Source organism: Taudactylus pleione, unplaced genomic scaffold (genome assembly GCF_031769625.1).
Source record: "Taudactylus pleione unplaced genomic scaffold, aTauple2 ptg000017l, whole genome shotgun sequence".
NCBI classification, from domain to species: domain Eukaryota; kingdom Metazoa; phylum Chordata; class Amphibia; order Anura; family Myobatrachidae; genus Taudactylus; species Taudactylus pleione.
In genome coordinates this window covers 8,851,844-8,996,022 of record NW_028284419.1, presented here as the reverse complement: position 1 = coordinate 8,996,022, position 144,179 = coordinate 8,851,844, and the positions used below count along the sequence as shown (strand labels likewise).

Genomic DNA, 144,179 nt, shown 5'->3' with positions numbered 1-144,179 from the left:
TGCGCATGCGCGGTGTGGCCGCTGTGCGTGCGCAGAGTACACCATCGACCCACTTGCGAGCGCTCAAGCACTTGCGAGTGGGTCTGAAGCAGGCCCTCAGTTCTAAGGGAACAGCGGTTGGCTGTTATTGGCAGAAGACCTCGCCCATAGGGTCTTAGGGGTTTACACAGGGTACCCTAGGAAACTGTAACATTTATGTGGTGTGAGACAGTGGAAATGTCTAACAATATGGAAGGAAGAGGGAAGAGGTGTGAGTAGAGGTGGCTATAACAGCACCTGGCACAGGCTTCCCAAAAATGCATCTGAGCCAGGTACCTGATAGCCACAGCCATTTGCATTGCAAATATATAGAATAAATAATACATTATTTTAGTCACACAAAAATAGAGATAGAATGAAAGGGGTACAGAAATAGAAGGAGGGATGCAGGGCAGTTGGGATTTCATAATCTTCAAGGATTAAACATTGAGATACCGCAGGTGAGGCAGTAACACAACAGGCTGACTAAATAAGCAGTCACAACCACATAAAGTACATTGAAGTAACTATAATATCCAGATATATGGGAGGGAGCACTAGTGTAGGAGGAAAAGGAGTTAGGGAAGACGGGGATGTTAGTAAGGCAAAGGAAGTGACAGGGAAGAAGAAGCTTGGCATGCTCAGGAAACAGATTGAGGGGACTTTACAGTATAGTAACAAAGCTGGTTATATGGATAATGCTAGTGACCGAATTTAAATAAATGAGAGTAAACTCACTATTGGTGTATTTCACGTATTGCATGTAAAATGTCCCAATAAGTGACCTCACAATTATAAATGATTGACCGTAACATATAAAAATTAGATTGAATAGTAATAATCAACATTGGTGGCAGCATTAAAGGACGGACGGGACGACAAACGTGTACACAAAGCCAAACATTGGTGCTCAACTCACCACTTACCATAAAACTCACTCACTCAGGTAATGTATTCCTTTCCAGGACAGGACAATAGGCCTACAACATATCCCATAACAGTTTTAAATGACCAAACAAATCATAATTCAAAATGGTGGTGGCATTAAAGAATGGACAGGACAACAAATATACACATAAAGCTAAATGTTGCTGTTCAACTCACCACGAACTAAAATACCAACCCGTTCAGGTGGTGTAGCCATCTCCCATACAGGACAGTAGACTACAATGTATCCCCATGCAAGGAAAGTGCACCCACTAAGACTAATACTTAACTTTACCAACCAGAATACTGTTCTTTACTGCCATAGCTAGGCCTAAACTGATGCGCAGCCAACATACCTAACACACATTAACTAAATTAAATCTCCAAAACACCTAAATAAATCCTCAATCAGAACTCAGATGAACCATCTGACCGAAATAGTTGGACATCCTTAAAATTAATGAAATCATGCTCCATAATGCCATTGTTGGCCAAAGGAAAACACACCATTGTTGCATTCACTGTTTTCCTGGCAATATAGATAGGATTAAAGATAACATTTTATTGTCATTGTAAAAGAACAATGAAATAACAAAGAACCAGGTAAATCACATTCGCATAACAACATCCAACCTTACTCCAGACCCAACACCTCTGCAAACATGCCCAACGCCATATCAGACCACACAATCTTACAGAAGGGACAATTTTCGGTGACAAAAATGAAGATCAGGAGTAATTGTTGACTGAAGTTCAAGCAATGTACACTTACCAAGATCATTGACCCCAAATGCAGTTTCAGAACCTAAGCTACTCCGAAAGACTGCACAACCTATATCAACTTCTTTTGCAATAAATACCAACACATACCGTGAAATCCAAACCGCCGAACAACCCATGCCTGCGGGAATGAACTACAATCATTAGAAATGAATTTAGAAATCCAAGAAACATAGGAGCAGTTCAAAACCAATACCAGTTTATTATCAAATCGAGATGACATAATATAACACACAAATCAGAGCCACAGGGAAAAATCGGAAAAAAATTAAATACAGTAGCCTCAATCATACAACAAGCATTCAACACAAAGACATATATGGGTAGGTGGGTGGGGGATTGAAGCTTAGGTAACCGGACCTGAGGCAAAAACATAAACCCCTGGAGTGTATTAATTAATTCCATTATAAATTATATTTTTTGCCAATTAGACACCTGGAAGAAAGAAATTTCCTAATGGACCCCCTCAGTATGTCGGCAAGTAGTTAATCATCCAGCAAGCTACGAAGAAAGAACAGACACAGATAAACCGGATCAAATAAAGTGACAAAACGTATATAAATACCACTGACCCAGAGATTAAATCTCTGCATCTGAAAGAACCGTGGAAGCTGCTGAAATAGCTGCTCCTAAATGAAATGAATGAGTATGAAACTCACCCAGACAAAAACTAAACAAGGAAACGCAGTGTTTCAAGACTTGACAAAATTGGTACTTAGTAACTGGAGACCCCAGTGGTGCATGCAGGGTGCTTTCTGAGTACCTAGAAATGCCCCCTGTGCTAATCCATTGCCGCAGCTGCACCAATTATTTTTTGTTTTTGTGAGTCAGAAAGCTTTGTTTCCATTTTATCCAGGCCGTCCTTGGAGCTCCAAACAGGCTGTGACAGGGGATGGCAGTGTGCAGCTCCTCCCAGGCAGCTCCCATAAGCCTTTGACAGTGACTCTCTGAATTCCTTAGATTATTGGATTATGTATGTTTACAGTCTATAACTTGTCAACACACCTAGCACTTAACTGAACTGAACTTTTTAGTAGCATTGTTGAATTGCACTATTGGTTTACTTATGCACCAGACACTTTTTTCCACAATCACTATACAGCACCTTAGAATTAATTATTTGTAGAATTATACACTGCGATATTGAGTCTTAACATTGGTTGTAAATATTTTGTTATTTCACTATTTATATAATTCCCTCTTGTTTATATACTTGGTTATTTATCTTCGTATGACTGTTCAAATTGATGCACATGGGAAGCACTTTAGGCTCTAATTGTCAACTCCATTTTTTAATTGAGCCAGCCTGGACCCTCCCTTCAAAGTTCTTGAAATACTTAAAAAACAGCCTTCAGTTCACTAAATGTCTTCTCTTCTTTTTAGGGTCCTCTTTTTCCATTCACTGATAATTCAGTTCCTATAATAAAAAATAGATCATTGAAGAGAATCTTGATTTTGGACAAATTGTTTGTGTTTTAGGGGGTCTATTAATCTTTGCCTAATTTCTACAAAAGCAGGTGACAATGAACATATTCACCTACATTTGTAGAAATGAAGTTTTGGGGTCATTCATTATAAAGGTAACGTAGGATATACCACAGATATCTCCTGCTTACCTTTCTCTCCCGATGTGGCCCGCTGTCCCCATACACTAGTATCACAGATATCTCCTGCTTACCTTTCTCTCCCGATGTGACCTGCTGTCCCCATACACTAGTATCACAGATATCTCCTGTTTACCTTTCTCTCCCGATGTGGCCCGCTGTCCCCATACACTACTATCACAGATATCTCCTGCTTACCTTTCTCTCCCATGTGGCCTGCTGTCCCCATACACTAGTATCACAGATATCTCCTGCTTACCTTTCTCTCGCGATGTGGTCCGCTGTCCCCATACACAAGTATCACAAATATCTCCTGCTTACCTTTTTCTCCCGATGTGGCCCGCTGTCCCCATACACTACTATCACAGATATCTCCTGTTTACCTTTCTCTCCCCATGTGGCCCGCTGTCCCCATACACTACTATCAGATATCTCCTGCTTACTTTTCTCTCCCGATGTGGTCGGCTGTCCCCATACACTAGTATCACAGATATCTCCTGCTTACTTTTCTCTCCCGATGTGGTCTGCTGTCCCCATGCACTAGTATCACAGATAATATCCTGCTTACCGTTCTCTCTCAATGTGGCCCGCTGTCCCCATACACTAGTATCACAGATATATCCTGCTTACCTTTCACTCCCGATGTGGCCTGCTATCCCCATACACTAGTATCACAGATATCTCCTGCTTACCTTTCTATCCCGATGTGGCCTGCTGTCCCCATACACTAGCACCACAGATATCTCCTGCTTACCGTTCTCTCTCAATGTGGCCCGCTGTCCCCATACACTAGTATCACAGATATGTCCTGCTTACCTTTCACTCCCGATGTGGCCCGCTGTCCCCATACACTAGTATCACAGATATCTCCTGCATACCTTTCTATCCCGATGTGGCCCACTGTCCCCATACACTAATATCACAGATATCTCCTGTTTACCTTTCTCTCCCGATGTGGCTCGCTATCCCCATACACCAGTATCACGTATCACAGATAATATCCTGCTTACCTTTCTCTCCTGATGTGGCCCGCTGTCCCCATACACTAGTATCACAGATATCTCCTGCTTACCTTTCTCTCCCGATGTGGCTCCGCTGACCCCATACACTAGTATCACAGATAATCTCCTGCTTACCTTTCTCTCGCGATGTGGTCCGCTGTCCCCATATACTGCTATCACAGATATCTCCTGTTTACCTTTCATTCCCGATGTGGCCCGCTGTCCCCATACACTACTATCACAGATATCTCCTGCTTACCTTTCTCTCCCGATGTGGTCGGCTGTCCCCATACACTACTATCACAGATATATCCTGCTTACTTTTCTCTCCTGATGTGGTCCGCTGTCCCCATGCACTAGTATCACAGATAATATCCTGCTTACTGTACATTTCACTCCCGATGTGGCCTGCTGTCCCCATACACTAGTATCACAGATATCTCCTACTTACCATTCTCTCTCAATGTGGCCCGCTGTCCCCATACACTAGTATCACAGATATGTCCTGCTTACCCTTCACTCCCGATGTGGCCCGCTGTCCCCATACACTAGTATCACAGATATCTCCTGCTTACCTTTCTATCCCGATGTGGCCTGCTGTCCCATACACTAGCACCACAGATATCTCCTGCTTACCATTCTCTCTTAATGTGGCCCGCTATCCCCATACACTAGTATCACAGATATGTCCTGCTTACCTTTCACTCCCGATGTGGCCCGCTGTCCCCATACACTAGTATCACAGATATCTCCTGCATACCTTTCTATCCCGATGTGGCCCACTGTCCCCATACACTAATATCACAGATATCTCTAGCTTACCTTTCTCTCCCGATGTGGTCTGCTATCCCCATACACCAGTATCACGTATCACAGATAATATCCTGCTTACCTTTCTCTCCTGATGAGGCCCGCTGTCCCCATACACTAGTATCACAGATATCTCCTGCTTACCTTTCTCTCCCGATGTGGCTCCGCTGACCCCATACACTAGTATCACAGATATCTTCTGCTTACATTTCTCTCCTGATGTGTCCCGCTGTCCCCATACACTAGTATGGGGACCTAAATTCATCAAGCTCTGAAAACTACACGAAAGTAGCAGAAAACATCGGGGAGACAGCTGATTTTTCGGATCAGCTGTCTCCGTAATCAGCTGTTTGTTTATTATATATGTACCTCACTTTTTTATTTTCATTCTTTATATGCAGCTTTGGCTGCTCTTAGCTATCTCTTTTACACTGCACTTTTCTTACTATGGTGGTGCACTGGGGCGACTTAGCTGAGTCAGTTAGGGGGTGTCCTGCGCTCTGGATTTGAATCATAGTATGTTAGGGACCTACCCCAAAGAGGTTACCTGGATGTGGTGGGTAGACCCATAACCTTGGCCAAGAATATGCTAAAAACCTCTATTGATTGCAAAATTCTATGGCATTTATATATTATTAATAATTTGGAGTTGTGCACCTGAGATTTGTCTGTTTTTGTACCTGCAATTAGTCTAATCAGGTAGCACCTCCCATTATATATATATATATTACAGGGTGTGCAGTCCAGAAATCTTTCCCATATACTCCATTTAATGTGCTTTATTGCACACCTGAGGGAAAGGAGACGCCCTCAGTCTGGATTAGCACCCCTACCTTATTGGTTTAAAAGCATGGAGTCTGGTAATGAATATGCACACTGGTACTAGGCACAATTCTAGGTAAGTCCTACAAGTTTAATATACTGTAGTGCAACTTTGGTTCATTTTGGGGGCGTGGGTCCCCCTGGATTGCCTTGGTTGATCTGTTTCAGGGCACCGCATTATAACACATTTTTCTTTTATAACACATTTTAACCCTTTACTGTCTGTTTATTATACATGTACCTCACTTTTTTATTTTCATTCTTTATATGCAGCTGTGGCTGCTCTTAACTATCTCTTTTACACTGCACTTTTCTTACTATGGCGGTGCACTGGGGTGGCTTAGCTGGGCCAGTTTGGGGGGTGTCCTGCGCTCCTCTATTGATTGCAAAATTCTATTGCATTTATATATTATTAATAATTTGGAGTTGTGCACCTGAGATTTGTCTGTTTTTGTGCCTGCAATTAGTCTCATCAGGTAGCACCTCCCATTAAATATCTCTTTTACACTGCACTTTTCTTACTATGGCGGTGCACTGGGGCGGCTTAGCTGTGCCAGTTTGGGGGGTGTCCTGCGCTCTGGATTTGAATCCTAGTATGTTAGGGACCTACCCCAAAGAGGTTACCTGGATGTGGTGGGTAGGCCCATAACCTTGGCCAAGATTATGCTAAAAACCTCTATTGATTGCAAAATTCTATTGCATTTATATATTATTAATAATCTGGAGTTGTGCACCTGAGATTTGTCTGTTTTTGGTCCTTGATTTTAACAGAGGGATAAAGAATGCTCTGAAAGCATCACTGCAGCATATCGTGTACTATTATTATTTATTAATTTAAAAAATCTGCAGCCACGTACAGTGGGAACGTAGAGTATGTAATAAATACATAACAACAGGCTAAGTCAGAGGTTCCCAAACTCAGTTCTCAAGACACCCTAACGGTCCAGGTTTCAAAGATATCCATGCTTGGGCACAGGTGACTTAATTAGTATCTCAGTCTTTTGATTTAACCGTCTGTGCGCAACCATAGATATCCTTAAAACCTGGACAATTAGGGTGCCTTGAGGACTGTGGGCCTGATTCAGACCCGCTCACGAGCGCTACAAGCTCGAAAGCGGGTCGATGGTGGCCCAGTGCGCATGCGCACGATAGAGCCGGCTCCGTCATGCGCATGTGCGAGACCTGGATAGCGACAGGCAAACCGTCGCTCCGGGTCTCGTACCAAAGGGGGCGTGCTGTCGATGTTGAGTGACAGCATGCCCCCTTCGGTGGGCGGGCCAGGGGCGTGGTTGCCCAGACGAAGGTGTTCCCATGGGAACTCCTACCGTCTGGGGCCGGCCCCACTGACATCACAAGTGATGTCAGTGGGAGTGCTTTCGGCACTGGTAGAGCCGAAAGCACTCTATGGCTTGCGGCAACGAGACCCTACCACAAGGGTCTCGTTGCAAGCCAGATGGTCACGATGGTCTTGACCATAGCGGCCAGGAAGATGGCTATAGCTGTGGGTGGTCATCCACAGCTATGCGAGCGGCCAGGAGGCTGCTCTGAAAAATAAGAAGGACGGCCCTGATTCAGAGCGAGCGCTCTGTCAGAGCGTCCGGCTCTGAATCAGGGCCTGAGTTTGGAAACCTCTGGGCTAAGTAATGAACATACAGGGTGCCAGAGCCGTAACTAGACTTTTTGGTGCCCTGTGCCAGAAAGAGAATTGGCGCCCTACTCATTTTTCAAAGTGACATAATGCACCCAAAAAAGGGCCATGACTTCATGGGGAAGGGCCAGGGAAGAGATAGGAGGGCCAGGAGATGCTGGGGATGAAATAAGCGGAAGCTACAAGTGAGAAGGATAATAAACAGAAATCTAAGAGGCCCAAACAGCGCCCCCTGACCTGTGGTGCCCTGTGCAATGTCACTGGCTTCACTACCCTAGCTACGGCCCTGCAGGGCGCATTATACTGTGTCTAAGATGTTATAGGCAAGGTATATTACAGGTGTAGTAAAAATAAGACCACACCCTACAAATGGAAAAAGGGTGAGATAAATGGGATGACAGTGAGTGAGAATGTGGGCGTCGGAATGATGGGCAAGTGTTAGGATTTTATAAGTAGGTTGGGTTGCAAGGAGCATTTGAAGCCTTGGAGTCTGGTGAAGTGTCTGATTGGACATTGTAGTATGTTCTATAGGGTTGAGTATGTAATCCCGGCGGCAAAATGCAGACACCGGAAGACCAAACAGTCAGAATCCCGACGGACAAGGTAAGTACCTTATCCCTACCCCCCTAGCCCTAACCCTCCTTTAGGGGTGCCTAACCCTAACACTCCCGGGGTGGTGCCTAACCCTAAGTCCCCCCAGGGGTGCCTAAACCTAACTCTCCCTGCCCGCACCCTAAACCATACCCTCCCAGGGAAGTGCCTAACCCTAACCTCCCCCTACGGATGCCTAACCCTAACCCCTCCTCTCCCTAGCCTAACCCTAATTTTCCCTGGGGGATCCTAACCCTAAGTCCCCCTGGAGGTGCCTACACCTAACCCTCCCTCCCCCGTGGATAACACTAGCCCTGCCCCCGCTTACCTTCGTTGGAGTAGCCGTCTGTTGGGATTCCGTCATTGGGCTAAGGATAGGCATCGGGATTCCAACACCTATCTTTAGTCCTATGTCAGGATTTCAATGCCGGGATTCCATCAAACGGCTTCCTGGGCTTCGGCACCGTTACATAGGTGTGGATGCGGTACAAGAAAGGTCTTGGAGATGGCAGTATGATGTGTTTATCAGTGTTGAGTTGGGGCAATGGACATTTGCAGAGTAGAGGCAGAGCAGAGACAGCAAGGAGTGGGACGTGATCGGAGATATGTGGGGAATTGGAACAAAGGCAAGGGGTTTGTAAGTGAGGGTGAAGAGTGTGAATTTTATACTATAGAGCCAGTGTAGGAAATTACATAAGGCCTGATTCAGAGTTGTAAGCTATTAGCATTTCCATTGCATATTTGGACACAGCAGTGATTCTAAAATATACTAATGCCACAGAAGGCATCTGAGGACAAGAGATGCCGCCTAGCAGTATCACAGATCTGAGTGCTGCGTACGAAGACACAGCATCAGATCATCCTATTGCATCCATCGGTCATGGCATCGGCCATCTGAGTGACCATTGGGTTTACATATAACTCTGAATCAGACTTATAGCTGGGAGACAGAAGCAGTGGTGAGAGCAGAAAATCAGACTTGCCACCATATTGAGTATGGTTTGAAGTAGAGATGTGCGGGTTCGGTTTTATTCGGTTCATATTGCCAAATTATCACAAGTTCGGATTAGTTTGGATTTATTTTGTTGGCTATCCAAAACATGTGACAGTCAGATAGCCAATATGATGCAGTTTTTGAGAACCAAACAAATCCAAGTAAATCCGAGCCGTACATCTCTAGTTTGAAGTGGGGAGAGGTGGTTGCGTAGGAGGCCAGACAAGAGGAGATTGCAGTAGTTGAGGCAAGAAATAACTGGAGAGGGGTTGGGTAATGGATGGCAGTGTTTGGGGTCCCGGCGGTCAGAATCCTGACTCCGGAATCCTGACACGGTTAGGATACCGACACCTGTCGGTAAGTATCCTAACCCTACCCCTAACCTTCCCTCCCCACACCCTAAACCTAACCTTCCCCCTAGTGCCTAGACCTAACCCTCGCTCCTAGCGTCTAACCCTAACCCTCCTCCAAACCCCACTACTTACCGTCGGGATTCCAGCACCAGCATTCCGACAGCCGGGATTTCAACTTTCTCCCCTGGAGAGTGCCTAAGAATTGTGATACTAACATGTGTGGGGAAGTGACTAGGGGGATATGTATCAAGCAGTGGAGAGAGATAACGTACCAACCAATCAGCTTCTAACTGCATTTACTGTACAGACTGTGCTTAAAAAAATTACAGTTAGCTGATTTGTTGGTACATTTTTATCTTTCTCCATGGCTTGATAATCTTCCCTCAATTCTTGTGATGTTTTGAAGGTGGAAGAATCAGATGAGGGTCTGTATTTGGGGAGTAAAGGATGATACTCAGGCTGAAGACATAAGGAACAGAGGAGAGTATACTGTTTATCACGGAGAGAGGAAGTGGTGTGGTGTTAAAATTATAAAATATGCTTTATACATGTTGAGTTTTAGATAAGATTGAGACGTCCATGTCAGGAGATTGCAGGAAGACAGCTGGACAAGACAGAGGAGAGAAGAGGAGAAGTTAGTAGAGGAGAAGTAGACTTGGGTATCATCAGCTTTGAGGTGGTGTAGGAGTCTGAAGCAGTTGATTAGTTCACCAGAGCAGATGGCAGGAATGGAGCCTTGTGGAACCCCAACAGGTAGGATGTAGAAACATAGATGTCATTAAACACGTAGGAAGTTAACCAGGGGATAAGAGTATCATAAAAGCCAATAGAGTGCAGGTAATGAGAGTGTCTTTAGCAACAAAGAGGTTCAGGAAGGTGAGCAGGGAGAATTAGCACTTAGAGGTATATTTACTGACCTGTGGGTTGTCAGAGCTGCTCATTATCTGCAGCTTTGGATGATAGATTTAAAATGGTGTGACCCCCTTTTACCCTCTAAAAGGACACTAGGTTACTAATTCCCATTTCACTAGGTGGTCTAATGTACCCACCTATATCTTTCCACTAAGTGATACATATAATGTTAACTCTGCCTCCACCCAAGTATTGGTAGGATGGTATGAGCCTACTTGGGAAAACCCACCAAAATATATTATATGAAGCTTCCCTATTCCCTTTACAGTAATATTTTATTATTCCTTTCCAAATAGGGAATATTATTTTATTAGAATACATGTAGTGTGATATTATGTGAAACCTCTAATAACCATACCAATTTCTTGAGGGTGTGCATTTTTTCTATTCTCAATAAATTATATTATTAACAGAAATCAAGTAGTAATATTCAATTTACCTTACATTGAGTACATGTCATCTACACCATATTGTCACTCTGAAATTTACATAAGCATAAATTTACATAATACTCTGTACCTATAAGTGTTACTGTAACCCGTTTCTTTTTATACCTTTAAAGTTTACTACTGATATACTGTAGTCTACACAGTTCTCTACACTATGCACATCAGCATTATAGGTATTAATAACCCTCTGTAACCTATAACTTAAAATGTTACCAGTAAACTATTCAAATTATTTCATAGTCACCCTTTTACTATTTAGTCATAGATGTAAAGGATCTAGCTGTAGTAACAATGTTTGAATCCTCCAAGTATCGCTTTGAATGTTTTGGCTTTGGGAGCCTAACATTTATGACTTATCCTCCCTTCTAGTGGTGATGATAGCTGAATGTGCAGCAGTAAGCTTTTGTCCATAAGCTGCCCATACACCTGCACGATTTCAGGCCGATTGTCCGATTTTAAACGAGTCATATGATGGATCTTGTGAAAATTGTGTATTTTTTTAGTAAGATCCGATCCGATGCACGTTCCCGCAGCTCATTAAATCGGATCTTATGATCAGATGTGCAGCCCACATGTTCCATCCTATCGTGTTCACATCGTGCCGTTTATTTTGTTCATGTGATCCATCGTGTGGCAATTCAAGTCATATAAATGACTGTTTCCATAATGAGCGCGTGAGGCACAGGATCGATCATACAACAGATCCTGTGCTAAGAAAAACAACAAACATGCTGCCGGACTGCCAAGGAGTTCCGGGGATTCGGATGCTGAATTGGAACGTATGCTGCTCGTGCAGGTGTATGGCCAACATTAGTCTGCAGATGCCTGGCTGTAGTTGCAATGGTTACAGTCTATCAATTTCCACTGAGTCTGCTGGACAACATTGTTACTTATTTACCATATAAATTTACCATATAAAGTAGCTTGACGGCACTATTTAGATTAGCATCTCTAGTTATATTCCTCTTTAGGTAGAAATATTCAAAGCTGCAAGCTCCAAAATAGATAAATGTCTGTGACTTGCCATCCCTGAGTTATGTAAAGATGCTGAAGAGGATTCATTGTTGTTAACAAGCCTGAATAGAACTGTCTTTTACATCCTCCCCCAACTGCTCCCTTCTAAGTCGGCTACACCACTCCCCATAAGAGCATGTCAGCTAGATACTAGGTGAGTGCAGAGCTTGTATTTACTCACTGCTAGCAGGGCGCTGCTACCACTACTAACTTGTCAATCAGCCTCTATCAGCTTCCCATCAGTAGAGACACCCGATCCTCGTTTTTGAGCTGCAGCCTGCTTCTGTTTAACTGCTGCTGGGCTGTCCTAAAAGGAACTTCCGCTGACCTCCTGATACACCCACTGCCTGTCCACCTCCCTGCCTGCAGACACGCCCCTCTCCTCCGGACACAACCTTTCAACAGCGGGGGATGTGCCGCAACTCCACCTCGCTCACAATCTCTGGTCGCTGCTGAGACGTCAGCCTCCCCAACAGGGCTAGCTCTTGGGGTGATCGACCAGTGCGTTCGAAAAGGGGCGCCACTGCATAGAGGGCGCACCCCTCCCAACATCCCGATTTCAGTCGGACAGCACTGTCCCGCTGGGCCAAAGTGTCCTGCGGGTGGTCTAGTCAGGAATTTGGGCACCCCCACTGCCACAGCTGTGCGGCAGTGCCGGGCCCCAGAGTAGCTGAATGGATGCTGTGCCCATGCACGCGACATCCATTCAGTGACAGGAGAGGGCTGGGGGAAGCCCAGTTAGTGACGGAGTGCTGGGCTCGCCCCCAGTCTGACATTACAAAAGAGGCGTGCCATGTGGGCATGCCCCAAATAACATAGCTTAGGGGCATGGCCTATGGTAATTAGGCCACACAACCCATCTGGCACAGGGTGCGGCTCCCCAGCCTGCAGTCATGCTACACCCAGAGCCGGATTTAGATCTCATGGGGCCCTACACAAGACATTGGTGTGGGGCCCCCTTCCTCAACCAAGGGGTGTGGCAACACAATAGTACCAATTAAAATTATGCTGCACAGTGGTTTCTTTCCCTTACACATGTTACACCACACGATATAGCCAGTTATTCAAATTATGCTACACAATAGTGCGTCCCGGAAGGCCATGCACATCAACATTTTTTTAGAAAACTGTTCGAATTGACCATCGACTTAGCATCCGAGACATTATGCCAAACAGTATTGCCCCTTCTACACATTATGCCACACAGTAGTGCCCCTTATACACATTATGCCACACAGTAGTGTCCCTTATGGCATATGACACAGTAGTAGTGCCCCTTATACACACGCCCCTTATACACATGCCACACAGTAATTCTCCTTACACATTATGCCACAAAGTAATGCCCCTTACACATTATGCCACACACTAGCACCTACTTTATAGAAGAATGCAACTACTGGAAAGAGAGCAGCGGATAGGGGGAAGTTATCACTTTATCTACCTGATACAGCATATTCAAATATCAGACTCTTGATTGACTGAAAGCCACAAACATCTTCTGCAAACCAGGACCTAAATGACCTCCCTTGCGACACAGCAGCCTGGCTAGATCACAGAGAGAAACCTGTTGATCTCCAGCTGTTGTGATACTACAAGTCCCAGCATGCCCTCCCATACAATATAAAAACTTGTAGTTCCATAGCAGCTGCAGACCAACATATTGCCTAAGCCTGATCTAGCAGCAGGACTACTGTTTTATTTTATTGTTCATTAATTTAATTTAATAGTGGCATTATAATGTCATTGTCCTCAACCCCCCCCCCCCCCTACCCTCCACAATACTTACTATTGCTGGAGCTCAGGAAGGGTGAGCTGGTCCGGAGTTCACTGCAGGCAGGGACAGTGGAGATTGTCCCAAACCAGGCCATTGTAATGCAACTGCAGAGCGAGCTATTTATAAATGTCCCACAACAGGATGGGTCCTCACTCTCTTTTTATATCTGGAGACAGACAGGAGGGCTGGGTTTGCCTCAGTGGAAAGAAGCAAACCCAACCCTCCTGTCTCTCTCCAGATACCATCCAATCCCTGCTGTTGGCTGCAAACACAGAGGGGGAGCACTGACTTAGTGGCACTGCAGCAGTATGTCATGATCACATACATCACGATGGACTGACTGATCATGCACTCGGCGCTCTGCACCAGCGGTGCATGTCAGTCAGTCTGTGCAGTAAGCAGCGGCAGCCAGTATGGGATGCGTAGTCTTGTAGCCACTATAGGAGGTATATACAGCCAGGGGAGAGCAGCCTTGCAGGGATGGATTTTGGGGGAGGCGGGCCCGGCCACGGGCCCCATGGACTCGACAGGCCCTAGGCGTCCGCCCAGGTTGCCTAGCAGTAAATCCGGCCCTGGCTCAGCCTGCTGTCAGCTGTAAGCTAGTTTCCTCTGCTCCTCCTCTGACAGCCACCGCTGATGCCTCCTCTCCGGCTCCACCCCCCTGCGCCCAGCAGTCCACCACAGCCATGCTGCCTGGGACACAGGGGAGGTGGGCTCTCGAGGAGGGGAACGGCTACAGAGGCACATGACCCCTCACTCTGGCCACGAGCCTCTCTTCTTCCCGCGTAGTGTAATCCACTGATCTTCACGCTGCATCTAGAATCCCCTCAAGCAGCGTGTGCCTTCCTATTCCCATTCATGGAATATAATAAAAGTGTATAAATATGCATATTTCACCCCATTTAGATCCCACAATAGCGTTTACATAAACAATCAAATATACATTACATGCACCACATACATCTGTAGATATATTTTTACCTCACAAATTATACCTTTATAAATATTACAAAGATTTATAAGTATAGTACTTATTTTAACCCTTAACCAGGGTTACAATGGCAATAGAAATACATACTAAATTAGCCTTGTTTAGCAGCATCAGACGCAGATCTTGCAAACATCGACTTCTTGATTGAGTCTATGGTCACTCAGAATGGCCGCCGTAAATGCGACGCCTGAGCCATATTTTCTGCATATGGGATCACAGACGCAGGATGTGACACTCTTTCTAAACGTTTGATACACGCCTGCATTTTTAGCTTACTCTCCCATTGCCTCCCCCATATGCTGCCTGCCTGTCAATCACATTGTGAATAAAGAAATAGGGCTCTCCCAGTGCCTACTGGGCAGCCAGGTCATGTGAGCATGACTCCAGGAATCCAGTAGGCTGATGCAGTCACCTGATCAAAACCAAGATGGCGGCACCTATGCTCTGGTGCCACAGGTACTACCAGACAGGACGTGCCAGCCAGAGACTCAGGGACACCAGGCCCGGCAAATAGTGGCACTGATGGTGATGACCTGACACTGCCAGACCCGGTAACGGGGCAATGACCCCGATGTGTGACAAATATCAAACGCTAGCCTAACGCTTAACTAACCAAAAGCCCCAAAATAGCAACATACTAAAAAAATATAATATGTGCACACTAATGTAAATAAGACATAATTTAATATGAAAAAATAGTAATAATATTTACAGATTCTAATCTACATTATTCCTTAAAATTCTGTCAGGGACTGATTAAGGGTTCCGGCAGTCCTAGGCTAATAAACTACCAAGGTGTTGGTAGTTTAATAAACTACCAAGGTGTTTACAGAGGTAGGCATTTAAGTGACCAATATGCAACACCCTAGTGACCACCATACAATACAGAGACCACCTTAGTGACTGCCATATAATGCACAGACCCAGTGGCAAAGGCAGGATTTTGAAAGGGGGTTTCCAAATCCTTGGTTACTGAACCAATTAAAAAATATCTAGCCACAAAGGATTTAGGACCACTACAGTAAAATATACCACTCAGTCTATGACGGGGTACACACACACTGACTGACACAGACACACACAGACACACACACACCTCTATCACAAAAAAAAATAAATACAGCCAGCATGATTTATTAAAGACCCCCTCCCCCCATTAGTGCCCCTTATACAGTCCCCCTAGTAGTGCCCCTTATACAGTGCCCCCAGTATTGCCTCTTATACAATGCCCCATTAGTGCCCCATATACAGTGCCCCCCTATGTAGTGCCCCTAGTAGTGGTCCTCTTATGCAGTGCCCTTTATACAGTGCCCCCAGTAGTTGTCCCCCTATGCAGTGCCCCTTATACGGTGCCCCTTATGCAGTGTCCCCCAGTAGTGGTCTCCTTATGCAGTGCCCCCAGTAGTGCCCCTTATACAGTACCCCCAGTAGTGCCTCTTATAGTGCCCCCAGTAGAGCCAGTGCCACCAGTACTGCCCCTTATGCAGTGCTCCCAGTAGTGCTCCATATACAGTGTTCCTCTATGTAGTGCCCCCTGTAGTGGTCCCACTATGCAGTGCCCCCAGTAGTGCCTCTTATACAGTGCCCCAGTAGTGGTCCCCCCTATGCAGTGACCCCAGTAGTGGTCCCCCCTATGCAGTGCCCCCAGTAGTGGTCCCCCAAGTAGTGCCCCTTATACAGTGCCCTCAGTAGTGCCCCTTATACAGTGCCCCCATTAGTGGTCCCCCCTATGCAGTACCCCTTATACAGTGCACCCAGTAGTAGTCCCCCCTATGCAGTGCCCCCAGTAGTGCCCCCCCGTGCAGTGTCCCCAGTAGTGCCCCCAGTAGTAGTACCCCCTATGCAGTGCCCTTACCCCTATGCAGTGCCCCTTACATATATAGGACAAAGACACAATAAAAAAAAAAACACCTGAATCCCCGCGCCTGCCACTGTCCGCTCCTCTGTCCTCCCGGCCCACTCTGCAATATAGGAGAGGCATCATGACTCTCACTGGCTGCTAAAACAAACAAACCGCCGCCGGATATGAGTGTACTACCTGGCATCGGCGTGCTTGTTACTGGGTAGTGCGGACCCCACTCCCTGCGGTCCGCACTACATTTACTTATCGGTTGGCAGGGGGGATTTCTGGATACTCAGAAACCCCTCCTGCATGCATGTATGAGACCACCCTAGTGACCACCATACAATAAAGACAGAATTCAATTTACCGCCATACAATGTAGAGAGCATTCTATTGACTACCATACAATGCATCGAGCATCCTAGTGACTGCCACAGAATACAGAGAGCATCCAAGTGAACACCATAGAATATAAAACTAATCTTTCAATTTTAATTGATTACTACAATTCCATTTTCAGAAATCATATTTGATTCATATTTGATTTAATGCTAACTAAAGGAATACCTTAACCGATCTTTGCCTGTATCCCCAAATTTATATGCCCAGTAATGTCCATACCCTTTAGTATCAAGACTCCCAATCTCTATCTGTACTTATATTATTTTTTAGAAAAATAACATCTCTGTTCAATCTCATACCTGCTTTCTGTACCTGCAGTGTTGGGGCCTCCCTTTTTGGTGGGAGGTAGAAAGGGATGAGCTACGGCTGCTATCCTGAGTCCAAGAATACTGGAGGATGGACTGCTGCAGCTGCCATTCATTTAGTGGTGGATCTTTATGTGGCAGATAGGCAGCACACAGTACAGTAGGCCTGATTCAGTGGTGCACACAGTCACTACTGCGTCTTTTTGCAGAGCCACAGATGCGTTAATATGCAAATACTAGTTTCAGTCCTCCCCTTATGTACTAGCATGCACCAGAATTTGCAAGCCCTGAGAAGCCTGATTTCAGTGCCCGCGCATGATACAACACCACCGGTGGTTCTGGAAAATCCTTCAGTGCACCATCGTCTGCACCATCAACACTAGAGGTTTTCAGAAAATATTTTGCTCATGCGCAGTAGCAAATAATTGTTCAACTATGTGAACATCGGCATTGCATGCACTTGGCGTGCACCTCTGAATCAGGTCCAGGGTGCGCTTGATGACAGCAGTAGGCTAGTGCATGATGCATTACAGCTTCATTGGTGGCTATGAGCTGGGGGAGTAGATTTTAAGGAGCAGGAAGTACGATCAGCCCTAAAAGCAAATCATTGTTGGGACCAGCCACTAACATCCTCTGGTGAGAGACAATTAGTGCCACGTCCTTTAGTAAAAAAAAATTAAATAAAAGTTGTTGTTTTTTTAAATGCAAAAAGTGGCCCTATTACTGGTAGCACCCATGCCCCAACCCATCCCCAAGTCCAGATGACCTAGGCTGCAGCCTGATTGGTTATTGGTAATCAAGCACTGGATCATGCTTGCCTACTGTATTAGGCAAGATTGTGAATCTTGGGAGATTGTGAAAGCACCACATATGAGCACGGCGGTAAGGTGGACATGTACTGCTACATCTGAGAGGCGTGCCATAAAATTGAATTACATCCACATATAAACGCGCCCCAAAGCAGTTAGTAAGATCTACTTGTTGAAGAAAACACACTGATACTTTTCAGAAAATGCATGTAGCCATAGGGATTATTGTGCTTTAAACTAGAGATGAGCGGGTTCGGTTCCCTGAGAACCAAACCCACCCGAACTTAGGGGATCCGAGTCAGATTCGAGTTGACTCCATTTTTCATTCCGGCTGTGGAAAGTGAAGAGGGAGGGAGCTGGGAGCTGTGCTGTGCTGCTGTGCATAGGGCTAGCTACAGTTGTGTTGCTTATTGTCCATAGGGGCTGGCTGTTGTCCATATAGGGGCTGGCTGGCTGTTGTTGTGACTGAGGTTGTCCTGTCCATCCATAGGGGCTGGCTGGCTGTAGTCCATATAGGCTGGCTGTTGTCCATAGGGGGCTGGCTGTTGTGCTGTGTTGTCCAGGAGGTGCTCTGTCCATAAGGGATGCTCTTCTACCCCAGTGTGAAAAATTAAAAAACATTTTTTTTGTATGCGTGTTAGCCACACCTGTCATCAACGTAGGTGCGCAGGGTGCTGTGCTGCTGTCTATCAAGGGTCTGCTGCCTCTTTCAGGGGTGCTCTTCACCCACCCCCAGTGTGAAAAAACAAACAAACAATTTTTTTGTGTGCGTGTTAGCCTTCCACATACTACCAGTGTTCAAATAATAACAATTTTTTGTGTGTGCGTGTTAGCCTGCCACACACTACCAGTGTTAAAAAAAAAAAAAATTGTGTGTGCGTGTTAGCCTGCCACACCACCAGTGTTCAAATAAAAACAATTTTTTTTGTGTGCGTGTTAGCCTGCCACATACTACCAGTGTTCAAATAATAATAATTTTTTTTGTGTGCGTGTTAGCCTGCTACAAACTACCAGTGTTAAAAAAAATAAAAAAATTGTGTGTGCGTGTTAGCCTGCCACACCACCAGTGTTCAAATAAAAACATTTTTTTTTGTGTGCGTGTTAGCCTGCCACATACTACCAGTGTTCAAATAATAACACATTTTTTTTGTGTGCGTGTTAGCCTGCTACATACTACCAGTGTTCAAATAATAACAATTTTTTTTGTGTGCGTGTTAGCCTGCCGCACGCTACCACTGTTAAAAAAATATATATTTTTTGTGTGTGCATGTTAGCCTGCCTCACCACTAGTGTTCAAATAATGAAAAAAAATTTGTGTGCGTGTTAGCCTGCCACACACTACCAGTGTTCAAATAAAAGCAATTTTTTTTGTGTGTGTGGTTGGTTGTGTCCGTTAGCTGCAACTTAGCTACACTATAATTGCTTGGTGACACTGCTGTAAGACTGCAGTGAGTATGGAGGACAGTCACATGACAGGAGAGCAGGATCCACATACCAGTCTTGTAGCTGCCGGCAGCAGTCATCATGACGATGCAAGGCCGTCAACGTCATCTATGAAGGCCGATGTACCAGGGCTTAAGTCAGGCCAAAAAGTCAGGGTAAAAAAAAAAAGTTTTACCCTGTTAAAGAAAAAAAATCTAAAGCTAAGTCAGCTTTAGAGAAACAAAAAATTGGCAATATGCCATTCACTACACGAAGTGGCAAGGAAAGGATAAGGTGATGATTTAAGGATTTAAGCCCCTTTGCTTGTAGGAGAGGTACCAAAAAAATGTTATTTGTTAAGATGAGTAAGACACCGGAACCAACTGTGTGCTCCAAAAAATCACAAATCCCCGAGGAGAGTAAAAGTGTGTCCGCGGTTGCCATGTGTGAGTCTGACCTTTTGGATCCTCCTTCCACTGCAATTGTGAGGATGAGCAGTACAAGTCAACATGCTGACGTAGAAATTGAGGATTCTGTGGAATTGCACGAGGAGGATGAGGGGGATATTTATGTAGTTGGCGATAACAAGGATGATGAGGATGTTGATGTGGAGGATGTTTGTGTAAAAACTGTAAATCAGGCAACAGTTGTTGCCACGGTGGGAAAAATCCCATTGTTGTCATGCCTGGGCAAAGGACCAAAAAATCCACATATTATGTGTGGAATCATTTCCTCCCAAATCCGGACAACTTTTGCCAAGCCATTTGTAACCATTGCCATGTAACTGTGAGTAGAGGTAAGGACCTTAACCATCTTGGAACCTCCTCCCTGTTACGTCACTTGCAGCACATTCATCAAATTGGAAAGGGTAGAGAAACTTGTGGACAAAAAAGCGAACAACAATCAGTCCAGTGTCACCTAGCTGCACCCTTCTATCTGGATCCAAACACCTGCAGGCTCCACCACCAAAACCTGCATCATCATCAACATCCTCATACCTGATCGGAAGTAGTCCTGCATCCAATATCATAAGGACTGAGGGCCTCATTCAGAGGCGGTCGGAGGATGCAAGCGGTCGCTCAGAAACTGGGCGGCCGCTTGCATCCTGACCGGCCGCCTCTGTTTCGGTCGTTAGGCTGTGGGTTAACACCCACAGCTCTAATGACCGCTAGGGTGATGGTCGCGATGGTCATTGACCATCGCGACCATCGGGACTTACGATGAGACCCTAGGGTAGGGTCTCACTTGTCGTAAGCCCCGGAGAGCTTCTGGCTCCTGTCCCCCAAACGGTAGGCATTCCCATGGGAACGCCTCCGTTTGGGCTGCCACCCCCCTGACCCGCCTTCCAAACGGGGCGAGCTATCAATCAACATCGACAGCTTGCCCCCTTTGGAAAGAGACCCGCTACGACTGGCGCTGTCGGTCATAGCGGGTCTCACGCATGCGCACGAAGGAGCCGGCTCCCTCATGCGCATGTGCACTAGACAAACATCGAGGTGGCCGTGCGGTCGTAGACCGTACGGCCGCCTCTGAATAAAGCCCTGACTCCTCTCCTCCTATCCGTTGTTCCTTAGAAGTATCCTTGAGTGTTACGCCTGCTGTTGCTGCTGTTGCTATGAGTGGATCTTCATCCCAGAAGGGGACCAGGAAGAAGACTACTTTTAGTAGTTCAAGTACAACCAAACAATTGACTATCACACAATCCATTGCATTGGCAAACAAGTATGACAGCAAACACCCAGTTGCACAGCGGATTACTGATGCCATAACAGCTATGCTGGTATTAGATATGTGTCCAGTATCCGCCATTAATGCAGTGGGTTTTAGACAGTTAAAGGAGGTCCTCTGTACCCGCTACCGTGTCCCTTCTAGATTCCACTTCTCTAGAATAGCAATTCCCAAACTGTACAAGGATATTAAAAAAAACCTTATTATTGTCCTCCGAAATGCCATTGTGCCCACTGTCCACTTAACCACAGATATGTGGACAAGTGGGACAGGGCAAACTAAATATTACATGACTGTGACAGCTCACTGGGTAGGTGTATTGCCTCCAACAGTGTAAGCAGCAGCAGCAGCTAACAAATGCCAGCTCATTCAGAGGCAGGCTACTCTGTGTATCACCAATTTCAGTAAGAGGCATACCGCTGAGAACCTCTTAGAAAAACTCAGGGGAATCATTGCAAAATGGCTTATCCCACTTGGACTCTCCTCGGGATTTGTGATTTCGGACAAAGCCAGCAATATTGTGCGAGCATTACATGTGGGTGAATTCGATCACATCCCATGTTTTGCTCACACAATGAATTTGGTAATGTAACATTTTTTTATATATGACAGGGGCGTGCAGGAGGTGCTCTCGGTGGCCTGAAAGATTTCTGGACATTTTTTTGACATTTCAGCAACTGCGTGTCGAAGATTGCAGCACCAGCAAAAACTGTTGAATTTGCCCTGCGATCAGCTGAAGCAAGAGGTAGTAACTAGGTGAAATTCTACCCTCTATATGCGTCAGCAGATGGAGGAGCAGAAAAAGGCCATCCAAGGCTAAACTACAGCTTATGACATAGGCAAAGGTATGGGAATGCACCTTAGTCAAGCGCAGTGGAGAATAATTCCATATTGTGCAAGGTTCTCAAAACCTTTGAACTTGCCACACGTGTAGTTAGTTCAGACACTACCAGTTTGAGTCAGGTCATTCCTCTAATCAGACTTTTGCAAAGCAGCTGGAGAAACTGAAGGAGGAGCTTAAACGGAGTGATTCTGCTAAGTATGTCGGATGTGTAGATCATGCCCTTCATTCGCTTCGACAGGATCCAAGGGTCATTAATCTCTTGAAATCAGATCACTATATTTTGGCGACAATACTTGATCCTAGGTTTAAGTAATACCTTGCGTCTTTCTTTCCAACTGACATAAATCTGAAAAGATGCAAAGAGCTGGTGGTGAAAAATTTGTCAGCTCAAGTGGAACGTGACACGGCAGCATCTCCTCCTCCAGTTTCTACAGCTGCCAGGAAAAAAACAACATTTTCCTAAGAGACCCACTGCTGGTGGTGATGCAAAATCTAATGACATCTGGTTGGGTCTAAAAGAACTGCCTACAATGAGTGACATGTCTACCGTGACTTTCTATGATACAGTCACCATTCAGAGAATGGTGGATGACTATTTTAGGGATAGCATCCAAATAGACATGTCAGACAGTCCGTTTTACTACTGGCAGGAAAAAGAGGCAATTTGGAGTCCCTTACACAAACTGGCTTTGCTTTATTTAAGTTGCCCACCCTCCAGTGTGTACTCTAAAAGAGGTTTCAGCGCAGCCAGGAACCTTGTCAGTGATCGTCGTAGGAGGTTACTTCCCCAAAATGTGGAAAAGATGATGTTTTTCAAAATGAATTACAAATTCCATGAGGAAGACCTTTACTAGCACTTCCGTCCAAAAAATACAGAAGCATCTGTAATGGTGGATTCCAGAGGGGACAGAGTAATATTGTGTGAATAAGAGTAGGATGCACACACTGATGGGGATCACGATGATGACTTCTAATCTAATGTATTGTAAAGCCAGTTTGTGTATGGCATCATTGAAACCAATGTCCACTGCGCAATGGCAGCTTGTTTTGTGGGGCATCAAAACAAACCAATTATTTCAGCCACAAGTGGCAGTCCTTGTCGCTGAAGTGATTGGTTTGTTAAACTGTGAATGTCATGTTTCATACTGTGTATACAACATAAGGGTGGTTTGGAAGGCCCAAGGACAAATCCATCTTGCACCTATTTCCTTTCCATTATGTGCTGGTTGGGGCATTGCTGCCTGACATTTTTATTGTTATGGTTTATGAATGTCCAGAAATGGTAATGGCCACAGACAGCATCTCCTGCATGCCCCTTTCATTTTGTTTTAAAGAAAATTCTAAACCAATTGCTGCTTGTTGTGTCAACCCGATGGCACAAGTCGAACAACAGTGACATTCAGCCAATGGCAACACGGAACAAAGGCCGCATCCTTCATGCCCCAAAGGCCACCTGTCGTCACTCCTCACCAGCTCTCCAGGCTGAAACGGCCACAAGTTGCCAAGAGTTTCAGGCCCCAAGGCTGTTGCAGGACTGGTTCCTTCCTAATCATATATCTGTATTCCACTACTACTCAGCCCGGAGACTGCATCAACAATTAACTATCAACTATCAATTCTTCAGCCAGTGGCTGCACCAATTATCCAGAGTCAACTATTCTTACTTCAGCCAATGGCTACACCAACTATCAATTCTTCAGCCAGGGGCTGCACCAATTATCAATTCTTCAGCCAGTAGCTGCACCAATTATCCAGTGTCAACTCATCTTACTTCAGCCAGTGGCTGCACCAATCATCAATTCTTCAGCCAGGGGCTGCACCAATTATCAATTCTTCAACCAGGGGCTGCACCAATTATCAATTCTTCAGCCAGTGGCTGCACCAATTATCCAGTGTCAACTCTTCTTACTTCAGCCAGTAGCTGCACCAATTATCATTTCTTCAGCCAGGGGCAGCACCAATTATCAATTCTTAAGCCAGGGGCTGCACCAATTATCAATTCTTCAGCCAGGGGCTGCACCAATTTATCAATATCAAGTCTTCTGACTTCAGCCAGAGGCTGCACCAATTATCAATATCAACTCTTCTTACTTCAGCCAGTGGTTGCGCCAACTATCTATTCTTCAGCCAGTGGCTGCCCCAATTATCAATTCTTCAGCCAGGGGCTGCACCAATTTATCAATATCAACTCTTCTGACTTCAGCCAGTGGCTGCGCCAACTATCAATTCTTCAGCCAGGAGCTGCACCAATTATCCAGTGTCAACTCTTCTTACTTCAGCCAGTGGCTGTGTAAACTATAAATTTTTCAGCCAGAGGCTGCACCAATTATCAATTCTTCAGCCTGGGGCTGCACCAATCATCAATTCTTCAGCCAGTGGCTGCACCAATTTATCAATATCAACTCTTCTGACTTCAGCCAGTGGCTGCACCAATTATCAATGTCAACTCATCTTACTTCAGCTAGTGGCTGCGTAAACTATCAATTCTTCAGCGAGTGGCTGCACCAATTATCAATTCTTCAGCCAGGGGCTGCACCAATTATCAATTCTTCAGCCAGGGGCTGCACCAATTACACTGTACAACAAATTAATACTTTTCATTTGTTTCCTTTCTAAAAATAGTCATACATTACTAATTTGAGGTCAAGAAAAACTAAAATGATTTCAGAATGTTTTTACTAGCTCTATTTTTTGAGTTACACTACTTGCACTATACTGTATGTACATTAGTAATATAGTCAGAGTGAAAAGCTATTTTAAAATAATCTGATAATTTCTTGATAGAAAATAAATAACAGTTGTTTTAATTCAATCAATCACAAATAAGAACACAAAACGAAACAAACATACAGCATACGAAACAAACATACAGCATACGAAAGTACTATCTAATATAGTGGCCTATTCATGGGGGTGCTTTCTCTGTGCTTGTCGCTTGTACTCCTCTTCTGGGGCATCTCTTGTCACTGTACAACAGTAGTGATTCACCTACTCTGATATGTTTGTTCCATTGCTGAAATGTCTTGATGGAATCGCTTACTGTGCTTGCCACTCAGTGCACCACAGTTATCTTGTGTTGGTAATTATCAATTCTTTAGGTAGGGGCTGCACCAATTATCAATTCTTCAACCAGGCGCTGCACCAATTATCAATTCTTCAGCCAGGGGCTGCTCCAATATATCAATATCAACTGTTCTGACCTCAGCCAGTGGCTGCACCAATTATCAATATTAACTCTTCTTACTTCAGCCAATGTCTGTGCCAACCAGGGCTGTAACTAGACTTTTTGGTGCCCTGTGCCAGAAAGAGCATTGGCGCCCTTGCTCATTTTTCAAAGGGACATGATGCACCCAAAAAACGGGAATGGCCTCATGGGGAAGAGTTAGGGGAAGCCAGGAGATGCTGGGGATGAAATAAGAGGAAGCTACAAGCAAGAATGATAATAAACAGAAATTTGACAGGTCCAAACAGCACCCCCTGACCTGTGGTGCCCTGTGCGATGGCACTGGCAGCACTACCCTAGCTACATCCCTGGTGCCAACTATCAATTCTTCAGCCAGTGGCTGCACCAACTATCAACTATCAATTCTTCAATCCTCAAGGGGTATCCCAACCATCATCTTTGCACAGTCCTCAACTCTATTTATCACTCAGTTTTGAGTCAGCTAGCTGGATGCAACCTTTTGGCCTTAACTAGATGAAAAAATCAATACAGTGAGCTGTAAGGTGGTCAAAATTGACTGGAAACGACTGGAAATAAATGTTATTGAGGTTAATAATACTGTAGGAACAAAAAGAGGCCCATTTTATGTGATTTTCACTATTTTTATGATTTTTAAAGAAAAAATCCAGATCCAAAACCAAAACCGAAAAACAAAGCACGGAGGTGATGTTTTGGCAAAACCAATCCTGATCCAAAACCAGGGGAGATCCAGATCTAAAACCAACACCAAAACCAAAACACGGGGTCGGCGCACATCTCTACTTTAAACCCATGCAGGAAAATTATTCTAATGATCCCATTTGAATGTATATATATCTGAGCTTTTTTTAGATATATATAACAGCTTCATATTGGGGGTAAGATGCAATCAGGGAGATTGCAAAACTCTTCAGGTAGACAGACAGATTTGTACTATTTCAGGGAGTCTCCATGACAATGAATGAGGGAGAGTTGGCAAGTATGCACTGGATTCTGGCTACTGGTTGGCTAATATTGCAATCTGTGAGCTGTTCTGTTTTCGGGAAATAAAGATGAGCCCAGATAACCAAGATACACACAAAATAATCTTATTTTTATAATACCAGTTTGTAAATTGGAATCATTACTTGGCTTAAAAACACTGTATTATTTAACCAGCCTGATTGCTTTCCCAGATGAATCTGAAAATCCAATGGAATGCTAATTGGATGTTTATACCACTAAACTGCTGTGAGGTGATGTGCAGGGCAGGGTTTAGATGGAAATTTCACAAGCAAGAATGCGCTTATGTTTTTCCAGGCACACATTTTGGAATACTATTTGTCTTTGGGAAATGATTTCTGTACTATGTAAGCAGGTTATTATAAAGAACAGAAAAACACAATGCATGTTTAGTCATGCTACATATATTGGGTAGGCATCAATACATACGCCTTCTATGTGGTCATAGCCAGGCTTATACCTCTTTTACATCTGAATGCCAGGTCGCACCCGGGATTATGTTCACGCACCCATTCCGGATGTGACCCGGCTGAGACCCCTTTCATACCCCTTTTACACCAGAGCAAAAACCTGGGTTATTGCTGGTTCTACCCGGGTCGCAGCTCAGTGTAAAAGGGTCCCTGAAAAATAACCTGGGTCAAGTGACCCTGCAATACAACCCAGGTAGCTACCAGGGATGGACCCAGGTAATGGTGCAGTGTAAACGGTTCAACCCGGGTTATCTGACCTGGGTCATGCCTAAAATGAGCTGATTGGTGGTTGTGGGGCATTCACCTCCCACTTTTTATGACCTCACAGGTTTAGCAGGGCAGTCCTGAGTTCAGTGTGAACAGGGCTGACCTGGGAGTACCCAGATCGAAGCTGCATTGTAAATGGGTCTGACCTGGGTCTGACCAGGGTTGGAACCATGTCCATAAACCCAGGTCGGACCTGGGTTTTTGGTGGAAAAGAGATATCAGACTGGTGGCCTGACCCGGCACTAATGCCAGGTCGATGACGTCATCAGCATCACATGATGAGCCGGCACTTGAAGATGATCTTATCTCCAAATGTCGGCTCTTCCTATGCAGTGAACCGGACCTGGGTCACGACCCTTTTTGTGACCAGGATTTAAATGCCGGCTCGACCCTTCTTATTTCAACCTGGCCCTTTCACACTGCACAGTAACCCAGGTTGCTGCATGTTCACGTAAATAACCTGGGTTATTGCTGCAAGTTTGAAAGGGGTATTAGAAACAGGATAACCTGGATCAGAAAACTGGGTGATGGCACTCAGGGGCCTATTTATCTTTAAAGTATTGGTGGAATAATCCCTGAAAACAACCATTTTCAGGGGGTGTCAGTGCAAGCAGTCATGGACACCACTGCCTGCCTCCAAAAGTCAGCAGGCCACTGATTGCTGGCCTTCCCAATTAGAATCCTCTCAGGTGTTGCCACTAAACTCCAGCACCAATGACTCATGTGGGGGGAATCACCCATCAGCTAGACACTATAAGAACCTGCAAACAAAAAGAAGAAAAGTGTTCCAACAAGGGGCATTCATGGACTGTTCACATATAAGAACATCCTACTATGGGATCTCAATAATGGTGACCCAAGAAAATATGAAAAAACAATAAAGATTTACTTCTAATTTGTCTATTATAGATAGCCCCTTTGAGTAATAATAATACATTAAAACTAGTCAAAAATTGGGGAAGGACATCATAATATCACAAAGGTCTGTGCGGACTTTAAGCTCTTTGATCACTATAAGTGTAAAACCCCAATTGGGATGCGTGAATTGTATAAATGGGAAGTCTTGGTCTCTTCCAGTAAGACAGAGCGGTGTTAAGGCAAATATTTTATTGTAGTAGAAGAGATAGGATTATTATAACAATACTTTTTGATGTTAAGTTACTAACTCCGTTAACATCACAATTACTCTATTATTTACTATACATCACAGCTGTAACAATAGTTCAAACTTTATTATACGGGAACGCAGCCTCCTGGTCTATGGCCAATAAATTCTCTCCTCCTGGCGATTCCCTAAAAAGAATAGTTAATGCACACGCAGTATTTCCTTAAAACGTTTTACTTAAATGACTTTAACTATACAGTAATTATACAAATTACTATTAGAACAATCAACGTATATAGTGCTGTAAATTATTCCTAAACTTTACTGGCCAGCAAGTTCTAAGCCCATGGGTTAGTTCATAACATAAGTCCCGTCGGTGTACACAACGTTGCCCGGGTTTGTAGTACTTGTATGTTATACTAACTTTAGTATGTCATTGATTTAGCTCCTCCTCTTACGGTAAATGAGGTAGGCCGAGATGAATTCGTTGCTGTAGGGACAGACTCCCCTATTACTTTCTCTAATCTTCCACTGACTAAGCTGGTTGTCAGTAATAGCTACTTTGTAACTTCCTGGCATAAGAGTTAATCAGAGACACCTCTGAGAGTTACTTTGTTACAATCCCTGGCTCAGGACAGCTCTAATGTATCCTCCTGCGGACAGTCTGCTTGTTTATCTAAGACAAGGATAAATTGGGTGCTCACTTAAGTCTGATTAATGACAGAGCTGCACTGTCCTCGGGGCGGTAAGATAACAGTCCCCCAGTTGATTCTTTTATATCCCTGCTATGCTTTCCTTAACTGACAGGTGTCTGATGCAAAAGGGCAATGGGAGGACTTAGATGCAAAACAGGGTTCGCTATAAGGCTGGGGTTTCTTTTAGCTATGGAGGGGTTAATATCGTAGCTTCCCTTCACTGCCTGCTACTAGCTTGTGCCGAATACTGAATAGGGATAGGTGTCGTGCAGCCTTTCATCACCCGGCTCACCCTCTACGCGGCTCTGTCTCTTCCAGATGAGCTGTACTGTCACCGCCTGCCGGCCACTTCGATGAGCCAGTCCTCCCCTGCAGCGTCGGCCGCTAGACTCCGCCTCGGCCGCGCCCTCCGGATGACTGCTTCCGCCTCCACACAGGCGCCTCCTCCTGATGACCGCGATAGCACCGGATCTGAAGCAGCCGCAAACCCCGCTTTTCTGGATCACCAGCCGGACTCCTTCACATGTTAACAGGTAAGCGCAGCGCGACAGGGCTGTCTCATACTACGCGGAGCCAGGAACAACTGCGCCATCCCCGCGTGTACAGGGTCCTTTTATCCACCGGGCATACTCTCGTGCTCACCCGCGCTCCTTTCCAACGAATAGCCAGGGGTATTTTTCTCCCCCATAACAACACTATGGAGTAGTCCTGCTCTCGTGCTCCTGGGCATTCCAAGGCCCTCTGGTTCGGAGCATACCATATTTTCCTTTTTACAGGGACAATTCATACAGCATATTCTAACAATTTCACCCATAAAAATCATAAATTTTCATGACAATGCATACTAACACATTAAGGCACACATGGCTACATTTACTGGTACAGATTTCTATCTAAATGGGATCCCCGTTTTCTGGGGTACCACATTCTTCCCTACTTGAATAAGGCGTGTCCTCACGCATTCTTCATCACACAGAATTTAACTTTTTCTAATCTTTTATCAAACAAATCTTATTATTGATTTCGCAGCGGCAATCTTCCTTTCGTACTTCTGGTTGACCGTCTTGGTTCAAAATGGGGTGAACTGACTACTGTTGTGTCTTCCTCTCTTTCCGGATTTGAGGTTGCTACCTCAGAGAGGATTTGATCGCTGTGAGGCTGACTGGGGAAGGGGTTGAAGGGCTCCGGGGGGAGCGAGCCAGGCTCCGGTTGGTGGCCATTACAGTGGATCGGCCAATACATACTCATTAACAAATTCATGTGATTGTCAGTGCTTTCATTGGAATGAGAATTGGGTCTTTTGTCGGGAGGATTCACAACATTTTTGGTGTCATTGATTTGATCGTGACATTTTTTTAATTGGTCTCGATGAATCAGCTGTCGGCCAGTTCTGTTTCCTCTTTGTATGTAATATAAGGCCATGCCTTCCTTAGGTTTTTCCAGTTATAATATACGGGACATTTTCCCAGTAATGATCCAGTTTACTAATACGCTGGTTCTTTTTCTTCCACACACAGCATCCGATCTCCAATGGTTCTGCCTGGGCTTGTTGGTTATAGTTTTCCTTTTGCCGCTGTCGGGCCAATTTGCTATGTTCGTGGACTAATTCATGTGCTACTTTCAGACGTCGTTGATGTTCGCTGACCCATTCAGTTTGTACAGTGGCATTCGGTCCTTTCTCTAAAGATATGCCCAATTGTACATCCGCAGGGAGCTGACCTTGTCTCCCGAACAGCAGGTAATAGGGAGTAAATCCGGTGGATAGATGGACTGTATTGTTATAGATGTATACTAGTTCAGCTAGAAGGACAGGCCATTCAGTTCGCTGTGGTAACGGGATGGCTCGGAGAAGATTTATGAGAGTTCGATTCATTCTCTCACACATTCCATTCCCTTGCGGGTGATAGGCGGTAGTTCTTACTTTCTTGCAGCCATATAACATACACAGTTCTTGAAACAAATGAGATTCGAAGGCAGACCCTTGATCTGTAAGAATCTTTTCCGGGTATCCATACGGCCGTACAAATGCCCTCCAAAAGATTTCGGCAGTAGTCTTTGCAGTGATGTCCCGTACTGGTAAGATGACAGCGTACTTAGTGTAATGATCTACTATGGTTAATGCGTACTGATAACCTGTTCGACTTCGTTCTAATTTCACGTGATCTAACGTAACTATTTCCAATGGCCGAGATGTTATAATTGAAGACAAAGGGGCCTTTTGTGAGACTGGAGCGTTCTTCTTCAGTGTGCACGGAATGCATTTGCTACACCAACTCTCAATGTCTTGTCGCATGTTGACCCAGTAAAACCGTTTCCGGATATTATTCTCCGTTTTCTTACAGCCAAAGTGACCCGAGTCATTATGGTATGCCTTCAGGATAGAAGTGGCAGCCTTACTGGGTACGACAATTTGCATTAGTTTAAAATGAGTCTTAGGATCAATGCTACGCCGAACCAGGAGCCGATCATGCATCAACAGTCATTCTCGTTGCTTCCACAACTTCAAGAACTCTATGGGGGCATTTTTCTTTCCTTCGACAGTCAACGGATTGTGACCTTGTATCTGTTCCTTGAGTAGCTGGATGTTGGGGTCTTCTTTTTGCCATTTCAGCCAAGGAGTTGCGGTGTCGTCTTTGAGCTTAGTCACTTTTGTCACTTTTTGTGGTGCCGAATTTAACTTAGAAGAAAATAACGGCATCTCTACTGACTCTTCTGCATCTTCGGTTTCCAGCTGCTCTTGTTGGTGAGGAATTCGAGACAAAGCATCCGCATTGGTGTTCAATTTTCCACTCCTGTATTGGATGTTGATCGGGAAATTGGCCAGACAGGAGACCCAGTGCTGCTCGAGGGCTCCTAGTTGAGCTGCTTGTAGGCGAGCCAACGGGTTGCAGTCCGTGTAGGCAATAAAAGGGGTGGCCAACAGATAATTTTTAAATCTTTCAGTGACCGCCCAAACCAATGCCAGCAGTTCCAGCTTGAATGCGCTATAATTAGCGTCATTCCTTTCAGTACGTTTCAAACTTCTGCTGGCGTAGGCGATTACTCTCTCTCTCCCACCTTGCCGTTGTGAAAGTACCACTCCCAGTCCTTGGCTGCTTGCGTCCGTATATAACAGAAAAGGACTGCCGTAGTCAGGGTAGGCCAATAATGGTGCTGCAGTGAGAAGTATCTTTAGACGGTCAAATGCTTCTTGGCACGAGGAAGTCCACATCACTGGGACACTCCGCGTGCGACCTGAGTTTGGGACTCCTCTCAATAATTCGTGAATAGGGGCAGCCACACTTGCGAAGTGCTCGATAAAGCGCCTATAATACCCCACGAAGCCCAAGAACTGTCGAACTTCACGGATGGTCCGCGGGGCAGGCCACTCTTGTACTGCTCTGATCTTGTCGGGATCGGGGGAAATTCCTTCTGCACCTACAATGTATCCTAAGTAGGACACCTGGGGCTTGAGTAGATGACATTTGGATGGTTTTATTTTTAAGCCGTATCTGACGAGCTGCTCCAGGACTTCTCTTAGATGGCTAAGATGTTCTTCGTAAGTGTTGGAGAAAACAATTACATCATCCAGATACAGCAGAACCATTTCAAAATTCCTGTGGCCCAAACAATGCTCCATTAGTCGCTGGAATGTTCCCGGGGCATTGCAGAGCCCAAAGGGCATCCTTAGGAACTCGAACAACCCCATGGGAGTGGTAAAGGCAGTTTTCTCCCTGTCTTCTGGGGCGACTTGTACTTGCCAGTAACCGCTGGTCAGGTCTAGGGTGGAAAAGTACTTTGCGGTCTTAAGGGCTGCCAGGGACTCTTCAATTCGCGGAAGTGGGTAGGCGTCTTTATGAGTAATGTTGTTTAATTTGCGGTAGTCGACACAAAATCGCAATTGTCCATCTTTCCTCTTTACTAAAACCATGGGTGCCGCCCACGGGCTGTGACTTTCTTTAATTACTCCGGACGCTTTCATTTCCTGCAGCATCTTTCTGACTGGTTGATACAAGGCCGGGCCTAAGGGTCGGTGTCTTTCTTTAATGGGTGCGTTGGTGCCCGTCGGAATCCGATGCAATACACAATCGACCTTCCCAAAATCGGAAGAATTAGCGCTAAAGGCTAGGGGAATCTCTTGCACCAAGCGAAGGACTCCATTCCTCTTTTCTTCCGAAGTTTCTTCATCCCCGATTTGTATAGCTTTCCACCACACCTCTTCCTCGGCCATGGGGTTACTCACCCCTGTCATTATATGGTGCTGCGCTATAGCAAAGCCTGGGTGAACTACGTCTTGGAAGGTGACTAGTGACAATTTTGCAATGGGATAGTGACGGAATAATCGAATATGATGGTTATGTGGGTTCAGGACACGTATAGGTACTTGGCCACCAACCACCTTTGCTAGGGTTCTGGCCACAACAATAGGATCTTTACCGGTACTCTCATTCGGTTCAATAAGGGCTTCATAGTCGGTCCCTTGTGGCCCACATCGTGCCTTAGCCCAGATCACTATTTCTGAATTTGGTGGTAAAATTACAGGCTTTGAGTCCGCTACCCTGGCTTTTCCAATTTCTCCATTCGGTGCGGCAAATCTTTGATGACCCTGAATGATCTTAATAGTGTGTTGCAGCACTTGTCGTTCGGTAGAATTCTTTCAGGCAAGTTCGATTTTTAAGACTGATATCAGTTCCTCTGGACAATTTTGGAGAATGTTCATGCCATTGATGAGAGGTATAGCGTGAGGGTCATTTACATTGGTAACTATACACCCCTGATCAGGTAACACCGCCTTCCCAATCCTGACATCAACCTCCCAATATCCCCTACAGGATATTCCTAGCCCATTACTGGCAATCAGTTGTAGCCATGTGGGGGTGGGAGGAGAAGTTGCTTAATATCCCAAAATTTCTGATAAGCGTCAAATTGCATAGTGGTCACCTGGGAACCAGTGTCAAGCATGGCCAACATTTCTACTCCCCCTAAAGTGATGGGTACAACAGGACACTTTCCCACAAACTTAGGCTACCACTGTTCAGGGGCCGGGTCTATTCTGTTGCCGTTCCCCGAGGATTGTCCTCCATCCTCGGGGAATTGGCGTTTAAAGGGTTTGGTTGACTGCAGTTCCGTTCGACATGCCCAACCTGATTACATCTACGGCAGATTGGGCGGCCTAAGGAGTCAAATCGGTCAGTTGGACGACGTCCATTAGTGCGGGGTGGTGTCCACCATTCGGAGGTTGCCCTCCTCCTCTCTGTGCACCACAAATTCTCGGCAGGGTCTATATTTTTCCTGGAGAGTTTTTTTTTATCTCCTGGCACATCTCTGTCACTCCTGATGCCAATTTTTCCATTTGGCTTGTCAAATTATGCAGCTGGTTGGAACTATTTTGAGCATTTTGTACCGCGTTTCCTTTGGTTGGATTATGACTTCCCATAGAAGGTGAAGATTCCTGAACTTTTTCTTGGAACCCTGGCATTTCTACTAAGGAAATTTCATCATCTCGGGTGCACCCCACGACCTTGATTGATGCTTCCTTAAAGTACAAAAAGGAATTTCTTGGCATCTGTAGTCGTAGGAGACGCAACTGGGTTCGGGTACCCTCCCCTCTCGACCCTTCGATGAACTGATTAATGAGAGTCTCATCGGGGTTCCGCACCTCATTACTATCTGCCGACTGTATACGCCGTAGAGCCTCTTGTAGACTCAACGCGAAGTTACGAAGGGTTTCTCCTACTTGCTGTTTCTTAGCGTAGAATCTCATTTTCAACTCTGACATTGTTTGCAGATCAAAAGTGTTGGCTAACCTCTGAATTATTTGATTGACATTTTGTTTCTCTTCTCTGGGCCACGAAGTGACCTCTCTCAAAGCCGAGCCCTTGAGCTGGCCGATTAATATCTCCACCTGCTGATTTTCCGTTAAGGGATATAACCTGAACATACTTTGCATCTTGTGTTTGAATTCTCTCAACGAGTTACCATCAGATTCTCCCCTTCGTTCATCTCCAGTATAAGTGGGCAGCCACGGGGCCCCGAAATAATAGGGCAAGGTTATGGGGTTTAGTTGAGACATAACCGGGTTTTGGTGGCTTGAGTCTCCCACTGAACTCTGCTCCCGTGACATTTTACTTATTCAATTTGGATCTTGATCCTGTTCCTAGTGACGCCACTTGTAAAACCCCAATTGGGATGCGTGAATTGTATAAATGGGAAGTCTTGGTCTCTTCCAGTAAGACAGAGTGGTGTAAAGGCAAATATTTTATTGTAGTAGAAGAGATAGGATTATTATAACAATACTTTTTGTTGCTAAGTTACTAACTCCGTTAACATCACAATTACTCTATTATTTACTATATATCACAGCTATAACAATAGTTCAAACTTTATTATATGGAAACGCAGCCTCCTGGTCTATGGCCAATAAATTATCTCCTCCTGGCGATTCCCTAAAAAGAATAGTTAATGCACACGCAGTATTTCCTTAAAACGTTTTACTTAAATGACTTTAACTATACAGTAATTATACAAATTACTATTAGAACAATCAACGTATATAGTGCTGTAAATTGTTCCTAAACTTTACTGGCCAGCAAGTTCTAAACCCATGGGTTAGTTCATAACATAAGTCCCGTCGGTGTACACAACGTTGCCCGGGTTTGTAGTACTTGTATGTTATACTAACTTTAGTATGTCATTGATTTAGCTCCTCCTCTTACGGTAAATGAGGTAGGCCGAGATGAATTCGTTGCTGTAGGGACAGACTCCCCTATTACTTTCTCTAATCTTCCACTGACTAAGCTGGTTGTCAGTAATAGCTACTTTGTAACTTCCTGGCATAAGAGTTAATCAGAGACACCTCTGAGAGTTACTTTGTTACAATCCCTGGCTCAGGACAGCTCTAATGTATCCTCCTGCGGACAGTCTGCTTGTTTATCTAAGACAAGGATTAATTGGGTGCTCACTTAAGTCTGATTAATGACGGAGCTGCACTGTCCTCGGGGCGGTAAGATAACAGTCCCCCAGTTGATTCTTTTATATCCCTGCTATGCTTTCCTTAACTGACAAGTGTCTGATGCAAAAGGGCAATGGGAGGACTTAGATGCAAAACAGGGTTCGCTATAAGGCTGGGGTTTCTTTTAGCTATGGAGGGGTTAATATCGTAGCTTCCCTTCACTGCCTGCTACTAGCTTGTGCCGAATACTGAATAGGGATAGGTGTCGTGCAGCCTTTCATCACCCGGCTCACCCTCTACGCTCCCCTGCAGCGTCGGCCGCCAGACTCCGCCTCGGCCGCGCCCTCCGGATGACTGCTTCCGCCTCCACACAGGCGCCTCCTCCTGATGACCGTGATAGCACCGGATCTGAAGCAGCCGCAAACCCCGCTTTTCTGGATCACCAGCCGGACTCCTTCACACGTTAACAGGTAAGCGCAGCGCGACAGGGCTGTCTCATACTACGCGGAGCCAGGAACAACTGCGCCATCCCCGCGTGTACAGGGTCCTTTTATCCACCGGGCATACTCTCGTGCTCACCCGCGCTCCTTTCCAACGAATAGCCAGGGGTATTTTTCTCCCCCATAACAACACTATGGAGTAGTCCTGCTCTCGTGCTCCTGGGCATTCCAAGGCCCTCTGCTTCGGAGCATAACATATTTTCCTTTTTACAGGGACAATTCATACAGCATATTCTAACAATTTCACCCATAAAAATCATAAATTTTCATGACAATGCATACTAACACATTAAGGCACACATGGCTACATTTACTGGTACAGATTTCTATCTAAATGGGATCCCCGTTTTCTGGGGTACCACATAAGAACCTGCTCAGTGCACCCCTCCAGCGCCTGAGCATCTATTGTGTTCCACATAGGTACTTTCATTCCAGGACTATTATCTTCAGTATAGTTTAATTCCAGTGTTGTTTAAACTCTGGTGTTTGGTTTCCTCGACAGCAGCACATTTGCAGTTTTTCCAAGCAGAGTCTTCATTCAAGCAAAGTACTCTGTTGCTTTAACGGTGGGAAACAACTAAGCTGGGCTAAGCCATGGGTCCTCACTGAGAAAAGTCCGTATCCTCTTGCTGGTGAAGTCTGGTGGGAGTCTTATGCCGTACATCCACTACCCGACCCAGGGAAGACAGTACGATTATGACATTATAATCGTACCGTCGTTCCCCATCCCCTGCAGTGTCTACACTGAACGATCAGTCCATCATCCACAAACATGGTCAATCTGTCGTTATCACCAGATTGACCAGCTTGTTCGGGCATTGATTGATGTCGGAAAAGACCAGCAGGAGCACGCATCGCTGGTAATGTCCAACATTATGGTGCACAATTTGTGCACGATTAATGAGCGATTGAATGATTTACGATGTCGTAATCGTGCAATCGCTCATTAATATCGCCTAGTGGATGTGCCCCTTTAGACTCCCAGGGTATTTGGATGTGCCAGTTCAACCTGTTTGCATTTATCTGCTGTGTGTGTGTACTCTGTTATACTTTGTGTAGCTCATTGCACGCTACAAGCTGTTCCTTCAGTGCCAATACATCCTTGCTTCTCATTGCACGTTATGAGTTGTTCCCACAGTGCCAGCACATACGTGTATGTCATTACACATTATGTGCTGTCCAAACAGTTTCAACACCTCTGTATACCCTATTGCATGCTACGCACTATACAAACATCTCACAACTTGTGTACTCAGCAGTACCTTCAGCATTTGTGCCTACTGTGATAAACACTGCAGGGCAGGGGCATATCTATAATGGGTGCAGGGTGTGCGGTGCCAGCACCAATATTTTTTAATACTCTCCGAAGTCCAAAGTTGGCTGAGGCAGCATTGCAATAAACGCTTGGAAAATGGGCGCCGCGGCTATTTTCCCAATGTTTTGCGCATGCGCACTGGGGAAATCGCTGGTAAAATTTTACCGGTGACCTGCGCATGCGCAGTAGACTTTGGGACAGACTAGTGCCCAGAGCCTATTGCTGCGATCAGTGTGCTGCTGGCCTCCAGAGAGAGAGGAAGGGGCCCCGGATGGGGAATGCGCAAGGGTCCCCCCACTCTCAATACGCCCCTGCTGCAGGGTATTCCGTGGCTATTACGTCTTAGAGTATCTCGGCTATACCTCTTTTATCAACAAGTTTTATAATTTACAAATGAGAGATAAAACCTGTTGCGCATGATAATGGTGTTCCAGCCAATCAGCTCCCACCTGTCGCCTGTTTTACAAAATGACAGTAGGAAACTGATTGGCTTGAGCACCATTTAAAACTCGTTGTATATGATATAATTCATTGTAAATGATAAAACTCATTGATAAATGAGGCCCTGAGTGTATTCCCCATAAAATATAGGTTGCGAATTAAAGGCAAATAAAAGTCACAATCGCTGGCACACCATCATGTGTGCTGGGAACATACTATTTATTTTAAGAAAAAACAATGGGTAGGGTCATGCCCTCTAGGGTTAACATACTGTCGCACTCTTACTAATCAGAGTGGCCCCATTCATTCTTATAGAGAGTGTCCGCTAGTGACATCTAATTAGCATTGGGGTCCCGAAAGGCACAAGTTGGTCATTCATAAAGGTTTTTTTTGCCAAGTATCTGGGATGCTACATGGACTGATGAGGAGACATACCATAGGAATAAGTAATTTATATGTAAATGAGGGCTGTGTGGTGGAGTGATTATGTAATAAAATATTTTTTCTATTTTTTTTTAGAGGTCTACTACTGGTGCCATCCGGCTTTTGCTATCATGGCCTGGGAGCCTTGCTAACATCAGTAGTTCAATGTAAGAAATATTAATTGTAATATTAAGCATTATCTCTGTACCTACTGTCACCAGGAATTCGGAAAAGAGCTCTAGTGCTACTGGCACTAGGACTGGTTAGACTTGAGAAGGAAGGCTGCAGTTTTTTTTTTTGCAAGGGCCTCACTTCCCTGGGGAAACTTGCTCTTGTGCCAACTGACCTAGTGCTAGTAGAATGATGGTCGGGTAACCCTACACTGTCGGTCTCCCTACTATGCTTCCACTAGCCCTAGCTGGTCATACCTAGTGCTGGTAATGGAAAAATTGGGGGGACCACACGCTCTTTGTTCCCCTGATTTTTCCAATACCAGCTTAGGCACAAGCGCTAGTGCTGGTTAGCCTCAAAGGGGTATATCCTACAATTTTTTTTATTTTAATCATTTATAACAATATACATATAGAGTACATTTGCAGCTATGTTGCTGCCCTCTGGCCCATCTATTATTTTGTGAGTAATCCTGGCATGATTCCAGCTAGTTTACAACTCGCAAACTAAAACAACCAACGTCTCGTATGTTTCACATTAGAGAAATCTGAAGGGCATGTTGTGTCGAGCTAGAAACTGTGGGGTCAAGATTCAGGGCAAGTTAGACTGTACTCGCATTCTATTACATGAGGTGACCACAATTTAATTGGGAACTCACCCATAAATCAATAGTTTGACAACACTGGACCTTAGTACACTCTTTCCCCAATGTTAATGGACTTCTCCACACAAGGCAATAGTAACCCTTAACTGGGTAGGCGGGAAACACCACATAAGTACGTAGTGGGGTGCTCATAACACCCAAAAACAAAAAAATTGTTGCACGTTATATGTTTGAAAAGGGATGCAGTCATATTGCCGGTGGACGGGATGCTGGGCGTCAATATGCTGCCAATGATAGAGAACAGGATACCAACGTTGGCATCTCGAACCGCTGGAATCCTGATCATCCGGACGAGTACGTAACTGCTCTGTCTCTCCCACTGCAGCCCAGCATACAGCAGGGTGTGCTGGGCTGCTGTGAGGGAGGGGGAGGGACAGGGAGCTTTGCCGGATCCGGGCCCCCGCTGGGCCCCTCCAGCAAACCTGGGTAATTAGTACCCGTTCCCCCCCTCTTGGCGCCCCTGCCTGGGGTGTTCCCAGCACCCTGCTCCTTATTCTACTTCACAGCAAAAAAAAAGTATAGCACATAGAATGGCTTTGGGGACAATGATATAAACTATAACTTCTAATTGAAAAATAGAAAGTAACATGCCAGTGTTGCCAACCATATTGCAGAATCAGACCCTCCAACATGACCCATTCCATTAGGTACAAAATGCTCTGCTCCTGGACTTCCCTCTTAATCTATGATTGCATCCACCTGTGCTGAAACACCTGTCTCATCAATTACCTACTTCAACACAGGTGACTGCAATCATACATTATGTGGGAAGTCCAGGAGCAGTGTGTTTTGTACCTAATGGAACGGGTCATGTTGGAGGGTAGGCAGAATTATCTACAATTTAAGACTGAGGGTTGCTATGAGCACCCTGCATAACCAGTTAAAGGTTAAGGAGTATTTAGAGGATGGGCATCTTCCAGACGAGTACAGTGGCAAACGCAGGATTTCTACAGAGGGGTTTCCATATGCTTGATTTTAAAGCAAGTGTGGCCATTCAATGAAGAGGGCATAATCGGCACTTAACAGTGGTGTAACTAGGGTATTTGGAGCCCAGGGCAAATTTGAAAACGGAGCCACCCCCCCTAACACACCGATCTGTGCGCGCGCCGAAGGCGCGCGCGGGAAAAAAATGGGCGTGGTCACTTAAAAATGGGGCGTGTCAACATTACACACCCCTTTATTTTCACGCTGAACATTCCTATCCATATGCACCTTAACCCCAGTAGTACCCCTTATACAGTATCCCAGTATGCAGTTGTGGTCCCTCTTATGCAGGCCCATAGTAGTGCCCCTTATACAGTATCCCCAGTAGTGGTCCCCCTTATACAGCCCCCAATTAGTTCCCCTTACTCAGTACCCCCAGTAGTGGCCCCCCAAATGCAGTGCCCCACGTAGTGTTTCCCCTTATGCAGTGCCCCCAGTAGCAGTCCCCACAATGCAGTGCGCCCAGTAGCAGTATCCCCTTATGCAGTGCCCTTTATATGGTGCCCCAGTAGTAGTCCCCCCCCTATGCAGTACCCTCAGCAAGTCCCCCCCCATGCAGTTTTCCCAGTAGTGGTCCCCTTATGCAGGCACCCTGCAGTGATCCCCCCTATCCAGTGCCCCCTGTAGTGGCCCTTCCTATTATTGCCCCCAGTAGTGGTCCCCCGAGTGCAGTGCCTCTAGTAGGCCCCTTTTATAATGCCCCCAGTGGTAGTTCCCCCCCAAGTAGTAGTCCCCAGTAGAGTAGGTCCTCCCAATGGTGCCCCCAGTAGTAGCCACCCCTCCCCCAGTAGAGGTCCCCCCAGTAGTAGCCACCCCTCCCCCAGTAGAGGTCCCCCCAGTAGTAGCCACCCCTCCCCCAGTAGAGGTCCCCCCAGTAGTAGCCACCCCCTCTCCTGTTGTGCAGATAGGTTAAAAAAAATATATATATATATATATCTATAAAAATATACTTACCTGAATCTCTGCTCCTGGTCTTGCTCGCGACGCCGCTCCCGCCCGGGCGGGCGCGCTCAGCATTATGGGACAGACGTCATGACGTCAGTCCCATTACCCACTGCAGGAGCCGGACGGAAGTCCGGCTCTTGCAGTGGGTGCTGCAGCAGTCAATGAGAGTCTATCTGACTCTCATTGGCTGCTGTTTAACACACGCATCGCCGCCAGCGCTGGCGGCGATGCGTGTGTTATGCACAGTCTGAGCCCGCCTCCTGGCGCTATTGGGCAAGCGCTCAGGGGGAGGGAATGGGCTCAGGCGTGCAGCACAGGACCGGTGCTGGAAGCCTAGCGCCGGTCCTGTGTAAATGTGTAGCGCTGACCGCACTCATTGCGGTCGGCGCTACAATGGCTAACTAGGGCGGGCGGGCCGGTACCGTGGCCGGCGGCGCCCCCCCGCGCCGCCGGTCCAACGGCGCCCAGGGCACGAACCCTGCCCGCCCTGTCCAAGTTACGCCACTGGCACTTAACCAGCTATAATATACATTGTACGGGAGGTATAGAAAAATTCTTACATATACAGGACCAGTAATCACAGTAAGCCATTATATGCGGAAGTAGGGCCATCCTGTCTGAGCTGAATATATTTATTTCAGATGTGGGCTCCATTCGAGACCATTTGAGTAAGTTCAGGAATCTGGGGGGAGACACTGCAGTTTTAGTTGAAAAGTATCACACTACCGAAAAGCGGGCTCCGCAAAAGAACCAGCTTTTCGGAAGTGATACTTTAGTAATACATTTTTTTTTTATCTTAAAATTCGTGGAGAATAACCCCCTATATAAAAAGTATCATCTTACATAAATGTATCATAATGAATAGACCCCATAGTAATCAGTAGTGCAGAAGCATCTCAAATAACATTATAGGAAAGATAATATCATATTTTCTGAAAAACTAAGAAATTTAAACCACTCCATCTCATAGAGAGACAGTTTGGGTCCACTCTAGTGGAGTAGTAATATGGCGGCTCAGACTTCAGAGAGTGGAGTAAGTGCGGTTGCGCAGCAGTGGAACACCGATCTAATGCGAACAGAACAGGAAGAGGAGCAGAGTACCGAGTGCTGAGGATGTGTCGGTAGTAGATGAATCGCCATGTTAAGCGGTCATTAGATACAATAGACATCTTACACGGGGACACGGAACTGTACACCGGAGAGACAACGTTAGATCGGTAAATGGCTTTCATATTATAACAGCACCTACGACTGATTATAGTGTCATCTCCCTCTGATCTCTGCCTGGTTGTATGTATTCTGCTGCGTATGTATTCTGTACCCATCTCATTGTCATCGGAAGCAATTATTACTGTACATAACAATGGTCTTCTCCTTCTCTAATTATCCACCCATCACCCTCACAGCTACCTGCGTACAGAACAGTCCGTAATTACAGGTGGCAGCTACTACAGTACACTGTACTGTATATATGTGCACCTGTCTCTTCATTGTTATGTGGAGATATGATGTGTGTACCACCCAGCACATGCATATGCTGTCATTATTATATATATATATATATATATATATATATATATATATATATATAGTGAGCTATAGCACGGTGACATAACAGAGTCCCTGTGTTATTATAGTAATGCACCAAGGCCTGATGTGCCCTAGTGTGTGATAGCTGCATCCGCCAGACCTGCCAGCAATCCGGACAAAGCTTTGGGGATCTGCTTGGAAATGATGACATGCTTTTAAATCTATGTAATCAAGTGCTTCATCAGTTCTGTGGGTCATTACTGCGGCTATGAGTATTCACCCCTCTGGCATTATTTCCATTTTATTTTCTGCTATCATGAGGGGCTATTCAATTCAGCGCGCTGTTAGCCCAACTAAAGGATTTCTCCACGCACCCTCCTGAGGGTTCGAGGAGAAATCAGACTGAAGTGCCGGCTGCGGGGCTGTTTTAACGACTAAGCGCGGCGCTAACAAACTCACGGTCGGCACTTTAGTCGGAAAATGCCGGTTCTCACGATTAAACACCCAACTTCATTTGCAAGAACTTGCAGTCTCCGATTTAAGAGATTATAGTCGGACTAGAATTGAATAGCTCCAGGACCAACATCCCGGTGCTATTATCAGTCAGAATGGATTTATTTGTGAGATCTAGCCACTGACCAAATACCGTATTGTCATATAATTATAATAAACAAATATATTCATTTTAATCTATAAATAATGGATTATGGGATGCCCGGGCTATTGTGCTCCCATTTATGTTATGAAAGACTGTAATTGGCAATTCAGTTCAGCAGGATGTGGCGCTGAACATCACCACGATGATCGGCTGCGCACATATTAGCCATACACACTACCCGCAACATCGTTACTACTTCTGTGTCTAGCCCTAGTTGTTCTTCCTAACAGGTGCTATTCTCATACAGACGTCACTGGGACAATCCCAGAATACAAGATCAAAAGGGGACCAGAGATGGAGCATTTAGAGAGAGGCATCCCCCACCTCCTCAGACAGGAACTGTAATGTATAGCGTGATATTGTGCATCAGGGCCAGATTTTATAATATCTAAGCATTTCTATTCCTGTGGGTAGCTTGTTGATGACCAACCTCGTCATTCACCAATGCCACCCATTTGGGATAACTGGCATTCTCGTGGGGCTATTACCAGTTTGGCCACAGCCAACAGATTAACTACATCTTGAGGTATAATTAATTTTGAGTCAGTTGAAACTAATAAATTGTACACAAGTGAAGGGCAAGTAAAGATTTTACATCTGAAAACAAATTATTACACCAGTGTTTATTTAGGTGTTTTGCAAAAAAGCTAAATAATGTTGTAACTAATCATTTATTACCTATCTTATATGTAATAAAGAATATGCTGTATATTTAGGTGTGCCATTTAACTCTGGACACATGAATTACACAGATTCTGTGGCTGGCAGACTATGTATAGTTGTTTTATTTGAAGTTTATTATTATGATTTGAAACATATTATTTAATGTTGATCAGTGGTAAGAATTGCAATTTTATTCTGTGATAGGAGAGAATAGAATGTTCTGAAAATGCCAAAGGGGGTAACCAATATTTCACCAGTACTAATAAAATGTTTGTTACAGGACTCCATTAAAGGGGATGTAGTCAGGATGCCGGAATGCCGACCACCAGAATCCCGACACTGAAAGCCCGGCATGGGACTAAAGATAGGCGTCTAAATACCGACGCCCATCATTAGCCCCACGCTGAAATCCTGACGCTGTTAGCTGCGGGGGGGAGGGTTAGCTTTAGGCACCCCCGGGGAGCTTAGTGTTAGGCTCACTCCTGGGTGGGTTAGATTTGGCTAGGGGAAGGGGGGGTTAGGGTTGGGTACCGCCGGGGGGAGATTAGGGTTAGGCACCCCCGGGAGGGTTAGGCGGGGAGAGGGGGTTAGGCACTACGGGGGGAACCCCAGAGCACCCCCAAGGGAGGGTTAGGGGGAAGAGAGGGGATGGTTAACTATACTTACCAGCTGGCGTTGGGATTTGAATAGAATGTTTTGAAAATGCCAAAGGGGGTAACCAATATTTCACCAGTACTAATAAAATGTTTGTTACAGGACTCCATTAAAGGGGATGTAGTCAGGATGCCGGAATGCCGACCAACAGAATCCCGACACTGAAAGCCCGGCATGGGACTAAAGATAGGCGTCTAAATACCGACGCCCATCATTAGCCCCATGCTGAAATCCCGATGCTGTTAGCCGCGAGGGGGAGGGTTAGCTTTAGGCACCCCCGGGGGGCTAAGTGTTAGGCTCACTCCTGGGTGGGTTAGATTTGGCTAGGGGAAGGGGGGGTGTTAGGGTTGGGCACCGCCGGGGGTTGATTAGGGTTAGGCACCCCCTGGGAGGGTTAGGCACCCCCTGGGAGGGTTAGGCGGGGAGAGGGGGTTAGGCACTACGGGGGGAACCCCAGAGCACCCCCAAGGGAGGGTTGGGGGGAAGAGAGGGGATGGTTAACTATACTTACCAGCTGGCGTTGGGATTTGAACCGGCGGCTTTTAAGCCGTCGGTATTTCATACCCAACCCATTATAGTCCTATTAGAAGATGTTAAATAATAATACAATTTTCCCTTTGTTTGAGTCTTCAGACTACTATAAATGATTGATAATCTTCCGATTTTCTGCAACAACAGCTGCGCACATCACCACTAATTACAGTACTTCAGCATCTCAATAAAATGTTAGTGGCAGTGAGGTTCTGGTGAAACGGTCGGACTGCCAGTACCTTGCAGCCATTGTCCAGTATTGAATTGCTCCCGGAGTTTGTTTGGTAGGCAGACAATGTTTTGTGTCTGCTTTGTGCACTATGACATCATCCCACCAACCTCTGGTGGTAGTGAGAAAATGAATATAGAAATATAACCTGTTCTTTATAGAAATCTTAAAACAGCTGCTGACAAGTATGGCTGTGCTTCTCCATTTATCTTAACTGACCCTTCTTCCTCTTCTGGGTCTGGAGAAAGCCATGAGCCTCTTTGGCACACGTGGTTGTCTGCTCGTTTGGAGTAGCTGTGAGTCCTATACAGTTGTGTGCCATTATGCTTCTTACTGGACACAGGGCTGCAACATTTTTGCAGATGATGTGGCAGCAGTTTCTGCCACTACGAAGGCTGCTGAGGTCACCAAAGGAGAAACGGAGATGGCAGTAGCAATGACTGTTGAACCTACTTAAACCAGCATCTGACCTGAGAATGATATAGTAGACCTTCAAAACGGGATCTGGTCAATATCCCGACAGTAGGAATGGTGCCGACGGAAACCGGCTACCCTGTCTTAATTCCGACAGTAAGTAGCAGGGTTAGACACTACGGGGAGGGTTAGGGTTACTCGCTAAGGGGGGAGGGTTAGGTTTAGGGAGCGGGGAGGTTAGGTTTAGGCAGAGGCACTAGAGGGGGAGGTTAGGTTCAGTCTGCAGGGAGGGTTAGGGTAGTGAGAGGAGCAAGGTTAGAATACTGACCGACAACTGTCTGTATTCTAACCCTGTCAGAATGCCGGCGTCAGGATTCCGAGCGCCGGATCCCGAGCGCCGGCATTTTATACCCAACCCTTCAAAACAACCGCGTCCTTTGTGTGATGACAGTTCTCAGTACTACTCTGTAATTTGCCAATACATTCAAAAATGTGTTTCTTTCATATTAGTAAGAAGATGGTATGAGGTAGGTAGTGCACAGAACTTAACTACAGTGCTGTTATCTCTGCCTGCCATTTTCTCCTTCCATGGTCATTTATATCAGACTCTATTTTATTCTAATTATACATTTGTAGTTTGCTATGTTGTAACTAAGGACCATCAAGTCTCCATTATGCTTGTACCTTCCCCAGCACCCATAGTACCTGTACAGTTGGTTTGTCATCCTCCGGATCCTCCTCGTGTGTTAATGTTACACTAGTTCCAGGGAAATCAGATACTTTTGGGTCAATTCAATTACTCGCCATTTGCGGCCACCATGTACCACAAGATATGGGTGTGTGTGTATTTTCCATATACAGCACCTACTAAATTGTGGCTGCATCACTGACTTCTGTGAGCACCTCTATGGGAGCGAACAGAAATCGGCGATGAAGGGTGTCCAATGATGTGCTGTTCTGGAATACGGCACACCACACCAAATTGAATTGACTCCTTTGTACACGTATCTTATGGGCAGGTGGATCTGACACTAATGACCATTATTCTAAGATTCGGTCACTTGGGACAATTCAGTGATAAAAAACAAGCTGCATATGAAGCTCCCAAAATGTGGTCGTTTGACAGTTATATCCCGAAGTGTGTGGAATTGTTTTTAGGGCTTAAGGGTCTATTCACTAAGTCTTGGATGGAGATGAAATACCAACCAACCAGCTCCTAAAGCTAGGTACACACTAGACGACGTGCAAACGATGAAATGTCGTCACCCTTTCCCCTGAACTGGTCAAACGATCTAGTGCATACACACTGTGCAATCTGTACACACTGTGCAATCTGTACACACTGTGCAATCTGTACACACTGTGCAATCTGTGCACTCTGTGCAATCTTACAAACTACCAAACGATATATCTTGCTTCGTTTGGTAGTTAGATCGTTAACTGTATAAGGTAACCATATCGCCTGGTCGTTCGGTAGAGCTTACAAACTGCACGATCTGAGGGTAATCGTTAATGAGATTGAAAGATCTTCCTGCATGTAGGGAAGATCTGAAGATGCGACAGAAGACGCCATGGGAAAGTGCATAGTGTGTACACACTTGACGATTTGAACGATTTGTCGTTCCCATGTGATGGAATTGGCCAAATTGTTCTAAGTATCATTTGGTGTGGTGGGGCCTTTACTGTCATTTTTCATACACATGGTTAGGAGCTGATTGACTGGTACTTTATCTCCGTTCACTTTATCTCCATCCAAGGCTTAGTAAATAGGCCCCTTAATGACTGGCATTGTGCTTGTATCAATAGACACAAGAACAAACTGCTGGGGAAAATTCCTTTTGTGCATGCTTTAATTAAAAGGATAGATACATGCTTAAAATCAGAGGTGCTGCTTGGCAAGAGTAGTGTCTATATCCAGTAGTGCTGTTTTATAAATGATTGGCTGAATTTAACGTGACAGATCTATATCTTCTATTTACACCATCTTTTTAAACATGAGAATTCCCTTAACTATTCATACTTTGGACAATTCACCCTATTTTGGACATGTAATGTCTGTATTAGAAAAGACTGCTACTGTTTTCTACTTCAGGGTCCATAGGGTATCCACAGGATACCTTGGGGGTATAGGTGATGACGTCAGGCATCGGGCACCATAGTTAAGTTTTCAGCCTCCCAGGATGCACTAGGGTCCCCCTCCTATACCCCGCCCCCGAGCCAAGGCATCACAGTTTCGTTTGGTGCCCCGCCGGAGTTGGATGCACCTGTTTAGAGGGGGGGCTAGAATTAGCCCATGAAGTTTTCTACAAGCAGCTGTGGCTGCTCATCTGGATGTACAGCATGGACAGTCAGTACTGACGTCCATGCTGTCTTCCCTACACCCCCGCCGGTACCAGAACGCCGGTACTGATACGGGGATGCTGGTAGGCATCTGGGGTCACAGCTAGCGGTGAACCCAGATGTTTGGGACCATGGCCGGATTCAAGGGGGCAGCAGGTAAGCAGCGGGGTCCCGCGGTGGGTCCCTGCTGAGCACATGGTCCAGAGTCCCCAGGCAGGGGGCTCCCTGGGGACTGCCTGCAGCGTGGAGCCAGGTACCTAACCTGCGCTTCCACTACCCCCCTGGTACAGTGGACCGCGGCTGAGCGGTAGCGCTGCGGCGTCCCAGGGGTTAATTGCATGCCAGGGGAGCGCACCTTCCCTGTAACACAGCCGGCGCCTCCCCCGCAGCACACAGTCCTCTCCGCTCTGCTGACTGGCCCTGTGACAGCGCTCCTCCCCAAGGCCGGCCTCCTCTCTGCTCCTCGGTGGCCATCTTTTGCTGGAAGCATGGTGAGCGCTGCTGGACGCTGAAGATCAGTGGCATCGCGGTCTGGGTCCCCCGGCATACCTCTCCTCCGTTGGTTCAGGTCTGTGTATGCAGCGCTGTGTCCTGCCAGGCTCTGTGTCTGCGTAGTTGAGAATCAGCGCTGATAGTGCAGGAATTGATTTCTTTGCATTGTATGTGACTGCTGCTAGCGTCTGCTGCCTGTACTTTCACTTTCTTCTGTCAGCTTTTACACTGTCCCTGTTCTTCTGCTAAAGCCCTTGCGGTGCGGTGCTTGCAGGGTGGTTCTCCCACTATACTAGCAAGTATCAGTGAGAGGTGTCACATACTTACCATCATGTCTGAGAGTGACTTTCCTCTCCAGCTTTTGTGTACTACGTGTAAGGTACCAATAGCGGAGGGGGAGGGTAACGCGGAGGGGCTATGTCGGCAGTGTTATTTATTGGCGCGGCCAATTAATGTCACGGCTCCGGTACAGGAGCTGCCCTGGGCTTGTTTCACCAAAGCGCTTACAACCCTCATGGGCCAGTTAGCTCCGCAGCCTGCCTTCCCACAGATGGGATTGTCCCAGCAGTCAGTAGTGTCGTCACCCATGCAGGGTTTCCCGAAACAATTGATGGTACCCCACAGTCTCCCTATTTCCCCTCCTCAGGTCTCTCAGGAGCCTGCGTGGGTTAATTCGCTGACGAGCTCTGTACAGCATTTGTCGGACGTGTTACAAGGGAAGTCTGTGTTGCGGCCTCACAAGCGGCCGGTGGCGTCTCTGTCTGCTCCTTATGAGGATGACGACGGGACGTCCGATGATGAGGAGATTCTGGATCTTTCTGACCAAGAACCTCCCCGTACTAAAGAGACGGACGCCAAGTCTAAGGTTTATATTCCTGGCCCTATTTGTGCAGTCCGCACAGCTTTAGTTATTGAGGATGATGAACCTCCGGTATCAAAATCCAAATATGCCTTTTTCAAGGATGTTAAGGGTGACGCCACAGTGTTTCCTCTTTCGGGTCAATTAGTGGACCACTTAGAGGAGGCGTGGAAACATCCAGGCAAACGGTATCAGCCTCAAAGACATTTAGCAGTGGCTTATCCGTTTGCGGACAATTATTTTGCTAAGTGGGAATCCCCGCCCACAGGTGGATTCCCATGTGACACGCCTGGTCCGAAGTGCCACGTTGCCCATGCCCTCCATGTCCTCCTTAAAGGATGCCACGGACCGTAAGGTGGAAATCTGCCTAAAGTCCGTTTATTCCCTCGCGGGGGGTGCAGCCAGGCTGGCTATGGCCATTTGTTGGGTAGCCAGAACTATGGAGCGCTAGGTAGATAGTTTAGAGGCGTCTTTCGATTCCGACTGTTCGGCCGAACAGACCGAGTTGATAGGCAATCTCCGGGATTCGGCCACTTACATTAATGAAGCGGCTTTGGATATCAGTACCCTGACTTCTCGGATTTCTTCGGCAGCGGTGGCGGCTCGTCGCACCTTATGGTTGCGATCTTGGAAGGCAGATTCCAAAAAGGGCTTGGAAGCATTGCCTTTTAATGGAGAAGTCCTATTTGGTCCGGATCTGGACAAAATTGTAGCCACGCTGGCGGCAGCCAAATCGGCATGTCTTCCGTCTGCTGCAGTTCCTTCCAGTTCAGGTACCTCGTCCTTTCGGCCTTACAGGGCCCAGGGCAGACCGAAGGCTCAGTCCTTTCCCCGACAGACTGGCCCAAAGAAATCGGCCAAGCCCCGGAAGCAGGCCTGGAGTACCAGACGTCCGGCCCCTAAGTCCGATGATAAACCTGCAGCCTGACGGTCCGGGCCTCCCTTTGGGGGATCCCAAAGTGGGAGGCCGCCTGCTACGGTTCACCCAGTGTTGGTCAGTCACCACGACAGACAGTTGGGTTCACAAGGTGGTTTCTCACGGGTATGCCCTCTCCTTCCGGCACAGGCTCCCGTCCCGATTCTTCACCACGGGTCTTCCATCAGACCAGAACAAAGCCACGGAACTGCGGAAGGTTTTGCACACTATGCTCCAGGCTGGAGTTATAGCGCCTGTTCCTTTCTCCCAGAGGGGCCTGGGTTTCTATTCCAATCTGTTTTTGGTGCAGAAACCCAATGGGTCGTACCGTCCGATCCTCAACCTCAAAGCACTCAACAAATCCTTGCGGGTGCCGAGGTTTCGGATGGAGACCCTACAGTCCATCATTCTGGTGCTGGAACCTGGGGATTACATGGTGTCGTTGGACATACAGGACGCCTACCTGCATGTCCCTATTCTTTCGCGCCATCAGCAGTTCCTCACGTTTGCAATCCGCAACGATCACTTCCAGTTCCGGGCGTTACCTTTTGGCCTGGCGACAGCACCACGTGTGTTCACCAAGGTTATGGCAGTCATGGCGGCTTCCCTGTGGCTGCAGGGAGTCCGCATGTTGCCGTACCTAGACGACCTACTGTTGGTAGCAGGATCTCCTGAGCTCCTTCTGCGCCATTTGGATCTGACTATTGCAGTTCTGCAACGGCATGGCTGGTTGATAAACTGGCAAAAGTCCACCCTGATCCCGTCTCAAAGGATTCCGCACCTTGGAGCCTTGTTGGACTCCAGTCAGCAGCGGATCTTTGTGATGGGGGAAAAGATCTCTGCCTTGCAGTTGAGGGTGCGCAGTTGTCTGCAGAGTCGCCGGGTGTCTCTTCACTCGGTAATGAGGTTACTGGGCTCCATGGTGTCCGTATTCGACATGGTGGAATATGCTCAGTTTCACTCCAGACCTCTGCAGCAATTGATCCTGTCCAAATGGAATGGACTGCCTCAGAGTCTCAAGTCCCAGACGATGGTGCTCACTCCGGAGGTTCGCCTGTCCCTTGCCTGGTGGTTGCAGACGACCAATCTCAACAAGGGTCGTCCGTTTTGGGTGGCGAACTGGGTCCTATTGACAACGGACGCCAGTCTTCGGGGCTGGGGAGCGGTCACGGGTCCACACTTGTTCCAGGGCAGATGGACTCAGGCGGAAAGGGAGCTTCCGATAAACATCTTGGAACTCTGCGCTGTTTTCAATGCTCTCCAGCAGGCCCATTGGGTTCTCCAGTGTCATCCCGTGCAGGTCCAGTCGGACAACGCCACCGCCGTGGCCTACATAAATCTGCAAGGAGGTACCCGAAGTCGGGTGGCACTCGTAGAGGTGTCCCGCATCCTGATCTGGGCATAGCGCAATCCCCCGGCCATATCAGCGGTATTCATCCCGGGAGTCCTCATCTGGGAGGCCGACTTTCTCAGTCGCCAGGACGTTCATCCGGGGGAATGGTCTCTGCACCAGGACGTCTTTCAACTTCTGGTGGACAGGTGGGGGTCTTCCAGAGATCGACCTCATGGCGTCACGGCACAGCAACAAGTTGCCGGTGTACGGGTCTCGCACAAGAGACGTAAAGGCGTCTCTGGTGGATGCTCTGTCCGTCCAGTGGACGTTCCGGTTTGCTTATCTCTTTCCTCCGTTTTCCCTTCTTCCACGGGTAATCCGGAAATTCAAACAGGAAGGAGGGACACTCCTGTTGATAGTTCCCGCATGGCCCAGACGGCACTGGTTCTCAGACCTTTAGGGTCTGTCCGTGGACATTCCTCTGCAGTTGCCGCTACTACCGGACCTACTGTCGCAGGGTCCTTGTCTTCACCCGGACCTGACTCGACTGTCTTTGACGGCGTGGATTTTGAGACGGCCATGTTAAGGTCCAGGGGGTTTTCCAGCTCTGTAGTACGCACTATGCTGAGAGCTCGGAAACCGTCTTCTGCAAGAATATACCATCGTGTGTGGCATACGTTCTTCCAATGGTGTCGACCGAGAGGTTATGCACCAAGGGATTTCCGTCTGTCTAGAGTGCTAGCCTTCCTACAGGCGGGACTAGACCATGGACTTCGCCTTGCTTCTTTGAAGGTGCAGGTTTCTGCCCTGTCTGTCTGGTTCCATCGTAGGATTGCTACAATCCCTGATGTGCGCACCTTTATGCAAGGTGTTCTTCGAATCCAGACGCCATTTGTTCCAGCGGTAGTGCCTTGGATTTGGCTGTGGTCCTGAGGGCTCTCCAGGGACCGCCATTTGAACCACTGGGCTCAGTGGATCTTAAATGGCTGACAGCCAAAACAGTTTTCGTTCTGGCCATCGCTTCGGCCAGACGTGTTTCTGATTTAGGGGCTCTCTCTTGTAGACCCCCTTTCTTGATTTTTCAAGGGAACAGGGCAGTGCTGCGCACTCGTCCTGATTTTCTTCCCAAAGTTGTTTCCCGGTTTCATATCTACGAGGAAATCGTTGTGCCGGCTTTTAACTCACCTGACCTTTCAGTAGGTGAGGCCACTTTGAACGTTGTGCGGGCCTTAAGGATTTATGTTGACCGCACTTCTTCGTTTAGGAAGTCGGAAGCCTTGTTTGTCCTCTATGGCTTCTGTAAAAAGGGTTGGCCTGCTTCAAAGCAAACTTTGGCAGGCTGGATCCGTATGGCAATTTCAGAAGCTTATCTTCATGAAGGCCTGCCGGTTCCATCTTCTGTGAGTGCTCATTCCACTAGGTCTGTGGGTCCTTCGTGGGCAGCTCGACGTGGTGCCTCTGCAGTCCAGATCTGCAAGGCGGCCACGTGGTCCTCTGTCCATACCTTTGTGAGGTATTACGCATTTGACACCTTTGCCTCTCAGGATGCTTCCTTTGGGCGGCGGATTCTCCTTTCAGCACAGGAGCGTCCCTACCCTTGAAGGATACTGCTTTGGGACATCCCCAAGGTATCTTGTGGATACCCTATGGACCCTGAAGTAGAAAATATGAGATATGGTAAGAACTTACCTTTATTATCTTTATTTCTACGAAGTCCATAGGGTTCCACAGGACTCCCGCCCTGTCGCACCTGTGCGGCAGATGGGCTTTGCTCTGGTCACCGGTTTTTACGTCTCCCTCTGGTGAGAATGTGATTCTTGTGTGTGTCCAGATATTTTTTCTCTCTCTTCCTTCTCCTCCTCCGGCCCATGGCTTGGTACGTAACTGAGATGCCTTGGGGCGGGGTATAGGAGGGGGACCCTAGTGCATCCTGGGAGGCTGAAAACTTAACTCTATGGTGCCTGATGCCTGAAGTCATCACCTAAACCCCCAAGGTATCCTGTGGAACTCTATGGACTTAGTAGAAATAGAGATAACAAAGGTAAGTTCTTACCATATCTCATATTTTTCTCTACCAATGTAATCTCCTCCAGATAAAATCAAATCATAAAACACTGAATTACCATTAACTAATGTTTGAACATCGACAATTTTATATACCAGTGTACCCTCATTGTGCTCGGGAGCGAAAATTCTACAAATTATTATTATTAATAATTAATTTTAACATATGATGTTCATTTTAAACAATTTTAGTATTGTTGTCTTAAATAGACTGATGTTATGGTAGGTTTGTAGGTAATTTTATTAAAGGCATGATCGAACCCCCTACAACTAAAATACAAGTTTGATATGTAAATTAAGTTTAAAACCGTTCTATAGAAATATTCCCATACTTTCACATACACATTTACATACAGTAGGAGCTTAGTGCAAGCTGCTATTCATTGTTATCAACTATTTACTGCAAAAGGTGGCTAATATATTTTATCAGTGTCCTTTACTGTAATTGTTTCCAGGAAGTCTGTGTGTAGGGAAATAATTACACCCAGGTTTACAAACTTAATATTTGTTGTTTTTTTTTGAGAGTCTAAAGCCGCATACCGCTAGACGATGTGTGTATGCGGCATTATCACCGGCGGGGGTGCCAACATCAGTAAAGGGCATACACACTAGACTATAAAACTGAACGATATGTATTCATTTTTATGCATAGTTTTGTATTTTAGATTATTGAGTAACGTTACTTCTTTTGTACATTGTAAATTTGCATTCCTTTGTAAACTCCCTTTTAATGGTGTTGTCCAAAACCGGATAACTCCATTAAAAGAGTACTGTTCAAACCAAGCTTGGCTACTCTGTGTCTTCATAGCTGGGGAACTACAAGTTCCGTCATGCCCCCAAAACTCACAGGTTGCCTATGTTTTTTCTAGAGTAATATAGAATACTGCTGTCATATTCAACATCCATGTCTCTTATGCTTAAGTTCTGTTTTGCAGTGCCTTGGGGCTGAATAATAAAGCAAAGCGAACATTTGTTGAGTTTCCTTGACAACATCATATACGTATAATCCGACGCCATGCCTCCAAAGTTTAAGCGGCACCTTAATGATGAGGAGGTTACCGGTTCAGTAAAGAGTGAGAGAGTAAGTTTACGATGACTTAATTACTTTTTATCCTTATTGATTATATATTTTCCACCTTCAATAGGTAAACAAGGTAAGTTTGATAATAATGACAGTATTCAGGAGCAGTTTTTCTGCTGCGGTCGTTCACTTGCAGTTTACATGCTGGTAACTCGGGAGACCTTCCAACATTTCAAACATTTTCTAATGTTGCATAATCAATTTGTAAGTCTAACAAGCTCAAATAAAATAACTGTTAACAGTGTTATTTATACTGCACATTCCCAGCAGCTACTGTATGTAATTGCCACATGCTAATGATTAGCTGATAGAGTAGTGAGGATCAGTACTTAGTATTAGCAGTTAACTGTCATTGTCCAGGATGTTTTATTATTTGATCGGAAATAATCGGTGATCCTTTTCAAAGGCTAATTCCAGCTTATTTCCCCTGGCTATTCCCTTGATTCCTGTAAAGAACCGACTGTGGGATGTAGTTATCCTGACAAGGGACTTAAGATAGGTGTTGAAATACTAACGCCTATCTTAATCCCGACCCCGGAATGCAAAAGGACAGCAGCCCGAACCAGGTAAGTCCGAGGCACCCTTAGCGTTATCCGTGGGGGAGGGTTAGGTTTTGGGGGTTAGGTTATAGTTAGACACCCCTGGGGGGAAGGGTTAGGTTCAGAGTGCGGGAAGGGGGGGGGTTAGGGTTAGGTACTAGGGGGGGACCTTAGGGTTGGGGGGGAGGGGTAGGGATAAGGTAGTTACCTGCCCTGTCGGGATCTTCTCCCTTTGGGCTGCCGGCTGCAAGAGCCCTTTACATTGTGCTTTATTTTGGGATGCAATTAGAGTTTTAATTCTAGGAATTGCAGTCTCTCATTGTTTTCTTTTCACAGCTTAAAGTGAAAATTATCAAATGTATGCACAATTTATCCGATTGTGTGACTACAATTTCACACAATCTGATAAATTGTGCATACATTTGTCAGTTTCACAGATTGAAAGAAGCGGCTATTATCGCTGTTGTTTTTCCTTCTCTGTCCCAATCCGTGAACGCAAGTACGCGCTATAGTGCATATTTTACCCGGTATCGGGGACCAGGGACTCACTTTTTTAGAATGGGTGGGTCCCCAGGGACGCGCTCCGCCCCGGCCAATCCCTGGGTCCTAATTAAATGATTGATGACCCTGCAGGCAATAAAAACCAGAGGTAGGGCCAGGCCAGCACTGGAAGAGACTTCTTTGGCGCCTTTGTTGGATGTCATGCTGCGGCATTACAGGGACATGACCCGGCGTGACGACAGCCACTGCACTTGGAGTGAAGACATCCTCCAGTGAGTGTAGGCGGGTTTTGGGTGGGGGTTTAAGGGTGAGCGGGAGACTGGTGCTCTGGGCCGGCTCGAGGCAGAGTGGTTGCAGTAGGGTGCCACCACATAGTGGGCACTGTGCGCCTGCCGCCAGGACCCACACTCTGGAATACCAGAAGTGTTTGGGGACCCGGTTATGTCTGCACCAGGGGAGGGTGAGTTGCCATGCGGAGCCCATAGTGGTGAACAGGGAAGCTCCTGAGACTGCTCACCACACCGATGTACTGCAGAGCCGACTGAGCGCTTTCTGCAGCAGCTGCACTGTAATGACAGGCAGCCAATCTGATGTCACTGCTGCCGGGCCCTGGTGGGTATATATAGGAGGCCCAAACACACCCAGGTTTTTATACATACGTATATATATATATATATATATATATATATAATTTACTGCTCTCTCTCAACCCCCTTACCCATGTGTGCCTCTTTCCCAACCCCCATGTGTGTCTCTCTCTGCCTGACCCCCATGTGTGCCTCTGCACCAGCCTCCATATATGTCTACCTGCCCCCATGTGTGCCTCTGCACCAACCCACATATGTCTCTACCCCCATGTGTGGCCTTGCCTGCCGTCATGTGCCTATTCTCCATCTGTCCCTCTACCCACCCTCCCCATATATGCCTCTGACACCCAGCCTTTTGTGAGCATCTGCCAGCTTCCCCTTATCTATGTGCCGCTGATTGGGGAGCCCTACTTGTTTAATTTATAATGAGCTCCACAAATTCTGATGTGAGTCTGCCTGCACCCACAATGCTGCATCCTTGTAGCTTGGCAGCGCTGGACTTTTACAGGTGAATCAGATGTAGCCCGATCCTGGCGCGACCCAGAGACGGTGTTGCGTTGCCATGACATCACGTAGCTGCATGCCGCCTCCCACTCCAGTGATGCAGTGACACAGCAGGGCAGGCTGCAGTGCTGACTCGGGCTGCAGTGTAATGAATTTGAATCTGTGTGTTTCAGCTATTTTTTCTGTGAGGTAAAATGTGTTTTTTCTTTCCGGTGGGGGCCAGTGTTTTTTTTTTTTGTACTGGTGCCTATATAGTATGTGGGTGCCAATGTGTTTGTTTTGTTTTGTCTGATCAGGGCCAATGTGTGTGTGTTTTTCTTCATGTGGGGGTTAATGTGTTTGGTTTTTATGCTACCGGGGCCAATGTGTGTGTGTTTTTCTTCATGTGGGGGCCAATGTATTTGTTTTTTTCTATTGGGGCCAATGTCATCTGCTACATGCTTCACGGGCTGTAGCTGCTAAATTGTTAGATTTACAGAAAACCTTAATTTAGATGGGATGCAAAAAAAGTCAGATAGGACCCCAATTTTTTAAAGTGAGGGGTTCCTGGAACCCACATATTTTTTTTTTTTGTCTCAGCGCGATCTCTGTCAATTATATTATGAGTTAATTCCATTTACAATTCTAAATCTGTCTTTCCACATGCCATTATTCTATATATCTGGTGTGACTGAGGGCCTGATTCAGTTTTATGCAATGTAGATGTTTTTACAATTTGAGCAATTTTCTTTTTTTACCACTGCGCATGTGTCGGTACATTACCATAGTCGCACACTGCAAGTCTTTATTCGCAGCGTGATTGACACGCAGGGAGCTTTTGGGGAATGCAACCGGGAATGTCTGCTAAAGACTCAGGCATGTCTCGATTATTCTGGGGGCATGTCACATCCTGCGTCTGTGATCCCATACGCAGGAAATAGAGCGCGGACGTCTGTTATGGCGGCAATTATGAGCATCCAAAGACTCACAGGAGTCGATGTACGCATAATCTGCGTCCGATGCTGTGTATGTGGACGCAGTTGTGGAGAGCTGTGATGGCTCCGGTGGACGTTTCAGTACAAGTCCCAGCTCATGTTCCATTAGCATATTTTTGCAAATCTATAGTGGAAGAAATGGCTGCTACGGCAGCAATGGAGTACAACGCTGATTCAGGCCCTAAATCCTTACTTGGTATACCAGTATAATTTGTGTTTGTCTGTTACTGATCTTGATCTGGAAATTGTTGATGAAAATAGCTGCTTAAGTATATATTATGTAGTAAGGTTTTGCTATTTGTATTAATGCTGCACTTCTTCCCAAAATATCCCACTGCTAATTAGTTCTTCTCAGAGTTCCATGGTGTCAATCTTGGGGCCGTATTCAAATTAGCGGCGAAACTGCAGGTTTTTCGCCATTGGCGATAACGGCTATTTTTTGCAAAAAAAAAGGATACATTTTCGCAAACAGGTGAAAATGGAGAAAAAAAAACTGGAGAAAAGTTTTCTCCATCCCAGACAAGGAGAAAAAAAAATGCAAAATCTCTATTTTTGGCTAAAAATGTGGGGATTTCTTTCAGAACCCTTTGGTCACCGCCCCTAATGATAGATTACTGATAAATTAACAATTTTTTTTTGCACCCAAAATTTGTGTGGGCGTTTTTCGCTAAAGTACGCCACTTATGAAAAAATTTGGGGGTAATTTATCATTAGGGGTGTACAAAGGGTATTTGATATATCAGCAGGCTGGACTTGCCGATTATTACAGCCCTATGTAAAGCAAATCACAAAGACATTAGTCCATATTTTTGCCCTACGTGATCAAAATCTCATTGGACAGGATCTTGCATCACATGAACTGATCATTACAACACATGAGCTGTTCATTACAATGCCTTATGTGTTATGTAATTTTCCAACAGGAAACATTGGGCAATTGTGATTCACTGCTTCCAGTCAATCGGTTGTATGATAGGAACATATGGTGTATTAGTTATTACAGCAAAAAGAAAGTTTAATCATCTTACTAGGCATACTTCTCACTGTAGAACATTACTTAATGAACAACTAAGCCTAAAGGTCCAATAGTTTCATATGAAAAGTTACTATTGGCCTTCACTAGTGTATGCATTAAGGTTTGAGTGGAAAAGTACAGAAAACTGTGCTATTGGCCAATAAAATGTATTATTCTGAATGCCACGCATAACATAAAAATACATAGATCCCTATATATAAAAAGCACATGTTTACAATAATATCTAAATGGGACAAACCCTAGAATAATAAAATGGACTAGCGTAGATGAATTTGTTGGCAAAAACCTGAGATGATCTACACAAACAATGCAGATTAGTGCTGATATTGTGAGACATATTTCCTACTATGGTGTATCGTACTGTATATACGAGTCTGATTCTGAAAGAAGCAAGTGTTTATCTGGACAGTAGAACATAATCGTAAACCATATTACTTGGCTTCAGGTTGTTTGCTCCGTTGTGAAGATGACCGTCTTCTAAGATGCACCATTATTAGTAGGAATACGTCCTCCCAGTATCAGCACTCTGCATTGATTGTGTGGATCACTTCAGACTTTTGTCAACTGAATCCTCTACGATCTAGAGCCCTTTCACATTCAAATCAGATAGATACAATAAAGCAATAAATGTTCCCCAATCCAAACAAGTAATGTATCTAATAAAGTGTCACTGTTATATCGTCTGTATTGTTGTTATAAAATGACACACTGTAGTTCTTGATTAGTAAATGGAGCCAGTCCGCACAGAGTGGTAATATATTGGTAGCAGATGGATTTTTTACCACATATTGTCCCTTTTTAGGCGTGCGCTGAACGTTTGTAGTGCAAATTTTATAGCCGTGACAGGCAAGTTTAAAGATGATAGTTGTAATATTCACTGATATTATTTATATATGTTGTTTTAAGCTGCAATAAATGCTCCTATTTGGTCCATAGACTGGAGGTGGTTCTCACAAACAGCAAGCTGGAGACCCGTAGATATCCTCCTATATTCATTGTTGAGTGGACCACAAATACTTCGCGGTGTGCCAGATGTGCTCAAAAGAGAGACCTATGAGTGTAATCTCTGGCCTTAGGCTATGCTGGGATTGCTGATATAGGCACCTAACTCAAGCCTCCAAGTCTCTAGCACTGTGTATCCACTGCCGTTTTTTTACAGGACTCTTGTATTTCACTGCAATTCATCCGGCGTTGCTATCGCTGGGCTGCACGGCCACTACATACCATTTTATACGGCCCGGACTTTCATTCCTGTAGCCGCCTAAGAGTCTACACTCATAGGTCTCTTGTTTGGCTTGGGAAACATTTATTGCTTTATTGTATCTATCTGATTTGAATGCAATGTTTTGTATGAAATATACATTTTACTGCTAATTGTTTTTTGCACATCTACTGTGTTTGAACTAGAGCTCACATCCTTCTTTTATATACAGTCAGGTGCATAAATATTGGGACATTGACAGAATTTTCATATTTTGGCCTCTATTCACCACCACAATGGCTTTGAAACAAACAAGATGTGCTTTAACTGCAGACTTTCAGATTTAATATGAGGGTAATTACATCCAAATAAGGTGAACGGTGTAGAAATTACAACGGTTTCTATATGTGCCTCCCACTTTTGAAGGGGCCAAAATTTATGGGACTATCAACTCAAAAGCTATTTCATGGACAGGTGTGGGCTATTCCCTCGTTATTTAATTATCAATTAAGCAGGTAAAAGGTTTGGAGTTGATTCTAGGTGTGACATTTGCATTTGGAATCAGTTGCTGTAGACTCTCAATATGAGATCCAAAGAGCTATCACGATCAGTGAAGCAAGCCATCATTAGGCTGAAAAATCAAAACAAACCCATCAGAGAGATATCAAAAACATTAGGTGTGGCCAAATCAACTGTTTGGAACACCACGGAAAACAGTTGTGGTGGATGACAGAAGAATTATTTCCCTGGTGAAGAAAAACCCCTTCACAACAGTTGGCAAATCAAGAACACTCTGCAGGAGGTAGGAGTATATGTGTCAAAGTCAACAATCAAGAGAAGACTTCACGAGAGTGAATATAGAGGGTTCACCACAAGATGTAAACCATTGGTGAGCCACAAAAACAGGAAGACCAGATTAGAGTTTGCCAAACAACATCTAAAAAAGCCATTACAGTTCTGGAACAACATCCTATGGACAGATGAGACAAAGATCAACTTGTACCAGAGTGATGGGAAGAGAAGAGTATGGAGAAGGAAAGGGACTGCTCATGATCCAAAACATACCACCTCATCGGTGAAGCATGGTGGTGGTAGTGTCATGGCGTGCGCATGTATGGCTGCCAATGGAACTAGTTCCCTTGTATTTATTGATGATGTGACTGCTGACCAAAGCAGCAAAATGATTTGTGAAGTATTTCGGGCAATATTATATGCTCCTATTCAGTCAAGTGCTTCAGAACTCATTGGACGACGCTTCACAGTGCAGATGGACAATGACCCGAAGCATACTGCAAAAGCAACCAAAAAGTTTTTTAAGGCTAAAAAGTGTAATGTTATGCAATGGCCAAGTCAATCCCCTGACCTGAATCCGATTGAGCATGCATTTCACTTGATGAAGACAAAACTGAAGAGAAAATGCCCCAAGAACAAGCAGGAACTGAAGACATTTGCATTAGAGGCCTGGCAGAGCATCACCAGGGATGAAACCCAGCGTCTGGTGATGTCTATGCGTTCCAGACTTCAGGCTGTAATTGCCTGCAAAGAATTTGCAACAAAGTATTAAAAAGTGAAATTTAGATTTAGGATTGTTTAGTTTGTCCCATTACTTTTGGCCCCTTAAAAAGTGGGAGGCACATATTGTTCCGTTGTAATTCCTACACCGTTCACCTGATTTGGATGTAATTACCCTCAAATTAAATCTGAAAGTCTGCAGTTAAAGCACATCTTGTTTGTTTCATTTCAAAACCATTGTGGTGGTGAATAGAGGCCAAAATATGAAAGTTTTGTCAATGTCCCAATATTTATGCACCTGACTGTATATATTTGCACTTTTAGAGGGGTATTCAATATGAAACGTTAACTTCACTGTCGAAGTTAACGTTTCATATCGGAGTTTTTTCCTGCGTTAAAGTCTGGTGCGCACTCCCGCTTATCCCCGTATTCAATATAAAATTATCGAAAACGGGAAACTCCGAAGTTGGTTTTGCGTAAAGTTACGAATTTTTCCTTAAAATAATTGTAAGACCCCCCTAAAGTTGTAAAAACATGGGGGAACACTATGGGTACCCCCGTTTTAGCCTTTAATTGAAAGTCGGGGATTTAAATAGCCGCAGCAGGTGTTTTTTTCCCGACATTGAAGAAGTGACGCAGAAGAGCACTTAGGTTATTTTTTTCGTTTTTTTTAAGTGGTCCCATCAAATTTGGGGTACATGAAAATGGGTACTAGCATATTTTGATGTCCCTAAAGTAAGTTTTTAAAAATTCTGCATTTGTGCACCTGCCGCTATAATTCTATTCTAGAAAACATCTGCCGCATACTTGCAGAATAGCCCTGAACCTATTTCCCTATTGTTAAACAATTTTTTCCCATTTTTTTTTTTTTTCACTCCAATTTTTAAATTAATGTTTTGGGGTGTCCCTATTTTTTTTTTTTTTTTTTTACTTTTTTTGACACAGTTCTTTTTTAAATGTCATTCCCAGGGTGCAGGCTATTTTTTTTTAAGCCTGCACCCCTAAACCCCAATCCTGCACTTTTTTTCAACACCTATTTAATGGTGAAAAGTAATCCCTGTTTTTTTTATCAAAGACTTTTCAAAACTGCGATAAGTCTTCGAAATTGAATACGGTGTAAAAGTAAAACCTACGATAATGACTTCATACCTCCGATATTAACGCAAAAACGATGTTATCGCACCCATATTGAAGACCCCTGTTAGTGGATTGCAGAATCCACTTTGTGAGCTGCTGGATCAATACAGGGTAATAGAGAGGTTGGCCCATAGCGCTAGAGATGTGCAGGTTCGGTTTTACTCGGTTCTTTTCGCCAAAATTATCGCAAGTTCAGATTTTATTGGCTATCCAAAACACGTGATAGCCAATAAGATACAGTTTTTGAGGTCCGAACATATCCAAGTAAAACCGAACCCGCACATCTCTACCTAGTGCACCATTGTATTTGTGACTTGTTTTTCATTTTGCGCCTGAATATTATGTTTTTTTTTTTTTTTACATGCTTATGTGTTTGATTTGTTTCCTCTTGTGTTTTTTGTGTATGAAGGTTTCATAAAACTGTTTGCCCTTTTAGTTTCAGATAATCATTAAAGTGACTCTAATAATCAAGGATGAGCGAAAAGATACTTTTCAAGTGCTAGCTTAATATCCTAAATAGCTAGAGAATTGGGCAACATGGAGATCTGCAGGGATTACCAGAAATGTAGGAGCCATCAATAAACTATTAGGCACCATAGCCATTATCATCTATGTGCAATAATTATTTATTTTCCTTCTTTCTACAGAGAAATTTGTTAGAAGACGACTCTGATGAGGAGGAAGATTTCTTCTTGTAAGTCCTTGGAAACGTAATACCTAATTCTGTACTTCATATGAAAGGTGTAACTTAGTGCTATCACAACATATTACATGAGGAATAATAACATACATATTGCTGCGGCCCCAAACACCATAGAAGGGAATCCTATTATATCACACATATTATAGCTACAATTATATTTTTTTTATTTATTCTAACAAGCATCCTCATAACATATTAACTCTTTAAATCAGGGATGGAAACCTCAGGCCCGGGGGCCGTATAAGGCCCCCGGTATCATTTGGCCTGGCCCGTTGAGCTTTTTTCTGCTAGCTTCATCTGGCTAGCAGGGTGTCTAGAATGGTACCCTACAGCCAAAATCTATGTTGCAGTGCCGTCTGAAGCGTCCTTAGGACACTTCAGGAGGTCACACCTCTGTCCTTACAGCTCCCTGGAGCATCCTCAGGATGCGTCGGGCATTGCTGTAATCACCAGCAATTGTAGCCATGCCCTATTGTGACACCACACAGAGGGGGTGTGGCCTGCACCGGGCCGTGATTAATGTTATATATATCAAAATGGCCCTTAGGAAAAAGGTTCCCCACCCCTACTTTAAATTATGTCTTGCCTTGAGCATTTTCTTTGCCTAATTATGCCTCCTACTAGAGAAAGTTTATGCTAGATGTCTCTTTATGAGCTGTCTGCCACGTCTTTACCTGTTTTCTCATATTTTCAGATCTTTGAACCCTGTCCATACCCCCATGATGTCAGACCGACAGACATTTTATCTAACAGCCTGAAACCCAGCAGATGTCGTGGCCATACACTGTGAGATGTCACCATGTATGGCCATGATATCTGCTTTCCTCCCCTATGGATGAAACATTTCCCTGTTCCTCCTCTGTGAAGGAACAGGGGAAATGTTGATTGGTCGGCTAATGATCGGATCAGTCGGGCATTTTGTAAGGTTTCTCATGCCCGACCGTCCAATCACCGGTGATTGTTCGTGACCATACACTATGCAATTATCGGCCCAGTCCGCTGATAATCTGCCGATCAGGCCGATAATTGCATAATGTATGCCCAATAACCATACTCCTCCCCTTACCTCCAATATGGCAGTAGAGAAGGAAATTAAATTATTTCACTGCCTATTTTCTATGATGATGTTACTGAAGTTGACCACACGTGACTGTCCAGAACGGATGAGATTTCATCTGTTTGGCAACAGAACTCTTACTGTTCATTTTAATAGGATCATTAGTGTGTATGTGGTAATGGTTTGGTTGGACTGCGCTCTACTGTATGGGCAGATGGGGTGTGATGTTGGGGTATGGGACGTGGCTGATGTGTGGTTGGGGTGCTGGGCTTTCCTAATCGCAGGAGTACCGGGTCCTGCGTGGTAACTTGATAGAGAAGGTGGGGGTTGGAAAGTGCGCTCGTCCTGTGGGTGCAGTGGTTGTGTGGGTGACCAGCTCTGCAATTAGCACAGCACTCCAAGAGTGCAACTCATCCAACCCGTCCCGGGCAGTACACCCCCTGCCACAGGGGTGGTCACCACCCAATCTCCGACTCCCACAGCGGCACCCACACCCCGCTTCAGTGGCCCGGCAACAGCAGCAGAATCCGCAGCCGCATCTTCAACCCACTAACACCACCCGGTCGCTGACCTCCACAGACAAGGTGTTCTCCCTGATCAGCAGCAACCCATCTCTGCAACCGCAGCAGCTCCATCCATACAGCACAGATCTGCAGCAACGTCACACCTCCACGGCCGCACCAACCTCAGGCCAAATCCTACCAGTAGGTATCAGACTTTGAGACTCTGATAAACACGCGGGGCGCCGCCAGGGTGATCACCCCCACCCACTACACCTGCTGCTGCCCCCTCATCTCCACCCTCTCACCGCCTGAGACTCCACAAGACTGTTGACCAAAGGTCCAGCAGGGGTAACGTGCTGGTCTATTGAACCGCACAGAAAGGAGCCCCCTGAAAGGGTCAACCCACCTCCCCAGTCTCTCTCCCCCACCCACCAAAACACCATCCCTGTTCCCGGGACCACACAGGAGAAGCATTGTGACAACTCCAATAAATCATTTGATCTCCTCATCTGTGTCTGCCTCTCTCTTTCTCACGTCTCACCCCTCCCCACACAACCACACCTAGCACGTTAGCAACTAAATATATTATCCAAGACACCCACACAACACTGCACCCACAGAGCGAGCGCATTTTCCAACCCCCACCTTCTCTATTAGTGTGTATGTGTTGTTTTATGCCTACATACACTATAATACTAAGGGCCATATTCAATTGCCGGTGAAAAGCCGCTATCAGCGATACTTTTTCGCCAATGGCGTCATTTTCGCCAGTCTGTACTTATCCCTTTATTCAATTCTTCTGACTTTTCGCCGGTGCGGAAAATCAATGGATAGAACCCTGCAAAAAAGTATCATCTATGAATCGGTGCCGAAAAAAAGGGCAGAATTGGGGTTTTGGGGTACATACTTATAGAAACTACCCAGCACCCCTTGGACTGTCCCCTAAAGGTAAACTGTGTCAAAAAATTTATATAAAGTTACCCAAGACACCCCAAAAAAGTACTTTCATTTTGGGGGAGAAAAAACCCAAAGTTGGGGGACAACCTTCTAAACTAGCGAAATAGACTCAAGGGGGGTTTCCAAGTATGCCACAGGTGTTTTTTTATTGCAGGTGGTTGCGGCAGGTGGATTTTTCACGATTTTAAAAGTTCACATTAGCCACTTTAAAATATGCTTGCACCCATTTTCATGTACCCCAAATTTGCTGGGACTACTAATTTTTTTAAAAAAAACTTGCTAAATGCTATTCATCAGTATTTCAAAGACGCTAAACAGCACCTATTGAGACCATTTAAAGACCCAAAAAAACCTTCAGCAGGGTTAATCGGGGGTACCCATAGTGAACCCCCATGTCACAGCATCACTCACTTTATTTTCGCCGGGTCCCGTTTTCGACGATTTGGAATTGAATACGGGGATACGTGGGGACGAGTGCGATACTTTTTCGCACCCAAAACCTTCGATGTCGGCCGACTTTTCGCATCTAATTGAATATGGTCCTAAGTTGCAGAATGTGTTTTAAATGCCCTTTTGCTTTACTCTAATTGCTTTCTGTGGTAATGCACTACTATATTTTGTCATAATACACCCGCTGTATTATACATGTGACTACCTGTTAACAAATCTATTGCTTCTACTTTTTTCTAATGTTCAAGCAAAGCATCCACCAATCGTTTGTATTAAACTGTTGTATAATCAAGATTACTACCAGCCAAATGCTACAATCTTTCAGTACTTTTTTCCCTAAGTCTTGGTCATTCCATTTCAGGTGGCCCAATTTTGAAGATCGTCCCCACCTGAACATCTCCAATTTTAATAAAATGTTGCATGAAGGTTGGCATATATGTCAGACTAACTTTTGGGAAAAAAATAGTTCACAGTATGTGATAGTAGCAAAAGTATTGCCCTCAAAATGGGGGTGGGTGCAACTATCAAAATTGGAGATGGTCAAGTGGGGACCCCTGGCCTTCTTGATATGGAATGACCTATCTGTATGTTGCAATATGTTGCCATGATACAGCTAAAATAACACATACATAAGATTTATCACAATTTTGTTTTAACTATGCAGCCAAGTTAACCTGGAAAATAATGATAGTTTATTTGGGACTGATTGGGGAGTGTATCACTTCTGCTCATCCTGAACTCTGCAAATATAATATTGCAGTTAAAGGCCACTCTCGCACCTGTCCTCTGACTATTTCCTTTTTAGTCTCTAATGACTAAACTCTGCATTAAATATAAAATGATTTATTTCTTGTGGAATCATTAATTATATAACATTTTTGTGTAGTGTTAAAACGTAAGACTGTTTCACATCCTATTTCTCATTTGCTATCCTTCGCTACCAGAATGTTTTTTTATATATTTTTTAGAAGCACAAAGAATAAAAAGTTTTATGTGCTTAGTGCAGGATAGTTACAGGCCAGAGTATCATGTAAATGAATGACATGCACACTATATGTAAGAAACATAAAAATGACTTAGCCACATATTATCCTGGAATCTAGCAATGCTTACACCTCAAACGCCATTTGGGGGTCTATTGATGGAGCTGAGAAAAGCCCTGTTTTGCATTACACATTAAAGCAGGTTACCGTGGAGGAGCTTGCCTCTTCTCCAGTGGTGCACCTGCTCCGTGCCTAATTCACATCACCATACTATTGTATGGTGAGTGCTATTCATGAAAGAATGGAAAGCTCTGCTTTCCGTTTCTTTGGAAGCATCGCATTCGCCATCTCGGGGTAGTGTTTGTGTATGAAAAGGACAGGGAACTTGCCTGTCATTCTGCCTGGTCCCATCCTCCATTGTTGCTCCTCCCATTTTTCCAATGAGCCATTGCGGCTGTGGGACTTTCAAAGATACAAGCAAGTCGCCAGGTGCATGCGCAGTTAAGTCTTCAAAACGGCGCATGCGCAGAACAGAAAAGGGGTAAAAAAAGATGAAAACACCATGAAAAAAGAAGCACCACACCACCAGCGTATACCGCATCGCTTCGCAAGATAGGTGAGGGTACATAAATGGCTACTTATCTAAGCTATAGATCGCATCGAAGTGATGTGATTTATAGTCGAAGTGATGTGATTTATAGTGATAAGTAACAATTCTGTACCGCACATCTTTATGAATGTGCTTGGAGCTGAGAAGTGCCATGTACATGAACTGGTTTCTCCATTCCCAAAGAGTGCAGCCTTGTGTTCTGCTATCAGTGCCTTCCCCCAGTTCTTAATGATGCAGTGCAGCATTCCATAGCGCCGATGTACTGTAATGACAATGTAGTGTGATGCCAACCTCACAAGACAATGTAAATAAGTATTCCCAAGCATTATGAGTTTCCACTCCACTTTCTTAATCCTGATATTTCCTCGTGCCCGTTGTTCTGCTTTTGAGGAGATTCATGAAGCCAGGTCTGCTGAGGTTTGCGCTAAGGTGGTGCAGAAACGAACTTAGGGGCCTGATTTTAAGGTAGACACAGTTGTAGCAATCCTTACGTCTTTTGCCGCAGTCACGCATGAAACCTTATGCTAATGCCACTACAAAGCCCTTCCTTGGCATAAATCTGTAGGTCCGAGTATGCAAGGACTGAGACGCCCACTCGCAGGGTCTGTGGATGCTGCATTACTGTCTGGTGTGTCTTTAGATGCACCCATGGTCATACCATCGAAAAGTTGCACCAGACCTATGGCAGGTGCAGTTTCTACTTCAGGGTCCATAGGGGGTCCACAGGGTTGACCTTGGGGTACAGCTGGATCTGGATCCACGGGCACCACGCAGTTAAAGCTTTGCTGCTCCCAGGATGCACTTGGGTCCGTCCTCCTCTATACCCCGCCCCCGGCCACAGGCACCTCAGTTTTAGCTGGTGCCCGGCCGGAGTCGGGTCACCCTGGAGCAGTGGGGCTGCATAAGCAGCCCCTAAGCTTTGTTTTAATTTTTTTTTTTAAAAGAAGATTTTATTATTTTATTTTTTTACTATCTTCGGAGCGGCAGCATAAGACTGTCCATCTGGACGTCCATGCTGCCGCTCCAACAAGCCCCGCTGGCGCTGCGACGCCGGTACTGACCACAGACTGCTGCCGGACTCAAGGGGCCAGGTAAGCCGCGTGCAGCGCTGTCAGCGCTGCGCGCGGGGGAAGTTATGCAGTCTTTATGCCGCCGGTCTCTGGGGACAGACCGGCGGCGCTAGTAGCGGCGGCGGGCTCCCCCCTCTGTGGATTACCCCGCGTGTCCGCTGGACCACCAGGGTGTAAGGCTGGCAGGGAACGGCATCCCTGGGGTTCCATACTAGCAGGGGAGGCAGCCTTCCCTGCTTGAGCGGCTCCTCCCCTCAGCCCAGCGCACCTTCTCTCAAGCGTGCTGGCGTCGCTGGGCTGTGCTCTCTCGGCCACTCCTCCTCAGAGCTCTCCGGCGGCCATCTTCCCAGGCAGCAACGCAGAGCTCCCAGGCAGCCTTCCAGTGGACCGTCCCCCTGCGTACCTCTCCCCTGATCAGGACAGTGTTCGCAGCGCTGTAGCCCTCCCAGACACTGAATCTGGGAGGTTTATTGTAGCTGAAGGTGCAGTGAGTATATCTTCCTGCATGGTATGTGACTATTGCTAGTGCTGCTGTCTGTGCTTTTTCTACTTACTGTCAGCGTTTTACCTATCCCTTTCCTTCTCCTACGGCCCGCAGGTGCGTGGGGGAGGGGTGTTCTTTCTGTGTACCTCACTTATATAGATCTACGTATTTGTGAGGTCCGTCACAACAGCGGTGTGCTACTCAGTACCAGATTGTGGGCTGTTTGTGTTGCATACTTGGGAGTGCGTGGGTGTTATACGCCTTACCTCGTTTCGGTGAGACACTTTTATTGCAAAAAAGTTTGTGTCATGTCTGATGAGGAGAATGAGCGCTCCGTGGCTCCTGTGTTGGTTTCCTGCCGACGCTGTTCGGCAGGAGTTGACGGGGCGGATTTGTCTCAGGACGGTCTGTGTGGGCGGTGCCAGTTGGTACCTGGCCTTCTAAACCCCCGGTGGCGCATGATCCTCCGTGGGCGATGTTTACGCAAGTGCTGGCGTCGATCGCGGACCGACTTGCGGCCCCGACTGCGGCCCCTTCTAGGGCGTTGCCCCAGCCTACCATCCCCCATTCCCCGGGTGTGACGCGTCTGGTACAGTCTCCTCCCGGGTCTCAGACTGTGGGTCCTTATGCGGGTAGCTTCGACTGTTTTTCCCCTGTCCGATCAGTTGACGGATCATATGGCAGGGGCCTGGCAGTTGCCCAGCAAGAGGTTCCAACCGCAGAAGCGGTTGGCTTCGAACTATCCATTTCCGGAGGCTCATTGCAGGAAGTGGGAAACTCCTCCCGTGGTGGATTCCCACGTTACCCGCTTAATTAAAAGCGCTACGCTGCCTTTGCCGTCAATCTCCTCCCTGAAAGATCCCACGGACAGGAAAGTGGAGACTTGTTTGAAGTCTATCTACTCTCTCTCGGGGGCGGTGGCCCGTCCGTCCATGGCCATCTCTTGGGTGGCTAAGGCCATCGAGAGCTGGGCCAATGCTTTGGAGGATACCTTTCCGGAAGATGCTCCGGAGATCCAGAGAGCGTTGATAGGTCAAATGAGGGATGCGGCTTCCTACATTGGGGAAGCATCGTTAGATGCAAGCCTGCTGACCTCTCGGGTGTCGGCTGCAGCTGTGTCCGCGCGTCGGTCCTTGTGGCTGAGGTCTTGGAGAGCTGACGCTGAGTCCAAAAAGGGGCTGGAGGCCTTACCTTTTAATGGGGAGTTGCTTTTTGGTCCAGACTTGGACAAAATTGTGGGCACTCTGGCTAAATCTAAATCAGCCTTCCTCCCTTCGGCTTCTGCACCTACCAAGGTTCGGAGCTCTGCTTTTCGGTCCTTTCGGGTTCAGGGCAAGGCCAAAGGTCAGTCCTTCCCGAGGCAGTCGATGACCAAGGCCGCTTCTAAGCCCAAGAAACAGGCCTGGAGTGCCAGGCGCACTTCTTCCAAGCAGGAAGATAAACCTTCTGCCTGATGGGACGTGCCTCCCTCTGGGGGACCCCAGAGTGGGAGGCCGACTTCTTCTATTTGCCCAGTGCTGGCACAATATACCACCACGGGTGCCTGGGTTCGAGAAGTGGTCTCCCAGGGGTACGCCCTGTCTTTTTCGGCACAGACCGCCCCACCAGTTTTTCTGCACGAGTCCTTCTCAGGATACGACCAAGTCCTTACAGATTCAGGAAGCTATAGAGTCCTTGCTGACAGCAGGGGTCATTGTTCCCGTTCCTCAATTACAACGAGGGACGGGGTACTATTCTTCTCTGTTTCTGGTGCGGAAACCCAATGGTTCTCATCGCCCTATCCTCAACTTGAAGTCTCTGAACAGATTCCTCAGAGTTCCCAAGTTCTGGATGGAAACGTTACGTTCCATCATTCTGGCGATGGAACCGGGGGATTACATGGTGTCCCTGGATATCCAGGATGCCTACCTCCATGTTCCGATAGCACCTTCGCACCAGCGGTATCTGAGGTTCGCTATCCTTCAACACCATTATCAGTTCCGGGCGCTACCCTTTGGTCTCTCCACGGCACCGAGGGTGTTCACGAAGATTATGGCGGTCATGGCCGCACATCTTCGGAACCAGAATGTACGGCTGCTGCCGTATCTGGACGACCTCCTGTTGCTGGCGAGCTCCCCGGAGGTACTGCTTCAACATCTCCACCTGACGATCGCTTGCCTGCAAGCGCACGGGTGGCTGATAAATTGGAAAAAGTCCTCCATGATTCCATCTCAGCGGATGGTTCATTTGGGAGCCCTGCTGGATTCTCGTCAGCAAAGGATCTTCCTGACCCCGGAGAAGGTCTCCTCCGTGCAGCTGAGGATACACAGTTGCCTGAGCAGTTGCCGCCTGTCGGTCCATTCGGCTATGAGAGTTCTGGGCTCCATGGTGTCAACATTCGACATGGTGGAATTTGCCCAGTTCCATTCCCGGCCCCTGCAGGGGCTGATTCTATCGGAATGGAACGGGTTACCTCACCGGATCCGCTCTCAGTTGCTGGTGTTGTCCCCGGAGGTTCGGCAGTCTTTGGCTTGGTGGCTTCAAACAGCTCATCTGGTCGAGGGGCGCCCCTTTTGGATCCCGGACTGGTTCCTGCTCACAACGGATGCCAGTCTTCGGGGTTGGGGGGCAGTGACCGGCTCGTTGACACTTCAGGGTCGTTGGTCTGCGGAAGAAGCTCTTCTTCCCATCAACATTCTGGAACTGCGGGCAGTATACCGGGCTCTGCAGTCATCCGGTCCCTCTCTTCACGGAAGGGCGGTTCAGGTGCAGTCCGACAACGCCACCACGGTGGCGTATATCAACCACCAAGGAGGAACTCGCAGTCGGGCAGCGATGTCGGAGGTGTCTTGCATCCTTGCTTGGGCGGAGTGTCACATTCCAGCGATCTCGGCAGTCTTCTTTCCCGGAGTCCTCAATTGAGAGGCGGACTTCCTCAGCCGTCACGACGTGCATCCCGGGGAATGGTCGCTTCACCCAGAGGTGTTTCAGCTACTCGTGGACAGGTGGGGGCTGCCGGAGCTGGACTTGATGGCCTCCCGTCACAATCACAAGTTGCCCGTTTACGGGTCAAGGACAAGAGACGCAGGCGCCAGTCTGGTAGACGCGCTGTCGGTGAAATGGACGTTTCACCTGGCGTATCTGTTTCCTCCGATATCCTTACTTCCTCGGATTCTGCGGAAGTTCAAGCAGGACGGCGGCACGCTCGTGCTGTTGGCTCCGGCGTGGCCCAGACGTCCTTGGTACTCAGATCTGAGGTGTCTCTCCATCAACGCTCCGTACCTTCTTCCTCAGCGTCGGGACCTGTTGTCTCAAGGGCCCTGCCTTTACCCGGATCTGGGTCGGCTGTCTTTGACGGCGTGGCTCTTGAGACAGCCGTCTTGAGGTCTCGGGGCTTCTCCAGTTCGGTTATTGGTACCATGCTCAGGGCACGCAAGCCTGCTTCAGCACGGATTTATCACAGGGTGTGGCACACTTACTTTCAGTGGTGTGAGTCCAGACATTATGATCCTCAGGTGTTCCGAGTTTCTAGGATCTTGGAATTTCTTCAATCAGGATTGGACCTCGGCTTACGCCTTGCATCTCTGAAGGTTCATGTGTCCGCCTTGTCCGTGTGGTTTCAACGGCGGATTGCAATACTGCCGGATGTTCACACCTTTTTCCAAGGTGTTCTCAGAATCCAGCCTCCCTTTGTGCCTCCTGTGGCTCCTTGGGACTTGGTGGTGGTTCTGCGGGTCCTGCAGGGTCCTCCGTTTGAGCCTCTTGAGTCGGTGGAGCTCAAGTGGCTGACGTTCAAGACCGTTTTTCTCCTGGCAATTGCTTCTGCCAGGAGGGTGTCAGAGTTGGGGGCACTTTCCTGTCGCCCCCCTTTTCTGATTTTTCACCAGGACACAGCGGTGCTCCGCACTCGTCCTGAGTTTTTGCCCAAAGTGGTTTCCAAGTTCCACATTAATCAGGAGCTTGTCGTGCCAGCTTTTCAGTCACCTGATCTTTCCGCTGGTGAGGCTTCCTTAGATGTAGTCCGGGCACTTAGAATCTACGTGGACCGGACTGCTTCGGTTAGGAAGTCGGATTCTTTGTTTGTCCTCTTCGGTTTTCACAAGAGGGGTTGGCCTGCCAACAAGCAGACGTTAGCCCGTTGGCTTCGTTCAGTTATTTGTGAGGCTTATGCACAGGAGGGTTTACCTGTGCCAACCTCTGTTAAGGCTCATTCCACTCGTTCTGTGGGTCCCTCTTGGGCTGCTAGACGTGGCGCCTCCGCTGTTCAGCTGTGTAAGGCGGCCACTTGATCTTCCATTCAAATGTTTTTGAGGTTCTATGCGTTTGACACCTTCGCCTCTCAGGATGCATCCTTTGGGCGCCGGGTACTCCTTTCAGCACAGGAGCGTCCCCGCCCTTAGTTGAACTGCTTTGGGACATCCCCAAGGTCAACCCTGTGGACCCCCTATGGACCCTGAAGTAGAAAACAAGAGATATGGTAAGAACTTACCTTTGTTATCTCTGTTTCTACGAAGTCCATAGGGTCCACAGGGCGCCCGCCCTGACGCACATGGCTTCAAATGGGCTGTGTGGCTGGTCACCGGTTTTCCGTCTCCCATTTCTGTGAGTATGGTTTCTTGTGTGTTCCAGTCTTCCTTCTCTCTGTTTAGTCTCCTCCTCCGGCCTTAGCTGCTTACCAACTGAGGTGCCTGGGGGCGGGGTATAGAGGAGGACGGACCCAAGTGCATCCTGGGAGCAGCAAAGCTTTAACTGCGTGGTGCCCGTGGATCCAGATCCAGCTATACCCCAAGGTCAACCCTGTGGACCCTATGGACTTCGTAGAAACAGAGATAACAAAGGTAAGTTCTTACCATATCTCTTGTTTTCTCTAAGTATGGCCTCCTGTGTGAGTGGTTGAGCTTCTCTGTATGCAACCGCTTTCAACGACACACCTGTGACACTCCCATTAGATGCAATATCTTGGTGCTTCTTTTTAACCACCTCCCTGCTACCTCCCAGTCACCATGCAGGAATGCCCCTTACATTTCTGAGACCGTGCATCTAAATATGTTCTGTGACTTTGTACAAACAAAATCGCAACTTGTGCAGACGAAGTCTGATTCTAGCTCAATTCATTTCTTTGGCAATGTTGGAGGAGCTAGTTTCTTTTTAGGTTGCCTAACCTATGCCCACTCCAAAGATCCAGGCATCTCAGACTTAGAGACTAGCAGATGCAATTCCAGGAACTTCATCATCAGCTGAACTCCTGTCTTGGGCCAGAGTCGTGGAACATACAGACTTGGGGTTGGAACATACGCACGCTTTGCTACAAAAGCTAGTGGGGTCAGGGGGCCCCAAGACTGGTAACAGACAGTACCATAAGTAGCATGTCCGTCAGCACAGTTTCATTGATTCAAATTTGTCCTCTTAGGAGGTTTGAGCAATTCAGGAATAATCTGGCCTGGATGACTCCGTTACATATACTGAAGAGTCTGCAGCGGGCCAGGGTATAAATGACCTCCACAATTCCTCAGGGTTTTCTTCGGAAAGAGGAAATTGAAACAGAAGGGTTGTTCTCTCCCTTCTTCAACACAGTGGTCAGACTTATTAGGAGAACTATGCTTAAGATCTGATAAATAGTTTACTGTACCACGGCGGTTTCCTTTAGTAGACCACTACTCCACCAGTTCCAGGTGGAGCTTCTTTAACCACTTAACTAACGTGGTCGTATGGGATGCGAACACAGCCAACTGTGCTTCAGCTGACAAGGTGCGACCACACCGTCCCGCTGTGTTTTTGAAGTGGAAATTTGTTGTAGACACGTGCAGAATGGATCTCCTCTGACTCCCCGGACTCTCCTGCGGACCCGGTAATTTCTGACCGATTTTGCTGGAAAAAACGTCACTTAAGTGGTTAAAAGATGCCACTGACTGTAAATGTTATGACATTATTATGTCCATTTATGTAAGAAAAGAAATTAGTGCTGTTACTCCAATCTTGTCTGGTACAAAAAAAACAGTCAGATCATTTTGATCAATCTTGAACCTAAAATCCTTTATTGTAAGCATGCAAGTACACAGGTTCAAGGTGGCATATTTAAAATCCATTATCAACTCTATGGAGAAGATTTCCTAGCATCTTTAAACATAAAGGACACTTACCTCTATGTTCCTATTCAGGAGAAGCTTCAGTCTCTTTTCAGGTTTGCCATTAAAGAGCTCCATTTCAGTTCAGGGTTTTGATTCCGCCACGGTCTTTTCACAGGTAATGGCAGTCATGGGGTTTTCGTAGGATCCCAAGGGATAATATTCATTCCTGATTTAAAGGACCTTCTAGCCAACGCAAGTTCACCAGCTGTATTACAGGTCTGGTCTCGCTCCTACACTTTCATCCTGGCTCCTAGATTTTAGAAAAATTTGTCAAGCCCTGCCCTAACTCAACCCCACAGTGGAAGTATTCCCAATACCAAGAGCTGTGTCTAACTAATAAGGAAAAAAATTCCCCCTAGATTTTTAACTGTCGTTCTTCTTTTTTTTTTTTTTTTGTGTTTTTTTTTTCTGCAAACCGTCCAAATATATGAAGAAACTAAGGGCCTGATTCAGAGCCGCTCGTAAGCGGCCGCTCGTTCGCTCCGAGCGATGTTCGCACATCTGCGCATGCATATGGATCGTAATGTGCATGCGCCAACCAGTCAGTGCGGTCGGAAATCGTATGTTCGCAAAATAGCGAGTGCCTGCTAATTTGAGTGACAGGATGAGGCATTTGTGGGTGGTAACAGGGGAAGGTGCTTGAAAACGGGGAGTGGAGAGCCGAACGCAGGCGTGCCAAACGGTCAAAACGGGCGTTTTAAGGGTGTGCATAATTAACAAAGCAGCGTCATCGGCCACGTCACTTGGTTGTCTCTTAGCCTGAACTGTTCGCATGATTGCAGTAGGAAAATCCAACCACAAGCACTGCGAGCAGTTCAGACGCCTTTCGATGTACTCGATTAATCTAATAAATAGCGGAGATGACATGTGATGCGAGCGGCGCATGTTTCGTTCGCTTGCTCAGACATAGAGGCGTCAACAGGCCGCAAAGAGCGAGCGCTCAATTTAAATAGCCGGCCCCTTTTTCTGAACGAGCGAGCGCAAATAGCATCCGGCTCTGAATCAGGCCCTAAATCTCTAGATCCCATACATCTTTGTCAAGCCTCAGCAATCCTAATGCTTGCAGGAGTAAACTCAGTGCTACAGTCATGTTTTGATTGTATCTGTGTTGTGCTCTTTCTGTGTGTGTATGCTGTGGATGTCGGGAGCTGCAGTCACATGATACGTCACTAACGAATGTTCTCTCTTGCCAGGAGGGGACCTTCTGCACCTAAGTTTGGACCAAGGAATGACAAGATCAGACAGTAAGTCTGCAGTGACATCTGGAAAGTGAACAAGTCTCAGTGCTGTTGAGTTATATTTAAAATTGCTTTAACCTTCATGTTTACATGTTTGTATTACAGATGAATCGTTTAAGTATTATGGCATAATTACTATACTCTTTTTCTATCTTCCGACAGGAGAGGGAAAGATTGTGTAATATTTTATAGCTTCACACTATTATCTCAATGACCAATATATCAGTAGAGACTTTGCACAGTATTTCAGAGCAATATCATTGTATATTAATGACCTGTAATGAACTACTCACTGCATGTCAATACTTTGGGGTATATTTACTAAAGTGCAGATTTTTAGAAGTGGAGATGTTGCCCGTAGCAACTAATCAGATTCTAGCTATTATATTCTAGAAGGTGCTAGATAAATGTTAAGTAGAATCTGATTGGTTGCTATGGGCAACATTTCCACATCTAAAAAACCTGCACCCTATACCTCTTTGAATTAATTCTCAAAATGAGACAAAGGAGCACTTCTAAGATGATCCTAAAGTGTTTTTTTAATGTTAAACCTCCAGAAACCTGGTTAGTAATATGGGGCTGACGACATATTACTCTAAAGCCCATCAATTCAATGAGATTTACATTTTATGGCAACACTTAGTCAAAGCTGACCTAGAAATTGCCAACACTTGCTGAAAATACAGAATACTGGAGAGTGTAAAAGTCTGTAGCGATAGGGCTACAGCAATAACTACATTTTGACAGTGCTCAAAGTGAGCCGGTATGCAACTTTATACTGCTTCTTTTCCTCTTGGTGATCAAACTTGTCTTCAGTGCTAAAGCCATAGTTCTTTACATAGGTCTCAGTACATTGTGGTCTCCAGAAAAATGGTTGCCACTTGCATGACTCATGTAATCTGTTCCAATATTAACAGAACAGGCAGGATAACAGTGAGTTAGTCTCTAGATGTAAAGCGGCATATGTTATAAGGTAAAACCATCCTTAGAACTGATTGTAGTTTTACATATAGCTGCATACTTGCTGAAATATCAGAACCTAGTACACAACCCCCTCAGTGAGTAATAGAGACAACTGTAAGGTGAAGCTAATTCACCTGAAAATTATGTTCTGGCAAAACTTTATTCTCCTCAGCAGAATGAGCAAACCAGAACTTTTACTAATATGGCACAGGTGGGTACTTTACTGGTAAAGCCAGATTTCTGCATACAGTCTCTGTTCTATGTGTGACAAGTGTGTATGTGTCTGTGTGATATCAGCATACAAAGCCATAAATGTATATGCTTTCTAAAGACTAGTAAAATACAATGACATATTAAGTGATATCACTTTGTGTTTGTAATATTTTTTTATTTTATTAAATAGTTCTAAAAACCATCTAAAGTAAGAGCTAAAATAAATTTTCAATCCCTACAGCTTTGTGGGCTCGACAGCCTCCGAATATTCAGGTACACTTACTATACCACCACTTCTAAATTCCCACTTCAACCGCTGCATATTGGAGAATGGTAACCCCTGGTTTATCTGCTTAATTGTTAAGGCCCCCATACATCAGCAATTGATTGCAGCAATCGTGCAATTTGCAATCGATTGTGTATAAAAATCTTTCCCTTTTTCAATTCATTGCAGAATTGCCACAATTGATTGAAAAAGGGAAAGATTTTTATACACAATCGATTGCACGATTGCTGCAATCAATTGCTGATGTATAGGGGCCTTTACTTAGCACAGGGAAAGTATAGATGCCACATCAATTTTATTATCCTTCTATTAAGGCTATGAGCTAGCTTTGAGGATTGTATCTGCTGCCTGCTTGCTAGGTCATATTTTGGTTCTTTTTGATGTGATGCCACTAGACAACAGGTTCTCAAACTCGGTCCTCAGGACCCCAAACAGTGCATATTTTCCAGGTCTCCTTACAAAATCACAAGTGAAATAATCAGTTTCACCTGTGGTTCTTTTAAAATGTGTCAGTCAGTAATGAATACACCTGTGCACCTGCTGGGTGACCTGGAAAACTTGACTTGTGTGGGGTCGTGAGAACCGAGTTTGAGAACCACTGCACTAGACAATACCCCACATTCTCCAAAGCTATTGTTCTATTAGAGCAGTGATTCCCAACCTTGGTCCTCAAGGCACACTAACAGTCCTGGTTTTGGTGATATCCATGCTAAAGCACAGCTGGTTTAATCAAAATATCTGAGATACTAATTAAGTTGACTGTGCTCAAGTATGGCTATCCTTAAAACCTGGACTGTTAGTGTGCCTTGAGGACCGTGGTTGGGAACCCCTGTATTAGAGGATAAGTGCACATCAATAACATCTCCAGGGAAGCTCTGGAAGGATATAAAGTGGCTATTGGGGGAAAATACATGAAACCATCACATTATTATTGGATGGTGAGTTCTTCCGGAGAAATGAATAGCACAATTACAAAAGCTACGTAAAGTCCTACAACAAAGAATATGTCATACAAGCAGCCTATAACGTTTACATTGGAAAAGTAAAGAGAATTAAAAATATGGGAGTAGTGTAAAACTCCAATACAAAACATGGGCATTTGTTGGAAGTGATAGGACCACAAAAGGATTTTGTATGCCTATTCTATATAATAAAATGCACACAATAATGTAAATCTATATTATTTTGATGGTTATTTTAATAGATCAACACATGCGCTGATTTGCAGTACATGTACCATTCAGTGTCTAGTCAGTAGCAATTGTGAAACCAACACTATCTTATAATAGAGTAGTAGTGTGACTGATTTTGTGGTACAGCATTCCTGCAAAGTGATTGCATGATGCCCTAAGATCACAATAATTACATTATTTCCACATACAGTTTCAGCTTTCTCTCTTTAAAATAGACTAATTTCCATTTCTATAGAATCATTTGTTTATATTTTGTGTTCCTTGAAGAAAACTGTCCCCTTTCCAGTAAATCATCCATGAGTTTTTAGAAGTTCTATTTCTAACATGCTGTTGCAGAACAAAGTAACAAAGTAATAGTAGGTGTCTTATTAGCAGCAAAGATTGACTGTCGATCCCAGAAATGTCCTTTGTTGGGTCTGGTGCATAGCCAGGATCTCTTGCTGGAAGCCCATGAAACCTGTGCACAAATCTAGGCTGTGTCACGCAGAATTCACTTGTCCTATTGTATCTGCATATTAATCTTTACAGTAAATCGCTTCTTTTGTTTGTTTTTATGGTTGAAACTGTATTAAATATACAGTCAGGTGCATAAATATTGGGACATTGACAGAATTTTCATATTTTGGCCTCTATTCACCACCACAATGGCTTTGAAATGAAACAAACAAGATGTGCTTTAACTGCAGACTTTCAGATTTAATTTCAGGGTAATTACATCCAAGTCAGGAGAACGGTGTAGGAATTACAACAGTTTCTATATGTGCCTCCCACTTTTTAAGGGGCCAAAGGTAATGGGACTATCAACTCAAAAGCTATTTCATGGACAGGTGTGGTTCATGAAAGGTCCCTCATTATTTCATTATCAATTAAGCAGGTAAAAAGTCTGGAGTTGATTCTAGGTGTGACATTTGCATTTGGAATCAGTTGCTGTCGACTCTCAATATGAGATCCAAAAAGCTGTCACTAGTGAAGCAAGCCATCATTAGGCTGAAAAATCAAAACAAACCCATCAGAGAGATAGCAAAAACATTAGGTGTGGCCAAATCAACTGTTTGGAACATTCTTAAAAAGAAAGAACGCATCGGAGAGCTCAGCAACACCAAAAGACCCGGAAGACCACGGAAAACAACTGTGGTGGATGACAGAAGAATTATTTCCCTGATGAAGAAAAACCCCTTCACAACAGTTGGCCAAATCAAGAACACTCTCCAGGTGTATATGTGTCAAAGTCAACAATCAAGAGAAGACTTCACAAGAGTGAATATAGAGGGTTCACCACAAGATGTAAACCATTGGTGAGCCTCAAAAACAGGAAGACCAGATTAGAGTTTGTCAAACAACATCTAAAAAAGCCATTACAGTTCTGGAACAACATCCTATGGACAGATGAGACAAAGATCAGCTTGTACCAGAGTGATGGGAAGAGAAGAGTATGGAGAAGGAAAGGAACTGCTCATGATCCAAAACATACCACCTCATCAGTGAAGCATGGTGGTGTTAGCGTCATGGCGTGGGCATGTATGGCTGCCAATGGAACTGGTTACCTTGTATTTATTGACGATTCTGAAGTGTTTCGGGCAATATTATTTGCTCATATTCAGTCAAATGCTTCAGAACTCATTGGACGGCGCTTCACAGTTCAGATGGACAATGACCCGAAGCAAACTGCAAAAGCAACCAAAGAGTTTTTTAAGGCTAAAAAGTGGAATGTTATGCAATGGCCAAGTCAATCCCCTGACCTGAATCCGATTGAGCATGCATTTCACTTGATGAAAACAAAACAGAAGGGAAAATGCCGCAAGAACAAGCAGGACTGAAGACATTTGCAGTAGAGGCCTGACAGAGCATCACCAGTGATGAAACCCAGCGTCTGGTGATGTCTATGCGTTCCAGACTTCAGGCTGTAATTGCCTGCAAAGGATTTGCAACAAAGTATTAAAAAGTGAAAGTTTGATTTAGGATTGTTTAGTTTGTCCCATTACTTTTGGCTCCTTAAAAAGTGGGAGGCACATATAGAAACCGTTGTAATTCCTACACCGTTCACCTGATTTGGATGTAATTACCCTCAAATTAAATCTGAAAGTCTGCAGTTAAAGCGCATATTGTTTGTTTCATTTCAAAGCCATTGTGGTGGTGAATAGAGGCCAAAATATGAAAATGTTGTCAATGTCCCAATATTTATGCACCTGACTGTATATGTATTTATTTTTAATGTATTACATTGATGTGCCTTTAGATGCACATTACATTTGCATTAATATTGAATGAGAGGTTTGTTTTCCCTGCTCCCATTCACATGTGTTTTCTTTGTATGTGGGAGACGGGAACAGCTATTTTGTCACAAATCCCATTATAACGAAAAATCCACGTGTGTCATTTGGAAGAAGTAAGCGGAATGCAGATAAAATCCGCTCTGTGACTGAGTAATGCAGGATGTTTTTCCAAATGCAGAGCTATGAATAATTCTCTTTTCCAAAACATCTGTGCCACCCTTAACCCTTTCCTACCCGCTCTCACTAAACCATGCTTCTACATTATTTCTGGGACGTTGAAATTTGCTACTAAAATACAGGATACCTATGGCACCGACATATTATTGTGATCTGGGGACTGGATCATTAGGTCTACAATAAAAAGGTAGACAATGTTTAGGTAGACAATACAAGTTAGACAGACAATAGGTCGTCAGGATCTGATTGTCGACACACTAAAGGTCGACTGGTACAGAAGGTCGTTTGGTCGATACACAAATGGTCGACACGCTTGTTTTTTTCCTAGCCCTGATCTTCACCCTAACCCTCCCGTTGGTGCCTAACTGTTTGGGTAGGTGCCTAACCTTAATCCTCCGGTAAGTGCCTAACCCTCCCTCCTGGTGCCTAGCCCTAGCCATCGGAGTAAGTGTCTAACCCTAAAAAAAATTAATGTGTCGACCATTTCTGTGTCAACTAATGACCCTGTCGACCTTCTGTGCCTGTCGACCTTTAGTGTGTCAACCTTCAGACCCTGTCGACGTATTCCCTGTCTAACTTGTATTGTCTACCTTTTTTGCTGTAGACCTAATGACCGGATACCTTGTTATCCTACTATAACTGTGAGCACAAAAAACTTGCTGCAGTCATTGAAATTGTTAAAGCTTTATTAGCCGCCTGCAGAAAGGATGGCAAGGCTTAGCAGTTGGTGTTCAAAGGAAAGTTTCAGTGGTGTAAATCACAGTTCAAGTTCTCCCTGCTTCCTTTTTTTTCCTCCTTGTAATGATGGTATGTGAACTTTGACTCTCGGTCACTGAATAGAGGTGTCTTCCAGTGGAATATTTGCCTGTATGCATTTTTGATGATTTAGTGTTCCCCAGCCCTAACATGAATGAATGTGATCTTGTTGCTGTAAATAGGATGAAGCGTACATGTCCAAGTATGTTTCATTTAAACTATCTGCAGATTACTGGCAAACCTGAAGGTAGCGGGATGGTTCTTTTAAAAGCCTAAATTGAGATTCTAGGTCAGATCTCTACATTTGTGCAGTTATGCTGGGTACACACTGTGCAATAATCGGGCCAATTCCCGGCTGGTCGGTCCGATTATTGCAAAGCACACGGAGCCAACTGTCGTTCATAAACCTGACAGATCAGCTCCTGACATCAGGAGTGCTGCATGACATTCACCGGTCCCAACGAGCAGATGTCGTGCAGCAATTGCAGTGTGTACAGACATCGTTTGACAAACTGCATGTAAAACCCATCACCTCAAAAATCTTTAGGGAAATGTATCATTCTTACCGGAATGATAATCGTGTAGTGTATTTATAGGAAATCGGATGTTCTCTGCACCGTTTCAGCTGTAAAAAATAACAAAACAAAACAGGCGTGTTCCTCTTATATATCAGGTGTGTACCTAGCTTAACTCATTTTGTTTTTAGTTGACCATACTCTAGATTTTTTTCAGACGGTCCAGGGGTTCTCAACTGCAGTCCTCAAGTACCGCACAGAGGACATGTTTTGTGTATTTCTTAAATCAAGCACAGGTGAGTTACTCTACTTTGCTGGGTCAGTAATTATCCCACCTGCTTCCACATACAGAATCCTCAAAACATGACTTGCTGGGAAAACTTAAGGGTTGAGGTTGAGAATGATTTTGAAGTGCCTCTATGCATTGAACAATTTATCACCTGACAGATTGAACATGCTTGAAAATCAAAACCAATCACATTTGTTGTTTGGAGTTTCTCTGTGTTAGACAATTACTATTCATGTACATACAATGAACAATAGTTGTTCAGAACTGTCGTACATCAGGCGTTTTGGCTGGAAAATACAAATTCTGTGTGTGGCCAGCTTTATGCATTAAATTGAATTCAATTGTTTGTGTAAAATGTACTCCTAATAAAATAAATAGTTGGATTTAGGTTACTTGCTCACAGCTTGCTTGTTCAGTGACGAGTGGCGCATATCCTTCAGTGACGAGTGGTACATCTCCTTGGGTAATCAGTTCGGGACCGCATTGTGATTGCCACTTAAAATAGAGATATAAATCAGTTGCTGAATGGACCCTTGATACAGATTGATGCACATTTTGTATTGTGTTTTGAAACCGGCTTTATGCCCAGTGCCAGTTTGACCCTCCATAGTGATCTATTCATGCTCTATTCCGATAAATGTAGAGCAACGTGCTGTATTGGTGAATCTATAACCACTTCTGAGTCCCTACCCTCCATAGCTCAGTCACCCAGTATTGTTAACTGCTACTAATTTCGTGTTTGTATTAACCAGCCTGGGTGATTGGCTAACTATACAGTTATATAGCTGCCCTTTGTTACCACTGGAAGGTAGGGAGTTCCAACAATAAGCAAAAATATTTTCACCATAAGAAAATACAAGTAAAACATATGGCAAAAGAAACACCATGTGATTCCAGCCTTCTGTTAGTCCTGCTACAAACGTTCTTGGTCTTTGTTGCAAATTACATGTTTGTTTTATATGTATGAGCATTTCCATTATACGAGAATGTGTTGTGGGGATGTTGTGTTTGGTTTTAAGTCCAGTGTATACATTTAATAGATCATTTTAAGGGTCACCTAGTTCAGTTTGCGATGAAATGTAACTTTAAGTCAAAACACATGGAATGAACAAATTGTTCTGGAAAAAGAACTGCTGACTGCTCAGTCTGTAACATGCGTATGACTGACAACTGAACGTACGTCTGCTGGGTGAAACCCAACAAATCCATGTTTATTTACAGTGTACAGAACCAGGTGGATGAGGTCATTGATGTCATGCAGGAAAACATCACCAAAGTGATAGAACGAGGGGAGAGGTTGGATGAGCTACAAGACAAGTCAGGTGAGACGGAACTTGCAACTTTTCAGTAAACACGTTCTTGTTGTACGATAAATTAAAACAATCGCCCATGGTAATACCTCAGATAAATGATTGTATTTTAATGTGTATCTCTGGGTGTGCTTGTCATCTGCTGACTTCCTATGTCATGCTTTGCCTGTTTGCAGCCTCGTTAACATACTAACGCGCCATAAAATCAGTCTGTTGGGATAGGGCTATGTTAGAGCTGTGAGTCATATTGTGACTGCCCAATCACAGAGTCAATTTTGCTCAACAGTGCCTCCCCTTCAACAGTAGTAATACGAATCTGTCCACTATGGGGGATATTCAGTTAGCGGAGATTACCCCGCACAAGAGTCCCTGCAGTTGGACTGAACCTTGCAGATCATGAAGGTGCGAGGTAAAGTCAGCAGAAAAAAAACACCAAATCGGGCTCGCGAGCGGGGAAAAACCCATTGATTCTGCATTTTACTCGATATTTTCGCGCAGTAGTAAACTCTATTTAATTGAATAGCCTTTCCCCGCGCCGTGCGGATTTTGCCCGTCAATCAGTCACAGGGTAAACCGTGCGGCTAATTGAATACCCCTGAATGTGTGTGAAGGTTGGACTCCCTTTGATGTAGATAAGAGAAGGTGATCCTGTATAAGTACGATTGTCAGGGACTGGGTGGGTGGGGGAGAAGCACAATATTATGAAGATTTTACATAACACAAGATTGTTGTTCTAAATCTGTGGTTGGTTTTATGATAATTTTATGTTCTTTTCTGAGGATTCAACCAGTCCATTACATTTTTGTAGAAAAAAAGTGTAAAGGAAGCCGCAGAGATGTATGTTGTGATCAGCTTTAACATGTAAATCTCCAAAGATATTCTTGTCTGAGGCTGAGGGAATATTTGTTTGTGCACCATTTGTGGATGTCTGTCTCAGCTATGGTACATCAGCTGCTACAGTCCTTCATGGCTGCAGTATCTATGTAAGCAACCATTTGTAAAGGTAATAATACAACAAATAGTGAGTGCTATAGTCTGAAGAGTCCAGATATGATTTACATACAGTAAATGTGATGTTTAAAGTTGTGTGGTTCCCCTAAGCTCACTGGTTTATATGTCTACGTGAAGTTCTCTATTTTCAGACCAGGTGTAAATTATTAATGGGTGTGCGCCATGACGTTTCCTAGCTGGTATGTGTGTTACTAATTGTACCTTGCAATTAAGCTGTTGCTTAAGCTTTATAATTATTATAAGATTTATCCACACGCCATGACCGGTCCATTTTAAATATATGTAAATAGATGTGTTCTACCCTGTATGGCTTGGTAGCAGTGATAGCATATGCCACCTACAAATTTATAGATTATTATTATTATTTAGATTGTAGTTGCTCATCTTCATCAATGTCCATCTTGTCCTCCTTCCTTATCCCTTTTTCTATGTCACAGAAAGTTTGTCGGATAATGCCACAGCGTTCAGCAGCAGAGCACGACAGCTCAGGAGACAGATGTGGTGGCGGGAGTGTAAGGTAATTTGTTTCTTTTGTCCTCTTAGAAGTTTATTTCTAATGTATGTCCATGTAGTAATATCTCCTGTATCTCTCTAGTTTGAAATTCACAAACTATTGGATTTGTGTCTCCAACCGGGATTGTCCATTCCCTGATTTTTTAGATTCCAGGTCAGGTAATGTAGGGAACTTGGAGAGAATTAGCACTGATCACCTCACTAGTTGTAGTAATGGATAAATGTTTGTATAAAAAACACACATAAATATGTTTTGTCTTTCAGATGAAAGCGATTGTGGCATCGGTTTTCATTCTCATCCTACTAGTGATTATTGGTATGTACTGGTAAACATATTACTGTGTAATAAAAAAATGGAAAAAAAAATATATACAGTATATGTTTGTGTGTGTGTGTATATATATATATATATATATATATATCATTTTCTGATGCTCTAATTGTAGATATAATAGGATGTGATGAGCATTCAGCGGAATTAAAATAAATTATTTGCTATCAGGATTGTCCCTTACCTGGATTGATGCTGTCTTCACAAACTCCCTTATGATTCCAATGATACATTTTAATTATTTTTTTTTTTCTGTACCTCTTTTGAGATAATTAAAACTAATGTGTCTTAACTACTGGTACTGTATATCCTATGAAATTGTGATATCATTATTCATGACACTTTATACTTGAATTAGTACTTGTAATAATAATAATAGTAGTACAGGTTGAGTTTCCCATATACAAATATTCCGAAATACAGATTTTTTTTGGCATGACTGAGAAAATGAAACCTTTGATTTTTGATGGTTCAATGTACACAATCTTTGTCTAAGGCACAAATTATTAAAAAAATTTTGTATAAAATTACCTTATAAGGTATATATGAAACATAAATGAATTTCATTTCTGTTCACAAAATTTGTTTGAGCCACAAAATTATTGAATATATTGTATAAAATGACCTGCAGGCTGTGTGTATAAGGTGTATATAACACATAAATGCATTCTGTGTGTATATTTGGGTCCTACTTCCAAGATATTTTCATTATGGTATGCAATTATTCCAAAATACGGAATATTCCGTTTTCCAAATACCCCTGTTCCCAAGCATTTTGGATATGGAAGACTCAACCTGTACTGGTAGAGGCAACAGTTGTATTTGGTTCTGGGGTCCCCAGTTGTGAAGAGGATAGAGAAACACAAAGCCTAATATGCTAGTTAAACAAATGTAAAAATATACTTTGTTCCATTTTTACTTTTCTAGCTGTGAGTTTGTTAAATCCAAATACCCAGGACGGTCCTAACTCCAGAAGGGAATCAGAGTAAATTAAGCAAAAAGTAAATAGTTGGTGCTGCTGAATAATATTGCTTTACCCACAGACCTGAGTGCAGACCGAAATGCCTCCTATAGTCACTATGAGGAGCACTGCCAAACCAGGGTCCGTGTAATTCAGTATATTTTATTAGACATTGTGCTTTAATCTATGGAAAGCACTTATTCTGGGAAGCCTGGAGTCCCAAACATAATGGAAAAATAGATCCTTAAATTCTGTTAAGTAGTAGATTGAGAGTTAATGTAGTATTCTTCATAATTTTTTCTTGTTTCTACTATCTTAATTATAGGATATATTGTGTAGACAACGTTAATTCAGTGCAACCAGCATTTTCTTCTTCAGGGTCCATAGGGCTCCACAGGGGAGACAATGTGGGTGTAGGTGGGCCTTGGAGGACTGGACACTAATAGCAAAGCTTTTCAACTCAGTTTCTTTGGTGTCCGGCAGGAGCTGGGTCACCATTTTAACAGTGTGGCTGCTATTAGGCAGCCTATGCTTATTTTTATGATATACTTTTATTTTCATTGATTTTACTACTGAGCAGCAGTGCGAGACAGTCCTTTGGACGTCTGCACTGCTGCTCCAATACCCCTCCGCGGTGCAGTGACACCAGCCCTCGGCTAGATACTCCCAGCGGGGCTATGAGGGGGACCTAGCTAGCAAGGCTCACTGGACCCCAGACTGCAGCCGGGACTCAAGGAAACAGGTCAGGCGGACCCCTGCTTGCGGAGACCCGCGTGTATGCGCAGTCTTACCTCCAGTCTTGGAAGACAGACCGGGGGCGCTGATGTGGCCACCGGTTCGTCCGGGACTCCACTAGACCACCAGGGCATTACAAGCACCGGCGCAGGGCACAATTTAAGGCCAGGGGACCCGGTGGTTAATGTCAACATAGGTGAGAAGGTGCTCTCCATGCAGCCCCTCCCCCAGATCAGGGCACCATTCCACTGCGGTGTTGCTGCTCCCTTCGCTGCTTCTCCCTTGCCCTCCGCCCCCTCTGAGTATCACAGCAGCCATTGTCTGCATTCAGGTCTTCGGGAACGCTGGGTCCAGTCTCTCTGTATACCTCTCCCAAGGGCCAGGTTATACAGCGCTATATCCTACCAGCCACTGCGGTCTGTGTAGTTGAGTTTAGTGCCCACTGCAGTTATGTTGTATATTCTACATTGTATGTGACTTGTGCTAGCGCTGCTGTCTGTTTTGCTTTTTTCTACTATAAACCCTGGCATACTATGGTATAAAGGGGTTCATTGTAGCTGACATCTCCCTATATTTGTGAGCGCTATCACATACTATGTTACTATTACGCACTACACTGTGCCATATTACACATACATCTGGGTTGCTCACTGCACTGTCTCAGATTGGGTGTTACGTCATCCTTGCAGCTATGTCTGGCAGAGGCAAGAATAACAAGCAGCCTGCTCCTCTCACTCTGGTCTCTTGCAAGTCCTGCTCAGCAGGCTTGGCTTCAGAGAACCTCATTTAGGACGGTCTTTGTGCATCTTGTTATACAGTCCCGGGCCCATCAGCCCCCCCCTCCCCCCCTCAGGACCCACCCAAGGCTACTTTTTCACAGATGCTATCAAAAATTGCGGACCATCTAATGGTCCCTGTGCTAGCTCCCTCTATGGGATGGCCACAGCAGGTACTCCCTGCAAATCCTTTGCCTCTCCTATGGGTATACATATTTTCTACCTCAGTGCAGAGTCTGGCAGATACCTCTACAGCCTTTCAACAAAAGCTGCAAAAAGAGACCCTTACCTAGTAAACCTACTGTGCTGTGTTATCTTCCCAGTCCACCCAGCTGTCAGATTCTGATTTAACATCTGGGCAGGCAGAAGATGCAGACCTCTCTCACTCTGGCTCCCCCTCGGAAGGTGAGGAACCCCTCTCTAAATTGAATATACCTGCACTTGAGAGCTGTAAAATCTATTCTTCAAATAGAAGAGACAGAACCTGTTCCTAAGACATAATAGCCACTCTTTAAATGACAAAAAGTAGTTTTGCCAGAGTTTCCTCACTCTGATCAGCTATCTGATCTTATGAGTGAGGCATGGAGTATGCCCAGTAAAAGATTTGCTGCCTAAATGTTTAAGTTCCTTTTACCCTCTGCCTGCTACTGATTGCACTACATGGGAAGTTCCCCCAGCAGTGGATTCCCACGTGACACGTCTGGTCAAGAATGCTACCTTACCTATCCATACTGCAACCTCCTTGAAGCAGACTACGGATAGAAGGATGGAAGCTTGTCTAAAATCTATATACTCTCTTACAGGAGCTATTACTCATCCTGCTAGGGCTACAGCCTGGGTAGCAAAAGCCATTGAGAATTGGAGAGAGGCCCTAGAAGAGACATTTCCCTCTGATGCTTCAATCTCACATTAGAGATGCAGCCTCCTATTTGGGTGAAGCAGCTTGGATACGGCTCTCCTAGACTCCAAGGCATCTGCTACTTCTGTAGTAGCCCGCCATATTGTTTGGCTCTGCTCATTGAAGGCAAATGCGGACTCTAAAACATCTTTGGAGTCTCTGCCTTATTCTGGGGATATTCTGTTTGGCCCAGAATTGGATAAGATTGTCTCTGCCTTGGCAGCTTCCAAGATGGTGTTCCTGTCCTCTGCATATAATGCGAAGCCTCGGATGTCATCCTTTCGGTCCATTTTTCCTCAAGGAAAAGCTAAAGGTCAGTCCTTTCCAAGGCATCAGGCATCAACTAAGGCCTTCAAGCTTAGGACAAAACAGACCTGGGTTACTAGACATCCACCTAACAAATCTGAGGACAAGCATTCTGCCTGACGGGGCGGCCTCTCCTTGGGGGCTCCCAGGGTGGGAGGCCGACTTTCTCAATTCACCCAGTTCTGACGTCAGACCACATCAGACGCCTGGGTAAGAGAAGTGGTCTCCCACGGATATGCCCTATCCTTCCTGAGGCAACCCCCCCCCCCAGCAGTTCTTTTGCGCAGGACCTCCATCGGACCCAAGTAAGGCCCTGCTGCTCTAAAAGGCCATTCAGTCCTTACTGCTCTCAGGAGTAATAATTCTGGTCCCCTCCTCACAGCGAGGGAAGGGCTATTATTCTACCCTATTCTTAGTTCAGAAACCCAATGGGTCTCATCAACCTATCCTCAACCTCAAGTCTCTGAACAAGAGAGCCTGGGGATTTTATGGTGTCTCTGGACATTCAGGTACATTACCTTCATGTACCTATAGCGCCTTTTCATCAACCATATCTCTGGTTTGCTATACTACAGCAGCATTACCAATTTCAGGCTCTGCCTTTTGGCCTTTCAACGCCTCCTCCGGTCTTTACCAAGATCATGGCAGTCATGGCGGCCTATCTTCGTCGTCAAGGGATCAGATTGCTCCCATACTTAGATGATCTCTTGCTGTTGGCCAGCTACCCAGAAATTATTCACAGCCATCTTCAAGTAACCATTGTCTTTCTACAAATGCATGGTTGGTTGATCAACTGGAACAAGTCTTCCTTGACACCTTCTCAAAGAATGGAACATCTGGGACCCCTCCTGGACTCTCATGTTCAGAGAATCTTCCTAACAGCAGACAAAATCTCTGTATTAAAGCTCCGGATGCGCAGACTACTACACAGTCACAGAGTGTCAACTCACTCTGCAATGCAGACCCTGGGATCCATGGTGTCCACCTTCGACATGGTGGAGTTCGCTCAATTTCACTCCAGGCCCCTACAACACTTGATCCGCTCCAGGTGGAATGGGACACCCCATCTGCTCAGATTCCAGATGATTGGCCCCTCCCCGGAGGTTCACCTGTCCCTATCCTGGTGGCTACAGACAAGGGATGCCCCTTTTGGATCCCGGACTGGGCACTCCTCACCACAGACGCAAGCCTCCGAGGGTGGGGTACAGTGACCGGCCAGCACTCCTTTCAAGGCTGCTGGACTCCAGCCAAGGCAGTCTTACCAATCAACATGCTGAAACTCCGAGCCATCTACAGAGCTCTAACGCTGTCTCAGGATATTCTTCAGGGCAGCCCAGTACAAGTACAGTCCGACAACGCAAACGGCAGTGGCCTACCTCAATCATCAAGGAGGCACTCGAAGTCGGACAGCAATGGCAGAAGTGTCTTGCATTCTCACATGGGCCAAACGCCATCTCCGCAGTTTTCATCCCAAGAATTATCAATTGGGAAGCGGATTTTCTCAGCCGTCACTACGTGCATGCAGGAGAGTGGTCTCTACATCCAGAAGTCTTTCAGCTCCTGGTGGACAAGTGGGGTCTACCGGATGTGGACCTCATGCCCTCGAGACACAACCACAAGCTTCCAGTGTATGGAGCCAGGACAAGGGACCCCAACGCGGCCTTTGTGGACACATTATCTGTGCAGTGGACCTTACATTTGGTATACCTCTTCCCTCCAATATCCCTTCTTCCTAAAGTTCTTTGGAAATTCAAACAGGAAGAGGGCGCACAGTCCTGTTGATAGCTCCGGCTTAGCCTAGATGCCATTGGTACGCCGATCTTCAAAGTCTCTCCATAGACGTTCCTCTTCAGCTTCCTCTTCGACCAGACCTATTGTCTCAGGGTCCCTGTCTACATCCGGACCTGGCCTGTCTGTCTTTAACAGCTTGGCTCTTGAGACATCCCTCCTAAGAGCTAAGGGATTTTCTAGCTCTGTGGTCCAGACCTTGCTTAGAGCATGTAAACCAGCCTCGGCCAGAGAATTATCATCGGATATGGCATACATATTTCCAGTGGTGTGCTCCTAGAAACTATGACCCTCAAGTTTTTAAGGTTTCTAGAATACTAGCCTTTCTTCAGGCAGGATTGGATCTTGGACTCTGCCTAGCATCTCTGAAAGTGCACGTCTCTGCTCTGTCTATCTGGTTCTAGCGCAGAACCGCTCCTCTACCGGATGTTCACACCTTCCTACAAGGTGTTCTCCGTGTACAGCCTCCCTTTCTCCCTCCTGTGGCTCCATAAGATTTGTCAGTGGTTCTCCACGCACTTCAGGAACCTCCGGGCCTGATTCAGAGCCGCTCGCTCTGAATCAGGTTCGGGCTTTTTTTTTTTTTTTTGGATCGGCTCGTATAGCTGTGGGTGACGAGACCCTTGTGGTAGGGTCTTTTGGCCGCAAGCCCCCAGAGAGATTTCGGCTCTAACAGAGCCGGAATCTCTCGAGTGATGTCAGTGGGGCCGCCCCCAAACGGCAGGTGTTCTCATGGGAACGCCTCTGTTTGGGCAGCCACCACCCAGGCCCGCCCACCAAAGGGGGCGAGCTGTCACTCAATATCGACAGCTCGCCCCCTTTGGTGCGTGACCCAGGACGACGGATTGCCCGTCGCTAGCCGGTTCTCGGGCATGCGCACGACGGAGCCGGTGAGTGACAGCACGATAGAGCTGAAAGCACTCCAGGGCTTGCGGCAACGAGACCCTACCACAAGTGTCTCGTCGTAAGCCCAATGGTCGCAGTGGTCTTGACCATCGCGACCATCTTCCTGGCCCGCTCGCTATAGCTGTGGGTAGTCACCCACAGCTATACTTGCGGCCAGGATGCCGCTCTAAAAATTAAGGACGGCCCTGATTCAGAGCTAGCGCCTCAGGGCCTCTGTTTCTTCTGTCTATAGCATCTACCCGTAGGGTATCGGATTTAGGGGCGCTTTCATGTTGCCCCACCTTTTTAATCTTTCATCAGGACGGGCTGTTCTTAGAACATGCTCGGGCTTCCTTCCCAAGGTGGTTTCACCTATCCACCTTAATGAGAAAATTGTGGTTCCGGCCTTTCAATCACCAGACCTCTCGGCAGGTGAGGCTTATTTGGATGTGGTCCGTGCTCTGAACATCTACGTACTAGTTCCATCAGGAAATCAGACTCCCTCTTCATCTTATATAGATTCCATAAGAAGGGAAGGCCAGCTAACAAACTGACTCTGGTCAGATGAATTTGCATGACTATCTCACAGGCAGAAGAAAAGGAGAGTTATGGTAAAACTTACCCTTGTTAACTCTTTCTTTGAAGTCCACAGGGCAACAGCCCTGACGCACCTGGCTTCTATGGGTTTCTTCTCTTGGTCACTTGTTTCCTTCTCTGTGTGAGAGTGTGATTCTTCATCGTACCAGTCTTCCTTCTCCTATCCTGCTCCTGTCTTGGGCTTATTTGCCTTCAGGCTGTGGCGGGGTATATGGGGAAGGACCGGAGCATCCTGGGATTTAAAAGCTTTGCTGTTGGTATCCGGTCCTCCAAGTCCCTCCTACACCTCCATTATCTCCCCTGTGGGCCCTGTGGACTTTCGAAGAAAGAGAGTTAACAAGGGTAAGTTTTACCATAACTATCCTTTTCGTGGTCCGTTATGCTCTAAGTAACTTGGACACATTATCAAAATGTTGACAGGTGCATATATGTTATTTAGGAAATGCATAGATTTTCTTTCTAGTGTATCTGAAGCTGTATAATAAAAATACAGAGTGTGCTCCACGTTCCTCACACACTCCAAAACATACTATGAGCTCTAATGGGGACTGATGTGAATGATTAAGCACTGCATAATACAATGGCACGATATAAAAAAACAATTATAATAACGGTGATGACATGAAAGGTTTGCATAAACAGAAACCTAATACATGTAGATTTGAAGCCGCCATCTCCAATATTTATTCTTATAACTAAGGCAGCAGTGTGGAGCAATGAATAGTTTGCTGCCTCACAGCACTGAGGTCCTGGTTTCGATTCCCACCAAGGCCCTACTGGTATGGAGTTTGTATGATCTCCCCAAGCTTGCCTAGGTTTTCTCCATGTGCTCTGGTTTCCTTCCACAATCCAAAAACATACTGATAGGTTAAATGGCTTCTGACAAAAAAAAGTAACCCTAGTGTGTATGTGTGTGAGCATGTTGTAGGCAATATAGATTGTAAGCTCCACTGGGACAAGGACTGATGTGAATGATTAAATATTCTCTGTAAAGCGCTGCAGAATATGTGTGCACTATATAATAACTTAATAGCTAAGGATGTACACATACCAATCCTCATCCTCCTTTGTTTTTCCGACAGTCCCTATCATTCTGAAGTATCATTCCTAACCATTGGGAGACGATCCATGCTACTGAGAAAATCTTGGGATACCTTGTACAGAACTTTGAATTATTTTGTTTCCTTTTATGTCTTAACTATTTGGCTTCCTCTCCTCCAAGCAAAGGGACGCAGTCCATATTCCTCGCGGACAATATCTACAGAAATAAGTTTGTGTACATGAGAATGAAGAGCTGAGGACCTGAATTCATGTTTAACCTATTTATAGTTTTTTAACCCATTTTGCACAAGCATGAGGCACGAATTGTTCCTTCAGGAAATATACTGTGATGGAAAACTATTCCACTTTTACTTTCCAATGTAAATACAGTCTGTGACCATGATCTCAGTACACAAGAATATATGTAATAAAAGGATGGGCATCACATCAAGGGAGTTCATCTTCACCCAGCACATCCTGGCAGAACAGTTATTATGTAGTGCCCATCAGTTGGTACACAGCTGCCACTGACCTACACGTTTATATCCTCCAGACTCTGGATTGAAATGAGAGTAATAGTTAAGCTACAGCTGGAGGTATTCATCAGTCTGTAACCTGTTATTACTCTGTATTTGTTTTGCTATTTTATTCTTTACACTCTGTCACACTAATCTTGGCGTACTTTTACTAGGCATATATTATAGCTCCTTATGGTTGTGAGCGTGATATTTGCTCACAATTTTGACCAAAGTTGTGTGATTGAGACCCAAAACCCTCTAACAAGTAGAAGGCATTTCTAGACCAATAATAAAAAAGGAAAGCATTCCATTAGTAATCGGGTATAGAGTTCCAGTTTAGTCTCAGTTTTGTGTCCAGAAGATCATGCAATCTGCAATGAATCACTACTAATATTTTTTTTAATAAGGTAGGAATGCCGTGATTTAATCATAGAGTATATTAAGAGATTATGTGAGGTTTCTCAATTGATGCTGACAGAAGCCGTAACAAAAGCCAGTAGCTTGTTTTTTGAAGGATTTTCTTCAACCAAGAGAAGTTCTTGATGTTCCCTCTCTGTGTACTTGCTGTTGCTTGACCATGAATCAAAGAGAATTCAAGGAATGTTCCGTTCATACACACAAGTCTGTATCGATCTGCCGTTGTATACAGATTTTTATGTTTCATACTTCCTAAATTTTGACACAGCTATAAAGATGTGAACTTCCTCACATACTCTATACCAGGGGTGGGCTTTAAGCGGCCCTGAAGTTTCTTCAGGGCTTAACATCCGAACATGCTTTGCCACAGTTTTGCTATTGGGGCATACTGAGATGTGTAGTTCAACAGCAGCTGGAGTGACACTTATTGCCCACCCCTGCTCAGTTCGCATATTTGCACACTATACATGTTAGTAGTTTAAAAAAATAAATAAATTTTTTAAAATTAAGTATTCTAAAAATAACTTATGGAAATGTCCTTTCTGTTCACGGTTCACAAAGGAAATACAATTTTACACAAGCGCCTATTGTGGCAACACACCTGCTGAAATGGCTGACAAGTATGGTTGTGTATGGCCATATTGGCTTAATGATGTCATGAGTGTGTAGCACACATGATCAAATCGTCCATATCGCATTTAAGCAGGACCAAAGAACTGATTGATGAGTATCGATAGGCACCTTATAATGCTGGCGGCCACTGAATGATTGCTTGTGTACAGTATTGGCCTTTCTGTATGTGGCTATACAAGGCTACATATCTCATCTGTTTAACCTGCTGCACATATACTGAGATTTAAATGTATTATATAGAGATGTGAATTTACATGTGCACACTGTCCTCAGGTTATTGCGTGGCTGCAGATGTATATTCTGTTAACAGAACAATAATTGATAGACTATTGCATTCTGTCCAGCAAGTGATGAATGGTTGGCAGTGGCCATATAATTACAGACTAGTGTACGCTGGGAAATATATGCATTACTGTGCATTTCTATATGTAGCATCATAATGTCACTATTATACATCTATGCCACAGTATAATATGACAACAATGCTTATACTACACTGTATATGCTGCCAACCCCCGAAATAGTGCCAGGATGTTAAAAAGTTTGTACATATTCTAGTTTACATTTCTTATTTTAGAACATATGTACTGTTTCTCTTGTTTACTGAATGAACTGGTTTTGCCATTTTTGTTTTAAACTTTTCCAAAAAAAATGTTTGTACATATGGGCTTCAGATGTTAATACTTAATTTTGTTGTCTATTTATATAATTTATCCATTTAATTAAACCGTTCACATGTCTCGTATGTGTATGAGTGATCTATACTGAAAGGTTTGCTGTATACACAACAACATTATAACATTGTTTACATATTCTATGACAAAATGCGTTTTTATACTTTTGTTCACACTCTGCCCTGGTACATACAAGGGAAGAAATGATCGGCTGCGCTTTTCAATAACCACTAGAAAAATGTAATACAAATAAATAAATCACAGTATCTATAAAATCATGTAGCCAAATAAAAAATCTCTTCATTAAATATAGAGAGGTTTTCCACAGATGATATACAATTCAATACAATGCAGTCAAATGAAGAAGTGAATAAAGTATTCGTTGTAATGATTCAAAAATAAAAAATTAAATGAAAAGTCAATTGATGTTAAATGAAACATTAGTGACAGAACTGATTTGGATGCATCGAATCTGTTCAGATGGGTACTACAAAGTAACTGTGCTTATTGGCAGTGTAGTATAACCAAACAGCAGTTGGAGGAGTTGTTCTTTATACTGGCTTATATTGAAAAAAAAAATAGTCTGTGTAAATAGGCGTGAGCTCACCCGTTTGGAGTTTTGGACCGTAGCTTATATAGGATAACCTGACGTGTTGTATTGTATATGGTACAAAAGGAATAGTAGTGGGCACACCCGTAGGCTGGTGCGGTGTGGCAAATGTACCCACGTTCGGTGTGCGGTCTGCACAATAGAAAGGTCTTGTGGGTCGCCACGTTGGGTTACAGCAGGGTCTCGTAGCGGGATGTCCCGAGGACAGGAACACAGGATCAGCAGTTTAATGAGAAGCTGAATCAGTAGGAATGCTGTGCAGCTCTGCCTTGATTCGTGTGACTGGCAGTAAGAATGCTGTGCGGCTCTACCTCTATCCGTGTGACACGCAATGTGCAGAGCGGTCTGGATTGGGACTGTGCAGGCCGCTTGACCAGGAACTGTGGCTGGGTCTCAATAGTGGACCTCCTGTGTCTGGTACACGGGTCGGGTAGCAGCAGGACAGAGGATGCCTCCGAAAAGGTGTGAGCCAGCTGTGTGGTCTCGTGCCGTGGCTAAACTGTCTCTGCCGTGATGCTCGTAAGCTCAACGCGTTTCTGTGTCTTAAACGCCGTCGTCGGGACATCCCGCTACGAGACGCTGCTGTAACCCAATGTGGCGACCCACAAGACCTTTCTATTGTGCAAAGAAAACAAAGTTGCTGATAACCGCGCTCTAGTATATTCAAATCAGCAGCACAGTGTGAAAGTTGGTATAGTTATAGATTTAATACAAATATAGATAAACATAATAAAATACATGTATTAGCACAATTAAAAATACTAAATATAAGAGTAAATGGTACAGTAATAGTCCCATCTAAATAGGTAATATCAGCTGGTTGCTATACATTCTTTATGTTAGGATCACAATGAAAATTCTCCTGGGATAGGTTCTAGTGTTGTTAAGATTGGAAAGTTATGTACATTACAATCCACAGAGCCTTGGATTGTCCTAACCAATTAGGCGCGTCCGGCTAAGTGGATTATTTTGTAAGGTAGTTCACCAATGGATGTTTACATAGTAACAATGCCCCAGAGAAAGTAGTTAATTGCCAGTATCCACTTTGTTCACAATAATGTGAAATGAAGCAAGCAGAAATGTGTCACGTTCAGTTTTGCTTTTGCTAATTGTCTGTGTGTACACAACACATTTATTATAGCTCTGTCCTCTCTTGTGGGGATATAATATCACTCACCCAGTCCTTAAATGTCAAACCAGAGGAGATGGACAGGGATGAGGGTAGATTGGGAGCGCGGACAGCACTGTGTTCAGAGCTCATCAGCCGCGAGGTATTGGCAGCAGTCACCGCTCTCCCATCTCCTCTGTGTGTGAGCGCTGGTCTCAATGTACAGGTCCCGGCGTGATCTGTGTGTAATAGTTGGTGGTGCCGGAGCAGGGACCACCGGCAGCGTGCAGAAGCTTGCTGAATACGGCTTGTCCACGGCTGTGGCTGGCAAAGTAAGGTAGACAACCTGATTGTCTACATTACTTTGCCAGCCACAGCCGTGGACAAGCTGTATTCAGCAAGCTTCTGATACATTTCTACATTTGTTGAAGTATTTGCACATCCTTTATATTTTGGCAGCAGCTTTTCTTTAACATCAAGTCCTTAGGGGAGCACTTATAATCATCAGTCTCTCCTCTTTTTACATTCTGGTACATACAATGCTGCCAGTAGCACCATTGACCAAAGCATTTCTAGCTACAAAATGTGAAGGTGATAGTAGGGGTAATGCTCGGTCAGTAACCAGGTGATATTTTCTGTAGAACATGCAATGCTTATTTTACACCAGGGGCCTCGCACCTATGCTTCCTGATAGGCATGTACTTTCTGTATTTGGCCTAGGCTTGCCTGTCTCATCCTTCCCCCTATTTCGCCACCTCTAATCACAAGGAGTTGTAAGCGCAGGGTGCGACTCATTCTGCATCTAAATGGAAGCGTAATACGTTTTGTGGGTGTATTCAAAGTGTTATACTCCACAAAACGTTGTGCATGTCCATTTGTTCATTATTCTATAATGAGAAATAGATGGTACAATCTGGTGAATGATGGTCAGGGAAAAAAAAAAGCCATATTGTGCTGAAATATCCCCCTCCACATACACACCACATCCATTCAAGAGAACATCTTGGAACTAGCATTGGATCAGGCTGTCCATAAAGAAGAACTTTGTTACATCTGTATCTAATTTTATAGATCTACTTTTCAATTAAGAGCACAGAACGTCAATTATTTGAAAGTGACTTGAAGTCCTCTCTGCTGCATTATATTTTAAAAGTTGGCTTTTTTATGTGTACTTACTGTAGGCATGTTTAATATTACACATACTCAACAATTAGATTGTTTGCTGCAGGTAGATACCTAAGAAGAGAGCCTGTGGAGCTCTGAAACATTGCCACCTCCTTTTGTCCTAGGACATGTGTGTATATGGATGTTCTGCTGCAGGAAGGCTCCTTTTGTCCTAGGACATGTGTGTGTATATGGATGTCCTGCTGCAGGAAGGCTCCTTTTGTCCTAGGACATGTGTGTGTATATGGATGTCCTGCTGCAGGAAGGCTCCTTTTGTCCTAGGACATGTGAGTATATGGAATTGGTAGCCCGACAGGAGCAGAGTGCGACGCAGCTGAAGCCCGACAGCGCTGGAAATCCCGATCGTGGATAGGTAAGTATCCACTAACCTAACCCTCCTTAGGGGTGCCTAACCCTAACTTCCCCCCCAAGTGCCTAACCCTAACCACCCCCTTCCCCGCTGCCTAACCCTAAGTCCCCCGGGGGGGTGCCTAACCCTAAGTCCCCCCCGGGGGTGCCTAACCCTAACGCTCCCCCTAGCCTAACCCTCCCGGGGGGGTGGCTAACCCTAAGTCCCCCCCGGGGGTGCCTAACCCTAACGCTCCCCCTAGCCTAACCCTCCCGGGGGGTGCCTAACTCTAAGTCCCCCCCGGGAGCCCTAAACCTAACCCTCCCCCCCTGCGGCTGTCCGCTCGTGGCGCCCTGCATCACTACGATCGTGATGCCGGGCGCCGGTCTCCCGGCGTCGGGGAAATTCGGGCGTCTACATCTAGACGCCCGGCATTTCACCCTTGCCGGGATAAGACAGTCGGGAAGCCGGCTGCCGGTATTTAGGCAGTCGGCTTCCCGATTGCCTCCCGTGTATATGGATGTTCTGCTGCAGGAAGGCTCCTTTTGTCCTAGGACATGTGTGTATATGGATGTTCTGCTGCAGGAAGGCTCCTTTTGTCCTAGGACATGTGTGTATATGGATGTTCTGCTGCAGGAAGGCTCCTTTTGTCCTAGGACATGTGTGTATATGGATGTTCTGCTGCAGGAAGGCTCCTTTTGTCCTAGGACATGTGTGTATATGGATGTTCTGCTGCAGGAAGGCTCCTTTTGTCCTAGGACATGTGTGTATATGGATGTTCTGCTGCAGGAAGGCTCCTTTTGTCCTAGGACATGTGTGTGTATATAGATGTTCTGCTGCAGGAAGGCACCAGGGCCGTATTGACTGTTAAGGCCTCTGAGTGCTAGTCTTTTTGTGGATAAGGCAAAACAAATATACAGTATTGCAATAGCCCTGTCAAATACAATGAGTAAATAGCATCCTGATGTTAACGGACACTCATGAATAATATATCTTCCATCGATTATTATTTAAAGGATTCCAGCACAAGTAGTCAGAATGAAATGTCTAAATTATAATACAGATGCTATAAATATGAATTCAGTGTAGAGTGTAAGTAAATTACAAATATGAGACACAGCAAACAGTTCTGATTCTAATTTGTTCTCAGTTTTCTGCCACTTTCCGTGTATTCATTTTGTGTATGATATCTTTACAAGAGACTACCTATTGCCTCATAATGGTGCTGGTACGTTGGCATCCAAGGGTGGAAACAAGTTTGGTGGCTTATTGAGATACCAGAAGTATATATATATATATTGTGGCGTTCATTCGGGTTAGGGGTCCCTCTGCTGGGGTAGATGGACACCTTCCTTACACACACAGCAGCTGGAAAACAGCACACCAGTCTGGATGCGAGTACAAGCTGGTCGGTGCCAGTCTTTATTGTACAATATCAGAAATTACATAAAGAAAACATAAACATAAATCCTAGCGCTGTCTGGGCACTAACTTTACAAGTGATTCCCTCACTACAAGAACCTGGCAGGACCTAATACCCTCACCAGCAACAAAACACAGGAATGTTCTCACTGCTAGGATTCCAAGTGTCTCTGAGCAAACTCCCTGGCTGCTCTCCCAGGTGAGACCCTCAGCCCCAAACAAACCAAGCATATCTTGGCCACTCTCAGCTGGAAGCCCTAATGAGCCTGTTACCAGGCTGAAAGGCCCAAAACCTGGAGTGGACATGGGTGGAGCACACCCTCTCCTCACACCCACAACCCCCAGGTCCCAAACCGGCTTTTCCAAAAGCCGACATTCTAGTCTGCTCACAACACAGACTTCTCCTGGTTTTTTTTAGAACACATAGGACAGGAATCTGGGACAAATGTACCTGTCACAGACCACTTTACCAGTGATCCTATCACAATATACATATATATATATATCTTTTTTTTTTTTATTTAGCAAAAATTATTTCCACCTGATCAAAAAAAGAGTGAGAGGTTGCGGGCACAAGACAGGAGCGGCATGGCAAGGTAACTAATTCTGCCAAGACCAGCATATTACAGTACCACCTCCTCTGGGAAAGCCTTGATTGATTATTAGGAGTATAAGCATGATTATTGTATGCAAATCAGTGCCCAATATAGTGAATATACACCGTTCTCTTGCTGTGCAGAAACTAGTGTGAAGGTACTGTAGGTTTAAACATATCCATGAACTCTATCATATCAGTTTGTCAATTATATTTGGTACATAGAAGACAAGGCTCCATCAGTGTCCTCCAGGTCCCGGCAGTCATGTAACTACCAGTTCCGGCGGAGTCATCTGACGGAGCTGCGTTCCAGTGAGTACACTGCCCCTATCCCTGACCTATACCCCTAACCTTCTAGTGCAGGGGTCTTCAACCTTGGCCCTCCAGCTGCTATGGAACTACAGATCCCAGGATGCCCTGCCACGCTTTACCCTCATCTCCCTCTGACCCACAGCCTAAACCTAATGTCCTCATTCTGAAAACGTTGGGATTTCACATTTCGACAGTTGAGTACATGTTAACAATCTGAGAATGTGACATGTTACCTGTTGACATTTTAACAAGGTCAACACCACATTGTTTTTGTCAACCTAATGACTGCATCCTGCAGTAACAAAACAGCCCAGTGTAATGAAATGAGGTTGTGCAAAATATGTTTAAAAATGCATAAAAAATAAGTGAAATGCTTATCTCTGTGGTGGGAGACCAGAGAAATATGGATCATAACTCCAAACAGAAGTCTCCAGGTACCATAAACAAAGTGGTTTATTTACGAAGTGGCAGCTTACAAACCCACCGCTTCCCGATGTGTCTAAGCCCGAAATTTAAAAGGTCAATGCTTTCAATAGCAAAACACAAGTTGTTTCAACATCGTCAACAAAATTTGCATCTGCTTTTTCTTGTATCTAACATTTTTCAAGATCCTGTGGGGTATATTTACTAAAGTGCAGGTTTTTAGAATTAGAGATGTTGCCCTTAACAAACAATCAGATTCTACTTAACATTTATCTAGCAACTTCTAGAAGATAATAGCTAGAATCTGATTGGTTGCTATGGGCAACATCTCCACTTCTAAAAACCTGCACTTTAATAAATATACCCCCATGACTCAATAAGACACCCCTTGTAGGTAGGTGCTTATTTTGTGTCTGTGTACCCTTACACTACTGCAACCGTGTGTTAAATCACTAATCATAAGGGTTAGCAAATATACAATTGGAATGCAATTTGTGCACAGGGGCGTGTCTATAATGGGTGCAGGGTGCACACAGGCTCCTAGGTCCAAGGGCCCCACACCGCACACCCTGCACCCATTTATTCAATACTTCTCCGGAGTGCCACGTCAGCCGTAGCAGCACTGTACAAGTCACCGGCGAAATGGCGCAGCAGGCAATATTTCTGGTGTTTTGTGCATCTGCACTAGAGAAATTACCGGGAAAATGGTTGCCGTGCCATTTCCCCGGTGACCTGCACTTGCACTGTAGACTCTGGCACAGCACTAGAGTCTACTAGTGCGTGGAGTCTACTGTTGCACTCAGGCCCTGATTCAGACTCGCTCGCAAGATGCGGACGCTCACTTCCAGCATATGCAAATTTAGCTAAGTGACGTCAAGGCAGATGTTCGCACGGCAAGGCATAAGCACGCCCACTATGTCTTGGCGAACGATCGCTTTGTGTATGCAGACGCCCACCAGCCTGTCTTAAGACGCCCACTTGCGCACGTCATCTCCAGGAAGTGTCTGCAACTATCGGTACATCGGGGTCCATCGGAACTGACCGCAGCACTTGCGGTTGACTGTACCCTACCGCAAGCACTGCAAGCCCTTCAGTGTATAATTCAACCAGGTGACGTATACTATGATGCTGCCTGTTATTTATGCATGCCTCTGAAACGGCGTTAGATGCTCAGGCACGCATGCATTCGCAACTCCACTCCCCCATTTCCAGTGGCCTGCCCCTGTCACTCATTCCTCTGGGCTGTCTTTGCAGGGCGAGCGAGTGCATCCCGATCACTCTTACAATTTCGCGCACTGCAATGTACACGCATGCGCCCATTAGCAAACATCGCCAGCAATGAGCGATCGCTTGCTAGCGACCGGGTCAGAATCAAGCCCTCAGTGTGCTGCTGACCGCTAAGTAGAGAGAAGGGGGTCCCGGACGGAGACTGCACAAGGGACCCCTCTTCTCTTAAAATACCTCAGGCTGTGCGTCAGTTTTGCAGCAAGATGTAAGTTTACTTTACAAAAATGCTTTTACATACAACTGTAATCCGGCCCTAAGTGTGCCTGAATCTTGAGAGAGCAGAGGACATGACCCATTTCAGAAGCTCTATCTGGAAAATCACAGTAACCGTGCCAGCTTGTAAAAACATTCATTAGCAGCAGTAGTAATAAAATTGGTCCAATATTTTTTGTTGGTAGTTAAATAAAATAGCAATTAAGTGTAAAAGTAATAATGCATTGCCTATATTAGGCTGTCATAGCTTAACTAACATTTCTATTAATGAAAAGTTCTATCACACTTCATATCACTTTACCATCCGCTAGAAGCATTCGGTTAAGTCATACCCTAATTATTTTAATATGTGTGTGCTTCTCTGCAGACCCCCATAAAGAGGCCTTTAATAGTGAAAAAAACATGTTTCTCTTGATCGAAAACAGCAATGATGTCTCTCAGGGGTTTATACATGAAGTTTATACTGATTTCTGGCACCATCTCTAAGGGGTCCAGGTTGTGCTGTATTTTTATAGTAGTCAGTTTTCCAGTCATTATGTAGCAACAAGAAAAATAGTTAATTATAAAATAAAATCACCTTTCTGTTCCCCAGTTACTGGAATTAGAATTTGTTCTGTCCTTGGACTTGGTGAAGGAAAGTAACCTGAATTGTTAATTATGCAACATGAATGTATAAAGCAGTACTTGGTTTTGGGCTGCAGCGGTTTTTGTTATTCCCAGAATTGTTCTAACTAGAGAGATGTGTGTGAACCCTGTGTTTTGGTTTTGACAAAACCACCCTCAAGTGTTCACCTAAAATTATGTACCTTGGACCTGTTTTTGTTCCTATAGTATTATTAACATTAATAACATTCATTTCCAGTAAATTTTTACCAATTGTGGCACATGATATCATGAGGGAGGGACTTAAATACAATTAATAAGACACAAGATCCAGTTTTTAGATCCGAGATCTGCTTTGCAGGAAAACCCGTGCTGGGACTCTGTTCTACACGGGACCACAAAAGCAATCCGAGTGGGGACTCTGATCTGAACCCCAGTGTTTGGGGGTGTTCAGTTTTCAGCAAAACCGAAACTCTCATCTGTAGTTCTAACCATCGCCGAAGGGATTGCTTGAGAACAGTATATGGCAGTATACCGTAGATTGTCTTGCTTTACACCATTATGACTGGGTTCATTTGCATCGATAGATAAAACTCTGTATTCCTAATGGAAGTTTTTAATGTAAGAATGTGAGGATTAGGCACTAGTGGGAGGGTTAGGAATAGGATTAGATTAAGTAGGTTACCACTTGATGACTTCTGGCTGTGATGGAGCAGTTCAACACTTCACCACAAGACCTGGAAGACACCTCTGGAACTGCAGGACCTGAACAAGGTAAGTCACAGCTGGACCACCAGGAACATTTTGTCAACATTCCAATCATGTCATCACTGCATGTCTATCTTACGACCATGTCATTCTCATGCCGACAAAATATACCTAACCCCTTTTAGACATCCCCAATTATATCAAAATATAGCTTGGGTTCCTGTAAATTCCATACCCATACTCGCAAATCACCAGATAGTTCCAGATTTAGGGCTACTGTAAATCGACTAAGTGGAGCTTTTTGAAGCTGCCGTGTCTTCAGTGGTTTCGGACTATGGTTCTAAAGTGGCAGTTACATTCAGTACAAATCCATTGTTGAAACATCACTACTTTCAAGACTTTGCGGATTATTTTACCATTGTATTGCATGGGTTACTGTTGTCATTGCCAAACACTGAACTTTACTACATTTTATTCCCCATCGAGTTTAGTACACAGCCACCCTCCCAGTTCACCATATTAATAAATGTGCCAGGTGTTGCCCCCTCACAAATTATAGTTTCCATGAGTGAGCATCTAAATATTTGAGTATGGATTTCTCATATCAAACCCTGGTAGGAGACCACCCCTATTAACATGAAAACCTCCTGTAAAAATACAGGGTGGAGACCATAAGCAAACATACAAGAGTGAGAGACTTAAAAAAATGAACATAACTAGAGACTTGTTTAGCACAATCCTGGAACACACAGGTCTCAGGGGTTACATTAGCTACACTTAGGCATTTCTCATGATGTGGCTTAAAGCCACCAAGCAGCAGCCACTCATCACATGTGATGGCTTCTCCAGTAACTTAACCATTTTTATTGGAAATATGGCATCACAAGAAATCAAATATATTTCCGCTTTAGAGTTCCCTTTTTTTATAGGTCTCAGAAGGAAACCAAGATACATTTTACAGTCATTTGTGAAACATCTGGTACAATCTTTATATTACAATATTAAAAACAGCCCTTATTTTGCACATAGCACAGGGTGGAAACATTCAGGGAAAGCAAATATCTACCAAATATATAGTATTCAAGCAATGTTGATTAAGGAAGTTTTTCGACATAATCCACTTAAAACCAGACAAATAAGAAATGCAAGCACTTATTTTCATTGGAGTTAAGGGCCCCATACATCCCCGATCCAACCGGAAAATATCCTAAGAAAAAAAAAAAAACTAGTGCAGGGGTAAAAACATGTATATAATGATTACATCATACACATAACCTGTTTTCCTTTTATATGCATTGTATTTTATCTTAAACTTCTCATCAATTCACCCAAAAGTCTAATAATATTTTTTTTATTATAGATGTGCGGCTTCGATTCTACTCGGTTACGTTTGGATTTGAAATCTGTATGTTATTGGCTATTGGCTGTCACGTGTTTTGGATAGCTAATAAGATAAATCTGAACTTGCACTAATTTGGCCAAAAGAACCGAGTAGAACAGAACCTGCACATCTCTATTTTATATTATTATTTTTTTTTAGATGTTCAAAATAACTTCTTAACAGTGGTCGCTAGTACAGTGCGCTATACTCAACAGTGGTCGCTAGTACAGTGCGCTATACTCAACAGTGGTCGCTAGTACAGTGCGCTATACTCAACAGTGGTCGCTAGTACAGTGCGCTATACTTCCTTTTACAAAACACATCTTGTTTGAACCAAAACTTGATTTAACGTCAAAACGTGTTTAATATATTACATAGTGGTGTACATTCCCAGGGAGAATAAATAAGCTTTGTACATGGTCGAATGCATCTCTTCAGAATTACTCTTGATTAAAGCAAAGACTAAATGACAACATGTGAGGAGTAATTCTACATACACTCCTCTAACTCAGTCATACAAATAATGTTCTATTGCATGCTTTCATTCCAGAAGGAGGTTAATTTGCCAAGATTCTCATTTTCCTGTGGCTGGAGTAGCAATGTATTAAAAAGGTGGCATATGAAGAATATTTTTCCATTTCATCAACTCATACATTAAATCATTGCTGTGACACTATGTTTTGACAGCTGTCAACATAAAAGAACACAGGTAATATATATACACCAAGCTTTACATGGGAACTAAACTGAGAAATCCTTTAATACTATATGGATTATATACTAATGAGCAATGTAAATTAACATACAAAGGATGAGAAAAGCTATTTACTCAATAGGTCTTATCTACATATTAAACAGAAAGGAGTTTTATAGCCCAATCCAGCACCTATAAAATATAACCTAATTTTTGTCACAGACTGCCAGCAACGATTCGCCTCATTTATCAGGTATTGCTTTAACTGTCAATGTGACATTTCATTTTAATTAGAAGTGAGCACATATTTAATAACTGTTCCATGGAATATTAACTTTGTCCTGAATTTGGCCAAAGGTGCCAGTGGTGGGGATCAGGACAGGTGAAATCCTGGGGTAGAAATAATTACCTTTTCCCACTCAAGATTACTATTATCCTAAATGATAGTTATAGGAAGGCACCTTACAAAGTGCATACATTGATATAATGTTGAACATAACAGGATACAAACAAATATAAACATGTTAAAAAAAATATTCGACATTTACAGTATGCATATAAAGTCACCATAACCACAAGATCAGCACTGGCTGATGCTGTACCCTAGTTCATGGGCACAGCAGACATGTTCAGAGACACAGTTAGCAAAGGGGAGGATTGTTATTAGATATTTTTTTTATAAATTACATTCATTTCTAACAATCTATCACCATGTAGAAGTGTCACATTTTAAAACAGAGAATTCACATATCACTAACACCATTTCAATATAAACAGGTGATATGAGATGTCTTATATTTAACCCCATTATCCTGAAAGTTCAGAATATCAGAAAGGAAAAATGTAGAACTTGTTGTCATTTTATTCTTCAACATTCACAAGGAGTGGAATAGGGTAGCATTGGGAATTTAAAGTGGCCCTGGAAAAATTTCCAAAAGTGGCACTATGTAGGCATGGCCAAAAGCATGCGCTGGTGAGATTAGCAGACCATTAGCCCTAGTACTGACAGCATCCCAGTGAATGCCATACAGCATACCTCCAAACTTTCTAGTAGTAGAGATTGTGACCTCTGCGCATGTGCCTGGAAAAAGGGGAGTGCCCTCACATGAAATTTTGTGATCGTGAGCCACACCCCCCGCATTCATCAAGCTGGGGCATGCCCAGTGACTCGGGAGCTGATAGGCATGCCTCCAGTCACTAGTGAATAGATTCCGCAAGCATATGAATGAATATTTTCTTACCTATATAATTTCTCTGCAGAGGGGAACCTCTGAAGAAATGGATCCTTCCTGGACAGGTAGTGTTTTGAGTTGGTATTCACTATTCATGTAGGATATCACAGTTTGTTTGCGTAGGAATAAAGCCGATGTCATCATCATGCGACAAAGGTTTAACCAGATAATGCATAGTAACAAAAGTTTAATAAAATATTTTTTTTAAGGTACCATTTGTATCAGTAATATGGTTTCTTTATAACTGGTGCCTTGCTGAAGATTACTATCCCCCAGCCTTTTCTTCTGATCCTGCCAGTGGTCCTACGTGGGTGTCTCTAGCACCTCCTGTGTCTCTCCAGCACCATCCCTGTGTCCCCAGCTCCATATCCTCTGCCCCAGCTCCATTTCCAGTGTCACCAGCTCCATCTCCTGTGTTCGGAGATTCATCTCCTCTCCCCCAGCGCCATCTCCTGTCTCCAGCTCAATCTACTCTCTCCGCTCCATGTCCTCATCCCCAGCTCCATCTCCTGTTTCCCCAGATCAATCTCCTCTCCCCAACTCCATCTCCTCTGTCCCTAACTCCATCTGTGTCTATCCAGTCCCATTTCCCTGTGTTTCCAGCAGCAAGCAATACTTACCATACCTGTCTTCTGTCTGTGATACTCTTTGCGACTCTTCTTCTCTTCGGCGGCACGGTGCTGCCCCCTCATGTAATAAGCCAGCTACTACTTCCTCGCAAGCGTATCAGAGCACGTGGATTGGTCAGGGAGAGGCTGGGGGCGTGGTCACAACAAGGAGATAGTGATACAAAGTATCTCCCGGGTTGCTGCAGCAGTGCTGCTGGGGCTGTGTGTGATTGTGATTGGCCACTGATGTGTAAGACAGTGTGTGACTGGCCCTGGTCAATGTGAGAGTGGCCCCTAGTCAGTGTGACCAGCCCTAGGAGTGTGACACAGAGAAACAGTGGCCCCTGGTCAGTGTGACAGTGTGTGACCAACTCTGGGAGTGTGAGACAGTGTGTGAGTGGATCCTGGGAGTGTGAGACAGTGTGTGAGTGGCCTGGTCAGTATGGCAGTGTGTGAGTGTACCCTGGTCAGTGTGACCTGCCCTAGGAGTGTGACACAGTTTAACAGCCCCTGGTCAGTGTGACAGTGTGTGAGTGGATCCTGGTCAGTGTGCCAGTGTGTGAATGGCCCTAGAAGTGAGACAGTGGCCTGATTCAGAGCCGCTCATAAGTGGCCGCTCGTTCGCTCTGAGCGATGTTCGCACATCTGCGCATGCGTATGGGTTGTAATACGCATGCGCGAACCAGTCATTGCGTTCGGAAATTGTGTGCTCGCAAAATAGCGAATGCCTGCTAATTTGAGTGACAGAATGAGGCATTTGTGGGTGGTAACAGGGGAAGGTGCTTGAAAACGGGGAGTGGAGATCCGAACGCAGGCGTGCCAAACGGTCAAAACGGGCGTTTTAAGGGTGTGCATAATTAACAAAGCAGCGTCATTGACCACGTCACTTGGTTGTTTCTTAGCCTGAACTGTTCGCATGATTGCGGTAGGAAAATCCAACCACAAGCACTGCGAGCAGTTCAGATGCCTTTCGATGTACTCGATTAATCTAATAAATAGCGGAGATGACGTAGGATGCGAGCGGCCAGGGGGCGTTTTTAAAAAAATAGCGAGCGCATGTTTTGTTCGCTCATTCAGACATAGAGGCGTCAACAGACCGCAAAGAGCGAGCGCTCTATTTAAATATCCGGCCCCTTTTTCTGAACGAGCGAGCGCAAATAGCGTCCGGCTCTGAATCAGGCCCAGTGTGTGAGCGTCCCTTGGCCGCTCTTGGCCAAAGCCAGTAGAGCCAGGATGATACTGTGAGCTCCAGCAACCATGACCTCCCATCCCAGCCGTACACATCTCCCTGCCAGTGGACCTGGTGCTGGGGCCATCACTTGTTGCCTGGCCTGTGTGCTGACGAGCCCGCTGGAGGTGGGGAAGATGTGGCTGCAGCTGCAAGGGGAGCTCCAGACCTGCTGTCGCGCCCTGACAGAACAACAATTGAATTGCTCTGTCGGGCGTCTTAAAAAAAAGCCGCCTACAGAACATTTGAATTGCCCCCACAGAATACAAAAGATCACCTTTTATACATAACACCACGTGTGACTTCGTCGGACGTCTGTGTGTAACACAGCTTGCCGGGGCAATCAAAGTGCACAAACTCACCACTATAACAACTGAAATAAATAACAGCTGTCTGTAATGATTTAGAGTAACACGTGTCAAAGGTATCAGACTAGCATAAAGACAAAGTATCCAAACACAATATATAAAATACATTTAAAATGATACATAACATTGTGTCAGTAATACATAACCCACTTGATGCCACAGAGAAAGCCTATGTACAGAAACATTGATCAATCAAAACTAAACTATAAACTAATTTAACCAAATCCATGACAGATTAGAAGCAATCTAATATATATAAACGCATGTAACTTCAGAGACTCGTTCAAACCCATGCATGACAAAGCCCCTAGCTGAAAGATCCATTGAGTATCTAGTTGGAGTAATTTACGTGATCTATCTCCCCCTCTGATCCATGCTGGGACAAGATCAGTTATGGGTTACCTTATAGAGGCAAGACTGTGATTAGACTCTAAGAAATGTCTAGCAACCAGTTGGTCACTATGTTTCTTAGACAAGGTTATCCTTATAGCACTGCTGCAACGCCATACGCCCTTTGAACATGCGTTCTGTTTTCCCTATATATGTCCTTCCACAAGGGCAGGTGATCATATATATAATGAGTTTAGAACTGCATGTCAATTTTTTTTTTTATATAGATAGGTTTACCTGTGGAAGTATGTATAAAAGAATTACCACTAACCATGTAATTACATGTAGTGCAATTAGGGCATTTAAAACATCCTGTTCTCTTTGCTCTTAAAAAACCTGTCTGTGAATTATTTTTGTCGATCACATCTGTTTTCACTAATAAATCTCTGAGATTTCTGCCTCTTGTGTAACAGAGCATGATTACGAGACTGTTTAAGGGCACTTAAATTAGAGTCACTTGAAACAATAGGCCAATATTGATTGGTGCATTTTCTGACACATTCACTAGCTGTATTGAAATGATTCACCTTTGGAATGACCAATCTCTTTTTTTTTTCGTCCTAGATGGGATTAATGACTCTTCCCTAGTTAATTGAAGTACTTTATCCCTTTGTACCAGGAGATCTTTTAAAGGATAACCTCTCTGAAATAAACTTTCAACCACTTTATCCAACTGAATTTTTAAATCTTGATCGTCACTAGTGATGTGGCGCACTCTAAGGAATTGCGAAAATGGCAACCCCTGTTTGATTCGCATAGGATGACAACTCTTATACTTAAGCACATTGTTGCTATCAGTGGGTTCGGTAAATAAGGAAATCACTTATGTATCTTCCCTAAAAGTTATAGTAACATCTAAGAAATGTACCCTTTCTTTCTCAATGGTGAATGTACATTTTATAGGATGTTGTAGACTGTTATGATATTTGAATAACTCAAACAACAACTGTTCAGGTCCTGACCACAGGATGAAAAGATCATCATTGTATCGAAAGCAGTATGATTTACCGCCGGACCCCTGCCCGGCGGTTGGAATCCCGACACCAGGAGGCTGGCAGAGGAGGAAATCCCGATCGTCGAAGGTATTAGCTAACATATTTCTAACCCTCCTTTAGGGTGCCTAACCCTAACCTTCCCCCCCAGTGCCTAACCCTAATCCCCCCTCTAAGTGCCTAAACCTAACCCCCCCCTTCCCCGCCGCCTAAACATAAGTCCCCGGGGGGTGCCTAACCCTAACCCTCCCTCCCCCTAGCCTAACCCTAACCTCACGGGGGGTGCCTAACCCTAAGTCCCCCCTGGGAGCCCTAAACCTAACCCTCCCCCCGCGGCTGTCCGCAGTGGCGCCCGGGCATCACTTCGATCGGGATGCCGGGCGCCGGTCTCCCAGCGTCGGTAAAATGACAGGCATCTAGATTTAGACGCCTGTCATTTAACCCTCGCCGGGATAAAGCAGTTGGGAAGCTGGCTGCCGGGATTAGGTCCGCCAGCTTCCCAACTGCATACCATTGTATCGATAGTATAGAAACAAATGTTTCAATATGTTTGTATATGTATAGAACAGTTGCTGCTCCACACAAAACATATAACTGTTTGCAAAAGATGGAGCCACAGCTGACTCCATTGCGCAGCCAGAGGTTTGTATTTAAAACTGACCATCGAAATAGAAATAGTTACACTTCAAAGAACATTCAAGTAATCACAGAAAGAAATCCACAGGAGGGCCCTTATACAATTCATTGTCAGTAATAAGCTTTTTTTACAGCCAGCAAACCATCCAAATGTGAAATGCTGGTGTATAAGCTTTTAACATCTGCAGTGCAGAGTAACAAATGTTTTGGTAATTGGGATAAAGAATTAAGAAAGTTAAATAACATGGATGTACTGTATCCTTCCAAATAGTGACCTCATTCTGTATGCAAGGCTTTAACAAACAATCCAAGTACACATACACTGTTTGATATAGGGAACCTCTGGCAGCGATTATAGGTCTGCCAGGGGGATTACGCAGTGTCTTGTGCACTTTGGGTAAAGTATACATAATGGGAACAATCGGATGTTGTATTAACCAAGCCTGTTGGAATTCACTTGTAATATATCCCTCCTCGACTCCTACTAGTAATAACTCCTCTTGTTGGATTGACCTCTACCTAGCTAGCTGACGATATATATTTCTGCTTTATAATCACATTTATTCAAAATAGTAATCGATCACCCCTTAAGAGGGTCGAATTACAATATCCAGGGTTGGACTGGCCCACAGGGGGACAGAGGAAATCCCTGGTGGGCCCCACTGCCTGTGGGCCCACCCCCCCTTCTAGGTATCAGGTTCAAGACTTCAAATTATAGATTGTTGCTCTATTAGATGGTTAGTTACCTGGTGGAACAGGACCACCGATCAACATGGGGGCTTGGCTCCCTTCTATGGAATGTCGAAGCTGGATAATTGGCTGAGACAAGACCAGCTTAAAATTAGATCGTAACGACGCCATCTTGCGACTGGACGCAAGACACCATCTTGTAAATCAGATCACAAAACGCCATTTTGCGAATGGCCGCCCAGCGCCATTTTAGCTAAACTCACACTTAAGTACATATGGCGATGTTACTATTAGCATCATGCGATTGCATCTTAGACCATTTCTCATACACACATAAATACGAACAATTGCGCTGTTAACTAGTCGCATATTAGCGAATGCATAAGATTCTGTATGAAAACGCTGTTTGTTTGCTTCATGCGCACGCATCTGCCCCAAGTTAACTAGCGTCTTTATATCAAACCCCAAATACTTACACAGTACTTATTCACATAAAAGGTCTCATAAGCTTTAAAGTATGAGATTCAAGTTTGTTCATTTATTATAATTGCTGTGAAATAAAGGTTATTTGGTAGCTAAGGTTTAATACATGATAAGTAAGTCATGTTTGATATTATACTGATCTGCACTCTTTCAACTGCATTCTGGTATCGTCAGTGTGAAGATCGCAACATGCTTTCTCAACTTATGGACCGCAGAGACTTAAAGCACCGAAATGTACATTATATGACCAACTGTTAGGATGTGCATGAGGCAGGAAACCAGAGACAACCAGTTGTTAGAGGCTGGACTGTGTCTATTTGAATCACCCTGTTAAATGCTCTGCAACAGATGCATCCTCCTGGGAACCAATGGCATCAGCGACAAGCCTCTCTATTGTGTTGTCTGTTTCTGTGAGAGTATAAACGTGTGTGTTGTGACCCCAGTCTGAGTCTTCTTGCTGAATGCTGATAGATGGGGGTTTCTTGCCTACATCTGGTCCAGAAGCGCTGCGTATGTATAACTGTACTTGGGTCTGTATAATTCTTTGCGCTAAATTGTACTTAGATCATAGTGTGTAACTGACTGTACTTTTACTTGAAATATCACTTTGTGCTTTGGAACCACAGGTTCAAGGTCTGGGGTCTTTATTTACTATATGACTGCGTACGCAAAATAGCGTCATCCTTAGAGGTTTATAGGCAGGATATTAGAAGGTATAGGCAGTAGGGTATAGAGGTTCTAATTCAATATCCTTAGTTGGGGGCTCATAGTGAAGTCACGTACCTACTCACATGGCACATACGGTTATCGATATCTCACCAAAGGGTGGAGTGGCCACATGCAGGGTTTACCTGCAACCGCTCAGTGCTGAGAAATCGCTACCCATTTTCGTGTGAGCCAGGGACACTTACTAAAATCCAGGGACAAGAGAGGAAAAAGTTTGTTTTCCTTTGTTGATAGAACCTTATGTTTAGAGGGGTGCCGCATTATTGAGCATGCGGCTGAGTCGCAGTTGTGCACACAGTCAAGACGTACTTTTGTGTACGCAGCTAAAGGTTGTCATACGGTTGTGTGGTAGTCGCATTATTGTGTATGCGACTGGTCGCACAATAACGTATACGTACTTCCGGTTGTGCTGCCACGTGTTTAAACAAAGCCGTTGAGGTTTACATTTTTCAATTGTTATCAATATCTGGGTTAACGTGTATTTTTCTGCGCAAGAAAAAAGTGTGTAACAGTGAGTATGTTGGTAGTGGTAACTTGTTCCCTAAAGTTAGAGGTACCGTATGACCTTTAAGGGCTAAATGCTAGCCGCTCAGCAAGCAGCTTACCGTTCTATACACAGTAGCAGGTGTACATGTTGTCTTTGTTGTAGAGAGGTGCGTGGAAGTAGCCGACTTAAACTTCCATAGGTGTGGAAGTTGACTTAAATCTTATCCGGGTGTGTGGAGTAGCCTTCTTCAAATCTTCACAGGTGTGTGGGTGCTGCCGTTTAAATCGTCCACAGGTAAGTGAAAGTATCTTGACTGTCTTTCACCAGTTTAAATCTTTATTGAAAAACGTAGGAGTTGTCTCAGAATGGGAGCCATGCAAACAATAGAGATGTTAGACAATGCAATGATGTGCTGGTAATGGAAGCGCCACTTGGATCGGCCCGTCGTATTATGCATACTAAGTACGGTACTTATGCCATAAGGTATTGTGATGTATGGTTTAAAATGACGATGAAGAGTGCTAGACCGTTTCCCAGAATTGGTAGTTTTGATAAAGATGTATTAGATAATGTCCGGGACCACATCAGTCTGATGTGCTCCCGAGAGAAAAAGGTAAAATATTATGAATGTTTAAAGTTGTGGCAGCATGAAGGGGATGCGTGGCTTAAAAATGCGCAAGCGACGCAAACTAGCGTTGCGAGCGCATTGCCAGAGAATACATTCGCGACGCTAAATTTGCAATACGGGCGAGCCACAAAATGGCGTGCACGTGCAGCAAGGTAGTGTTGTGGAAAGTATTGCCAGCAGTTCACGCGCACCACCTCCACCTTATGTGGATGGAGGTGCAAGTACAGTTATCAAAAATACCCATAAAAATTTAACAAGCAATTTGTACCCTCTCTTAAACAACCATTAAGAAAATGTTCATGATGTGGATGATGAGCCTATTGTAATGTCTGCCATTTCCCATGCTGTACAGATGATAGATGCTGCACCACAACAATCATGAGTGGTGCCGCCATCTCCATTGGTAACAGCAAGGGAAGTGCTAACACCCTCTGCACCCGTGGAGGAAGTTGTTAATATCATACGTAGCAGCAACAGGTTAAACCCCCAGCCAGGTAACAAGGTCAAAGGTAGCAGCGCTGCTGGTCTGCATCCCATTCGGACAATAACTGTTCCGAATGGAAATGCAGATGCGAACGGTGTAGTGCCCACAAGGGAAGTGGTAATGCATTGTCCTTGGACAAGAGCAGAACTAAATTCCATCATAAATGATTTCCCCGATCCCAAAAAGGAACTAGCCAAATGTCAAAGATTTTTGAGGAATTTGGGTAGTTCTCATGAACCAACTAATAAAGATTGGTATGTGGTGTTAAGGGCCTGTCTACCATGCAATACCGATGTGACAAAATTTACGACGGATTGTGTATTGGATTGTGACGTTCCCTTAACAGACCAAATAAACCAAGATAACATTTCCCACATTGTAACTCAATTGGGTATATATTTCCCAGTAGTAGTTAACTGGAACAAAATTTTCACCATAAAGCAAAAGGAGAGTGAATCTGCAGAAGATTATTGCGACCGGGCTCTGCAGGCTATCACCCAGTACACTGGGGTAGAGGATATTAAAGATAGCACTCACCACAGGGGAATGATAGTCACCATACTTATGGACGGTCTTAAAAAAGAACCTAAAGACCCGGGTTCAGACCTCGCAGCCTGGCTGGAGGGGAGTCACAATGGATACACTCATAGAATCTGCCATAGAACATGATAAAAACATCTCAAAGAAGAGAGAGACCCAGAGCGAAAAACTAATGGCTGTCAGTATCCAAGCTCTGGAAGGAATGACGGTAACATCACAGCCAACAGACACACTTGCATCTACACACACACTTACACCTTAACAGTTATATGCCCTCACTAATCCCATGCCACAGCAAACACAGCTCTATTCCACTAACCCTACACAACCACAGGTCCCATACTACTCACAAACTTCATACCTCCCACAAAACCCTTATCCTCCATATCCCTACCCATATCCATCACCTTTTCCCCCTGCTCAAACCTCACAACAACCCGTGTCTTCATCCAATCCACGAACATGTTTTAATTGTAACCAGCCAGGACATTTAAGTAGAAACTGCAGAGTAAAAAGGGTAGGAGCCCCAAATCAGGGAAAACCTGCATATCCCCACAAGGGATATGCACAGAGACCAGCTCCAATAGTATCCGTTAATGCTTTATTGGAGAATGGAAGCCAATGCTAGGGGTCAGGTCATACCTGTAGTCTACAGAAAGTCAGGATAACGGGAAGTACTAGGGAAGAACCGGTCATGATGGTTGATGTAGCTGGTACTAAATATCCTTTTCTTGTAGACACAGGTGCGACCAGGTCAGTCATAAAATCTCCCGTTAATTTACAGGTGACCAACGAGACAGTACCAACAATGGGTAATATTCATTTTATACATTTTGTATTTTTATTTATATTTCTTTACACATACATTTTTCATATATTCATTATTATATATATATATTTTTTTATTCATTGTTATCATTATTTTTTATTTTCATCTCCATATATGCATCCATTCACTTTAACATTGCTCACCCCACATTCATGTATATTCATCTTTGTTTTTATTTACAATCTTTACACTTATACATTTTCTTGTGTATATACACACTCTCCTCATGACAAATATACACATTTCACATACACATCAACTACGCATTATGCACCATTATACACTCATTAGATATTTAAATACACACACATTTTACATATTCCATTCAGCATTCATCATTTTTATGTCCAATTACACATGACTTCATAGATTTTTTATTGTTATATAGTTAGTTAAAATTATTGTTTTATTTTTGTATCAATTACAAACTGAAAAGATTGTGAAACACAGCTGTCCAGCTCATTCTGATGCGATTCAGCTGTCTATAATTGTAAAGGTGGACCTTTCAGAAGGATAAATACGGCACTCATCATTGCAATGTCAGTCTTGAAAAAGTCTCTAGCTCAAAGAGATGAAACGCGTTGACGTCATTGCCGTCCAGTCCTTCCACTGTGTTCTACACACCTGCACCTGTACCTCTGGAGAATTCCCGAGCTGATCACACAGCTCCAGGCAGCGGAGACACCAGCCTCACGGAGCAATACCCTCCAGCTCCCCACAGTAACCACATCCAATTGGGAGAGCACCGCCACACGCATCGTGCCAGTGGGATTTCGGAGCTGACCGAACAGCCGCACACGGAGTATTACCTTCCAGCTCCCCGCAGTGATCACATCCAATTGGGAGAACACTGCCACATGCATTGTGCCAGCGGGATTCCGGAGCTGATTTCACAGCCGCATACAGCGAAGCCGCCGATCCTACGGCACGCCGACATTCAGCTCTCCACAGTGACTGCATCTATCTGGTAGAGCGCTGCTGCATCCTTCCCTGGTTAGCGGTAAGATACACTTTCTCCTTTCCAATACACGGAGAGAAAGACATCTATTCATCTGCCGCTATTTCTCCATTGTGTTGATGGACATATCCTTCACAGGATTATTCATTCCAGAATAGAAGTTATACAACTCTAAATTGATTATCTTCAATATCATTAGTATATGCTGGGACGCCAGCACGATATCCTCAAACCCAAATTAATTTATACAGACTATCTATATTTATTTCAGGTGTGAGAACGCAATGATTTCAAACAGTGTATAAAGAACTAAGACAACACTAATTCATTCCATGGATATGACACAATTGATCTGATGTGTTACATTCAATTGTATCACTTATTCTTTGCTTTCTAGAAGATTCACTTTCTGACACAAGCAATCATTCTGATACAATTTTTTATATGTTATATGTATTGTGTGTAATGTACTGTGTGTGATGTATCTATTCTATTTTTAAGAAGTAATATATCCTCTTTTTTTATTCAATCAATGTGTGTTACATTGTTCATAAACACATTCCATTGCAGTCAGATGTGATCATAGCGCATTGCCCATGTTGTTTTTCTAATATTTGTCATAGGAGTTCACACTAAACTCCAAGCAGTTGCAGCTGATCCTAACTGACAGGGTTATATCAATATCATCAGCGCCGAGAGCTGGGTAGGAGTTTACCCTCCTCCCCACTTTTTCTCATCCATTGTATTGTTTTTGTGTATCTCTCTGGCAGCTTTAGATATATTTTTTAAGATTTTTTTATATACATATATATATATTTATATATGAACAGCTGTTCATTTGTAAGAATGTTTTTTATATATAAGGTTTTCAATAAAACTATATTGTATAGATACCGTCCAAGTTAGCATTGAATATATTATTAAAATTAGTATGGCAGAGTTCAAAAGCTATTTTGAAAGGAAGGATAGAAGAGAATCCTATCTTTCATCTTTTAATAAAACAGAGACAAATATGACATCTACAATTAAAACTAATCCAGATATGAATAAATTATTCTATCATTTAGAGGATCTTCTAAATGAAGAGATGAGGAATTGGTGGGACAGTGTTTCACTCAGCAAATACATAGATGAAAAAATTATACCAAGAGGTCTTAGAATTTTTAAACACCTCTCAATAAATGAGAATCCTGATTTACAAAAAAAAGTGGGAAGAAACCTTAGATAATTGTTCTTTCTCACTTATGAAATTGCTTGTACAATACAGAGAGGAGAAGGTCAATAAAACTACAGAAAAAATAGACCAGATCAAAGAAGATCTTATATTATTCAAAGATCACCCCAGTTTTAAAGCAAAAGATGAACAAATCAACAACACAGTAGAAAGATTTGAGAAAGACCTCATTGACACCAAAAGAGGGAAACTTTCCAGAGATAGAGAAGACTACAGAACAGATAGGGTCAGATCCTACAAAAGAACAAAGGTAGTATTCAATCATAGAACCAAATTAACCTCCAACACTGAAGAATCTCCCAGAACAATATCCAGACCTTTAACTAAATACTTATTCAATAGGAATTACAATTATCCTAGATCTAAAGACACTCAGAATCCACCAAATTCCAATAGAGACGATGCCAGATTAGACCCTACATATGATACTAGACGTTCAGGAGAAGGACATTATACAAATAAAACTAATGATCCAACAAAAAGAAGAGATCATCCCAATCAGTATAAGGATTTTCGATCAGGGAAACAATTTTTCCATCCAAATCCATACGAAGTATTAAACAATCATACACCAAAAAGATACAGAGAAAGAGAGGAAGAAGAGGAAGAGGTAAAAAATTCAAGAAAAGTCCGTTACCGATAGGTTATGAATACTTTTTCTATCTATCATCACACAAATTCACTGATAACCAAATCTCTCTTTCACAAAAAGGCTTAAACTATGCACCCAATAAAGAACCTAATCTGTTTGAGTTATTCTTAGATTTAAACAAATTTATTAGGACATTGTGCAGGAAACGATATTTTGCATCAAAACAACTAAAAAAAAGTCACTAATACGGAGAATAACCCAATCATTCTAGATATAGATGATCAAGAGGTGCTAAACTGTTTCAATTCACTTGCAGAAGAGGGCGATGGGGAGTGCTTGCTTTTTGATCTCGAGACCCAGTCTAATAACACTATATTCCCTAAATTCAAGAAAAAATCCAATTTTTTTCCGTTAGAACATAAAAGCCAAGCTATAACCCTTTTTTATAATAAAACACTTAAAGATCTAAAAATCATTTGTCAAAAACCTTCAAACACAAAAAATTCACCATTATTTTACAAAGATAATCTATCTAAAACAGAAAGACAAGCTATGAAACAGTTAAAAGAAGATCTATCATTGATTATAAGACCAGCTGATAAGGGGGGAGGGATCATTGTGCAAAACAGAGAAGATTACATCGCTGAAGCGAATAGACAACTTCGAGATTCCAAATATTACATCATATTAGATAAAGATCCCTCACTTATTTTTCAAACAAAACTTAACAAGCTTTTGTTCGAAGCTAGATCCGAGAATGTTATATCTGAAGATGAATATCACTTTCTTATACCTCAACACCCTATCACCCCTATATTTTATCACCTCCCCAAAATACACAAATCACTCACTGCACCTCCTTGGAGACCTATCATTTCTGGTATCAGTTCCCTCACATCTAATTTATCACATTTTGTTGATGCACATCTTCAAGGTTACGTCACCTATTTAGAGTCACATCTAAAAGATACGTCACATATATTACAAAAAATTATAGACCTACAGTGGAACAAAGACTGGGGATTTTTAACCCTAGATGTTCAAGCGTTATACACCAATATCCCTCATTCCGAAGGAACAAAAGCAATTGAACACTATTTAACTTTAGACACCAATGTTTTGGAGGGTCGACGTAACTTTATTATTTCTGCCATAATGTTCATACTCACTCACAATTATTTTTTGTTCAATGACACGTTTTACCTTCAAGCACTGGGGATGGCCATGGGGACCAGGTTTGCACCGAGTTTTGCAAATCTCTATATGGGCCGCTTCGAAGAACATTACATCTGGAGCGGACCATATAGAGAAAACCTGGTCCTCTATGGCCGTTATATAGACAATTTATTTATTATTTGGAAAGGGGGTCCTAATTTGGCACATGAATTTGTTAATTATTTGAATAACAACACTTTTAATTTAAAATTCACTTACACTTTTAATCACGACACTATTAATTTTTTAGATATAACACTCTCGATAGCAGATAATAGGATTGGTTCTTCCAACTATACTAAGACAGTTGGAGCTGAGAATTATTTACATTATAAGAGTGGACACTACAAACCCTGGATAAAGAACATTCCAAAAAACCAGATTATTAGATTACGTCGTAATTGTACACAAGTTGATGATTTCTTATTACAGGTAAAAAATATACTATTACAATTCAAAAATAGGGACTATCCAGAACCCTTATTAAAGGAGGCTCAAGATATGGCCAATACCCTAGTAGGATCTCATTTCACTAAAATAGATTACATTAATAAAAAGAAAAAGATAAACAATTATGCAGCAGATAATTCTACTTCTACTATAAAAGAAAAAGTTGCCTTTATTTCGAAATATAATATAAAATCCAACAAAATAAAACAAATTATTAAAAAGAATTATGAAATTCTAAAACAAGATACTATACTGAATTCCTGTTTACAAGATGACCCTATTATCACCTTTAGAAGAAACACCAATCTCAAAAATTTGTTAGCTCCAAGCGAACTGAAATCTAAACCAGAGACAGAAAATAAACCAAACTCTTGGCTGCCCCCCAAGCCATTAGGAAATTATTGTTGTAATAAACCAGTGTGTCTGACATGTAAACATATGAAAAATAAAACTACAAAGATAACATCAAAAACCAACGGGAATACTTTTCAAATTAAACAATTTATTAATTGTGAGTCCAGCTATTGTATTTATGTATTAGAATGTCCTTGCTTCTTACAATACGTTGGAAGAACAACTCGTACACTTAAAACACGTTTTAGAGAACATAGGAGAAATATCATCAAGAAGATCCAAACACATAGTGTATCTCGACACTTCTCCAAACACCACAACGGAGATCCAAAAGGACTTTCCGTTGTTGCTGTAGAAAAGTTCGGAGAAACAACAAGAGGTGGTAATAGATTCAAAAAATTATGTCTAGGTGAATCTGCCTGGATATTCAAGTTAGATACTATGTATCCAGGAGGTTTAAATGAAGCCCTAGATTTTGCCTGTATAGATAATTAATTGTACCTTCGGCCTTATGTGTTCCATGATACAAATGTGAGTTGATGACTGTCGCCACATTTCTCTCCTAGTGAACAATAGGCCCCAGGTATTTTTCACCAACACTGTACATCTTTTTGTCCTTAACTAATTCCTCGTCTCATCCAAATAAATATATACCAATGATTTCCTCATATATATCGCATTCATTATTGTTTACTGTTCATTTTTATGTAAACAAATATGCTGGCTTGATGATCTTCATATCCAGCACTCCAAATAATGTGGGAGTACACACCAATTATTGTTGCAATGCATATTTTAAACCTGTTTAAACAAATAATACATTCATATTTGTTTTTCTATACAACATTTATTTGTATCATTACATTCATATTTTCATATATTCATATTTTCATATTTCCATATTCATTCTCATTCCATCCATATTCATAATTTATCATCCCTCGTTCATCTATCAATATTCATTTTATACATTTTGTATTTCTATTTATATTTCTTTACACATACATTTTTCATATATTCATTATTATATATATATTTTTATTCATTGTTATCATTATTTTTTATTTTCATCTCCATATATGCATCCATTCACTTTAACATTGCTCACCCCACATTCATTTATATTCATCTTTGTTTTTATTCACAATCTTTACACTTATACATTTTCTTGTGTATATACACACTCTCCTCACGACAAATATACACATTTCACATACACATCAACTACGCATTATGCACCATTATACACTCATTAGATATTTAAATACACACATTTTACATATTCCATTCAGCATTCATCATTTTTATGTCCAATTACACATGACTTCATAGATTTTTTATTGTTATATAGTTAGTTAAAATTATTGTTTTATTTTTGTATCAATTACAAACTGAAAAGATTGTGAAACACAGCTGTCCAGCTCATTCTGATGCGATTCAGCTGTCTATAATTGTAAAGGTGGACCTTTCAGAAGGATAAATATGGCACTCATCATTGCAATGTCAGTCTTGAAAAAGTCTCTAGCTCAAAGAGACGAAACGCGTTGACGTCATTGCTGTCCAGTCCTTCCACTGTGTTCTACACACCTGCACCTGTACCTCTGGAGAATTCCCGAGCTGATCACACAGCTCCAGGCAGCGGAGACACCAGTCTCACGGAGCAATACCCTCCAGCTTCCCACAGTAACCACATCCAATTGGGAGAGCACCGCCACACGCATCGTGCCAGCGGGATTTCGGAGCTGACCGAACAGCCGCACACGGAGCATTACCTTCCAGCTCCCCACAGTGATCACATCCTATCGGGAGAACACTGCCACACGCATTGTGCCAGCGGGATTCCGGAGCTGATTTCACAGCCGCATACAGCGAAGCCGCCGATCCTACGGCACGCCGACATTCAGCTCTCCACAGTGACTGCATCTATCTGGTAGAGCGCTGCTGCATCCTTCCCTGGTTAGCGGTAAGATACACTTTCTCCTTTCCAATACACGGAGAGAAAGACATCTATTCATCTGCCGCTATTTCTCCATTGTGTTGATGGACATATCCTTCACAGGATTATTCATTCCAGAATAGAAGTTATACAACTCTAAATTGATTATCTTCAATATCATTAGTATATGCTGGGACGCCAGCACGATATCCTCAAACCCAAATTAATTTATACAGACTATCTATATTTATTTCAGGTGTGAGAATGCAATAATTTCAAACAGTGTATAAAGAACTAAGACAGCATTAATTCATTCCATGGAAATGACACAATTGATCTGATGTGTTACATTCAATTGTATCACTTATTCTTTGCTTTCTAGAAGATTAACTTTCTGACACAAGCAATCATTCTGATACAATTTTTTATATGTTATATGTATTGTGTGTAATGTACTGTGTGTGATGTATCTATTCTATTTTTAAGAAGTAAAATATCCTCTTTTTTTATTCAATCAATGTGTGTTACATTGTTCATAAACACATTCCATTGCAGTCAGATGTGATCATAGTGCATTGCCCATGTTGTTGGTCTTAAAAAAGAACCTAAAGACCCGGGTTCAGACCTCGCAGCCTGGCTGGAGGGGAGTCACAATGGATACACTCATAGAATCTGCCATAGAACATGATAAAAACATCTCAAAGAAGAGAGAGAGCCAGAGCGAAAAACTAATGGCTGTCAGTATCCAAGCTCTGGAAGGAATGACGGTAACATCACAGCCAACAGACACACTTGCATCTACACACACACTTACACCTGAACAGTTATATGCCCTCACTAATCCCATGCCACAGCAAACACAGCTCTATTCCACTAACCCTACACAACCACAGGTCCCATACTACTCACAAACTTCATACCTCCCACAAAACCCTTATCCTCCATATCCCTACCCATATCCATCACCTTTTCCCCCTGCTCAAACCTCACAACAACCCGTGTCTTCATCCAATCCACGAACATGTTTTAATTGTAACCAGCCAGGACATTTAAGTAGAAACTGCAGAGCAAAAAGGGTAGGAGCCCCAAATCAGGGAAAACCTGCATATCCCCATAAGGGATATGCACAGAGACCAGCTCCAATAGTATCCGTTAATGCTTTATTGGAGAATGGAAGCCAATGCTAGGGGTCAGGTCATACCTGTAGTCTACAGAAAGTCAGGATAACGGGAAGTACTAGCTGGTACTAAATATCCTTTTCTTGTAGACACAGGTGCGACCAGGTCAGTCATAAAATCTCCCGTTAATTTACAGGTGACCAATGAGACAGTACCAACAATGGGTGTAGCAGGTAAAGTGGAACATTATCCTTTAACAAAATCCACAGGGGTTACTATCGGGCTGCTGCATACCAGGCATTCTTTCCTTCTGGCTGCTGCGGCTCCTACAAACCTGCTGGGTAGAGATTTGTTATGTAAGATGGGATGTGTCATATATTGCACCCCTGATGGTATATTTCTAGATATCCCAGAGAGAGTTGCGCACGAGGTGCGGGATATGTTGGACACTCCCCAAAGGATAATGTATCACTCTACCAGTTTAAATGAAAATCCATTTCAGGTAGATCAAATGTTGTCCGAAATTCCAGATTCCCTTTGGACTAAGGATGGACAGGACACTGGATTAATGGCAAACGTAAGTCCCGTAATGGTGAATTTAAAAGGCGGTAGGCAAGCTCCAAAAATTCCCCAGTACCCACTAAAACAGGAGGTAGAATTAGGGTTTTTTCCAATAATTGAGCGATTATTGCAACAGGGAATTTTAGTTCATACAGCTAGTGTAGCCAACAGTCCCATCTTTCCAGTGAAGAAGAGTGGTGGGAGGGGTTATAGGCTGGTACAATACCTTAGAGGTGTTAATAAGGTAGTAGAGAGCCAATTCCCCGTAGTGCCAAATCCAGCTGTCATTCTTATGCAGATCCCTCCAAACACAACCCATTTCACTGTCATTGACCTCTGTTCTGCTTTCTTCTCTGTGCCTCTCCACCCTGACTGTCAGTATTTATTTGCATTTACATACAGAGGTGTACAATATACATGGACATGGTTGCCCCAAGGTTTCATAGACAGCCCCAGTATCTTCTCCCAGGCCTTGAACGACTGCTTACAATCTTTTCAACCTGCCAATGGATCTGTTCTAATTCAATATGTGGACGATTTGTTGCTATGTTCTGATTCGTTTATGTCATGTTTGAATGATACTAAACTTTTGTTGCTTCATCTCTCGCATACAGGACACAAAGTGGCTAAGAATAAACTACAGCCGTGCCAATCCAGAGTAAAATATTTGGGACACTGCCTAACTCAGGGGTTATGACATCTCACAAATGACAGAATACAGGCCATACAGAACATGACACTGCCGCAGAATCAACAGTAAATTCGTACCTTCTTGGGAATGTGTGGACACTGTAGAATGTGGATCCCAGGTTTTTCTATTTTGGCCTTGCTTTTACAGGACTTAGTCTCTTCCTCAAAGCCCGATCGTGTCATACACACAGAGGAATCAGAGCAGGCTTTCCTTAATCTTAAGGATAGTCTGACAAAAGCACATGCATTAGGAATACCTGATTATGAAAAACCTTTTGCTTTGTATTGTACGGAAGCCGATGGTTGTGCTGCAGGTGTCCTCACAAAAAAATATGGTGATGCCAGTAGGCCCGTAGCATACTACAGTGCCCAATTGGACGCTGGCAAGATCACTCCCCACCTGTTTAAGAAGTGTAGCAGCTACTGCTCTAATGGTGAGTCAAAGTGAGGACGTAGTACTGGGTCATGATATGATTGTCTACACTTCCCACACTGTATCTGCTCTGCTGAACTCTGCTTAAACCAGACACATCTCCTCGGCTAGGTTTACCAAATGGGAACTAGCTCTAATTACACCTGCAAACATCACTGTTAACCGTTGTAGTATGCTGAATCCAGCAAAATATTTACCATATGTACAACATGATGTACAAAGGGTGAAGGGGATGAGTTGCTGGCGGGAGGTGAGTTCAGAGGACATAATGATGCACTTGATTGTATGGAATATCTAAATCAGACCTTTACTGCTAGACCTGACATACGTGACACACCTTTAGAGAATGTAGATGTGACTTTTTACATGGATGGGAGTTGTCATAGACAAATAGACACAGGTGAGTTATGTACAGGTTATGCTGTTGTAAATGGCACAGACATCATAGAAGCTGAACCTCTTGGTCCTCCTCACTCAGCCCAGGTGGCAGAGTTAATAGCACTAAAAAGAGCGTGTGAATTGGCAGCAGGCAAGTCAGCTAACATTTACACTGACTCTAGGTATGCGTTCGGGGTGGTGCACGATTTCAGGGCTCTATGGCGTCTGAGAAATTTTATGACAGCAGCAGGCACACCAGTTGCACATTCCCGACACATAAAACATCTTTTAGAAGCAATCCGACTGCCCAATGTGGTGGCAGTAATTAAGTGTAAAGCCCATACATGTGAGGATGATCCGCTGTCACAGGACAACAACAGAGCCGATGAAGCTGCAAAATGGGCAGCAGGGTTAAAAATGTTTTCTCCAACTGAACAAATTATGTCTTATGAAACAATTGACATGCTGAAATTAATTGAGATGCAAAATTTGTGTTCAACTCCGGGCTCTGGAGGGATGGACAAGGTAAGCCAGTAGCCCCCAAAGCATATTACCCCAGCCTGGCTGAGGCAGCCCACGGTCTGACTCATCTGGGAAAACAAGGTATGTGTAAATTGGTGAGGGCATACTGGTGCGCACCAGGTTTTTCTTCCCAAGCAGAAAAAAGAGAGCAATTTCCTGTCTGACCTGCTTGAGGAAGAACATAGGGAAAGCGATCCCTACCAAACCATCCCACATTCCACCGACTGATGGACCTTTCCAGGTAATACAAATTGATTTCATCCAATTACCACCCTGCAGGAACCTTAAGTATGTATTAGTGTGCAATGACGTATTTTCCAACTGGGTTGAGGCCTACCCATCGGCCACTAATACTGCTGCGTTTACTGCCTAGAAAATAGTTCAGGAATTTGTATGCAGGTACGGTATCCCTAAAGTCATCGAGAGTGACAGGGGTACTCATTTCACAGGTGATGTTTTTCAAAATATGTGTAAGCTGATGGATATTAATAGCCGACTTCACACCCCCTACCGACCGCAAGCCAGCGCCAAGGTAGAGAGGATGAACGGGACTATTAAAAATAAGTTAAGTAAAATCATGGCAGAGACTGGACAAGGATGGCCAGAAGCGTTACTATTGGTTCTACATAGTATAAGGACCACTCCTAGACCCCCTCTAAATCTGTCCCCCTTTGAAATATTGTTCGGTAGACAACCTCATTTGATTATAAGCCCACAGGAAGACTTGAAGGGTAAGAACGAGGTAACTGTAAGGTATCTTATATCGATGAGTAAGCAGTTAAAACAACAGCAGCAGAAACTGAAATTGTTGTCCAATGATATGCCTGAAACTAACTGTCATGATGTTGAACCAGGAGAATATGTTATGATCAGAAATTTCTTGTGTTCAGGTTGTTTAACTGATTGGTGGGAAGGTCCATACCAGGTTCTGCTGACAAGTACTACATCTTTGAAGGTGGCCGAGAGAGATACCTGGGTCCATTCTACTCATTGCAAAAAGGTCAATCAACCAGTGGAGAAACAAGTCGGAGACAAGGCTGATAACGTGGACCTGTCTATGGCGAGCTTGTTCCGGGAGGATGGAAAAGGTTGTAGTGAGATACCTGAACTAAAAGAATTTTGCAGGTCTTTGTTGTGACAATGGACTGACCTGCTGTGTTCATTTTCATATTCTTTTCCAGAATTTTCACCATTTTGATTGGCTCGGGGATATCCGGTTTCTGTGATGGGGGACCAATTGAGGAGATGGGAGCTGATGGCAGTGCTGATGGAGTGGAGTCAGGAGGAGTGCAATGCCAATCAGGGGAGTGTCTGACCAATCTTAGTACTGTTATTTTTAAGAGAGCTATAATTCCGGATACTCGGGGACGGTGTGGAGGTTTATCGTCTGAAGATTCCTGTATTTGTGAACTTTGTGAGTCCCTAGTTGATGAGAACTGTATTCAACGTTGCCAGCCTAAATATAACCCATATTGGGGTGGGTATCCTTTAGAGGATTATCAAAGCATGGTAGGCAAAGTGTTAAACCAAACTGATTGCTGGGTGTGTTCACATGTGCCACAGGGACAGCATAACGTAGGGTTGGTGCCATTTCCGCTGAATATCACAGAAATTTTAGAATTATAAAAAGGGAAAACATTGGATGGAAAATTCCTCACATCCAAACCACCTCATTTCAAACTCTATCAATTCCAAGTAGATAGATCACTTTTGTGTTTAAATATAACCAACCCCAATAAACCCGGGAGTTGGGAAGTGACGGGGAATAATCAGACGATGACCTTCTCACAGAGAGCTGATAATGAGTCCATAAACCATGATCTGTTATGCTCAATTAAATCTAGTGGGAAACATTTTAGGTACCAGTATACATTGAGTTCCACCAAAGAAATTATTGGTAAGGTACCAGATGGTTATTGTGCTAAAATAATACAACCAGAGACTTGCATGTACCAGATGGAAGACCCTCACACCATCACCATATCTTCACACGCAGTATGAAGACAGAGGCAAAAGAAATATGATACCTGGTGACGTGCATAAAGCCACTCAGTTAATTAGTGAGACAACTGGCTTCCAAGTTTTAGTCGCTTTGGATCCCACCAGAATCGCTCGGGGTACATAAAATTTTAGATATGTTCAGGAACTTGCTAAATTGATAGATAATATCACCGAGATGTATGATGACACCTTCAGGTATACAGGGAGAGAATTGCAAGCATACAAGAAAGAACTGGTGCAACACAGACTAGTGTTAAATTATTTAACTGCTGTTACTGGAGGGTATTGCGTAACATTGGCCACTCAATTTGGAGTAAAGTGTTGCACCTATGTCACCAATGATACCAACGACCCCAAAGAGGTGATAGACCGGAAGATGGACGAAATTCTGCAGCTAAAATGGGAGTTTCGTAAGAACCATAATGCTTCAGTGGCTGAGGTAGGGGAGAAGATAGAAGGATGGGTCTCATGGTTTTACCCAGTGAAATGGTTCTCAGGCCTAGGGGAATGGGTCCAGGAAGTGATCACCAGCATAGGCAAATTCTTGATCCTTATACTGATTGTCATCATAATAATTGGCCTATGTGTCTGGTGTGTTCCTATTGTGTTGAAGTGTGGAAAATGTAAAAATAAAGTAAAACGAAAGAACGAAATTATGATGGTGGTCAGTAATGGCAATATGAATACTGAGGTAAATATAGAACTGCATTACAACCCTGAACTAGGAAATACCATCATTTAATGTATTATATTTAGACATGCATAGAATGTATTATTGAAATGTTATTTTTAAAACACCTCAGATAAGGTAAAGTCTCAAATTCCCCTTCAAGACTGCCTTTATAGGACTGGTGTATCCCCACACCTTTCACATGATCTTCCAAGATCCGCGGTGTGCGTATAATAGTAGTTTTATGTCCCCACTCAGAGACACATTATTGATGGATTAAGAACCACCTTGTGCCATCCCAAAATAACATTAAATAACATATAAATGTAAACCTAAATTAATTTTTAAAATCAGATTGTGATAGCATGTTGTTCGCTATCAAAGAGTGGACTGTCGAAGCTGGATAATTGGCTGAGAGAAGACCAGCTTAAAATTAGATCGTAACGACGCCATCTTGCGACTGGTCGCAAGATGCCATCTTGTAAATCAGATCACAAAACACCATTTTGCGAATGGCCGCCCCGGCGCAATTTTAGCTAAACTCACACTTAAGTACATATGGCGATGTTACTATTAGCATCATGCGATTGCATCTTAGACCATTTCTCATACACACATAAATACGCACAATTGCGCTGTTAACTAGTCGCATATTAGCGAATGCATAAGATCCTGTATGAAAACGCTGCTTGTTAGCTTCATCCGCACGCATCTGCACCAAGTTAACTAGCGTCTTTATATCAAACCCCAAATACTTACACAGTACTTATTCACATAAAAGGTCTCATAAGCTTTAATGTATGAGATTCAAGTTTGTTCATTTATTGTAATTGCTGTGAAATAAAGGTTATTTGGTAGCTAAGGTTTAATACATGATAAGTAAGTCATGTTTGATATTATACTGATCTGCACTCTTTCAACAGCAGTCTGGTATCGTCAGTGTGAAGATCGCAACATGCATTCTCAACTTATGGACTGCAGAGACTTAAAGCACCGAAATGTACATTATATGACCAACTGTTAGGATGTGCATGAGGCAGGAAACCAGAGGCAACCAGTTGTTAGAGGCTGGACTGTGTCTATTCGAATCACCCTGTTAAATGCTCTGCAACAGATGCATCCTCCTTGGGAACCAATGGCATCAGCGACAAGCCTCTCTATTGTGTTGTCTGTTTCTGTGAGAGTATAAACGTGTGTGTTGTGACCCAAGTCTGAGTCTTCTTGCTGAATGCTAATAGATGGGGGTTTCTTGCTGATGCCTACATCTGGTCCAGAAGTGCTGCGTAATTATAACTGTACTTGGGTCTGTATAATTTTTTGCGCTAAATTGTACTTAGATCATAGTGTGTAACTGACTGTACTTTTACTTGAAATATCACTTTGTGCTTTGAAACCACAGGTTCAAGGTCTGGAGTCTTTATTTACTATATGACTGCGTACGCAAAATAGCGTCATCCTTAGAGGTTTATAGGCAGGATAATAGAAGGTATATGCAGGATATTAGAAGGTATAGGCAGGAGTGTATAGAGGTTCTAATTCAATATCCTTAGTTGGGGGCTCATAGTGAAGTCACGTTCCTACTCACATGGCACATACGGTTATCGATATCTCACCAAAGGGTGGAGTGGCCACATGCAGGGTTTACCTGCAACCACTCAGTGCTGAGAAATCGCTACCCGTTTTCGTGTGAGCCAGGGACACTTACTAAAATCCAGGGACAAGAGAGGAAAAAGTTTGTTTTCCTTTGTTGATAGAACCTTATGTTTAGAGGTTCTAATTCAATATCCTTAGGAAACTACTCCAAGATTTGGCTATTGGATAGCCAAGTGTCTGTGGTGGTTGGGCACACCCCCTCTGGTGGATGCCCACACTCCCATAGCATGGGCCCCTACCATTGCATTCCCCCGGTGGGCCCTCTATGCCCCAGTCCGAGACTGACAATATCATAATTTCAAATATTATTTAGCGCTCTCCTCTCTTGGATAGACAAATTAGGATGATTACAAAAACTTTTAGAAGTAACATCAGAAAGTACTGACTCATTAAGCAAATGAGAAAAAGTCTTAATAGAACGGTTATTAGAAGGAGGATCAAAATGTGATCAAGGTTGTAAAGCTTTCACATTAGAGGGTAAAGAGTTCTTTTTATTACCTGAAGGCTGACTCAGATCTTCTGTAAAGTGCTCCTTCAACTGGAGAGTTCTATTGAGTTTAAAGTTCTCTATTTGCCATTGAAATTGTCCAAATTGTACGGTTGGAACAAATGAGAGTCTCCGACTAAGAACCTTGATTTCATCATCTGTCAGAACATGATCTGAGAGATTGAATATTAAGTCCTGTGCAGGTACAGGGGGCGGGTACCTGCCCTTCTGCCTCTGATTCTGCAGCAATCTCCACGTCTGGGCTCTCTTTGGCCTAAGGGATAAGCTCTTGTACGTGCCCATAATGGGACCGCCGATGTTTGGAAAGTATCTGAGGGGCCATCACTGTCACTTAAAGCCACTGATGAACCTCCCGAGGAGACAGTATTGTCAGACATTTGATGTTTTCTAGGGAGCTGAAAGCGTGAAGCATTAGCTTTACTACCTGTAAGCCACCCATATACGTGCTGCCTCTCATAGTCCTCATTAACCTTGTTGAACTTTTCTTGAAGTGAATTATTTCGGTAGTATATTGCTCCACCTGTGTGCTTCGTTTTTCCAACCATTTATTATCCATATCTGATTCCAAAGTTACTTTATTGATGGTCTCAAAAGCTTTCAATCTTTCTTTAGTAATGTTTAATTCCCTTTTTGCTTCTTCCATGACAAGCAGTATTAAGTCCAGAGAACATTTCTTTAGAATGGCCACCCATTTCTTTCAAAAATCAATATTGTGACATCCGAATGTGGGGACATTTTCAATTCGGAACCTCCTCGGGATCTTTTTACACTTAAAATAGTCGGAAAGGGTAATCCCATGATATAGATAGTCTCTCTCAATTTTTTAATTTCCGCCTAGGGTCAGTCATCATTGGAAGTTTCAGTATGGTCTTGCAAACATTGGGAAAAAACAATACTTTCTGCTTCACTATTGAAGTAGCTGAAAATATCTCCTACTTTGAGCTGGATCCCTCGGCATCAACCATGGTTGCTCTGCCTCTAAGTCAATAGCAGGCAGTCCTAACACACCTAAAAGTGTGACTCCCAAAGACCAAAAGTGTAATTACACCTGATGAAATACTTGAAAAACACCAGCCGGGTGCCTTGCAGTCCTGTCCAGTCCAGGGAACTGGTCAAAATAAATATATACTTGTAATGGCCGGCACTACTACATTCAAACACCTGTGTCCAGTGCCTTCCTTGTATATACCACGCAGGGTAACACAATATTTAAAAGCCAGTGGAAAGAGGCAGACGACTTGCAATAATTGACAACACGACCCTGTTGTACGTCAACATTTCAGAACTTGTATTTCAGTTCTTTCGTCAGGATAAATCACAGAATACAAAAGATCACCTTTTATATATAACACCACAGGTAACGTTGCCGGTCATCTGTGTGTAACACAGCTTGCCAGAGCAATTAAAGTGCACAAACCGATCACAACTGAAATAAATAATAGCTGTCTGTAATGACTTACTGCAGTAATTGAAAGGCAGAGCTGTAACTAAACATTTTGGTGCCCTGTGCCACAAAGGGTATTGGTCCCCCCCCTAATATTTTAAATAGTGACAGCTTGCATAGCCCCATGGCCCCACAATAGTAGCCCCAATTAAAATTATGCCATACAGTAGTGCAACCCTATTCACATTACACCGCACAGTAGTGTCCCATATTCATATTACACCGCACAGTAGTGTCCCTTATACACATTATGCCATACAGTAGTGCCCCTTACACATTACACCACACATTAGAGCCCCTTATACACATTATGCCACATAGTGCCCATTATACATGATGCCACACAGTAATGCCTCTTACACATTATGCCGCACAGTAGTGCCCTTATACACATTATCACATTATGCCACATGCGATGTGCCGTTAAAAAGGGCATGGCCACGTGGCCCGAACCCCCATTTTAGTCACTCCAAGGGTGCCGGAGATGCGGACTGCCCCCGGGGACCAGTCCATTTGCAGTGCCGGCTCCCTCACCCTGTTAGGAGCCGAGTACTACACGTAATGCTACAAATGATTGACAGTGCAGAATGTTGCCAGGTTGGCACATGTTTTTATGATTTTTAAGGTTATGGTTAGGGTGAGGACAGTGGCGTCACAAGGTGGCGATGTGTGTGTTTCAGCAGTCAATGTGAGTCAGGCAGCGCCCACTTCCAGAGCCGGGCTGGAGCTCACTCATGAGCTTTGCCTTCCGGCTCCTGCAGTGGGCAATGGGAGAGACATCATGATGTCATAGTACCGAGAAGGAGGACGGAGGAGCAGACAGCGGTGGGGGTGACAGGAGTGAGGATTCAGGTAAGTCTGTGTTTTGTGCATGTATGTCTGTGTGTGTTATGCACTACTGGCTGGGGCACTGTATCACTACTAGGGGCACTGAATAGGGAGGACCACTACAGGGGGGGCACTGCATAGGGGGGATCACTACTGTTAGCACTGCATAGGGGGATCACTGATGTGGGCACTGTATAAGGGGCACCACTATGGGGGGCACTGTATAATGGGCACTACTGGGGGCACTGCATACTGGGGGTACTGTATAAGGGGCACTACTGGGGGCCTGCATAAGGGGGACCACTACTAGGGGCACTGCATAGGGGGGACTGTATAAGGGGCACTGCATAGGGGGGCACAGTATAAGGGTGCTCTACTGGGGGTATTTCATAAGTGGCACTGTATAAGGGTGAACTACTGGAGGCACTGTATAAAGGGCACTACTACATGGGGCACTGCTACTGGGGACATTGCATAAGGGGCACTACTACAATGGGCATTGCAAGAGGGGCACTACTACTTGGTAGTATGTATACATCTTCTGTATGAAGATGCATACAGAATGGAAAGAAATGTTCCCAGAGTGACGGGAAAGGGGTGTGTGTCATGTTGACATGCCCCATTGTTCAATGGCCACGCCCCTTGCGGCATGTGACCACGCCCATTTTTTTGGGAGGGGGAGGTTCTATTTTTCATCTTGCCCTGAGCTCCAAATACCCTAGTTACGCCACTGCTGTAGCCCCACTGTAAAGAACAATATTTTTTACTATTTATCACACATTAGCCCTGCACCCATCGCCACCAGCTCTGGGGCATCCTCAGGAGGGGGGACCCTTTTGGGGGGAGTGCTCACTTTCCAAGGAAGCCTAGGGCCAGGGTGAACAATTTGGAGCTGGCTAATGTGATGGCAGGAGAAACCCGTGATGTGTGATGTGTGTCCCCAGGGCCACCATCAGGAGCGGAATGCATTTACTCCTGTCCCGAGCCCGGACAGAGAGGGGGCCCGCCTTTGCAGCTGCGGATGAGGGTACAGCTAGAACTATATAGAAATGTCCTCAACAAAATGGCCACCAGGCGGGAGGTGACAAAACAACCAACGATATGGACTAACAAATGTCAGAGAGAAGGAAACAGTATGTCTGCAGGATTGGCAGCTAGCAGGAACACTGGGAAACTCTGGCTGACAGCGGTGATGCAGGGCTAGGAAGGTATATACAGTATGTCTGTGAGAGGGAGGTGTGAAGGTAAATGGCTGGGGCAGGGTCTTAATATGTGAGAGGGAGTTTGATAGGGCAGGGCTTGGGAATATGTCTGTAAGAGGTAGATGGATGCGGTATGTGTGAGGTGGCTGCCATGAGGGTATGAATGTGTCATACTGTGGTGGGTATAGTATAGTATATCTTTATGTGTGAGAGGGAGGTGACTGGGGCAGGTACATACATGTATGAGAGGTAGGTGGCTGGGGTATATGTGTGTGAGAAGGAGATGGCTGGGGCAAGGCTGGGCATTTATGTGTGAGAGTGAGGTGGTTGGGGTATATGTGTGTGAGAGGTAGGAAGCGAGGCATGGCTGGGTATATGTGTGTGACAGGAAGGTGGTTGGGGTATATGTGTGTGAGGTGGAGCTACCATGAGGGTATGTATCATACTGAGGTGGCAGTGCTAGGGTATCATATTTTATATGATCGATAGACATGTCATAATAAAATGCCCCTCCTCCCACAGCCCAAGCGTTGATACTTTTTTTAAACTGGTTTGCGCACCAATTGATGCCCGACCACATTGTAGCTCCACCCACATTGTCCACAGCTCCGCCCCCTGGTGGGTGGTTTCCTATTTTGTCAGCCCCACAATTTCTGATGGCAACGCTGTGTGTCCCCCTGCTATGGAATTACCCCCCCGGGTGGTTGAGCCTGGTGCTGGTTACTGGAAATACAGGGGAACTCTGCGCCATTTTTTCCCTGAATTTGACTCAGAGGTCCGTGGCTGGTTGCGCTATTGGGGGAGAGAACCCCACACCAATTTTTTTCTATTTTTTTAACCCATTATTTAAACAGTTACACACAAAAGCACTAAACAGATGACTGATCTGTGCAGTGTTCAGTGGAGACTATTGAGAGGTAGCCTATACGACTTAAATTGCACATGATACAATACGATCAGTATCACCATCAGAACAAAATAGACAGGCATACATAATTCTTAGTAAATCTGTGAGTTTTGGTCGCAAAAAACACATGCGAATCCCAGCGATTTCCATAGCGTTTATTCTCATCCAAACATGATTTTTAATAAATTTACCCCCGAGACACTTCTCCATCATGCCATCATGGATGCATCCAACAGTGTGCTACCTAGAATGTAATTTAGACACCAATTGTAAGGATAATAGATATCTCGCTTGGCTCTATGTCACAGCTACTCAAGCTCGGTCCTCAGGACCACAGACAGTGCAAGTTTTTCAGGTCTCCTCACAGAATCACAAGTGAAATAATTAGCTCCACCTGTGAATCTCTTATAATGTGCCAGTGATGACTACACCTGTGCATGTGCTGGGTGACCTGGAAAACATGAACTGTTTGAGGTCCTGGGGACCGAGGTAAAGAATCACTGCTATATGTTAAAGTTGATATAGAATTAAATCAGTCAATTTATACTGTAGCAATGTGCAACTATGCCAAGCATTCTATGTGTATGCCAGGAAGCCAATCATCAGTACAGGCTGAATACATAACACGGTACCTGCACTGGGATGGGAAGCCAATCAGTAGAATTAAATTGATCTGTTATTATCCTTACACATGGACCACTTGTTAACATTATCTCCCACCAGCATAGGGTACAGTATGGAGTATGTTAAATGAGCCGCCAGATAGGTAACAGAAAATACTGTCACAATAAGGTTGCAGCATAATATACAGCAGGAGACGGCACAAGACTATGCGACTGAACTAATCTCCCAGCGATCCACAGTAGCCTAAGCCCATATTTGGCAATTTTATGTTTCTCCTTCCAGGAGAAGCCCGGAGGGGAGATGCAGTTGACCACTTTGGGGGTGGGCTCTTTATGGCATTAGACCCAACCCCCATTGCAACAAAAATGCAGCAAATTGTAGGCCCATGGGGTAAAAGTGTGGGTAAAATGGCGTGCTTGCAGAATTTTAGCCCTGCTCCCTCCATATGGACCTGCGATTCACGGTATTATCTCCCCATCCTGACCACTTCACTAGCAAGTGAGTAGGATGTGGGAGATCCAACTAATGGTTGTAGGACTGCAGTCCCCCCAGTAAAAGTCTACCACTGAGAGTCCACCATACCAGTGAGCTCCAATGTCAGTCGCGGCCCTCACTCCATTATCACTCCCCCCTCCCCAATTACGGTCCCGCCGCACCCCCTACTCCACCATGAGCACAATCACTGACTAGTGATGTCAGTGGGGCCGGACCCAGGCGGTAGGCATTCCCATGGGAACGCCTCCATCTGGCAGCCACACCTCCGGCACGCCCACCAATGGGGACGTGCTGTCAGTCACCATCGACAGCACGCCCCCTTTGGTGCGAGACCCGGAGTGACAGCTTGGCTGTCGCTGTCCGGGTCTCGCGCATGCGCATGACGGAGCTCCCTCATGCGCATTAGGGTTACATCGACCCGCTTGCAAGCGTCCTGCGCTTGCGAGTGGGTCTGAATGACCCCCTCTATTCCCAAATCTGAATCAGGCCCAGAATGTGAAAAGTAGAGATGTGCGGGTTCGGTTTTATTCGGTTCTTATCGCCAAATTATTGCAAGTTCGGATTTCTCTTATTGGCTATCCAAAACACATGACAGCCGGATAGCCAATATGATGTTGTTTTTGAGATTCGAACATATCCGAGTAAATTTGAGTAAAACTGAACCACACATCTCTAGTGAAAGGGTGTGAAAACACCCATTTTGACATTATTTTCGTAAAAAAAAAAAAGATTGATAAATAGGCCTGCAAGACTTTGATCTAGCCTTAAACTTTATCTTAAATGGTGCTTATAACGCTGATCAGGATGACAAATTATCAAAAAATACATTACAGTTAAAAGTGGCGAATCTGTTCCACTGTTATTGATGCAGGAAAATTCCCAAACAGAAGGGAACTTAGGTTTCCCCAAAGCTAATTTAATTGCTTCAGAATTAGCGCTATAGTGTAAAAGTGAATTTGTCATTATATAAAATTCTGATGTAGTTCAACTAAAGGGGCCCATCCATCAGCGATGGATTTCTGCGATCCCGCGAAGCGGCAACCCAGCATCGCGGGATCGCAGAAATCCAACATCTTGGATTTTGCCGATTTGATGATCGCGATTAAAAAATGATCGCGATCGTCAAATCGGAGACATTTAACATGTAATATTTCAGCAATTCTGCGACGGATCGCTGACCATCGATGTTGGCCGGCCAGCGTTTCCACCCGGCAGATCGGCATTTCCGATCGCGTCGCAGGATCGCGGAAATACCGGTCAGATGTATGGGCACCTTAACTGCTGAAATAAAAATGATACGAACTTGAGTGATTCCCTGAACATTATGATATTATGACAACCCCTTATAAAGTCCATGCACTTGAATGATTATGACAGACATAAGAATTCTATAAACAAGATAAATTCACTCTTTGTAAAATGTGTCCTATTGATTCATAGTAAAAGAAATGAGCACTTTGGTTAAAGCGTAATTTCCTGCACGACCCCAGCAGATGACCTGATGATATTTACAGCAAGATCTAAGTCCCGACATTCTCATAATGGAATTCTACCTCATCCCTGGAGTAATACTAACTGTCTGGGTGGGCCATGTAGTCACTTAAGTAGCCTGTGAAACTCATCAGGAATCCAAAACAAACCTCGGAGAGAGCGGCTACTTATCAAAGTTTATAGATAGTTTCATTAGCCTCTCACTGTCAATCATAGCTACTCCATCTAGCACCAAATACGTGGAATGCCATTTAGCAATTTCAAATGTGCTTCATAAACAAAAGTACATAATAATTAAAGGAAATAATTAAATACATTAACGTGTGATGTGAGAATGAGGCTGTTATGATTTGGATAAAAGGGGAGTTACAATTATAAAATAATGAATGTATATTATAAAATATTGTTAGGTTTGTAGAGCAATTCAAACTTATAGCTTAAAAAATATATTCCTGCAGTGCCAAGTTTTCATGCATCTAAGCAAACGAGGCATCTGCTTACTTGAGGTAAATTCACAAACAGAATAATTCACACTCATGTAATAAGTACCTATTTCTCACATATACTATAAGGCTAACATTCAAAAGTATTTCAGTATAGACATATATAACAGGATCTGGGTATTCAATTTAGTAGGCAAGTCTTCTCCCTTTAATTGCTGTGCAAAGCAATATAGACTTTAATGTAGGCTGGTGTACATTATACTAGTGCAATTGATTTTGTTTTTGTTTAAATGTTCAAAAAAACCAAAAAGGGGCAGTCTAGAGCAAATTTTTTGAATATAGGGCCTGATTCAGAGATTTACGTAATGCCGCTATTTACGCAGATCGAGCGATTGTTTGCCATTGCGTATGTGTGTAAGCTGCACTAGACAAGCGTAGCCATTGTAGGTGAATGACAGGTAGTCAGCATTTCAGGGAGGTAACGGGGGGTGACTAGGCAAACGTAGACATGTCCATCCATTTAAACACCGTTCCATGGACGCGCATAAATTAGCCATTGTGATCTCCTTTGCAGCATGAGAGTTCTCAGCATGTCAGGAAAGACTCAGTGTGTGAGACATGTCAGACTTGCCACATATGCTGCATGGCTGCCTGATCTGCATCGATGTTACCAATATGCTGATGTGCGATGCCGGACAGAGAAAGGAGAAGGCAGTAGTGGGCGCCCCAATGCTCGGGTAAGCCTTAGAAACATTAGCATATTTTTGCAATTGCGAACCGTGTGAAATCGCAGCTGAGATTGCATTAGCGTACATCTTTGAATCAGGCCCATAATCAATAAGTGCATCACATAAATTACAATAAGGGAGGTGAGCAAGGTACTTCAGCTCACCACACGGTAATCAATATGTAACACTAATTTAACAGTATTTTACAATAGTGTGTACTAAATCATATCTCCTTACTGTTCCAACAGCTAGGATGTCTGTTCTGTCTACTGGGAATCTGGGCAGATCTGTACTGGGTGCAGAGTGCGTCTTGTACACAAGCACATAAGTCCAAGGGACCACTAGCTGCTCACTCTGCACCCAGAGCAGTCACAATATGTTCAGTGCGCTATTTAGGAGCGATATGAAGACACAGACCAGACAGGGGGATATTTATCAAAGCATGGAGAGAGATAAAGAGAAGAAAGATAAAGTACCAACCATTCAGCTCCTAACCAACCATTCAGCTCCTAACTTGTCATTTTTCAAACTTAGGGGGTGATGTATTAAGCCTTGGAGAGAGATAAAGTGGAGAGAGATAAAGTACCAACCAATCAGCTCCTACCGTCGATTTACAGGCTGTGTTTGAAAAATGCCAGTTAGGAGCTGATTGGTTGGTGTTTATCACTCTCCACATTATCTCCCCCACAGTGTACTAACTGCCTCCGAAAAGAAAAATGTCACCTGTGCAGGAGGTAGCAAAGATTTTGACCTAATGCCCGAGTCTATACCACCTTTTGCGCAGACGCTAACACCATTTTTCATCATTGCACTCTTCACAGGATGGTAAAAGGACTCCTGACTGCAGGGAGCTCCAGACAAATGGCATCAGCACCAATGCAGAAGGTAGCGAAGTCTCTGGAAACTGTCTGTACTGGAGTCTCTGCTATCTTCTGCACACAAGCCATATTTTTTTTTTTTTTTTTGGGGGGGGGGGGTGAATGCACACCGGCCCACTCATCTCTTACATGCCCCTGCTAGGATTGTTGTGAGGCAAGTCCTGCACACCTCGGCTGAATAGTGGTAAGTGGATGTCTCAAAATAAATGAGACAATTGTTAACTCCTGTAGCAGCGCTACCTGCAGTAACTGCAGAAGGAAGAACTATTTCATTACTCAACTGTCACATACTGGGGGGGGGGGGATTGGATGAAAAATTACTGGTCTCCGGTCGGTAAAGTGTCTCAAACAAACTTTATATTTACTGACAATTATCTGTGTTTAGTAACTTTGACTGAGCTAGAAGTTACTTGAAATGAATCACATTTACCATGTTTAATGTTACTTTGTAATCTGAATTCTGTTCTGTGCATTTTGGTCTGTTTTTTTTCCTCATGCCTTGGGGATATGAAATACAAATGGTTCATACTACTGTACAACCGGAATAGTGAGCTCATCACAAAACAAAGTAATAAATGCTTACAAAAATTGTAAAAGAAAAATGATGGTACTTGTTGTAACTAAACCTTGGAATGCTTTAGTGTTTCTTCATTCACATGACTTGCTGTAGTAACTAGCAATGCCAGCAAACAATCCCTGCTCCTAAGAGCACTACGCACTCTCCACTGAGGATTTACAACAGTACATTTCTGAAAGCAGGGCACTTGCCTTCTGTAGCAATTTAATGCTTGTTTGAAAAATAATCAGTCCCAGCTGTTTCATAAGATGGAAATAATCTTACCTTCTCTCACACGTGTTCATGCATAGCAATGCTAATTTACAGTACTGAGAAAACACATTTTTACCAAACCATGAACCTGAGTGTCCTGTAGAATCTGAAATATTAGGTACACAGTCGACCATTGTGTTGTATGGGAATAGGAGATCCTCTATACCAGGGGTGGGGAACCTTTTTTCTGCCGAGGGCCATTTTGATATATATATATATATAACATTATTTGCGGGCCCAGTTCTGGCCACGCCCATCCACGTGACATCACACGGGGGTGGGGCCTCAATCGCTGGTGATTACAGCAATGGCCGTAGCATCCTGAGGATGCTCCGGGGAGCTGTAAAGGCAGCGGTATGACCATCTGAATCCTCCTAAGGACGCCCCAGGCGGCACTGCTGTATAGATTCTGGCTGCAGGGTACCATTCTAGGCACACTGCTAGCCAGATGAGGCTAGCAGAAAAAAGCCCAGAGGGCCAGACCAAATGAGTCCGCGGGCCTCATACGGCCCCTGGGCCTGAGGTTCCTCATCCCTGCTTTAATGCATAGACATAATACTTATAGCTAAAATCAGCTGCTCTTTTTATATAGCACATACTGCATATGTACTGTAAGCTGTGCTAAGAAGAGCAAGCCAGGAGGCTCTGGTATAGGGGCTCAGGTAGAGTTGCACACATGTTGTGGCAAAAACTCAGTTGTAAAGTGCACCTT

At 44.2% G+C, this 144,179-nt stretch overlaps 1 protein-coding gene across 1 annotated transcript; it reads left to right on the top strand.

The window, feature by feature from the left end:
• Positions 1 to 42,213: 42,213 nt before the first annotated feature.
• On the top strand, positions 42,214 to 97,190 carry VAMP4 (vesicle associated membrane protein 4). Its single transcript, XM_088481793.1, has 8 exons — positions 42,214 to 42,376; positions 54,778 to 54,923; positions 63,562 to 63,608; positions 77,032 to 77,082; positions 84,963 to 85,063; positions 86,500 to 86,579; positions 86,840 to 86,891; positions 94,935 to 97,190. The coding sequence occupies exons 2-8, from the start codon at positions 54,858 to 54,860 to the stop codon at positions 94,961 to 94,963; spliced, it is 426 nt and encodes a 141-aa protein (XP_088337919.1). The 5' UTR covers positions 42,214 to 42,376; positions 54,778 to 54,857; the 3' UTR covers positions 94,964 to 97,190.
• The last annotated feature ends 46,989 nt before the right edge of the window (positions 97,191 to 144,179 follow it).

What these genes read in the sequence shown, in the direction of transcription:
- VAMP4 (XM_088481793.1), top strand. Translation starts at nt 54,858, where the DNA reads ATGCCTCCAAAGTTTAAGCGGCACCTTAATGATGAGGAGGTTACCGGT. An exon ending in GTTCAGTAAAGAGTGAGAGA is followed by an intron (nt 54,924 to 63,561) that starts GTAAGTTTACGA and finishes TTCTTTCTACAG; the next exon opens with AGAAATTTGTTAGAAGACGA. An exon ending in CATCCTACTAGTGATTATTG is followed by an intron (nt 86,892 to 94,934) that starts GTATGTACTGGT and finishes TTTTTCCGACAG; the next exon opens with TCCCTATCATTCTGAAGTAT.